This window comes from Tiliqua scincoides, chromosome 1 (genome assembly GCF_035046505.1).
Source record: "Tiliqua scincoides isolate rTilSci1 chromosome 1, rTilSci1.hap2, whole genome shotgun sequence".
In the NCBI taxonomy this organism is placed as follows: domain Eukaryota; kingdom Metazoa; phylum Chordata; class Lepidosauria; order Squamata; family Scincidae; genus Tiliqua; species Tiliqua scincoides.
The window spans coordinates 31,867,844-32,012,022 of NC_089821.1; the positions used below are offsets into that span (position 1 = coordinate 31,867,844).

The 144,179-nt window shown below is 43.8% G+C and overlaps 1 protein-coding gene across 1 annotated transcript; it reads right to left on the reverse strand.

The window, feature by feature from the left end:
- Positions 1-1,464: 1,464 nt before the first annotated feature.
- On the reverse strand, positions 1,465-103,161 carry TRIM44 (tripartite motif containing 44). Its single transcript, XM_066631523.1, has 6 exons — positions 102,560-103,161; positions 87,592-87,669; positions 66,952-67,191; positions 58,401-58,420; positions 10,682-10,814; positions 1,465-2,750 (listed from the first exon to the last, which is right to left on the reverse strand). The coding sequence occupies exons 1-5, from the start codon at positions 102,956-102,958 to the stop codon at positions 10,721-10,723; spliced, it is 831 nt and encodes a 276-aa protein (XP_066487620.1). The 5' UTR covers positions 102,959-103,161; the 3' UTR covers positions 1,465-2,750; positions 10,682-10,720.
- Between the last annotated feature and the right edge of the window lie 41,018 nt (positions 103,162-144,179).

Below are 144,179 nucleotides of genomic sequence, written 5' to 3' on the forward strand. Positions count from 1 at the left end.
GCAACCTCTCCTTCCATTCCTGGCACACCTTTGGGGAAAATGGGTGCTGACCCAATCAGCTTCTAGGGCTGAACCAATATAAAATGCTAATTTCAGCCCCAGCCAATATTCACAGGATCCCATGGTCAGGTAACACAAAGGACACCCTTAAAGCCAATTTTCACTTCAGGAAAAGTAGCCATTTTCATTGCATTTGCAGTAACGAACTGAGGTTGCAATCCTATTGCACTTACCTGGTGTAAGGCCCTTTGAACTAAGTGGGAGACTTTCTACCAAGTAAGCATGCATAAAAGTTTTGTGGTTCTTTAAAGATTACCAAATATATTGTTAACTTCCTCATGGGTGACTACATTTGTGTTGTCTGTTTAGCCTTCACTTTAAATGCTGGAAAGATCGCCCAACAGTGCAGTCATAAGATTAAGGAGTCTAGACTTCCATAGCTGATCACTTCAAAAGGACAGTAGACCATTACGATAAGGGAATGGCAATTTTGTTACAAAGTACTGCTGTTCCCATTGCAATTTACTGGCATCTCTCCAAGCAATTTCCATATCACAGGACATTTGGGTAATTACTTGGGAATATCAATTTTCTAGGGGTTCTATGCATGTATGCATGCTTCTATAAAACTGCCTTTATGGAGGCAGTTTGGTTCTACAGAGGACTACAGCAGAAAACAGATCTTCAAGGTATCTACCCACCACAATGCTTCCTGGAGCAAGGTACCTAGGAAAGAAGGAAACCTAGAGTCAGTGGTGAAGAAAGTACACAACATGGTGCAGGAGGAGTGACCAGTAGTGTCTACTGTAGGCTGATGACATCAGTCAATACTGGGCACTGTTGGACGTTGCATTCATTGTACAGCTTCAGCCACTCTTTTTTTCTGCTGTCTGCTAGTGACACTTGCTGGTAATCAGACTGGTTCATCTATTTGTCGCTACTCAGTGATAGCAGCCACTGTGCCATTTCATCCCCCCCCCCCCCAACTATCTCACCCAAAATTACTGTGGTTCTGTGTGTGGTCAGCTTCTGCTACCTTGCCTCTGTTTAGGCTTCCTTGATCTAGCTCCTAGCAAACAGCTTGCAGGGAGGAGACAAATGGAACACATTCCATGATCCACTCCTGGAAATGCCTGGAGCACAATCATTTGTGCTACAGCGTACATTATTAACACTATGCACAGAGCCATGCGTGTACTTGCCTGGGGCAACTGAAATTCTTTCCAGATGAGTTCCTTGCCAGAGGAAGTGCTCAAACCACTCATTTGAAACATAGGTAAATGTGTAAGCAGGTAACATAGAAAAATATGTCAGCAGGTAAGATGGAAAAATAAGCTACAGTACTCATTTGGATAGTTCCTCTAAAGCAGGGTGTCCAAACTTTTTTGGCAGGGCCACATCATCTCTCTGACACTGTGTCGGGGACTGGGGGAAAAAAGAATTCTTTTACATTACAAATTTGAATAAATTTACATAAATCCGTTTATTAGAGATAGAACATGTGAATGAATGAAGGTCTTGCAATAGCTCGCCTATAAAAGGCCTTGCACAAAGCATGGCCAGCCTTTCCTTTGCTCCCACTGCTGCATCACAGATGTGAATCAGCAAGCAGTGGAGGGAGCCCTCCTTATCCCACAGCTCATGTGAGAGGTCCAACAGTTGGCCGTCACGCTGAGAGCAGTTTCATCAGGCCAGCATGGGTTCCAGCAAGTCTCCGGAGAGCCAGAGGCTCATTGGAGACTGGGGGCTCCCTGAGGGCCGGATTGGGAGTCCTCGAGGGCTGCAAGTGGCCCCAGGGCCAGGGTTTGGGCACCCCTGCTCTAAAGTAAGAAACAGTAACCAAGAACACCAGCAGAAATGCATGTACACAGTTCAACACCACCAACATCATTAAACTGGAGTTTTCTTTTGCTGTTTTTACAATCTTCAAACTTTATCTCTGTCGGAAAGGAAGAAGGAAGAAACGAATGTGCCCAGCCACTACTAGTATTTGAGACACTACTACTGGAGACACTAATGACAAGAAACACTCCAAAGTACTGGAAGGTTCAAATACATCTGTCCCGCACAAATCTTCAAACTTGGGATTTCACATAAACCCATGCTACGAATTTGGATCTTAAAGTCTGCATGTTGAATATAGGCTCTGATTGCTAATGATTAGTCCCATCCACCCTGCATTAGCTTCCCTTCTCTAAACAAACAGGCTGACACAATTGAGGAGCATACCACATTATTTATATGGAAACTCAGTCATCATCTCTAAATTAAATTTTCACACTCAAATATTTCTTGAGAGGCTCATTTCTACCCTTTCTCTTTCCATCTTTGCTGCACTGAATTATTAAAATCAAGTCCACATGAACTCTGTCACTTAAGGAAAAAAAAAACCCATTAAACCACTGTGACTTTTATAGTCGTATTTCTCCTTTTCTGCTAGGATGGATTCCTTATTTTAATCATCTTCATGTTTTCAAAGGTGAGTATCTGATCTTCTCTTTTTTATTTTTTGTAAGATGTTTGTCAATCTGAAAAAAAACAAGGTGACTGATCATTGAACAAGTCATTAAGCATGATAAGCAGAGTCTCAACAAAAAATGTGTCTTGAAGAAGGAACAGACTGTCCTAGAGATGACGGAAGGGTGAAGAGGTGATTGGTGTCGCTTCTGGTACAGATTCAGGACCTCAGACAATCTTCCTGGGTTTTCAGAAATCTTCACCATTTGGAGGCTGCACACAGAAGAATCCTTCTGCAAAGGAAAGAAGAATTCTTGTGAGGAAAGGTAAAATGGAGGGCATGGCATGAATTCTGGGAAAGTCTTCAGTTCTGGCTCTGAAGCCTCTAGAGCAGTGGTTCCCAAACTGGTGGGTCACAACCCACCAGCCAAGGAAGCACTTATCCCTGCCCCTTTAAGGGGCGGGGAGGAAGGGAAGGCAGCAACCCAATCTCACACAACCCACCAGCCAAGGAAGCACTTATCCCTGCCCCTTTAAGGGGCGGGGAGGAAGGGAAGGCAGCAACCCAATCTCTAGGATCGCACTGCTGCCAGGGATAGGAGGGTTTTTTTCCCCACTTACCTGCAGCTAGTGCTGCAGTTCTGAGGGGTACAGGGCAGGAGCCCTCCACAGGGCTCCCTGTGACTGCAAAAGTCTTAGAGAAGTAAAAAACAGGTACTTCTGTTTTTTGCGATGAAACTAGTTTGTGCCCGTTTTTTACTTTAGAACTTTGCAGGCACTGTTAGACCGCCTGGAAATACTGGGTGCTGTAGGCTTATATCATAGTCTTTCGAGACTGAAGGTTGCCAACCAGGGAGCCTGGCGGAGGGCTCCCCAAACCCTCCAGAACCCTGCAGGACTGCAGCGCTGGTGGCAGGAAAGTGAAAGCCCCCTCCCATCCCTGGCAGCAGCACGATCCTGGAGATCATTCTGTTGCCTTTCCCCCTTCTCCACGACAATTTACAGTGCACCCAACTCCTTTGTAGGGGGCATTTGGGAAGCCCTGTTCTAGAGAGAAACCCAAATCCAAACTTTTCCATCTTGACAACACATTACAATTAAATCAATAAGAAAAACTGTCATTTCATAACTTTGTGGTGTCTGGTCTGTAACCCTGTGGCCTCATAATATAGATGATAACGAATGTTTTGTTGTTGGTGTTTTTGCTGACGTTCTTTTGCTGAGCTGAAAACAATTGCGGGGTAGTTATTTATTGTTTTTTATAAAAGGTAGCAACAGCCAGTTGTTTATATAAGATCGCTGTACCAATACAATATTAATGTCTTAAGCCTTGCGGGTGGTATACATGACAATGGAACTACCTATCTGCGATAAGGAAATACATTTGTTCAAGGAAATGGTCGGCTATGTACCAACAGCAGTTATAAGTGATAATGACTGCAAATATAACCAATTCATTTGTTGGATTAATCAATTACATAGCTTTATAATCTTTTAATTCTTTATCCTTTTAATTGGGCAGCAGCTTTGAAACAAATGTTATATTGAATATAAGGACTTATAAAAATTGCGGATGGCAAGAACCATTTTGAAAAAGGCGTTCTTCTTCCCTCTCATTCACACAAGAGGAATGCCACGTAGCATAGCATGTATCCCCATGACTTTAAAACTTATAAAGGTGACATAATGCTTCTTGTTTCAGAACAATTATTTTTACCAATGTGCAAATTTAATTAATCCATTAAAACATGAGTTTTAATGAGAGGCTAGTACTTGGTTAATTGGGTTCCACCCTACTTGTACTGAGTGTTAAATAGCTACTGTGGTTGTCTATTAGTTTGAAGGGAGCAAAATATCATCTTAGTCCTATGGAGGACCAATAGGGGTAGGGCAAATGAAAGCCCTCAGGCTAGCCACACCTCTCATGCCAACATGGGCTGACCATGCCTCTGGGCTGTTCAATGCTGTTCAACGCTTGCCTGAAATGGGTAGGCAACGAATGTCAGCTCCATGTGACTCAGGGCCCAATCCTAAAGGCCCTTGACATCGGTGCTTAGCGTTTACGACACCGGCACTGGGTGTTGTAAACATGCCGTAAAGCATGTCTATGGCACCCTCAGAGTAGGGAACACCAGCACTGAGCCAGTGGCAGTCGGCACTAGGCCTGGCGCCAGATGGATGCCGCACAAAGGTAAGAGCTCCGTGTGGCAGTGTGGGCTTTTAGGGTGTGGAGTAGCATTCCGTGGCAGGCGGAGGAACCAGCCTGGGAGGGTGGTGGATAGGCAGAGCCCTGCTCCACCAGATCCTACCCTCTGTGTTGGGCTGAAAAGCCTCACACAGAGATTCACCCGTCTGCACCGGAAAAATAGCCAGCACAGATGTGAGAAGCCCCACTGTGGGGCCTGGGGCTTCCCCGAGAAGACCTCTAGCGGCTTCCCAGCTCTCATGGGATACAGCGGTCGCTATTTTGGCGCTGCTGTTCCTATGGGTGCCGGGCAGCTTAAGATTGGGCTGCTCGAACCCTTCATGCAGAGTAGTTATCTGTGGTAAGAACTCTCTTTCCATGTGTATCCTCTTCAGAGAAGAGCTGAATGTGGATGACATTGTCCGGGAGTATGTTAGCATGGGGATGTGCAGTTATTCCATGCACTCTCTGTTCACATGAGTTCTCCATGGAAGACTAGTGCTTGAATATGATTTATATCTATTGGCAAAAACAGGTATCACAAACTGCACCCTCGGTAGTTTGCATGTGAAGAGCATACGGATGGGGTTTTGTGTGTTCTGGATGTGTACTCAGAGAAGAAACTGGGCTGAAGTACGAAATCAGACTTCCTGAGGATCTGTTCAAAACTATACTGAAAATTCTATATAACTTTGTTCTTGACAGTGGGCAAGCATTTAAAATAATCAGCTATTCAATTCCCTCTCGCCTAAGATTTATACACCTCTCTCTACCTACCATCTTACCCTACTTGTATTTTTTCCCCCAATTTGATTACTCGCTGAAACTCTGGGACCAACAATGACTTAAGGCAAACAGAAATAAGTAGCAAATGCAGTTGGAAGACATCAGGGACTAGCGATATCTATATTTTTTTCCATTTTAAGCTAAATAATATATTACATTATGGCTCTTCTCTCTTTCCTAACCCTTTTAACAAGAGAGAAAGAAATCTCAGCCCGGCAGATGTTTTTAAATGGAGGTGAAAACTTTAACCCATAGCTGGCTCCAAGAAATATAGATTTCTAGGACCTCTGTGTTCTGAAAGCTGCTCTGGACATGATTGACACAAAGAACTTGTTAAATTTTTAGCCCAGCCCAGGCAGCAAGGGCAAGACTGACAGCTTTAAATACAGAATTGCTCTATGTAGTTGTAGAGCAGGTAAAACACTGGTAATAGCTATGCAAGGTTTCTGCAACAATTACCTCTATTACTGTCTCCCACCTATGGCTCAAAAAAGCTTCACAGCTTTCCCTTCTGGGACTATACACACTTGCCCTAAGGGATACAGATTTCACGGACACTTTCTCCCTCCCGCCCTCATGAATATAACTTAGATTCAAATGTGTCCCTTCCAGCTTCTAAGTCCCATTACCATCTTTGAAGTTGGGATGCATTTTTACCGTGACTAAGCATGAAGGCTCAGAGTTCCATAAACATTTGAGGGAGTTATTCAGTTACTTCATGATTTGCATTAAACATTCATTTGGCTCTTCATTATGAATGTCAACCAAAAATGTTATCAAAATCTCCATTATCCAGAACTTTGGATGATCTAAATTTTCTGTCTGTTCCAAGAGGAGCTTCAGTGTAATTCTAAATGTAAGCCTACCATGTAAGAAATCTATTTTAGGGACATGTTGTTGGCAACCTTCAGTCTCGAAAGACTATGGTATCGCGCTCTGAATGGCGGTTCCGGAACAGCGTCTAGTGTGGCTGAAAAGGCCGATTCGGGAATGACAATCCCTTCCACACCGGGAGCAAGTGCAGTCTGTCCCTGGTCTGTCTCCCTGGCTATGGGCCTTCCTTCTTTGCCTCTTTGCCTCTGTTTTTGCCTCTTTGCCTCTGTTGAGAGGGGGGCAAAGAGGAAAAATACCAACCGTATTGGCTTCAGGGACATAAACCCTAAGAAAAATTCTACATGTCTACAATACAAAATAGGTTAATTAAAAAGTCACAACAGACTTTTTAAAATGTCAAATGACTTTTTTATATGTCATAGGAAGTTTTAAAATAGTTATCCAATATTGCAACTGTGCTACGGAATTTAAAAGGCTAAAACAGCTGGAAGATTATCTAGAAATAACGTAAGATTCATTTATGGGTTTAGAAATAAATACAGGTAAAATTTTTAGTGTCCAACTCTCATCACCAACGTATTAGTAAAAACAGCCTGAAAGCTGAGTTTCCACTTGATAGTTCTCTACAGTATAAAATTTGAGTGTACTACCAAGATGAGATACATTTGCAAGTTTTACATTTTAAAGGATTCTGCGATTAGCAATAACCTTATTTTGTACATGACCGCCCAAGTAGTGATAAATTCCTATGTAGTTCAATATGTGAGTATCAAACATTTTCATACACTGCCAAGTCACTGAGTTACATGAAATAGTGTTCTCCCTAAATCTAACCCATTGCATCCCTCCTTTGAGATTTCAGGCCTCAAGGGTTATTGGACATATTTAGAACTTGCAGCTAGTTATCCTCTAGCCTTTTAGAGACGTCAGGGTCATTTATATATAGTTTAAATAATACATATTCTCCAATACATCGTGACCTGCTATGTCCTGATTTAACCCACTGATCCAGTGGCTCTCAAACTTTGAGGGAGCTTTACTCCTTCAGTAATTTCTTGCGGTGGAGGGCCTAGGGTGGCAACGTGATCCCCAGGATCATGTCACTAAGTGGGGGTGAGGGGGGGTGCTTGTGCCTTACATTATATAGGCAGGTCTGCAGCAGGCTACAGGAGGTGTGAAGAGCCCTGCGCAGCCCTCCGCAGCACTCCCTGAGGCTTGGAACGTTCGGAAACAGCAGGAGCAAAGCACCTCCTGCAAAACAGAAGTGCTTTGCACCCACTTTTTCCAGACGTTCCAAGCCTTGGGGAGCACTGTGAAGGGCTGCAGAGGGCTCCCTGCACCTCCTGCAGCCCTGCCTACATAATGTAAGTCACAAGCCCCCCCCTCGCCCCCCCCATACGGACATGATCCTGGGGATCACTTCCCTGTCTCTCCCCTTCCCTTGCCCCTTAAAGGGACGGGGGAATCTTTACATGAACTGGTAGGTTGCGACCCACCAGTTTGAGAATCACTGCACTGATCAAAGATTTTCCAGGAGATAGTGAGTTGAATTCTGGTCATGTCAGAGCATTCAACAAAATTTATTCGCAATGACGAAAGACTTCTATAAAGTCACTCATAGTGACATCATACTTAAAAAGCTTGCATGGAATTTAATTGTGGTGTGACTAAGGGGAATGAATACTGGACATCATTCTTGGCTCTAATGCAGTATCTAAACTTTCTCTGGGATTTAAAGGAAGGAGCTTTTTCTCATGGCTTGGATGCAGATACTTGATCTTTTCACTTGACTTCCACTTTTCATTTGGATCAGTCCAACACATGTTGCCACAAGGCACACCTACTGCTTTGCATATATTTTCTTCTTTGTTCAGTAAAGGATGAAGAGAATATTATTTACATATCTGTAATAATCGCATTTAGAATGAAAGTTTGAAAGGCTACTTATCCAGATTGCCTATTGAAGTAGGGAAATGCTATTCTCCTTGAAATGCTATTGAAGAAAAGAATCTAGTTTTATTGTAGCAGTGATTGAATTCTATTGCTAGCAGTGCTTTATAAAGATGTAATTAATAATAGTTAATTTAAGGATGGAAGTGGAGAGGTACACCATCAGATTCAAACTTTGGAACTTCTATGTGATGTGGATTCTCTTTCCCCTTGTGGTGACCATCTTTATGCCCAACTTCAAAGTCCAGTTAGCCCCAAGATACCTGGTTCTGATACCTAAGTGGATCAGAGTGTTCTTTGGAATGTAGAAGGTCCACATGCTATAGCACCACAGACCCTAGTCTAATAAGCATGGATTTTTTTTAACATTTATTTGGAGCTCATTTTAAAGAGCTGGTTTTAAAGGCCCTTAGCAGAAATTTTAGTAGAAAAGAAGGCTATAGCTGGGAGGGAAGGGAGAGAAAAAGCTAATAAAGCCAGCCCCATAAATTAAGGCCAAGTAAGGGTATCCTAGAAACAAGGCCAAGCTCACAGAGACGATGCATACAATGCGACCACTGGTCTCCATCCTTTGTGCCATTCCAAACATATCTATGTGAAAGTGCTTGTGAGTAGGCTGAAAATGATGCAACCCTGGAAAAATAATTAAGAAATGAACTCTACTATTTGGTGGCATCTTTCCCAACTGGGAACAAAGTGCCTTTTGTGAAACTTTCTCCCCAGAAAGCCTTTCTAGAGTTTGAACTGTATCCATGGCCTCCCTTGGAATTAAACCCAAAGTAAGACTTTATTGTTCCCATTCACTCTGCGTCTACCGCATGTGGGGGGCAAAAGTCCCAAGCGGTTTTAAAATACTGCTGATCAGCTAGGCTTGGCTGCATTTTTCCCAGGACATGAATCAACTTTATTGCGACTAACAAAAACCCATTAGCATTATTGAAGCATAGACAGTATCAGTGAATATGAGCAGGGTGAAAGGGTAAACACACACTTTAAGTAGCATGATGATATGCTTTCCCTGTTGAAAAGTGGGCTGGAAAGAATTTTTTTTAAACAATTTGCCGGGAAAATTGCAGAGTAAGAACTTCAGGCATTTCATAGACTCCCTCTGGAATTTTGGAGGGAAAAAAGCATAAATATGATGCTTATCTGGTCATTTAAACTCAATGGTGTCACTACGGGGGATCAGGGGTGCGGGTTGCATCGGGTGACGTGCATGGGGGGGTGACACCACTTCTGGCCAAAATTCCAAAAACCTAAAAGAGGCAGGGTAATGAAGTTGCCACACCCACTTCATGGGAGGAGGTCCCTCATGGGGTGATGCGCTAGCCTCCCGCACGGGGTGATGCAAACCCTAGTGATGCCACTGCTTTACTTTTCTGTATGTCAGATTTCTAGGATGGGAGGCTGTTTGGTCCCAGTTCTTGCACTGATGCAGGATCCTTTGTGTACAACATTTTTGTTCAGTGGGCAACCATGCACCATAAGCACGGAGTACCATGCAAGACAGGACTACAGTTCCCGATGCTTACTGAAAAAGGCATAATTTATGTGGTGCAAAAACAATGGCAGACTGCCAAGAAGGTAAGCGAGCAACAAACGACAGCAGAAGGCATCTCTAGCGTATGATAGAATGAGCAGCAAAATGAAGTAGAAAGCCACAAAATAGTGTAAGACGCTTTTATTTTGTTTGCTATCATCGGTAAATCCTCTCAAGAGATTTCAACCAGAAGAGGATAGAATCTGGCACTCTCTTCTAAAAGAACACAATCCAAGAGACTCGCTCACATCTCAAAAGGTCGCTTGTAGACTATCACTGGCATGGCTCCACCTGGCTCCATGTTTCGAGACAGGAGAGTGATAATTCAGTCCAGAAGCCACAGTTTAGTCTTACAAGTGGCTTCTGAGATGTGCATGTGTCCTGCTAATATACAGTACCAGATGTCTTTCTGGCTTTTTGATTTATAAACAATCAATAGGATATATAGCATTTCAGATTCTATCTCCGATGATTCTTGACTGTAAAACACATTAGGGCTGCTCATCTGCAATAGCTTACAGAAGAGTTTTGTATCTTCAGTGTTGCTAATCTTCCATTGGTTACATGTGTACTGGTTAGGTCTTCGTTTTTTCAACTTATATGATAGAATGAGCATTTAGGCACATTAGCTTCTTTGCTGTATACACTCGAGCCTCCTACATCAAAGAATTGAATCCTACCAGATTTTCCATCGCTGATGCAGCCATGCCAACAGAACATGCATTGTGTCCTGGGGTGGGGGCAGCAGTCATGAAGGCCTCCTCAAGGCAAGGGAGCATTTGTTCCCTTACCGTGGAGTTGCAATGTGGTTGCAGTAGCGCTGGAAAGTTGGACAGGACTGGGCCCTAAACGTTACAATCCAACAAATACTGGTTCCACATCATAGGTTGTGTGCGCATATTATAAATGAAGTTTTGAAAGAAAAATACCTGCATAGTCTCCTTGGTGATTAAACTTCCTTTGCTCAGTCAGCAAGGTCCATTGGCAGGTGATGGATCATCATCACTGGATCTCCTGCCCCTCCGAGAAGGATTCAGAAGTGGTAGAGGAAAATGGTCAACCCTAGATGCAAAGGAAATGTTGAATTATACAGAAGAGCTAAATTGCCAGTTTTAAAGAGCAGGTGGATTCATGTTTGTGGATTATGGAAGGAAATGGCATTACTGCATGTGATATTAAATCATGAAACGACCACTTACCAATACAACAGCCAATATAAAGCTAACATAGTTGTTCTGATATACGGCATATTCTGAATCCCATTTAGGACTTACCATCTTAACCAGGTGGTAGCACTAAATTGCCATATGTTCATTATACAGCAACATGCTCCCACGACTCCAACAGAACAAACATGGTACATCAGTTGCTGCAAGTCAATGAGTAAATGTGTACTTGTTCCTTTCTACAATGCCATAGCCTCAGTGAACTAACTACTAAAATAATACTACTTCATGGTTCAAATATTAGCAGGTGTGCAGTTACAGTCTGAGAACTGGTAGCTGTTTTAGAGCAACTGCGGCCAGCGCAAAATCACCCTGCCCGGGGCCCGTGTAGACGTGGGGAGGCCAGTGCATGCCTATGCGCCAGCCTATCTTCCCTTCTGTTGGTACAAAAGTGCTTTATGGCACTCCCAAAGTTGTTGGGAGCCCAGAAAAGGAGCACTTCAGTTAAGAGATGGAAATAAACACAATATTTTGTTTTAGAACATGAGAACAGCCCCACTGGATCAGGCCTAAGACCCATCTAGTTGAGCTTCCTATATCTCACAGTGGCCCACCAAATGCCCCAGGGAGCATACAACACAGCAAGAGACCTGCATCCTGGTGCCCTCCCTTGCCTCTGGCATTCTGACCTAACCCATTTCTAAAATCAGGAGGCTGCACATACACACATCATGGCTTGTAACCTGTTATGGATTTTCTTCTCCAGAAACTTGTCCAATCCCCTTTTAAAGGTGTCCAGCCTTGACGCCATCACTGTATCCTGCAGCAAGGAGTTCCACAGACCAACTACACTCTGAGTAAAGAAATATTTTCTTTGTGGATCTCCACTTGTCTCACTTTAATCCATGATCTGTCTTTATTGCCATTTTCTGGTCAACTAGTCCATCTAGCATTTTTCGTTGCTGTTAGCACAGCTGCTGGATTCCTCGATGCACTTGCTTGTAACTATAAACATCCAACAAAATCAACAGGCAAAAGAGAGGTGGCAAGGCAGTGCAAATGGCCCTTCCAACCTGTCACAATTGGTTCCGCAGAGCAGAAGAAGGCTGGCAAATGCAGTGCAGATCTGGGGGAAGTTATCAGTGTTCTCTGACACATGGCAAGAGTCTCCCCTGGGTATTCATCTTCCAACACAGTCTATTTTATGGCCTATCTGTCATCCAGAGCAAAGAGAGAGAAAAACGAAAGTGCACAGAGAATGTGTTTATGGAAGATATCACTCTGGCACATGTAGCTGCACAGCCAATACAAGGGGAAACTACTATTAAAAAAACCAAAACAGCTGGAATGGTAGAAAGTGACTGCCTCTGCTTTGCATTAACAGCCTCTTTGCTGTGTAAACAAATACTCTGCTGCAGGCTATGGGAAACCTGGCTGCTTCATTGAGAGCCTCTTTGTTGTGCTTTGACCACCATTGTATATGCAGTCCATCAGTTAAGTGGAATGACGCACACCTGTGATGCACACCTGTGAATACTTTCTCCATTCTGTTTCTCTGTATTAAGCTAGAGTCTTAATAGGAAAAAACTGTAACCTTAAAACAGTTGCCTGTTCTGACTAACTGGAAGAGGAACCTGATGCGCAATTGTCACATTTGACTACCCCACCAACCCTGTGAGCGGGTTACACTTTATTCTTCTTCCATCATTATTCTTCCATCATTTCACCACCCTTTACTCATCACTATCTGAAGAGCAGCCCTCCCTTTTACCCCCCTTTCCAGGAAGTACACACCAATACACAACACAAACAACCCACTATGAGAGGGAACACTCAAACTACCCCCAAAGATAGCACCTAACCAGCACCGCCAGACATAACTGGGCAAGGGATCTCCCTGCTAGGGAAATGATACAGGGAAACCAAAAGGGCAAATGCTTCCTCCCTTTCACCCAACCACACACACTACTGTGGTCTCACCACAGGTAAGCACTACTGGGAAAGGTCACAAACCCCTACGACCGATCCTTCCTACAAGATAAAGCCCCCTTTCACCAGAGTGCATTCCAACCAAATGGAGAGGAAACTAGCGCCCTCTCTTGTAACTAACTCTAAGAGGCAACTTGTGAAATTGCCCCCTTACCCCAACTCCATGGGAAGTCAGTGATGATTAATCCATTGGAGGGATGGGGCTTCTGGCCAGGAAGATGGATACTCTATAAGTATTGCTTATTGATGTTGTCTCTCTTCCGAAGTTATGAGGGATGAAGAGAAGGGCAGATGCCAAAGCTGTAAATGGTTTTGCTGCCACTGAGGCTAGCAGCTACCCTGCTATAACTTATCAAGTGACAACAGTTACAAATTCATTGTGTGAACTTGGTCTGGCCTTGTTAGGGGTGACTCCAAATGGGGTGATACACACACACACACTGCATCCACTTCTGACTGCATTCAACCCTGCGTTACATGCAACCTTGCCTCTTTACTGCAAAGTCATAAAGAAGGCAGAATCTGTGCACAGCAACACAATGGCCAGACTGTTGGAGCAATGCAGTATCAGCAGAAACACACACACACACACTCGTTTTGGCATCTTGTTCAACACTCACTTTGCCAGCTTTTTGTTACTGCACAACTGTCAAGACAACCTAGAAAACTGTTGTCTGGATTCACCTGACATAACATTCAACCCATTCCCAAAACATTCATTGATCTGGACGCGACAGCCTAGCAGTAGAGACACCTGGCATTTAGCCTTATTTATGCAACCAATTCTGTTTTTGGGAAATGATTTTAACAGTGTTGGGAAAAAAAGGCCGAACAGACCACCCCCACCCTGCTTCTCCCATCTCAGTGCCATCAAACTGCTCATATTCTAAATGAAACAATTATATCAAATACTGGTAAAGTGGCCATAAATGGTCATCAAAAATACTGAAAATGGGAAGATACACTTGGTTATCTAAATCTGTCCATTATTTATGCAGCAAGGGGTGGGAGTGGGACCATGAAAAAAAATTGCTCAGCTGTTTTTCTACTGTTTTCATGGAAACCCCTAATGCTTAGGCTAAAAAGAGCTTAGAAAATTGGAGATGGATGGGTAAGAGGAAACAATCTTCTGTTTCTCAAGAAGGGAACTAGCAAGTTAAAAAGCTGCTTCATTTATCATGGATTTTCTGTATTCATCACCTCAGTAGGAAATTGGACCACACATCATGTGCATCTAGACTGGCATGCATGGTGACCTTTAGGGTCTATTTTGGTGCACAAGAATCTGCTGTCAGCTGGAGCTTCCCACCACACCTGTATGTAGCAAAAAGTGTATGTGTGCACCTTTGTATTGTGGGAGTAAACATTTGCTATGAACAACATGTTTCAAGGTTGAAGGGAGGTGAGAAGGGAAGAGACATACGGTCCTCTGTTTCACTAAGAAAGAAGTGCAGTGGGAAGAATGTGTGTGTGTGGGGGGGGGGGTAGAAACATTTTAAAATACTCTAATCTCAGCAGAGTCATGTTCCTTCCTGGATAAAGAGCCACCCCCAGCTCCATCCCTCAGGCAACTGAAGTGCCTACCAAGCCTGTGCTGCCCTTCCCCAGAAGTCTGTCTTATTTTGGGAAGAACTCAGCTGCTGTGGCTGGAAAGGAGAGAGGTGGGAGGAAAATGTAAAGTGGATTTTCTTTTGCAAAGCAAAAAAAGGCATTCTCTGGGTTCCATCCCGGCAAAGAGAACAAATTCCTGGATTAAGCAGTGGCAAATATAGGCTTCAGCGAGGGTAAACAACAGGGAGCATGCTATTTGTATGGAAGGGAGAAGCACGTTTGTGAAGAGGAATGAATCCTGATGAAAGGGTCTCTCTGATTGCTGGTAAAGGAGGTGGCAGCAGGGCTTGATTTTGAAATGGAGCAGTCTGCGCAGTTGGACTTGTGTGACTGACATACCGTAAGCTCACATCCCGAATTCTAAATATGTGGCAGCATTGATAAGATGCAGTCCTGGGGGGTGGGGGAATGTGCTCCTTGGTGTCTTTATTTACATACTCAACAGCATCAGCCCAGTAGTGGTCCTACAGATGCACCAACTGCCCTTTGAGCAGGAAGAAGAGAAGGACAAATAACCAAAGTGAAGAATCATTATTGCCACCTCCATCTACTAGTGTTTCTTAAAGCTTAAACTGTCACCTTCTCCCCTTCATAGTGGCCACACAAACACCAACTGCCCTGTAAGGAGAAAAGAAGCCAGCAAGATGTCTGTCTGTCTGTCTGTCTGTCTGTCTCTCTCTCTCTACAACTGCTTGTTTGGGACCCTGGTTAACTGAAGGGTGGGGTACAAATTCTTTCAGCACACACACATTCAGAGAGAGAGAGAGAGAGAGAGAGAGAGAGAGAGAGAGAGAGAGAGAGAGAGAGAGAGAGAGTTAATCTGGTGTCAGCTGTAGGACAAAGTACTATTTTCGCAGTGCCCTTTTTGCTCGTCTTTACAGAAGACATTTATCCGTGGACTTTGCAAGACCCTTGTTTCCTGTGAAGAAGGGGTAATGCGGAAGCCTGTGATCTGAAGGAAAGAGGGACATTAGCAATGAGCCATTAGCCAGTAAGTGATGAAGTAGGGCTAATGCAAAATATCCCACACAGCCTAGGGACAACTGGAGTGTTGATATCCATTGAGTGAGGGGGACTCACAAGGGAAAAGCTCTTGGCTGTGGACCAGGGAACCCAAGAGGGTGGGTAGGTACAATCCTTGAGGGGGTGATACTGATTTCTACATTTTAATTGGAAGAAACTCATCAGTTAAACTTTTGGCAGCTGCACAAGCAATTTCCTACACAGAGCCACACAAGAAATTTGGTACACACAAAGCAGCTCTAAGGTCCTTTGTTTAAATTTTAAAGGAGCCTGCAATATAGATCTGGGGACACTTTCACTGCAGCCCTGTTGGAGGCAGCAAAAACACACCTGTTTCGAAAGCGGCTGACAGAGAAGCTTCTGTGTGTGCATGGCACATTCACACCTCAAAAGCTCTCAAAATCATTTTTATACATTCGCTGCCACAGAGAGAGCACTTGGCACACTAGCGCACGTGCCAGTCGTCAGCATGTCACCAAGAGCAACATCTGCAGCAAAGAGTCAGAATGATTATTAGTCCTTCTCGTTCTCGCTCATCTCCCACCCCTTTGCCTCTTCAACTTCTTTACCAGGAAAACTGTCAACACTTGCTTATGAGATCAGATTCTGGGAACAGGGAATATGACAGTATTAGCAGCGAAGCCTCCAAAACTCTCTGTCTTTATTGATTTCGTGCCCTATTATTGTCAAAGAAAAAATGGAAAGCAGCGTTAAGATGCAAAAGGTGAAAATGAGGCAGGCGTCAGTCATTATGCATTTTCCTGGCACTATATTTTTATAACATTTGCATGTGCAAAGAAACGTATTCTGAGGAAAGAGTTGAACCTGTACAGCTGGGTTTCCAGAAGGTCAAACTCACAAGCTAACATTAGTATTTAGATAGCCCTGCAAAATAAGGGAATAACCCATTCCCTTGCTACTTCCTTCTGTTCCCCCTTGAACAGATTACGGGGTGCAGAATTCCCCTACAGCCACCCCTCCTCCTTGCACATAGAGAAGCATTCCTGTGAAGGTTATAAAAGCAAGTTACCACATGTAGAGCATTAATTCCAATGCCACAATAGTTACTAACCCAACAACACTTTTACTAGCACACACTGGTCGAGTTTTCTTGCTTTCCTCTCACTTGATGGCAATTCTCGCACACTGCAGGTGACATATTGACCCTGATAGCTGTCTTTTTTTTTTAGTCAATAGCATCCAGGTTAGGACTGGTGGGGGAGAGAGCAGGGCGGGAGGAGGGAGGGACCAGCAGACATTGGCTCCGCTGGACGTAGAGTCCCATGCTGGGCCTTGCAGTCTGACACAAGGCTTCTTGATTCTGTGCGGACACAGAATTGAGTAGCCCCATTGTGGGGCTACTTCCCTTACTCAGGGGGATGAAAGTCCCCTTCTCCCAAGAAGCCGGCGGCAGTTGCCTGCAGCAGCCACTTTTGGTGCCGCAGCAGTCCCGCACACCAGGCAACACAGGATTGGACAGTATACCAGATCAAACCAAGAGCAGGAGCCATGGGAGGAGCCATCTGGCAGGAGCCATGGGAAGCTCTGAACTACTGCTGGCCATCCCTGATGACTTGTCCCGGCATCAGGTAATCAAGCATGTGAAGATGCAGTTTGCTCTCCCCCATGAGCCAGAAGACCCAGGGGGTTTACCACAGGATCTTCACCACAGCAGCCAGAGCCCTTTCTAGCAAGCCAAATATTAAATTCATCTACCAATTGGTTACGTGCCATTTCCAATGTCAATCAGGTACTGTGTGTGTCAAATCCAGTACTGGATTTAGTCTTTTGAATGGCTGCCCAGATTCTGCTTCATCCAGGCCAATCCTCATCACAGCATTTATAAGTTTTAACACAATAAATCACACTACAGAATTTCCATCCTAGAAAGCAAATCTTTCCACCTTCATGGAAACACTCCTGAGTAGCTGGTGTGGAATGTGCCGTTTGAATAAAATTAATCTGCCCCAACAGCCAAAAGTATGAGCAGTAGAGATGACAAATTGCTGGTCTAATTCACCTTCATTTGACCAAACATGCATCTTATTCCATTCTCTCCCCTCCTTTGCATCATTTTAATCTAAGACGGTACCAACTCACAAGAACAATAATGCCACAGAGCAATATGATCAAAATGGGGGGGGGGGGGGAATGCACCTATATAGAAAAATCCTTTTGCTAGAACATTAGCGCTTATTACTGAGAAGCTAAGAAAAAAAAAGATACACAACTGTTCTTCCCACCAGAATGTCTGCTCATATAAGACCTTGCAAGTGAATACACTGTGTGCTTGGTTTATAAATATAGCTCTTTTCCCCTCCTTCCTGTATTCCTACAGTGCTCGGAAAGAAGGGCCAGGCAGAATTTCCTTTTGCTGTCATGCTTCATTCCTCAGTGTGCAGATTAAAGGCCAGAAGCAAGGAAGACACTGAGATTCGCCTGAGGTTTTCCCTTGAAAATCAGAAGAAGAGACACAAACAACCCTTGGAGACATATGACCAAGCTGCTGATGTCTATCACTGTAGACTGCCAAAATGTGAACATTCATGCTGCAACAGGGTTTACTTGTCACTGGATCCACAGAAAGTCAGTGCGTAAGCAGCAGGTTGGCAAGCCAAGATACATCCAGAGATCATGAATTTGCTGGTAACCTCAGTGATTCTGTTTTGCCACCATCCACTTGACACACAGTCATAGAGATGGGAAGGACCAATGCAGACATTTAGTTTAAGGCTCCACTCTACCACATACATTCTTCTTCCTACATTCCCTCAAGAATAAGGAAGCAGATGCACAAATACATCCAAAAGCTGCCATGATTTAGGGTGCTCCTGTACCTTAAGTTAAAGAAGTTACCTGGATTTGGGAAGCCTCTTACAACTAGGAAAAGGACTACTTGCCCTCTCATATCAGGCTTATGTCCTTTGAAAGGTATCTTGCTGGATCCAACCTGTTGAGTTGGCATCCTTCAGTCTCGGAAGACTATGGTGTCACGCTCTGAATGGTGGTTCTGGAACAGAGTGTCCTCTCCAGTGCGCGAAGCCTGGATAAAGTAGGTATGGAGGATAGGCTGTTACCCATGCAGCAAATCCCCCCTCTCCACGTCGCTGAAATGGTCCAATGGAAAGGCAGAGGCCAATACGGTTGGTTCCAGCGGCGTCACAGGAGTTACCAGAACGTGACTGTGTTCAGCCATGAACTGCCTCAGGGACTCCGGCTCCGGATTTTGCCTCGAGGTTGACTCCTGAAGCCTTTTCCATAACTGGATGTAGCCACAAGGCAGTGGAGGTTTGGGATCAGAGTTTTCCTTCTCTCAGATGAGCTGCCTTCCCAGGCTGACGAGCCCCATCTACCCGGTGGCTGTTTAGTCGCCTCTTACAACAAGTACAGCCAAACTGAGGGCCTATTCTTATCCCCAGCCCCCAGGGGAAACCTATATGTTTCCAACCTATATGTTCCTATATCCCCACATGGTTTAATAAGAGTGCTTTGCAAATAAACTGAAGGGAGCCAGTACATCAGACTGTCGGTGCAATCCAAACCTCGATGAACACCAGCTCAGTAACAGTTGTGCCAGCCTAGAGCGTGTGTTGCAAATGTGTGGTAAAAGAGAATAAGCAGCTCCAGCAGGAAGGTCTGCACCATCCTGCTGGTGCTGCATCCTAGAGCAGTGCCCATCCAAGCGGGTAAGCTCCTGCTGGGCGGTGCAAGGGCAGGGAAGGGTGGAACAAAGGTGGTGAGGGGCTGTAATGGGGCAGGGGGAGGGCAGAGAAGAAGAGGAGGTCAGGCCTGGGAGAGGGTGGGATCTGCAGCGCTGGTCTACGCTGAATTCTGTTCCCCTTCTCAGGACTGAAAGCCCAACATGGGACTTCTCTGACGTGTGCCAGCAATTTGCTGGTGCAGATCCGAGTAGCTCCATTGTGCATAGGCTACATGGAACATGGGGTAAAGGAAGAAATATTCCCTTATCCCCAAGACCTCCAATTTGCTCAGTTCCAGCACTGGATACAACGTGGGCCATGTGGCCTCGTTGGGTAGTGTGTCATCTCTTACTACGAGAAGTAGAGTTTTTCCTTGTAATAACTGCACAGTACATTGTATTCAATGAGTTCAGCATACCTAAATTCTCTGTAGGGTTTACAAATGGCAGCTTGTGGTCTTTTAACTCTTGTTTCAATCTTGTTGCTACCTGTTGATTCACACTAAAAGAAAATTATCTGTCAAGAAAGGCAGAACAGAAAATGGCTTTGCATAATATACTTAAGGGAGCAAATTACTGATCATACAGAACCTATGGAAACAATCAATGAATTACTGCCTTAATTTGCAACTAGATGCCAAGCTAACCATTACCAGATGTGTAAGGGAGATGTATTCATAACTGTGGAATTTGTTACCTCTTCTTCTTAAGAGAGGCCCAAGTATGTTCCCTCCTATTTCCTAGACACTTTGGAAGGGGCAAGGGGGCAACTGCAAGAGTTTCTGCAATGCAGGCTTATATACATTTGTGAAACAGTACTGTATTATATTTTACTATTGCAGGAAATTTTGGGAAAGCCATTCCATTTGAAGTTACTCCAGTGAGCCCTTGGTATTGTTCCAGTGAGCCCTTGCTGAAGATATTTTGTAGCTCCAAATCAACTAAATTTTTTTTAAAAAAAATTAATTATACACAAGCTCAAGTTAACCTCTGGGGATGGAATGGATGCGATTTTGATAGCACTTTATATGTACAAGCCTTTAATGGAATCTGCCATTCTTTTTTGCACTGATGGTAAGATCATACTCTATCCTGGTCACATTTATCACACTGAGAAGCAAAATACTGGAGCTCACCATAGAGGTAAATTATCAGAGATCAATCAGATACTAATGGACAGACCACATGATTTTGCTTTGATTTGGAATGGCCTGCTGGTTTGGTAAAAGATCAGTTCTTCTTGATTCTCCTTCTGAAAAGATACCCATTCAGGTAAACCTAATTTTAGCCAGCTCCTGCTATTTTAAACGCAACAATGACAATTCCAAGCATGCTGAATATGCACCTTAAGAGACAGAAACTGTGAACTGATTGATTTCATGTTCAGGAGAAACTTACCTAAGTTAGTTAAATTTACTAGGTACTGAACTAATATCCTGTGGGAACAGTCACCACAATTCAGCACAACAAAGAAAACATTTTTTTTTTTTACAGGGATCACCAGGTCTGACCCAAGCTGATGTGGTGAATGAAGCAATACCAAAGTTCCTGCACTGGTGTACCTGGGGGGAGTCGGGGGAGGGGAAAATGCCACATGCAGCCTCTCCAGCCCACAGAAAATCTAAAAATGTCACTTTCGGTTTCCCCCCAAAACCAGAAGGGACGTTTTTCATTTCAGGGTGGCAGTATCCTGCTCTCATTGCCCCCCACCCTTTCCTTCACTTCTGCACATGCAATAGTACACACACTCTGCAACCTTCCTGCCACCGCAATCACTTCTTGATTCACTACCTTATTGTCTGGGCCATGCTGATCTTCCTCCCAACTTTGTTTTTTCTAACGGGTTGGGTAGGAAGAGGCTGGGAAGAAAACAGAAGAGGAAAGCTTCCTCTTCCATTCTCTCCTCTGGCTCCACCCTCCCAGTCTGCTAAAGCAATGAGTCAGAAAAAGGAGTGGTGGTAGAGAGGACGAGGTATGCGTTGCTGTTGCAATCCTCCTCCCACTTGCTTTGCTCTCTTTCCTTGCTGACAGTTCTCCACCTCTCCAGCCCACCACCTGAAATGACCACTTCACATGACCACGAACACCATTAATAAGGGCACATACACAGCCCATATACTGACAACTTGTCAAGAGCTGGAACCATCTCCGACAAAGGACCCCAATTCAAGATCCAAGCAAGGAAGGGCAACTGGGTGGCCAGGTTGTCATTCTCTTCCCACCAGGTGGTGACCAATCGGCATATAGCTGCTACAGTACCCTTCTGCCCTTTCATTCCTTCCTCTTGGCTAAGAAAGACCTGGTCATACTTTGAAAATAATGAGCCTAACGTAATATAAGAGCACATGAAGTAGCCTTAGATTTCAGAAAAAATTCTTTCCCAGTCCTGCTAACCAAGATCCTTTTAATAGGAAATGGCAAGAAATTGAACCTGGAACCTTCTGCTTGCAAAGCAGTTGCTCTTCAGTTGAGCCACAACCAATCTCCATCATTAGCATCATATTTATTATAGTATATTTTAGCATACAAAGAGATTTACAGTTTTCATCATGTTACACTCCCTCAAACTCAAACCAAACCTGTAAAGCAGGTTAACCTACAACAGGGTCTTCCAAACCCCAGCCCAGGGGCCAGATCCAGGGTTTGGTGTTACTCTTCCTTCCCATGACTGGTGGTTACCATTCCGCCAGGTTGCTGGATTACTTCTATTGAGATTGAGGGACAGGGATGCTCTGGGCAGTCGCGTCTGCTCGGACATCCTGTTGCACAGCCTGCTGGGATGCTGGGCAGCAGATGCGACTACCCAGAGCATCCCTGTCCCCTGATCTTAGTAGAAGTCATGCAGTGACCCAACAGAAGGGTAAGCTCCGGTCTGAACGGGGATTGCTTTTCTGTAACACAGCGGTCACAAGTTTGGCAACTGCTGGCCTACAGGGTGGTAATTTGCCTAAAGCTATCAAGCTACAAGTAGCAAACTAGAGAACACTTTGCAGATCCACAGCTGCTTTCTTTTACCACATGTTTCTTCAGTACCAATGGATGCCTTCTCGCACAGTGTCACAATTTATTGTGCCATGAATGTCAAGCTAGTTCGAATTCAGCTCTGCTTCCTGACAAAATTGACAGGCAAAAGGCAACTTTTCATTGTCTTCATTAAAGACAGCTCCATGCTGTGTTGCTCACATCAGATTTTTCACAAGCTCATAAGTACCCTATTCTAAATTATAAGTTCAATGGCCTTGGAATACTTCATCTGAGAAGACAGGAGCTAAAGAAAAACAACAGAATATTAAGAGCGCTTGCCTTTTTGTACAAGACTGTCACAAAAAGAGTTCAGGGCAGTGACTCATCCAGGCACTTGATTGGCACAGCAGTTCCTCCCAGAGCTTTGGAAATGCAATAAAAATTCCCAATAAGGAGGCAGGTTCATGCAGCTTTAAAAGCAGTCGAGACTACAATATGGAATGGATTCCAGGCCATGTTAAGCAGAAGCAATTCACTGATAAATCCAGAAAGTTCCTCTTCATTTCATGATATGACATTAACCCATTTCTGCCCATCCCACAGGTGTATAGTTCCACTGGATCCTGAGCTCCATGTCAGGCTGTACAACTTGACTCAGAACTCTTTGATACTGTGGCAGCTCCAAAGCTGCTGCAGAATCAAGTAGCCCCATTGCAGGGCTACTTCCTTTACTTGGGGGAATGCCATGAAAATCCACTTCTCTTGAGGAGACAACAGTGGCTGTCTGGGGCATGCTGGATGCTGCAGTAGCCATTTTTGGTGCCCCTGCAGCCCCGTGCTCCAGGCAGTTAAGGATTGGGTTGCCCTTCTCCAATGCATAAACCGTACTTGAAACTGAGTGCTTGGAATTTCTTTATTGACTGGTATTTTTCTGATGGTTTAAAAAAAGAAATCAGCATAAAACTTATATACTTCCAGCCAATGTAGTAATATCGACTAACACAAAATAAGATGAACACTGGGATGGCAAATTTCAATCAAGATATTTACAAAATGAATGTTGTCTCCAAAACACCATTCTTGGTGTTGCATCTTTGATTATATGTTGGCTGATGACAGACTATAAGTATCACAAATACCCCCAAGTTGGGCTATTATGGAATCAACTTCAGCCACAACGGTGTCTGAACTGTGAATGATTCCAGAACATCAATTTTCAACCAGTGTGTCATGGCACATTGGTGAGCTGTGGATTGTCCATAGGTGTGCTGTGGTGTGCCCCAGGAGTTTGGGGAGAGGATCACTGATTAGTAGGGTCACTGGGTGATGTGAGCCCTCTGCTGGTAGTGTGATGTGCCTTGCCAATTGTAAGGGGGGGGGAAACTGATGGTGTGCCTTGACAATTTTAGTGCCTTGTCAGTATGCCATGAGATGAAAAAGGTTGAAATCACCATTCTAGAGCATGTCCACTCATAAGAGTCAGTTCAAGGCAGCTGCCCTATTACTAAATGGAAGGTGTTCACAAGGCAAAGGATACAATTGCTGTCTTTCTCCAAATTTAGTTTTCTTTGGGGACAGGTTAAGTTTAGAGGAGACTGGACGAAAAGCATGTGGAATCTCTTCTTAGCTCACACACAAAATACTTGGGCATTCACTGAACAAAGTCTCTTGGAATGAAACAAACTCCAAAATGTCAACAAGATCTACAACAGCTAGAACCTTAATGTACTTTTTTCTGTTATTTTTCATTTTTTAAAAATAATATTAAAAATGAACCATTGTTAAAAAATGTGTACAGGGAAACTGGTAATCTCTGGGAGAAAGCAAGGATCTCTACAATCAAAAAACCCTCAAGGTTTTAAACCCTCAAGGACAGCTATTCATACAAAATGTGAGGCACTCTTTCCTTTCCTTCAGAAAACAGTCTACCACTCCATCACTTACTCAGTTCAGCAGAAAAAGGGCAATCACTATTTATCATGTATTTAGTTCCCTTATATGGTGTCTTGAAAGTAGACTATTAAAAGTCTTGGGGACCAGTCTTGCGGCTTGCTACTCTTCTGCTATTTTAAACGCATGAGTTGAAAGTGTACTAACCAATGTGTCAACAAAATATCACAAATCATGATTGTATCCTGGTGTAACCAAGACTTTACTCTAGAGCAGTTGCTGCTAGATGCAGGGATACAACTATTTAGGACTGACAGCCTGGAAGGAAAACTAATAGTCCAATCCTACCTTTGAGATTACCTAGTATATCTCCACGTACACTGGTGCGATGACAGCCCTGCTAGTGTGAAAGTCTGCCCACCAATGAAAAAACTTGAGTGTCTGTGTGTGGAGCCCTCCTGGACAGATTACAGGCAGTAAGAATTCTGAGATAAGAGTTTAACAAAATATCTTGCCATACTTGTGAGGGACAAGAGGTTGTGCAAAGTACTCCCTTTGGTAATGAGAACCAAGGTCACAAATTAACCCTTTGAGGGACCAGAGCAGAACTCCTGTTCTGCAAATGTTCTCTTCTGAATTGTAGTCTCATTTGCAGGGGCTTACCTACAAGGGCTGTAGTGATGTGATTGGCTGCTAAATGTCATCTGTATCCTATGCTCTGTTGTGGGGAGGTGCTGGAGATGAGATTTTCTGGCCCCTTCCCCTTATTGTTTTGATGGGCTTAGCCCTACCTACTGGTCTTTCTGTCATCGGGACTATGTCCATCAGCCAAAGGGGGGTGGGTGGGATATGATGTGCACTGGTTCCCCCTTGCCCCTTCCACGTTTTGCTTTTATCTCCATTCTGTTTGGGGATCTTCGCCGGCGGAGTTGCACCAATGTCCAACCTATGTAAGACCAGCATTTCTGGCATTGTACCAGCATCCTTGTCATGTTCAACGGTGGGCAGACTTCTACATTGGTGGGGCAGTCATTGCCCCAGTGTACATGTAGATACACTGGCTACTTTCTCAAAGCAGAGAAGGAGAAGTAGTGGAGAGTAGGCAGCAGCAGCAATAGCAAGTGAAGAAGTTGACAGGGATCCAAACTAGGAGGCTAATCACTAGTAACCCTGTCTAACAGTTCAGTATGTGGGCAGCTTCTTTTTATAATATGTTTGTCTTCTGCCAAAGTTGCTACAGCAGGCATTCATACATACAGGCACCTCCCATGAGGAAGAGTCTGGTAAATGTCCTCAGGTGTTGTTTCTGTGTAGGAAATGTTTTCTTGTCTAAAGGTCACCTCTAGAAAGCAAATACCAATGATTACAAACAGAGTTCAGAATGAGAATTCTCTTGTTGGTATCAAAAAGCCATTAAAGAGCACTTAAGGGAGTCACAGGGTTGGGACAGGACAAAAGATTTAGATCTTAATGCAGGCCATAGACTAAACAAAAGACCTTCCCTAGGTCCTTGGAAATGACAATAAATAGGGGTCTCTCTCAGGAGGCAAAGGGACATCTACTGAACCACTTGATGGGATTTTATATTTCAAGTACTTTACCGTCTGGGTTCATAAATTTTGTTTTATAAGTGCATACCACAAGGTTTTTCCATTTCTGCTTCTTCAGCTTGGCAACACAAGGCGTAACTATAACCAGCTTTCACACTCAATAGCCAACTATTCTCCTTCAATCTTACTAACAGTCAAGAGTGAGCTATGTGGACACACACAAGGCACTATATATTGACAGGAAATGGGCTGGAAAAAAATTACTGCTTTTAATTACCAAGATTATCAAAAGTAGATACAGATATTTCAGGTCTACTACTTGTTTCTTTTGGGCCCTATATACTAAACCCCTTCTACCGCTCTGCCTCTACAACAAGTTACTCCAGGAAGATACTCCATTTGGAGCATGCTCACAGCATCCCTGCCTAGTCTGCATTCTGAGTTCCTCCACTAAGTAAATCACTGATTCCAAAATCCTGCCTTAGAACTCACCTAAGGGCACAGGGCCTGAGTCTTTGTTGTCAGACCTTCAAGAGTAAATGGATTTGGTGGCAAGGCAGCACAAAGGCAGAGATGGCTATTCTAGAGTTCCTATATCTGCTCAGAAGGTGGTCAAGGAGCTAAATCGCTCTGCATGATGGAATATGCACTATGTTCTGTCATTTAAGTGGACAATACGGCATCTGGCAGTCTCACGGGAAGTCATAGTCTGGAACTACATTCCATAGGGAGATGAACTGAGGAGTTTTACTCAAAAGTAGGGTAATGGTTGGTATCAATTTCTTAAATTGGTCTGGAAGAACAATCTCCTCCTGCTTTACTGTGAGATCCAAGAGTACTGACAATGTAGCGTTATCAATGGGATATGAACAAGTGATAATTGTTAACCAACGGGACATTGAACTGCACCACTTGCTAGTAAATCCAGCTATACCATTCAGGAATGGATGTGCTTGCATTCTTAACACAGCAAGAGGGCAAGCCAAACCTTGCCCTTTAGCCTAAGAAAGTCTGTAACACACAGTCCTGACACATAAATACTAATGGGTTTAATCAGGCAAAAGAACAAAAAAAAAACATGTCTTCCTCTTGGGACCTCTGCCTGAATAGGCACTGAATAAGGACCTTAGGATTTGTGCTCCAGTTACTCTGCATTTAAAGAGCTACAATTTAATTCTTTCAAGCCTTGTGTAATTAATACCGGGGTTGTTCCCTGCAGTTCACAGCACACATTTTCAAAATCACATTGAGGGTTTGAACACCAGACGCCAGTGGTTCTTATAAATAGGAAATGAGTGCCCGCAACTCATAAACAGCTTATAAAATATCCTCTCAGCTGCATTTTTAGTATCCTTAAAACACACATTAAAAAATAATCTATCACTGTAATCTCCTTAACCACCAGACAAGTCCTAGAAATCACAGATTTGTTCATAAGGATGGGATGGAGATGGAGGAATAAGTATTTGGAGTCTGTTTTTCCTTTTTCGTTCAGCTCCAAAAGCAACAAAACCATCAGGAATCAGACCATAACACCTGAACAGAAGATGTCACCTGATGTTCAGGTGTTCAGAAACCTGAACAGGAGAAATGAAATTGTTTCCAAGAGACGAGTTGAATAAGAAACAAGCTAATATGCTGCAATCCTAACCACACTTTCCTAAAAGTAAGCCCCAAAGCCCCATTGAACAAAATAGGACTTACTTCTGAGTAGTTCTGGTTAGGATTGTGCCCTTAGTGTTGTACCTATAAAGAATCTAGGTGGAATGACAACAGAACTCAGCCAGGCCAGAAAAGTCTCAAGTTGCTGCCTAGAAATTCGAGGCTTGTTCCTTAGAATTAGAAATGTATATTTCTGCAATCCTACACACATCTCACAAACTGGAAATATTGATCCCCAGCCCAAATATATAATGTTCAGGAAGACTGGCTAGCTTACATTCCTAAAAGAGAGGGCCTAAGGCAGGGGGTTGGACTAGATGACCTATCAGGTCCCTTCCAACTCTACGATTCTATGAAATCTAAATGTGCGTTTCATTAGGTTATGTATCTCTTCATTATTTTCCCCTTGTCTCTAAAACACTGTGTGCAGTGATCCCAAATCCTCAAGCAAGCCACTTGTGGATCAATTAGTCTATGCCCTCTAGAGCAGGGGTCTCCAAACCCTGGCCTGGGGGCCAGATGCGGCCCGCAGCAAGCCTCTTTCCGGCCCGCGGCCAACCTCTTGTCCCTAGAAAGCCTCTGGCCCACTCAACTGAACATGACCAGAACTGTGCTCTGATTGTGTCTGGAGGGTGTTCTGAGGGCCAGAGACATTGAATGAATGACCCCATTCATTCATTTATTCACTCATCTAAGTTCCAGCTCTAATTTACTTATTTAAGTAAATTTACTTATTTAAATTTTATATTTTTTTTCCGGCCCTACACACAACGCCAGATATTTGATGCGGCCCTCTGGCTAAAAAGTTTGGAGACCCCTGCTCTAGAGAATAAAGCACTGTGCCCCCCCTTTATATTCCTTTATTCCTTTATATTCCTTTATAACACTTCAGCCACTTTCAGCAGTGCAGGAGTGGCAAGGAGAGCAGAGAAAACTGCAAACATTGAGAAAATCATGCTGTGCTTGCAGCTAAAACAAAAAAGGATATTCTTTCATATCACTCCCTGGGGGCTGGGGATAAGAATAGGCCCTCAGTTTGGCTGTACTTGTCGTAAGAGGCGACTAAACAGCCGCCGGGTAGATGGGACTCGTCAGCCTGGGAAGGCAGCTCATCTAAGAGAAGGAAAACTCTGATCCCAAACCTCCACTGCCTTGTGGCTACATCCAGTTATGGAAAAGGCTTCAGGAGTTAAACTTGAGGCAAAATCCGGAGCCAGAGTCCCTGAGGCAGTTCATGGCTGAACACAGTCACGTTCTGGCAACTCCTGCGATGCCGCTGGAACCAACCGTATTGGCCTCTGCCTTTCCATTGTACCATTTCAGCGACATGGAGAGGGGGGATTTGCTGCATGGGTAACAGCCTATCCTCCATACCTACTTTACCCAGGCTTCACGCACTGGAGAGGACACTGTTCCAGAACACTATTCAGAGCGCGATACCATAGTCTTCCAAGACTGAAGGATGCCAACAGTCACTCCCATTAAACAACAATAAAAGTTATCAATTGGTTAAGCCCAGTGAGAAGAGAGTCTTTACTGAATGCAGCAGCTCCAACCACTTTGGGACTGACCCCAAGAGCCACTGCACCTGATTCTATACATCTGCTTGCGGTAGCAACAGATAAAGTCAAGAACAGTACTAAGAAGCCTGTATTAAGCAAGGTGAGGCTCTCCTTAGCGCCCATCTATATCACTTTGGCTTTCTGGGACTCTCCAAGGAGCCTCTGGAGCACTTATATCTGGTAGTGTTCCTAACACAGTTTCCACTCCTGAAACTTTTGGTCTTTGGGGTAAGTATTTACCTGCATCTCTGGGATGTATACAAGGGGCTCAATCTACAGGAGGCTCCAGTCTAGCATGTCAAGTTGCAAGTGGAAACCTTTCTTGGTAAGTCTATTAGCATCCTGCTGCCTCACAAAGGGGACAAAGCTCAGAAGTAGAACATTTGACGCTTGGAGTAGGCAACCATGAATTATGGGCTAGTGCTCCAACAGCTTCACACAGCAGGCTGTTCTCTGCAAAACAGATGTGTGTGCATGGGGGGAGGATTGGATTTCTTGCTGGGGAAAGGCTTCACTCTGCTGCTGTATCTCTGCCAGAGGATGCATTCATCTGGAATGCATACATGCAGAGTAGGATAGGATTTGACAAGGAATACATTAAAGAGAGTTTGCCCCTCCTTTTTCTGATGGGAAAATAAACTGTGGCCTGCTTTTCTTTTGGGATTAGTATCACTTCCATGTGTTTGCTTGCTATATGCTCCATCTGTCTATTTATAAACAGATTATTGCTTTACTTTTATTTTACTGTAAGTCTCTGGTTCTCCCTTAGGAGTAAAAAAAAGCTGACTCTATAAGAGGCTGCCCTGGATGTTCCCACTGCTCAGGCAAAAGAGATATGGAAACCCCCTGCTACACGTGCAGTTTTTTCACACACAGTGCACAAATTCGCTACCCATTTGCTTATAGAACCACTTCTAAATCTACACACAATTTAAAATCCATATTACATTTCCTTTCACAATCATCCTTACTCTCTTATTCCTATTTTACAGAAGGGAAACTCCAACATTCTCTTTTACTTGGAATAGGAGACAATATGAGTTACTTCCTAAATGATCTGGGCCAATGGACAGATCCCTTTCCTCCTGAAGCTGGACAGGTATGGATGGTACATTTCCAAAATATTACCAACAGTGGTGGATGGCTTTGATTCCAGACTTTGGGGACAACTACAGAGGTGAGCAGAAAGGTGAGCATCCTTATGAAGTGTCAATGTTGCAATATATTTTTGTCCTTGTCTGTCCTTAAGAGTTCCCACTTGTGAGAAACAGCAAAGAAGATGGTGGAACTGTAGAAGGAAGCAGATAACCATACTGAAAACAGCTATCCACTATAGTCCTTGCTAAGTCGATGCGTGCTATCTGAAACAAGTGCTATAGGAGATGGCATGGCTACTCTAAACAACTTTCTCCTTGCAACAGTCTCCTTTTTCTCAATGAGGATATCCAGCGCACAGGAGGAAGACAAGGTTTTCCACTTACTGTGTTTGTTTTGGGAAGGTAAAATGATTATGAAGAAGGACAAAAGGTTGGGGGGTGGCTGAGAGGACAACACAATCCACTGTTTATTATGCAGTTCCTATCAATCCTTATCCTAGTTCCACTCACCCTTCTTGTTTACATCACGCATGTCACAATTCGCAGCAAGTCCTTGGAGGTTCTCTGTTATTTGAACTCCAAACATCTACCATCATATTATTTTTCTGTTTCAGTTCATTGAGCAGAGATTCTGCATCACTGAGCCAGAGAGAGTTTATCTACAGACAACAGGCTTGTCATTGGAATGCCAGTCTCTCCTGGCAACATGCTATGGGAGGCGGAAGACATGCGACCAGCTGCAAAACTTAAGGGTTGCTCCACAGTTGTCAAGCTAAGAAGCCCTTCCTCTCCATGCTGGACCTGAATAGTCTCAAACAGGTATTTGATACAGCAGAAGATCCATTTAACCACACCAATTTCTTAAGCCACAGAGGAACATTTACAGCACAATCCTAACTTGCGCTGGAACAGACAGGCCAGTTGGTCTGTGATGTATCCAGTGGAAGTTTATGGGCTGGTTGAGGTTCAGCCCAGGGCAAGGGGAAAAGATTCCCCTTATCCCAGGGAGAGCCGCAGCAGCCCCAATGGCACAAATCCGAGCAGTCTGGGGCTGGCCCAGGATGCCCAGGAATGGGGCTGGGATCCGACACAAGGGCTGGATCCTGGCACCACATCCTGCTTCCCACCCGCCTGCCCACAGGCCTGCCCACTGCCTGTCCTTCTCTGCCTCGAAACGCCTCCTCCCTACCCTCCCCATGCCCCCCAGACCCTCACACCGGCCTGGAAAGCCGGTGAAACTGAAATTAAGATATATAACTCAAAGCCATACCATGGATCTACAGCAGAAGTGATACATGAACCCATGTCTTGCAGAACCAAGTGCAAGTCTCTAACCATTGGACCACAATGGGTCAACAGGTCTGGATCTGCAAACATTATACTGTACATCCTCCAACATTCTCTCTTACTTAGAATAGATGACAATATGAGTTACTTCCTAAATGATTTGGGCCAATGGACAGATCCCTTTCTTCCTGAAGCAAACCCACCCAGCCCAGGGCCTGCATCAGTGTGGGGAGGCTGTTGCACATCCTTGTGCTGGCCTCCCCACCTCAAAAGAAGACACAAAACATGCTTTATGACACATCTGCAACCCTCCTGGGCTGGCGCAAGAGACTTGCGCCAGCCCAGCACCGGATCGGAATTGCACCCTTAAGGGTATGAATACAGAATAAAGAAGTCTGATTGGCTGTGATTTAATGTCTGGAGGAACCAGTCCATCAAGCTAGAACCAACAGATGTCAATTTGTCCTAACACAAAGCAATATTTTCTAAGTGAGCAAAGAGGTGCCACACCCTGATATCCTACATTGCCCCTTGCTCTTCTACTGGTTCAAAAGGCTCATGGGCAACACTTCTAAGTGTCCATTTACTTATGTAAATGACAGTGAAACAATCTGAAGTGCCAACGACATCTGCGTGAACGCACGATGAATTCATTATGATGGGAACCATTACAACAGACAGCAAATGCATCCATAACAGCTAAACATTTAAAAGTAATGGGCTTCCAGACTCCTTGTCCATAAAAGTGATAATGAGGAAACCAGTGTACCACATAAATTAGAGAAAGGCTCACAAACAAATTGCTACTTCAAGGAGTGGGGAGATGAGTGGACATGGACAGTAGTGCTAAATACAGGGAGGGAGAGGAAGGGGCAGAGAGGGAGAAGTACTTTTAGTACACTAATACAGCAAAATTTACTTCTAGATTTTTTTAAAATTTAGATTATGCCACAAACCTTCCTCTTCTTACTAGTCTATTTGATTAGCATTAATCATCATAGAGGTTGGCTCAGTCTCAATGAACAAAAAAAAAGTCCTGCTAGATCAAGTCAAGATTCATCTGCTTAGCATCCTCTTTCCAGTGGTCCATCAGCTACCTCCAGTGAGCCCACAAGTAGGTGAGAAAGGCATTATTCTCCTCTGCCATTCTTCTCCTGCAACTGGTTTCACAGGCATATTGCTGCTGAACCTGGAAGTAGTGCAAACCCTTCGTGACTCAGAGCCATCGATAGACCTGTCTGCCATGAATCTGTCCGAGCAGTGGCCATCATCACCTCTTGGGAGAACAAACTGCACAGATTAATTATGTGCTGTGTGAAGTATCTCATTTTGTCTGTTCTAAATCCCCTGCCAATCATTGCCAGGTCTCATTGGATAGCCCCTGATTCTAATTTGTGAGAAAGCGAGAAAAACCTTCTTTCTCACCTTCATACCACACATAATGTTAGAAGTCTCAATTATGTCATCATTTAATCACTTTCTTCTCCAAGTTAAAAAGCCCCAAATGTAGTCTTTCCTCATAATTCTTTCCTGTTCTATTTTCCAGCTTGACAATACCTTTTTTAAGGTAAAATTATCAGAACTGTACACAGTATTCCAAAAATGGCCGCACCATAGATTTAAAGAGGAATCATGATACTATCAGTCTTAGAGCCAGATCCTCCCCCCCCCCCCACCAATACAGCCACACCAAAAGGGCATGCACTGTATTGGGGGGGGGGCGAAATTGGGAGGCTTTGGAAGGAAAAGGAAATTTACCCCTCCATAAGCCTCCTACTTGCCAATAAGTCTCCTTGGATCTGCACCAGCTCTTTAGCTGGCAGAAATCTGAGAAGAAGGGGGTTGGGAGGTTTTAAAAAGAGGGGATAGAATTCAGTGCACGCCATTGTCACACTGCCTCCCCGCCCCATTCCTCTCCCTCTCTGCCCAATTTTGTCCCCTCCCCACCCCTATTGCTGCCTTATCTGATGCAGTAGGCACTGAGGGAACCAGCAATGGTATTGTGGCACTACTGCACTTTGTAGCAGCACATCCCTCACCAAAGGTCCCTCACCAAAGGCTACTGAAAAAACTCCACAGTCAGGGAATTAGAGGACAGGTCCTCTCGTGGATTGAGAACTGGTTGGAGGCCAGGAAGCAGAGAGTGGGTGTCAATGGGCAATTTTCACAATGGAGAGAGGTGAAAAGCGGTGTGCCCCAAGGATCTGTCCTGGGACCGGTGCTTTTCAACCTCTTCATAAATGACCTGGAGACAGGGGTGAGCAGTGAAGTAGCTAAGTTTGCAGACGACATCAAACTTTTCCGTATGGTAAAGACCAGAAGTGATTGTGAGGAGCTCCAGAAGGATCTCTCCAGACTGGCAGAATGGGCAGCAAAATGGCAGATGCGCTTCAATGTCAGTAAGTGTAAAGTCATGCACATTGGGGCACAAAATCAAAACTTTAGATATAGGCTGATGGGTTCTGAGCTGTCTGTGACAGATCAGGAGAGAGATCTTGGGGTGGTGGTGGACAGGTCGATGAAAGTGTCGACCCAATGTGCGGCGGCAGTGAAGAAGGCCAATTCTATGCTTGGGATCATTAGGAAGGGTATTGAGAACAAAACAGCTAGTATTATAATGCCGTTGTACAAATCTATGGTAAGGCCACACCTGGAGTACTGTGTCCAGTTCTGGTCGCCGCATCTCAAAAAAGACATAGTGGAAATGGAAAAGGTGCAAAAGAGAGCGACTAAGATGATTACGGGGCTGGGGCACCTTCCTTATGAGGAAAGGCTACAGCGTTTGGGCCTCTTCAGCCTAGAAAAGCCTAGATGCTTGAGGGGGGACATGATTGAGACATACAAAATTATGCAGGGAATGGACAGAGTGGATAGGGAGATGCTCTTTACACTCTCACATAATACCAGAACCAGGGGACATCCACTAAAATTGAGTGTTGGGCGGGTTAGGACAGACAAAAGAAAATATTTCTTTACTCAGCATGTGATTGGTCTGTGGAACTCCTTGCCACAGGATGTGGTACTGGCGTCTAGCCTAGACGCCTTTAAAAGGGGATTGGACAAGTTTCTGGAGGAAAAATCCATTATGGGGTACAAGCCATGATGTGTGTGTGCAACCTCCTGATTTTAGAAATGGGTTAAGTCAGAATGCCAGATGTAGGGGAGGGCACCAGGATGAGGTCTCTTGTTATCTGGTGTGCTCCCTGGGGCATTTGGTGGGCTGCTGTGAGATACAGGAAGCTGGACTAGATGGGCCTATGGTCTGATCCAGTGGGGCTGTTCTTATGTTCTTACATACAAAATGGCCAGTGACAGAGCACTGTGCGCACTGTCAACAACCATTTTGCAACAGCAGAAGTGCATTCCATTGTGTATGGAATGTATGCTCTTCACAGCTGCCCTTTACTTTGAGTCAATGTTTTCACTGAGCTGTGCACCAAGATTTCCTTCCCTATTTGTCACTGCGAACAGCGAACAGCGAAGCTGGAATTTTTTGCTCCAGTGCACATCACTTTACACTTATTGATACTGAACCTCATTTGCCATTTGGATACCCATTCAGCAAATTGGGAAAGATTCTTTGGTAGCTTTTCACAATCCAGTTTGATATTCACCACCCTGAATAGTTTGGTATCATTTGCAAACTTTACCACTTTGCCATTTACTCCCAACTCCAGATCATTGATGAAAAAGCACCAGTTCCAAGAATGAGAAGTGGGCCCCAGTTGTCACTTTGTCCACTGTAAAAAAAAAAATTATTTACTTATGTCTACTATCTATTCCTAGTTCTTTAACTAATTACTTATCCATAAAAGGACCTGTTGTCTTATTCCATGATTGCTAAGTTGACTCAAGAGCCTTTGGGTAAGGGACTTCGTAAAAAAAAAATTGAAAATCTCTGTGTCCATACATTTGTTGACACTCTCAAAAAATTGTAGGAGGTTAGTATGGTAGAATTCACTTTTGTAGAAACCATGCTGATTCTCTTTCAGCTAGGGGTACTACTCTTCTATATGCTTAATAATTTTACCTTTAATTATTCTCTCCACCAGTTTACCCACTACAATTAAGCTGCTGGGCCTATAATTTTCTGGAATTCCATCCCCCCCCCCTCCGCATAAATAGCAGTGTCACACTGGCTACCTTCCAGTTCTCAGGCACAGAGGCTAATTTAAAGGACAAACCACACATTTTTTGCTAGAAGATTAGCATTTTCATATTCAAGATCCTTAAGAACTCATGAGTGGATGCTGTCTGGATTCAGTTAATTTCTAACTTGTCACTATGCTTGGAAACCAACAAACAACAACAACAACAGTATTTATATACCGCTTTTCAACAAAAAGTTCACAAAGCAGTTTACAGGGAACAAGGGAACCACATCCCTTGTTACTTCTATTTGATTCAGTGTTCCAGGTTTCCTCCTTGAGTAGGTAGGTTCAGGCATGGGATTTGCCCTAGTTCTTCCTTAGTGAAGACAGACACAAATAGTTCATTCAGCTTCTTTGCATTTCCATCTCCTCTTTAATCTTCCCTTTTATTCCCTCTTTAGCTAACAGTCCAACTGCCTCCTTGGCAGGTTTCCTGCTTTTGATGTATTTAAAGAAGTTTCTATTATTTGCCATGATGTAATAGCCATGAGCTCTTCATATAGCCTCTCAATTGAAAACTTACATTTCTTTTGTCAGGGTCTGTGTTCTTGTTTCCTGTCTTCATCTGGACAAGACATCCACTTTCTGAAGAAAGTCTTCTTACTTAACTCTTGCCTAACGTTCTTGACTCTACCCATAAACTGGGGCTGCCTTACTTAGGGCATAATCCTAACCTTGAGGTAGGCCGGCCCACGCCGAAAAGCACGATTGCGCCTCCTCGAGAAGTGAGAAGTGCCAACCTACAGAGGCAGACAGACGCCTCCATGCTGGCTTCCCCTCAGCTGCTTGTATCAGCCCGCCTGCGCCGACACAAGCGGAAAAGGTAGGCGTGGCGGAGGCGGGGAGGAGGAGGGAGGGAGGAGTTCCTGGGTAGGGGGAGGGAGGGTGATGGGCGGCTCCGGGGGTGGGCAGGTGAGGAGAGGGAGGCGGGGCTGGGATCCAGCAGTTATCCCAACCCCCGTTCCCGGGGAGAACGGAGCGGCTTCAAGCCACTCCGCTCTCCTCCGACTTGTGCTACCTCAGGAGGTGGCACGAGTCCGAAGAGACCCATTGGGACAGCAGCTCTTACCCATGGGTAAGGGGAAGAGTTTCCCCTTGCCTCTGGCTAAGCTGCTACTGGCCACAATCCTGCACTGGATACAGCGCAAGTTAGGATTGTGCCCTTTGTGCCCTACATTTAGTTGAGCTTTTGTTATTGTGGTTTTAACAGCCCAATTCTGTAGGGTTTTATTGCTGGAAGAGCTAGTGTTCCACCAGTGGCGACTGCCTTATGGCAGTTGCAAAAAGTACTCCGATAGCATGTGGAGATGAACACTGCCTGAGCACCAATGGGAAGGCTGCAGGTATCCCATGCACAGCAGTGGCTCCATTGGGACTTGCCAATCAAGGTAAGTTGCAGGGAAAGCAGAACCGGGTGGGGAGAAGTAGGAATGGGGGCAGTAATGGGTGTGGGCAAAATGGGGTGGATTGGCTACAGGAATTGGACAGGTTCAGCAACAGCAGCAGCTGCCAAATCCTAGCCCCCTTCCTGGACAGGATCCCGTGGACTGTGTTCTCATGAATCTGCACCAGTGATTTTGCTAGCACAGGTGTAAGTAGATTCCTCAACATTGGGGAGGCATTCCCCCAGGTAAGGGAAATGAATGTTCCCTTATCTAGAGATCTCCCAGAGTTTTTCCCTCACAAGATGCAACACAAACCTTTTGGTGCACCTGAATCGGGGGGGGGGGGGGAGGGAAGCATAGGATTGGGTTATAAATAACCTGAAGCTCTCTGAAGAGATTTCACCCTTTTGATTTTTTCCTCTTAGTTTTTTTTTTTTTACACTAGTCCCCTCATTTTTTAAAAGTTCCCTCTTTTGAAGTCAAATGTGTGTGTTGAACCTCCTTGGAAACTTTCCAATTACATATACATTGAACTGGATAGCACTAAGGTCATTATTTCCTATCATTTCAACCATAATGATCTAAAATCATCTGCAATCACAGATGCGTGCAGAAGTCACTTGAAATATGTATCGGTTAACTTATGCAACTTATCTTGAAGATGCAAAATTGTTCTTTGTCTTTGACGGATTGGAATTTTTCCCCTTAAGAGAGCCTTGGATCCAAGGAAAAATACCAAGAGACAAGCACTTCTCATTTGCACTGTCTCCAGTAATATCTCTCTCTACGGTGACCTAAGAGATGTTGGAAGATGTTTGGAACATTTTATATAGGATTTCACATTAAGTCTTTATCAAATTATAGGCAGTAAAAGGATACCTGGGCATATCAGCCTGCCCTGCCATCTGTCCTTGCGACTGACTATTCAAATTTCACGGAAAGTTAAGGCAGTCTATGCACACATAAACCTGTATAGATTTTGCTGACAAGCCTGGCCACATGACCAATTCTGGTCATAGAAATATTGATTAAAAACCTTTTAATTGGCAAGGCTGCTTAGCACTCAGAAGACTAATGGACACAGTTTGACAAGCCTGGATTTCATATAATTTCCAATGCATTGATTTATGGTTATAGCCTAAAGCTAAGGGTAGCCAGAGAGTTCTTTTCCTTGTTCAACCTCACAAAACCACCATGAGATATGTTGTTCTCATTTTGTAAATGGAAGAAAGTGACTTTCACAAGGCTATTCACCAATTCCAGTTCTAAGCTCCATTTTCAAGCAAGGTTTCCAAGATCCCCTTTATTCTCTAGGCTGGGCATGACAAAGTAACCCATATTAGTACCTTAATAGCATGAAGCTATGGTTTAGCCATATCTAGGGCGATGTGCATACATAGAAGTTAGCCGTAGCATTTTCCCAATAGGCATCAATCAGTTAAGCAAATACCTTCAAAGGGACCCCTTGATTACGTACCTGACACAGAACCAAGGCCTGCATATCCGATGTGTAGCTCAGAGAATAAAATCCCCTGGGGAACCATTAGCTCAGGAATATAGAGGGGGGCTAGAGCACTGCATTTTACTGCATCTACCACCATGTGGGATTATAACTTTTACTGTAGGGAAGGTGTGCCAATAGCCTTCAGCTACCTCTATATGCATATTATTGATAAGCCTCAAGGCTGGTCAGCAGAAGCACTGCTGTTATTTACAATGCCCAGAGCTAGTGCTTGTTGCGGGTCTTAAAGAAGACATAAGGAAGAAAAGTTAGCACACTCAGCAGAGAGAACAAGCAAGAGGAGGGAAAGCCACCTCTCTTCCGTGGACATGAAATTCAACCGAGGACACTCAAAATTACAACAACCTGGGTATCAAACCTCACAGACTTTTTTTCCAAAAAAGCTAGACCACTCTTCTTGCCATTATTTCAACATGATGCAAAACAAAAATTACTCTCATCTGGGTCTCCACACAAAACTCACCTCTGCCGCAATTAAAAAAAAATTGGTTTGCTAGTGGCCCAGTTTAATTAAAAGAGTGCAGACAAGCTAAACAATACTGCTCATCTGTCTTACAGAGATGAGAATTTTCAGAAGCTAATGTGTCTAAAAGGGTCTTTTGAAGGACAGATAATTTGTTTTTTATCCAGGCATCAGCCCCATTACTCAGGGCCGATGAAGTACACTAACAGCAAACCAGGAGGGACTTCTTCACAAGGGAGAAACAGCACAGATGGTCCACACTGCGCCATGGATTAACTAGAGGGCTGGATGTAGTAGCAAGACATTAATTTGCTTTGAGGTCAAACACCTTTTGTGAATGTAATAGTGAATAGTGAATGTAAACTTAGAGATTAACCAAACTGGCAGGAAAAAACAGCATTGAAGGAAAAGGCACATTTTCAGAAGCTGCTTAGCCATGTCCTAACTTTGCTTTCCTAGAACATGACCACTACACAATAAAGGAAAACTGTAGTATACTTGATTTTCTTGCCATTTTGCTCTCTAGACAACAATGTGGAGAGCAAAAGCGTACTATATAATCTGACCCTCTTGCGGGTGGTCAGGTCCCATGGTAAATCACCAAGTAGCTATAAGCTGGTGGACTTTCCACAAACTCTTAAGGGAGATGCAGCAGTGAAGCATAGAGTATTTATGACTTTCACAAGTTCTAAAAACAATTTTTTTTCTTTATGCAACTGTGGGCTCAGATCTTCATAAGAACATAAGAAGAGCCCTGCTGGATCAGGCCAAAGGCCCATCCTGTACAAGTCATGGTAGGTATGTGCAAAGTAGAGGTAGGCTACCTCTGATTGCCAGATGCAGGGGAGGGCACCAGGATGCAGGTTGTGTCTGTCTAGTGTGTTCCCTGAAGCATTTGGTGGGCCACTGTGAGATACAGAAAGCTGGACTAGATCGACCCTTGGTCTGACCCATGGGGCTCGTCTTACGTTCTGTATTGCACAGTGGCCCAGCAGATGCCCCAGGGAGCACACAAGATAAAAAGATACCTGCATCCCCTTGCCACTTCCTTGCACCTGGCATTCTGAGGTAGCCTACTTCTAAAACCAGGAGCTTGCATGTACCCATCATTGCTTGTAGCCTGTAATGAATTTTTCTTCCAGAAATCTTTCCAAGCTCCTTTTAAAGGCATCTAGGCCAGATGCCCTCCTATAAGTTGATTACAATTTGGTGTGGCAGGGCCACCAAGGGTAGATAAAATTTCTTCACAGGCCAGACTGAGGCCCTAGTAGAGTGGTTCCCAAACTGTGAGCCATGGTTCCCAAGAAAGCTGTAGAAACCAGCCAGATGAGCCTTGGAATCCTCATGATTCCATCTTATACAAAATATAGCATTGTAGCCCTAATGGGGAGCTGTGGCCAATGGTCCAGTAGGTCAAGGGAGCCACCAGCAGAAAAAGTTTGGGAACTACTGCCTTAGTCTTTCACTTTGCCATCATTGAGCCAGCAGACCATCATGGTATTTCAGTGACCTTTAAAACAGAGCCAGGAAGTTGCACCCCAAATATCACAATTATTAAACCAAATGCTACTTGTGTTTTATGCCTCTTAAAAAATTATAAACTTTGAAAAGCAAATCAGAACCAAGGTGCTTCAGTTGTGATAACAGTGGCATCCAGAAATTCTGACTAAAAACTAGTTTTGATGCTTGAGGACATATCCGGCATAAACACAGCCCGTCCCAAAGAGCTCACAATTGCTTTATTTCAATGTTTAATGTGTCCTGTCGAAAGGGCTGCATTTAATTTACATAAATATTTATATTGCAGCATAAAAGGAGGAAAAAAATTAGATCCTTAGCTCAATAGACGTGTAATGTAATTTTCCTACTACAAAGCTTAACATTAAAGTCAATGAATTCATGATTGAATAAGGATTTAAATTAGACCTCTCTGATTCCAGTCTAATGTTGTAATCACTGGAAACACATTTTGTTCAAGCTTTCCCCCTGCTTAAAGTTGCAGGAATTTTAAGGGAAAGTTGTCCTGTTTTATAAGATAAACGGGCTGGAAGTGTGAGCAAAACAAAACCTGTAATTAGCGCCTTGAGGAGTCACTGGCTCAGAAGCTGCCAGCGATTCATTTGTCTAAGTTCTCAAGGACCTTGAAAGTTAACACATGGGATGGGTGAGGAAGCCAGTAGGGTGATGCCGGGGGAAAAGAAAAGAAAGACAGTCAAACCAGGAGGATCTTGACTGGAGCATTTCAAATTTACTTGAAGGCTGCAGAATGAAGGAGGATGTTTTAGAAATTCTTCAATGTAAATGTTCATTATAGCCCAGTTCTACCTAAATTCCCACACAGTGATGCAGTGGTGACTGCATGGGCCATGCTGCATCCTGCAAGGGATTTGTGACTGCTGTCCCCTTGCCCTGCGGCAAGCCCCAGCAACTACAACAGGTCAGCTCAGACCTGGGCCAGCCATATCACTGGTGCAAGTCTGAGTTGTTCCATGAAGGCCGATCAGGACCAGGAAAGGGGTCGGGATTTGGTGTGTGCCGCTGCCACTGAACTCATCCCCCCACTCAGACACTGAACCTGCTCCATCTCCTCCCTGTTCTAGCCTCCTCCTGGCCAGTTCAACCCCCTCCCCCTTCTCGATCTGCCCCCCTGCACCATCCATACTTGCTCCAGCAGGACTCCATCGCTTTGCCCTTCACATGGAAAGGCTTTGGCCTTTCTGTTGACATGCTGGCTCCCTGCACTGCTGCAAAGTGCTTTACAGCACAGGCAGAACACAAGCCTTTCAAAAGGATTAGCTCATAAGTATTTTCTGAAGGAATGAATGATCACAGATATGCCCCTCCCTCTCCCAAATCTAAGTGGCAATTGGTCCCAGCAAACAAACTGAAAGAGCTGACACCCTCTCTCCTTCTCCATGTGGCAGGGTGTTTGTGGACTCTCATCTTTAAATTTAATTAATTAATTTAATTAGCAGTTTGTCTAAGATTAATGGATGCAATTGCACAAACATGAAAAAAAGTAAAAGACAAATGCTCCAATAATGTAGGAGCAGGAGTGGGCCAATAATCATAAGGTCAGATATGTGCAACTGATATTACAGAGGGTTTGCACAAAATGACAAGGTCAAACAGTGTGATCTACACCAAGCCCTTGAGCAATTTTCTGCTGTAGAATACAAAAAAGAAAAGAAAAGAAAAAAACTAGTGCTAAGATATCCTATAAGCAACCTGTAAGTAAAAAAAATATTTAAAAAGCAATATTTACAAGATGTATAGAATAGTGTCAATTACACCATACAATACATCTTGTAATCTACCAAACAGATTGTATACCAGTAATTATGTAGTCTGGCCTACAAGGTGCCTGACTCTTCCCTTCCACACACCCTGTTCCTCTCCCCAAATGCCCCATTACTTTCCCTTTCTGCCACCAACATACATTCTCCAGCAGTGGCTGGGTGTTCCAGTGATGCACACACAGTTACCAGCCATTCACACTGGCTGCTGCTTTGCACGCATTGATGCTGCATGTGCAGTGCTGAGGGAGGGGTCTTCTGTTTGCATTCTGTCAGTGGAAGGCGCCCATAAGATTGGGACCTTTGCCTTTCTTTCACCCTGGTGGCCAGGTAACCAAGCCTTAGGAAATGTAAAAGGGGAAACAGATATTGTCTTTTTGCTCCCCTTTTACTTTTTTCAGACAGCAGGCCCCAGATGGGATGGTGAGTAAAGGATTATCCTCCATCAGCAGTGCTGCAAGGGAAAATCTGCTGCTGCTGAGTGGGACGGGGGGGGGGGGGAGATGATGACAGAGGGAGGAGGGTGAATCAGGCCTGAGTGGGGGTGGGTGAGATTGGTGACTGCATTGCACACCAAGTCCCAAGCCCTTTTCTGGCCTAATCTGCCTTCATGGAGCAACACGGACTTGTACCATCAATTGAGTTGCACCAAGCTGACACATAGGGGAAGTTCCCTTACCCCAAGGAGACCTTCAGCAGCAAAAAAAAGCCCTGCAAGATAAAGTGGTAATCGAACAGGTGCCGCTGCATCACTATGCAGGGATTAGGATTGGGCTGCCTGTCTTGAAAATGAGATAAGTACCTTATTTTTGCTAACACAGCTAGTCCTATACACATTAGAAAAAAGGATCTTGGATACCACAGAAAAATGCAGATAATGCATTTTTCCCTCAAAATATTATACCTATCATTGTTATTCATAAAGTCCAAGATGTATAACTGAGAAAAAAACAACAATTTGATGCAATAAAAGAATTAAGCTGATATGCTACCCAAACTTTCAAGACTTTTGTTATGAATTTGACAGCACGTTAATTTTCAGTGAGAAGATGATGGTCAGGATTATCTACCAACTATCATACACTAGCAATGATACAACATGCAAAAATTTTCAAGGTTAGGAGTGCTAGCTCAGGTATACCTACAAATGCATGTTTTCCAACAGATGATCCAGATGCTAGAGGCTATATTAACAGAGAAGGTGATCTAAATGCACTTGGCTATCGTGTTGAATATCTTATCGAGTCTTCCCCACTATTCTGCTTGAAAACATCATTATGATGTTTTGTGTTCACTTACTGTGCCCTTCTGGTACTTAGAACTCAGCAGGGTGAGTTGAGAGATGATAATCTATGCAAAACCTATTGAAAAGAGCTTTGTGGAGATGAGATTTTCTAATGAAAACGATAAGTCTCAATGGTATAATGATATTTACACATTTTGTGCACTAACAGAAGGGCTATTAAAAATAATGTCCAGTTCCATTCTGCAGCCACAGACAGGCTTAGAAAAATCCAAAAAGACCAACTTTCAATCAACAAGTATAGCCATTGCTTTATACTCCCGGCTACCTACACTACCTACTTACCTAATGTGTTTTTAATATGTTTTTATCTGTTTGTGAAATTATGTTTTAATCTCTTTTATATGTTGTTAGCCGCCCTGGGTCCCTTTGGGGAGAAGGGCGGGATATAAATAAAGTATTATTATTATTATTATTATTATTATTATTATTATTACTACACATATGGTTTCATATGGGGGACAGTGGCTATTTGACTTGTGAGGTGGACTATAAGAAGATAAGGTATTTCTTTGGAATAAGAGGACAAATATATCCACCTTACAGCCTCCTGCATTTTGAACCCTGAGCTAATCTTATTAAAAGACAGGTTACTTGGGTTCTTTGTTGGCAAACGGCACGTTAATGAGATCTCCTTGAAATAATCCCACCTCTAATACGCAGGGAAAATTACATTTTCCAGTGTAATTATTATGTCAGTCAAACACCTCAACTCCAGAATTAATTGCTTCTTTCCAGATTCCAACAGCAGTTTCTCAGGCAGCAAAGAAAGCTCCAGAAAAGGTAAGGCCTTAAGTGGGGGTGGGGGGGAGAGGGAAGGAAGATGAGGAAACAATGGAGAGACTGCAGTTAAGTTAATTACCTTTATTTTTAAAACTCCCATAGTGAGGTTTTGTCAGTCTTGTCTCAGACAGATCCTTTTGTCTGAAGCAGGAGACTTGCAAACAGACCAACAGATTGGGCAGAAGTAGGTCACTGCCTTTATAAAAAGGACATTCACCCTCAGAAAGACCTTTCTCCTTAGGGTCGCTTTGGTGTCCTTAGGGCTTCAAGCACACATGCTTTGCTAGAGGGAGTATACCAGAAAACCCCCCTCAGGAAATGGTCCATATGGCATGGTACCTTTCTCTGTGACTCCATCAAGATAACACTAGTCATTTCTTTAAAAAGGAAAACCTATGGCAACAATCAGAACTTCTTATGAAGCAGCAAATATCCCCTTCTGGTGACAGGAGATGCTCTGCTATTGCAGATTATGGATATGAAAAAAAAACTGATATACAGATTAATGAGATTATGTCACACTTTCCCTCCCTTCAAGAAGCGTTAGACAATTATCCCCATTGTTATCCCCAATTATCACAACACCACTATATGATAGGTTAGGCCAAAGGAGGGCGACCAGTCCAAGGTCAGTTGGTGGAAGGTGCTGGAGGTCTTGAATCTGCAACTCTGAAAGCAGGATTTAGGGACTTACGCCCTGGACCACTGTGCCAATCTGACAGTAGAGGATCTCTACTGTGCTGCCATGCAACCATAGCAGGCGGCCAGAGGATGATATGCCCCACAGGGATCACACAACATGGAAAGCCAAGAAGGTCCCCTGGGCCCCATAAAACTGCTGATTCCTAGCCTGGCTTCTCACCAGAAGATGCTCCTAATGGGATTCCTTGCTGAAAGATATGTCTGCCTATTTGTTAGCCTGCCTGCCGCTCCGCCCCATTCACTCCATGGTTGAGCATGGATTTGAACCAAGACCATAACCATCAGCCTGAGTATGGAGTCTAGTCAATTCCAGCATCGTCCCCTCCTTGCACTGTGCTTCTAGTGACAGCTGCAATTTATTACATGAAAAATATTAACAAGTGAGCTCATCCATTGTACAAGAAAACATAAATTCTGTTTAAAACCGTTTGAGCACTGCATAAAACATTGCCCTCTCCCATTCTTATATATCATGATTCATTCGCCCCTCTTTTGGCAGTCCGGGTAGGCCACACTTTTACTTCCAGAACGTTGAAAGAAAATGGGTTATAAGCACTTGGGTTATAAAGCAACTCACTAGGAAGACAGATAAATGTCAAGTCTTCATCAGGATGCACAGGACAGCAGACTATCAACCAACTCCAAGTCCTACTCCCTTGGCCTTTATGTACAATTTCCAAGGTAGATCTGCACCACGGAATAATAAACACAGAAATTTCACCCATGCGCCATCCGCACTGTGGCTGACATGTATGCATGCAAGGAAGAAAAATTCAGGCTGAGGTGCGTCTTCTTGAGTGGGAGCCCTTCACATCTGTCAGGTAAATGGGCCATTTTGACTATAGCTCTCTGATCTCCAGCCTTTTTCTAAATGACTCTCTGTGTTTGCCCTTCCAAAAGGTGAAATGCCCTCAGGAGCTTGTCTGCCCGGCTTGAAACAGCAGAGCACCTCATTCCGCACTGCTTTGCAGGCTGCAGGGACTTAAATGGCTACAGCAGGGTATGACACATCAATAGCATCTGTGCCCTGCCTTTTCATCTGTGCTGCTCTGGTATAATTACTGACTTCCCCCCAGCCTACTGCAATTATCTCTCTCCCCCCCCAAACGATCAGCTGTGGAATTAAGCCGATTTTCTCACTCTTTCCTTGTTGCCATAACAACAACTGGCCTGCACCTGCCACTGGATGAACAGTGGCACTTTTGGAGAAGACGAACAAAAAACAACCACAATGGGTGCAGTGAGGGTTTCTTTTACAACTGTACAACTGTGGAAAGGGGAAGGGAAGGGAAGAGAAATACAGGCGCACTGAATACATAAGTAAAGTTGATGTGGACCTTGGAAGAATGTGAATTTCCAGTCCGAGACAGCCATATACCTCAATGCTTAGGGCCATTTATGCAACTTGCATGATTATGTGAGAACCACCATATCTGAAAAAGAGCAGTCCTGAAAGAAAAACATGCACGCAGTGGAGCCAACGTGGTGTGAGGAAGAAGCATGAAAGATCCAGGCTCTGGAGAGAGTGTGAGGAATAAACATGAGAGATCCCCACTTAGCAGGCTCAAGCAAATTGCCACCATTGAGGCTTCAAAGACCAACTTCTCCCTTGCAATGATTATGGCACTGTTCATGATCCGGCAACAATCACTTGATAACTGCACAAACATTTTTTTTTTTTTAAAAGGGAGCAGAGGTGACTTGCTTCAGAGGAAAAGTTCCCCCACTCTAAGAATGCCACTTTTCCTTTTGTCTCATACAAGGCACTGAAGCAGGCTGAGACATGCCTTGGCTTCAGAATCGCCTTTCTCAGAAGGCAGAAGGCAGAAGCCCAACACAACTTAAAGTCCCTGCACACTTTGACTTCAATCGTGTAGACCAGTGGTTCTCAAGCTTTTAGCACCGGGACCCACTTTTTAGAATGAGAATCTGTCAGAACCCACCGGAAGTGATGTCACGACCGCAAGTGACATCATCAACAGGAAGAGTTTTAACAATCCTAGTCTGCAATCCTACCCTCACTTACCCAGGAGTAAGTCCCAGGTACTATCATTGTTAAAAGAATATACATAGTAGCTTGTAAAAAGTACAGGTTTGTCACATTTCCCCAAATGCAGGCACATGCCATGGTAGCATCAAGTCTAATAGATTAAAAATAAAATATTGAAATGAATGGGATCTACCTGAAATTTGCTCATGACCTACCTAGTGAGTCCCGACCCACAGTTTGAGAAACACTATACTATAGACACTTACAAGGGAGTAAGTCCCACTGAATTTAATGGAACTTACTTCTGAGTAGACATGGGTAGGATTTCACTGCTAGAAACAGCAGCGTAATGGTTATGCTTTCTTCATCACAGGTGAGCTTCTCCTGAGTGGAGTATAATAAATATCACCTGCACATATAGAAAGGAGGCAAGAGCTTCTAGAAATGGTTATCCCTTCTGCAGCACTTAGACTGAGGAAAAAGCAACTTCTCTTTCCAGCCTCTTGCAAGCTGATTCAGGCACATTTGCATCTTTGGGCAATGCTTTCCCGTTCCTTCCTTCTAGAACACTGCCTCACACCTCTTCTGGGTCGATTGTGGAGCCTGCCATGAGTCAATGCTGGCATCTTCCACTTCTGACCCAGCTATGCTTACATAGCTAATAACAATATATCTGAGAGGCCAGAGCTGACCTTTCTTTGCTCCCTGACCTTTCACGCTCCACAAGATCAATCCAGTCACTTCTGTTTTCTCAACAAAAAAAAAAAAAGCCATTGTAGAGGTTAGAGAAAAAATACTGCTTTATTACAGAAGCAGTCCTGCAAGTCACTCCCAATTGCAGACTAAAACTGAACAGTGGAAAAACATAGGATTGCCACAGTTACATTAGACTGAATACAAATCTTCCTACCTACATGATGAAGTATGTTTAGTTGGAGAATTCTCATGAATGAGGAAACTGTAACAGTGGAGCAACTTATTACTCACGTAAGAAATGCATAAGCTTCATTTCTCCGTGCTGGTGAAGATATACCTTTCATTGGATCACAGAAATGTAAAGGTAAATTTTGAACTGCAGAAGTTCAACACGACACCTCCCAATGGCCATACCTCATAGTTATACGCCACAAAGACTATACAACGATGAAATAAACTTTAAATTTCTTAATTGGCGTTTTCTTTTCCTGCCATTTGTTCCTACTACATTGAAACTTATTATGCTTCATTTAAAGATCTAGCTCAAACACAAAAGGTATATAGAGTGTTATCATCTGCATTTTTTCTCAGAATTAAGTCCCCCTGTGATCAGCCCGGATGAATTTGCACCGAATTGTAGCTCATGAATGTAAAAGAAGCTACATACTGTCTCTTAGACAGCTCTTCAGAAAGATGGTGGCCTAGTCAGGCAGGTGCCCTGCCCACCCCGTTGTCCCTATGGAGTAGGTTCATGTCCTTGGTTTTGGAAAAACATTGCCACCCTTTAAACACAGGCAGCAGACTCACAAGTGCAGTCTGTCTCTTTTAACACAGAACAAAGTCCCAGCCAGGAAATAGAAACAGAAATGGTTGGATGCTTCAACTCAAGTGGTCCCTTCCCCACTATGTGGGCATCCCTCAGTAAGGTAGTTGTGGCTCACATGAAGGTCCTGTGTCCCCAAGAGGGTCCGGAAAGCTTGCAAGGGAACTTTAGGTTCCAATTGGTTAGATGGACTATCCTGACCTCTGGGCTTTCCTCCCCCTTGAGAGGGAGCTATTGGGACACCTTCTTCACAAAGGTCCCTGAAGCCTTTACCTAGGATCCCCTTTGAGAGAAGGGCTCTTCCATTCAGCTCAGTTCCATCACAGGCTTCCAAAAGGGTGTGTGGTGTTCTCTTCTCCCTCCAGGTTCTCTCCCCATCTCTCCTCTCATTTCTCCTCCTAGTCTTTCTAAATCACCTGTCCTTCCTGCCCTCCATACCAGCACTTCTTCTCCCCTACTTCCCATCTCCAGTTTCCATCTCCTTCTAGCCTTTATCCTTTTTACTGGTTTCCCCTTCCCCCTATAGATCCCACTTTTCCTCCACATCTTTTTCATCTTCTTTGCAGGCTCTTTCAGTCTCTCTGGTTTTCTCCTTACCTCTCCTCCCCCTTCTCCCTGCCTAACTGCCCTGATACCAACTCTCAGCTGTCACCGCTGGGAGTTGATGACCAACTTGCTTACTATCAGCCAGCCCCGCTACAGACAAGTGGCAATGATGTCACTGCTGGGCACCTCCACAAAAGCTTAGAATGGGCCCCGAGATTGTGAGACTTGCTTGGAGCTGTGGGGATCCACAGGCTGCCACTCCTAGAGGTTAACACATGCCCCCCGGAGAAGTTTGTCAATTTCCCAGGCAATTTCTCAGCTTCTGCAGAACCTGACGCTTCTTTGTGGTTAAGGTCCTTTGAAAAAAGTTTCAAATCCAGCACTTCAGTGCTCCTGCTGTAGGAGAACTCTCAGATCTCTGATCTCCTTCAACAACACTCCTGCTGGACCAATTAAAGCACAAAGTAGACCTATAAAAATAAAGTGATGTGAACATATCTTTTACGTACTGTTAGCTTTGAACACCTAAGCCCTGAAAGCGAGTTTTGGATAGCTCAAGAATTGACACTCTGAGCATCTGGAATGTTCAGCATTTGTCAAAGAAGTTGTGATTTCACTTGTTTTGGGTTTTTTGTTCTGTGAGGCCAATATGGCACATGTCAGAATACCAAAAGAAGCCTTTCATATCAACAATGCCCTCAAATTTAAGCAGATGATCAATAAGCCGAGTCCTTTTATGCTCCGTGAGGAGGGTATATTGTCTCTTCATTGGATTCCAAGCACACCCAGCCCTTGTGCCTCCTGAGAGGATAGATAACTTTGACAAGGAACAACCTTTCTTTTCCGATGCTGTTCTAAGGTTTGCTGCTGGTGTCAGTCTCTGGAGACAATGCAATACTCTGTGGGACACAATACAAATCACAGCCTAGACTTAGTCATCTCAGAAACTGAGAGAAAAGTAAAGGTAGAAGAGAAAGAGCTCATTTTTGCCTTGGTTCTGAGACAAAATAGGATTTTTTTTTTACATTAGCCTTTATTTGTATTCATCAGTATGTTGATGAAAATCATCATCTTACATTTAGTTGCGACAAAACTATATTTTCTCACTTTTAGAGACCTCTGCCTCAGAGAATTGTTGTAAGGATTATAGAGACAATACAAATGAAGCGATCTGAGGTTCTGGGATGTGCTACAGCAGGGGTTCCCAAAGTGTGTGTCACAATGCCTTGGGGTGTCATGGCACACTCACAGGGGTGCTGTGGGATGTTCTACTCTACAAGGGTGCAGTGGCCCCTTCTACATATTCTCCTGGGTGCTGCCATCTTGGATCTCACAAAATCTCATGAGATTTCAGTGGTGCCATCTTTGATCTCATAAGGCTTCCCAAGATTCAAGAGGGTGGCGCCCGGCTGAGCTGGAAGAAGAGACTAGAGGGGTGTCATGACCCAGATAAGTTTGGGAAACATTGTGCTACATGAATATGATCAAACCAACCCCAAATCTGTCTGGATATTTGGCCAACTAAACAAAGAAATGTATTGTGCCCTATTAGAGAAAGGTGTAGTGGTGTTTTGCATTATAAGACCCTAGAACCTCCTAGACCAACCTCCTAAAATGGCCATAGTACAAAAATGAACTTTTTCACCAAGTCCATCTCACCAAGGTGATGGCAGTAGGTGTTGGAGCGGATGGCCCCACTACCAAAATATTTGGGAACTACTGCCCCCACTGGGCTTTGACAGAAGAGTGCCTTGCAATGTCTCTCCAAGCATTAGGACAATTCTGCATTGTTTCCACAGTAAAACCTGAAGACAATAATGAACTGTATGTGAATGAAAGTGGAGAATTTGGCAATATCTGCTGTTTTCAAGGCTGATTGGAAGAACACAAACTATTGATATTTTGGGCCACAAATTTAAATGCTGCTAAGTGGTGAGAAATGAAATGCAGACCAGTATTTAAATGGTGGGCCAAGTCCAGTACAAGCCAAAAATAAATCAACCTGTTTGAGAGAGAACAAAATGATGGCTAGACTTACAGTCTCTTAGATAATGACAGAACCAACCTCTACATTTTTCATTGATTTAGCTTCTGTTCTTAGATCTTTCTGGTTCTTGCTGTTAACATACAATACTCAACCAATGGAAGTTTCCATTTGGTGGTCTCATTTTGGTCAGATAAAGGAATTATTCTCCATTCCCTTAAATGATTATACACTATCAATTATTTCATGTTAATAATCAAAAGCAGATCAACTCAAAAGATTACTGCTTTTTTTTTATGACAGTGCAGCACATTTGAGGAGCATTTATTATTAGCCACAATGGGACTAAAAGTGCTTTCACTTCTACCATATAGACAGTAACCCCAATTTCTCCAAGCTAAATAGTTCAGATTACTGCAGTTATAGAGATAAGACAGTTTCTTAGGCCTAACTATACTAAAGCAGTACAGATATAACATGTAAGTTTAAATTTTTCTTCTCCGTAACTGATCTGGTAATAATTATAGATAAAATAAAACATGAATTTTCAGTATGTGTGTATGTATGGTTGTGGGTGTCTGTCTGACCGTTTATCAGGGTAAGCGGACCCAGCAGCTTTGATAGGTCAGCTTGCACCTGTGCCAGCAATATAACTAGTGCAAGTCCAAGTTGATCCCCTCCCCACGCCTTATGCCAAAATTCCCCCATGGGATACAGTGGACACCACGTTGGTGCCTCTGTATGGTTGTGTGGCAAGTTAGACAGGATTGGGCTGGGAGTCCTTTGTAGCAATGCAAGACTGTAGTTGCAAAGCTGCATGCACACATTGGAGGCAAATGTCATCAAGCCAGTGCAAATGTCCTTGCAGAGCAACTCTATACACGTTACTTCCAAATTAAGTCCCATGATTTACTCCAGAGTGGTAGGCTCAGTCCAAAGTACCACTCACAAGACAGTAGCTGCAGACTCAATCCTATCCATATATTTCTTGAAAGAGGATAGGATCAGGTTGAGGGAATCAAAGAAGAATATAAATAAAACAAATATAGTTTTAAAAAATATGAGATTGTGTCAAAGTAAATTGGGGGGAAGGGGGGCTCCTCAGTGCCTTCTCATAACACAATACATCAGGTTTTGTTTAAAATACGCCCCCTTCATTATTATTCCCTGGTCAAATTATTCCCTGTTCAAATTAAGAGCAAACCTGATGGATGGTTTGCCGTTTCTTGGCAAGTTTCCTCAGAAAGTAATACCATCACAGCCATCACAGAAATTTCTGTGTGCAATACCGTTCCTGCCAATTCTGAATTGTCTATCTGTGGAAGCTTTTGATCAGTCCACAACCTCACGTGATCAATATGATGAACTCAGGATACCTTTTACCCAGTCAACCTCAATTTTGCCAGTATTGCCTTTCCCTTGCTTCTACATATTCAAGATGTAGCTCCCAGCTCAGATCGCTTCCAAATCCCTTCCTCGCTAGTGTCTCGTTGAACCCCACTAGCAGAAGTCTGGATGGCTTCCGTCCTTGATTTTTCCAGATGCAAGGTCAACTCAAATCATAACTGAGCTGATTTACTTGCACAAGGAGACTATCCATCAGGATAAAAATCATTGTTTCAAATTGGTTCTCAGACTCTTGGCTATGATTCTGCATTTGATTCACTAGTCTAATCAGAAATGACTGGACCTGTTCCTGTCAGAAGATGCATCTGGTCCTGCTTCTATGAAGAGAACTGCGTCCCAGTCCTAGATAGGCACTTGTCCCGACACAAGGGCCATAATGAGGGAATCTTAAATTCTATATCCCAACTACAGTTGGGAAGAAACTAATTTATTAAGAGGGAAGGGATTTGATAAAGAATATTTTCAAAAGTTAGACTGTGTAATAATCCTGAGTTCAGAATTTAGTACAAGACGTGTCAAATGAAGTAGTTGTTTAAGACCAGGGCTGCCATTCTTCCAGAGGCTTCTGACATTTATTCTTTGGTTATTTCTATTATAGTTTATATTTTATAGACAGTTCTGTTGTGCATGCAAGAACTTTTTCTCTAGGGGATTATGAATCTCTCCAGGTTCTGTTAAGAATTAATTTGCTATGAAGTTGTATAACTAGATACACACAACATTTTTTAGCTTCATAAGAAAGGGGTATTATATGCAAATTGGTATACTTTCCATCTCAGACTTGACTATAGAAGGACCCTGAAGCAAGTGAGACTGAGAAGAGATCTAGGAATAGGAAGGGAAAGACAGAAGAGTTCTGCCTAGAGGAATTAACTTCCTAGTGCAGTAGTTCTCAGTGGTGGGTTGCAACTGACTAACCAGGGAAGCACTTGCCCCTACCCCTTTAAGGGGCGGGGAAGGGGTAAGGCAGCAGCGTGATCCCCAGGATCATGCTGCTGCTGGGGACTGGAAGGGGCATGTTTGTTTTTTTACTTACCTGCAGCCAGCATCGCAGTCCTGCAGGGTCCCAAGGGGTCCAGGGAGAAACTCTGCAGGGCTGCAAAAGTCTAACAAAAAAAGTGGCACGTTCGGTTCTCACAATGAAACCGGAAGTGCTTTTTTTTCTTAAGACTTTTGCAGGCATGGGTAGTCCTGTGGAGGGCTCCCCCGACCCCCCTCCCGACCCTGCAGTACTGCACCACTGGCTGCCTTCCCCCTCCTTCACATATACATACAGAGCTCCCAACTCCCTTTTAGGAGATTGGGAAGCACTGTCCTAGTGTAAAGTTTTCCTGTGCAAAACATAATTTAAAAAATCATTGGGTTTAGTGCTGGAATTTTTTGTCCACCATATCTAACCCCCCCCCCATAATGAAGAACAGTAGTGCTGAAAGTACTTCCCTAGGTGAGGCTTTAGGCACCAATTAACACTGCACCAATTCTCTCTCTCTGCAACAATAATGCATTGTTAATAGGACCCCAGCAGAATCTAGAATTACAAAAGGAACCAATCTACTCACCTTACACAGATTGACTGGGAGTTAATAGCTTGGTTCTCCCACTAGGGAATAATTGTCCATTGCTTCACCATCTGTCTTTCTTCTGTGTCTATTTGATTAGAACTGGCTAGGGTGGTAGCCAGTTGATGGACATGGAAAATGGAGGTTAGCCAGTTCTCAGTCTCCATTTAAAAGTCTCTTTTAATTCTTTATTGTAAACCTGCAATGGGTAACCTCTTCAGCCTGGGGAAATGGACTGTTTGGATGCCAAAGCCTTCCCCAGGCAATGACATCTTCATGACCTTGAACAGCTGGCCAAGGAAGTAATCAGCGAAAGCTGTTGTCCTGGCCATTACCAAGTCATCTCTGTATTTCAAGCTGGAAGGGCGCTGCCCAGCAGTCTTCTCCTTGTACAACTAATTTCCTGCTTTTCCTCTTTGATTTATCCCTGTGGTTAACTATCTGCCATCTCAGCTTCACCTATATTCTTAGGCAAACTAAACACATATTCTGCAGAGAAGCCCGTGGAGCAAAGTGTGCATTAGTTTTTTTCTTTCTTTCTAAATTAAATGAGTGGTTTTATCAAATTAAATGAACAAGATGAAAACGCAGTCAATCTAGTTCCCTCCTCTGTAATTTTGATAGGGAAGCACAATTATTTTTCCATGTTTTAATTAAACCTAATATTTTCATCGTCTTTCTGTGATCAAGGTTTTTAACCTCGATCAAGGTTTTTAACATGTGTTGAAGAACATAATAACACAGCATGGTTTAGGTATCTGAAATCCATGATGAGCAACTCTTAGAATTTACTCATATTATGTTTTACCTTTCTGCTTGTCATATCTGTCGGAAGCTGCAAGGCTTCCTGTAAATGGTGATAAAAAGGTAATCTAGTAGGCATAAGTACAGATGCACAAGAAGCTATCTACACTCCAACACAATATGGGACACATTGCAACAGACCTCTATGATACAAAACAGAAGTTGTATGTGCCTAAATCCCACTGACTCCAATAAGATTTGTGCATTAATGAGATTAACAACAGTGACTGTTACCTAAGAAATGAGTGTGAAAGGATAGTTTAGCTCAGGGGTCTCCAAACTTTTTGGCCAGAGGGCTGCATCAAATATCTGGCACGGTGTTGAGGGCCAGAAAAAAGATTTAAATATAAAATTTATATAAATAAATTAGAGATGGAACTTAGATGAGTGAATAAATGAATGAATGGGTTGATACATTCAAACTCTCTGGCCCTCAGAATACCCTCCAGACATGATCAGAGCACAGTTCTGGTTATGTTCAGTTGAGTGGGCCAGAGGCTTTCAAGGGACAAGGGACAAGAGGTTGGCTGCGGGCCAGAAAGAGGCTTGCTGCCCCCGGTTTAGAGACCCCTGTTTTAGCTCATAGTTTCACTTCCTTTAAAAGTCCTCCTGTCTAGCTATTGGAATTTACTCAAAACTGCTATATAAATTATCAAATCTGACTCTTCCGCTTCTCAGTGTGCATACTGAGCATGAAATTCTGAATCATTTGTGTGTATAATTCCCATGTATGATTCTTTATAATAGGGTTCTGCTTCTATTCATACATGGTAGTGCATTTGGAATAGGCATTCTATAAAGCATGAAATATTTTCAAAACCTTCTCTCCACTCCCCATCAAAGAGAAGGCAGGTTCTCTGTTTCAGTAATAGGGAGTTTCTGTAAGTCAAGAAAAAGCCATCTTAGTGCTCTGAAGATGTCTAACAAAGTACAGACAGGGGACTTCACTGGAAGCGCCCATGAACACAGATTAGAAGGGGAAGACAGATCTAAGGTAGAAGACCTTTGGTGAATATGGGGAAAGCCCAAGGAAGTCAGGGCCACTATGGTCCCCAGACCCTATCAAACAATGTTAGAATCGGAATGACACCATTATTTGCAAGAGTACTACTTGGAAGGTGGTGAATGTGAACACTATACCTTCTGGACCGATCAAGACACTCATGAAAAGTGTCTGCTATTAGTACTTACCTGCACCTTCATACGGAGGTCAACCTTATAATTTTATAACAAAAATTATAAAACCACTGATGAGGTGGAAGAACAACATAAAGAAACTACTATGTACCAAGAAATGCGGCTGAACTGAGAAAGTTCTGAACCAATGACCTTCAACATTCTTTACTGCAGTGTCCAAACCAAATCAAAGTATCTACAACCAGAACTAAAGCAACACAGCTCATGTTCTATATTTACATGTCAATATCATGCTATCTTAATCTGGTTCTTTTTTCTCCTCTTGCTGTATATACCTCCCAATCCAGCTTACCCATTAAGTCAAAACTGTGCCCCAACAAAGATGCAAAAACGCCAAAGCTTATTGGAGATGATGGGCAAGGGTAGTACCCGCCACAGCACTGGCAAACTGAAATTATAAGAATTCAAAATGCCACGTTAACATTATTAGAACACATCTTTTTCCTACAGAGTATATGGCTATGAAAAAGAAGGCCCACAGGGAGGAAAGGAAGAAGTAGAACAATCCATTCAGCCTGTCAGCCTGCACCAAACTCAATGTCAAAATAGTGGAAGTCACATTGATAGACTTCATAAGGATTGTATCAGGCAGTGTCCAAATGAATTCCCATTTCCCTGCAGTAGTACTGTAGGCAGATGTGTAAAAAGAATTCTACCAGAAAATAAAAATGATGGAGCCAAATGTGGCTTGGAATGACCTTCCCATGAAAAGGGGTGGAAAGGATCCACAGTGGAGAGAAAAAAGGTGCAGATTTTTGTATATTTAAAACAGTAAATAATACAAAACAGTTGTATTATTTACTGTTCTTGCATAACAGTAAACAGTACTGTTCCTGCGGTAAACAGTAAATAATACAAAACAAGAATTTATAGGGAGAAAAGTAAAACAAGGACACTTTCTTATAAAATAAAAATAAAACAAGGACACTAACCAGTTTCTATAATAGGCACAATTGAAATAAGATGATATTTAGACCATCTAAATGAATGACTGGATCCAAAATGGCAACTCGTACACTTGAAAACAGCAATTCATCAAAAGTGGCCAGTGAAGCCATGGCAAGTGACTGCGTAACAATTTATGTAGTATTTTGTCAACTAAAACTGCAGTAAAGAATTCAAATCAGTATTCAATCCATATCACATTAGTGATAGATCCCAGTGTGATTCACTTGAACAAACAGTGGGTTGTTTGTTTTACTTCGAACACACACAGCTCAATCCTTTTGGCCCCTGTGCTAGCAGAACTAAAGCAGCCGTAAAGCATGCTCCAGCGGTATGCGCTCCTGGAGTGCCAGCAGGAAGGCTGGGTCCTTCCGCTGCACACCAGCAGATCTACGGAGACCTGTAGGAGTAGATAAGCTTGCGCAGCGGGTTGAAGGGAGGCAGGGGGAGGATGGAACGGAGTGGTGATGGAGAGGAGGGTCGATTAGGCCCAGGAGAGGGGCAAGATTGGCGATGCACACCAAATCCAGAGCCCTTTGTCAGGCCTGATCTGCCTTCATGGAGCAACATGGACTTGCACTAGTGACTGAGCTGGCACACATCCAAGTTGTCACATAGCAGCTGAAGGAGCTTACCATAAACAAGGGGACAAATGTCCCCTTACCCCAAGGAGACTTCCAGCAGTCAAAACTCCCCTGCGGGATGTAGCGGAAGCTCCACCATCGCATTGCCACGTGGGTAGTTGGATAGGATTGGGCCAACACATTTTTTTTACTGATTGGACAAATGCTTTTTAATCTCTGTATGAGCATCTGCTTGGGGAAGGATGTTAAATATGTGCATCACTCCCCATAGAGGTTGACTCAGAACTTTCCAACCACTTGCATGGCACCTTGTGAATAAAAAGCTGGAGTTTATGCAAATGAATATAATTCTAAAGAATAAGTGGGATTTCTAGAAAGTCCAAAGGGGAGGGGGAAGGAAATTGCTACATCTCACCCCTGACAACAGTTTGAAGAATGAATCCAAAAACCAAACAGACCTTCTATCCTTGCTCTCTGTATGTCATGTCCTATCTTTCAAGAGCTATACACCTGGTGCCATAAGCTCAATGGTAGAATGTACTCTTTGCATGCAGAAGACCCTGGATTCAGTCTCTGGCATCTCCAAGAAGGACTAGGAAATGCCCCGTCAGAAAGCCTGGAAGTCAGCAAGCCTGCAAGTAAGCTGTAGACAATACTATGGTAGATAGACCAATGGTATAAGGCACCTTCATATGTTCTTCCAGATAATGAGTGAGCCTGTTTAATATTTTGAATTGGTCAATATACTGAGACTTGCCATCAGATTGGCAAGATTGTTTCTTATACTGATCCTTGTTAACTGATATAAGCAACCAAATCATTGATGGCAAGTCTTTAGTTTTTACATAAGATTTCTGAGCTTCCAAAAATCTCAGCATCTTTTTAAAAGTGTGTTAAAAAAAAAACAACAACACCCCTCCCATTTCCTTAATGGAATTTTATAAACTTAAAACAGGTTACGAAGAAATAAGGGCAATGGATGATGAGTGGACAGGAAGGTGTCTTACCTGGTTTCTTCATCTGTGGTCTGTGGGGAAAAACAAGAAGAAACAATGTTGGGAACTGCACAGGAATGTTGATTTTCATGTTTAGACTAGTGTGAAAATGTAATATATGACAGACACATTCTGGGCCTGCTGTCTAATGATGAAAGAGAGGTTCTACTCTGCTGGCAGAGGTCATTATCATTACATTTGAAGCTGCAGGCTGCACTTGACCAAGAGGGCACAAAGAAAAGATCATTTATTATTGCTATTACCACAGCAAGTTCAGTGTATCTCCACAAGTGTTCATTTTTCAGCACACATCCATTAAGCATGCTCCAGTCCTTCACACCAGAATCGCAGGTCATTCTGGCTAGATGATGCCATTTGTTGAAGATAACACCTTCACATTCACTCCTCCAACCACCCCCCCCCCTTCCCACACACACACACACACACACCATGTGGACAGATTGATAATATTTATCTCATCTTTGGGGCAGCAGATGGTGTGTAATTGCACAAGGCCCTAATGGCACCTAGCATTTCGTATTATGTGTTTGTCTATACACTGTGCTGCTTCCGTGATAAATGTCTACAATCCCCAACACACTGGCCCAGGTCTACGTTTCCTATGAACAGACACACAAGCAGAAGATAACACATAGGCACCGAAATGCAGCAGCAAAGCATTATGCTAACCAAGCAATCACTAAAACTCATCACTCTGCATGGAGCATTAAAGACATTTTATATCACATTTCAAGAGAGGAAAGGGCACTGCAATAATCAATTCTATGTAAATACCACTGTGGAGTTATAACAAGTAGCATTTTCTCTTCCATGGAGAAAAGGGCAACGTTAAACAAGCTTTGATATCTGCTTGCTCTGAAGCTCCGATAAGGGAAAATGCACAATGTAACCAATACTCAATTTCAATAAGATTTATAAAAAGCAGATAAGTAAGCACATCTGACATTACTAAACAAATACATGTTTTTGCTTAAGTAATCTTGGCTCCCTGACATTATTTACCTTAGCTAAAAACTATTGGTACTTTAAGACAAGCTTGAATAAACATTACGGGGGCAATCCAATAACACGAGGATAACATACTTGTTCAATGTTCAATGGTTCAATGTAAACTTTGCATGCGGAAGGTAAATCTCTGAACTTTTTGATAGGGTTTAGTTATGTTTTTAAAAAAAATATTGCTGCATATTAGTTATATTTATCATTGTTCTGATATTATGAGCAATATTAGCCACGCCAAGCTTTCATCAGACAAGAAGAGCAGATTGCTTATATTGAATCTAACCTAAATTGCCACTGAAAAATATCTCAGGTAGCACAACCAGAACAAAGCCATCTCTCTCCCTGAGGCCTTGTAGAGCTGCTGTCAGTCGTAATACAGTAGGCAGTACAGGTCCAGCCTATTTATACACGGATTTTTTTATACATGGATTGACTCAACATGAATGGCCACTGCAAATAAGAAGGAATGTGCTGATCCCTGGAAAAGGGGAAAAATGCATCCCTTTAAAATCAGTTTAAAAAACTGACCAGTCCTTTAACAATAGCCTCCTTAATGAGAGAGAGAGAGAGAGAGAGGGCAGCTGGCTGACAATCCATCAGTCCTTTTCTCTCCAGGTGATCCCTCTCTTCCCCCTGAAAGAAAGGTGATCGCTTTGCATTGGTGAAGGGAGGGGCTGAGTGAAGCGCTTGGAGGATGACTGATTGATGGATTGTCTTCTTAATGACTCTTATCTTAGAGTCAAAAGGTCAGCAAGCCTGTTTTTCAATCACCGGAGCAATTTTTTAAAAAAAAATTGATTTGCTATAGTGCATTTTTTGCCATCCACGTGAGTGCTTGGAATGGAACCCACGCGAATAATGAGGCTCAACCTGTACAGGCATCCCCCCATACCCACAGATCCCACATCCACGGTTTCACATCCCTGATTCTCCACTCCCACACACTCATTACTTACCTGCCTTCATTCTGTTCCCTTCCTTCCTGTTACAGAATACTAGAGGAAGAATGCGAGAAACAGTCGGTCAAAGTACTAGAGGAGGGAGACTAAGAGAATGCTAATCGGAAGCAGGACTGCTTCTCATGTTCTTCCTTTAGCAATCTGTAACAGATAGGGCTGCAAAGAAAGACAGATGAGAAACAATGCTTGGCATCACACCAAGTACGGAGTTCACTTTTATCTGTGGATTTGGTATCTGCAATGGGGGAGAGCGGGAACTTATCCTCAGGGAGATGCCTGTACTGGGTTATGCATAAGATCCTGCATGAAGCCACCATACACTTTGCTTTTTGAAGGCAGAAGTCTCATTACATTTGTATACAAGTGGACCCTTTTTATCCCTCAAGTTTAAAACCTAAAGATTTGACTCACTGCGGGTTCCAAACTTGCGGTAGAGGGCCCCACCTGACCTCCCAGATGCAACCAGAAGTGTCTGGGAGGCTTTCTGAAGCTCAGAGAGGTATCAAGCTCATCCAGTTTTCCAAAAACCAAGTGACTTCCAAAAAAAGTGACATTCTGACTCCTCCAGGGGAGAGTGTTCTGAGGCTTTCAGAGACAGCACATATGCTCAGAAAGCCTCCTGGAGGTGTTGGAAAGGCATTCCTATTATTTTCCAAAAATTGGAAGTGCCCTTCTGATACTTTCATTGGGAGTTCTGAGGCCTAGCCACAGAACACCTCCGGATGCAGCTGGAAGGTGCTTCCATAGGTCAGATGCAGCCCAACCCACAGATTTGATTATCTGCAAGTTTCAGCATCTGCAGGGGTTCCAGGAACAGAACCCCCATGGCTGCCGAGGGTCGACTGTACTGAACTTTGGAAGCACCAGTAGACATCAGTTGCTTTCAGTTGTAGCCAGAGATAACATGGTTACTCTCTTGAAGACTGACATGGAATAATCAGTGTACATAACTAATCGGTCCAGTGGATACTCAGTGGATTGGCAGTGGATTTCTGAAACTTTTGGGTCAGGATTCAGTATCCATTTTCTCCCAGGCCTAGAAGATGTGGAAAATTCTTTCACCCAAATGACCACTATGGAGAATTTTCCTTCTCATCACTGAAAGTAAAAATAAAAAGTGAAACAAAGGATACCAAGGTACAGGCAGTGAATAGGTTTCTGTGATCTAAAGAAGAGATCAACAACCTTTCCGTCCATCTATCTATCAAAGCTTCTACAGTTTCTTTTTCCAAGACAAGTCAAATCAAAAGACATTGAATGAACTCAATCTGTGCTCAGAGCATTGTAAAAGGCATTTTAAAAATGTTACAATTTCAATAAAAGTTCTCAGTCTAGCTTCTTGAAGTTGTCGTTGGTACAACTTCTAGGAAGTGACAGAAGTTTAACCAAGGTTAAATTTAGATCATAGCCAAGAAGTTGGAAGGAAATCTTAAGTGATGTAAAGGCAAAAATAAACTTTTAACTTGGAAGCCTGGATTGTGAATGTACATGCCACAGATAAAAAAGAAACAATTATACAAGTTTCTCTGGGCAATAGCTTGTTTCTCATCAGGTGTATCTAGCAAAATAGTACCTATTATGTATACAGGATGCCCATGGTTTTATCACCTTAAAATATAATAGCAAGATGTTCAAATAGCAAACATCTAGTAATAATGGTGATGGACAGGCAAGTCTTTGTCTGGTCTTCCCTGTCCAGACAAATGGGCAGAGTTTGGTTGTTAGATTTTCTCCAGGGTTATCTGACTATCCACTTTTGGAAACAGAATGCTAAAAAAGATGAACCCTTAGTTTGATCCAGAAAGACCCATATTTATGCTTCTATTTTTGTGCTGATTATGCATGACAATAAATATTTCCTTGAAAAAAATTCTTTCCAAGACTAGATATTTCTGTCCCTATTTCCTTCTTCCTGATTCCTCAAAGCATTGACTAACTATCACAATTTATCTCCTTCCACTGGAACTGTGTCTGGATATAGCAGGTTTTGTCCTCATTACAACAGCTGTAGCCCTGTAAATGTCTGCTATAGAAACGTATGGAAGTCATTCGCTTTTATGGGGGAAAATATAAGAACGGCAACCAGCAAGCTATAACTAAAGAACAAGCAAACTACACACGCTGGTACACAATGGTAATGTCAATGGCAAGGACAAGGAATAGGTTGCATCCTACCTCATATTGTCATCAATGGTAGCCTCCTTACTTTCTCCCACAGCTGTGACTAACACTCATTGTCATTGTGGAGCACTTTGCCATTTATAAAAAAAACTGATAGGAAGGAGAGAGAATCTGGCTCATCAAGAATCGTAGGTAATAAAATTTCAGTTTTTGAACTGGGAGAGAGCCAACGAGAGCAGAGGAGTATTCACTACTTGTTCCTGAAGAATAACTGTATAAATGCATCAGGGTCACAAGGAAGAACATATAGATTGTCCGTTGCTTGGAGCATGGATCTATCTTTTGTTGTTCCTCCGCAAAATGCGAGGCACATTGATGAGATGGTATAAATAATAAATCAATCTAGCAATAAGCAGAGGGACACATGACAGTCGTTGTAAAAGGGGCCAAGAAATTAAAGGAAAAATTGCACACACATAAAAGCACATCTGGAAAGGTATGGAATGCATAAGTCTTTATATGCTAAAGCCAGAGGCGTCTAAGCCATGACGAGGGATTGGAGTGCTTGGCATCAGAATGAATATAGCTATAGCAGGCATATTAGAAATTCAGTATAAAACTGAAAATAAGTAGAATGTGGTTATTACTGGTTATTGTAATTAACCTTGTCAGTTAATAAGCCTGCGTTGGCTTGGTCACGTCGTGAGAATGGATGATGGCCGGATCCCAAAGAATCTCCTCTATGGAGAACTCGTGCAAGGAAAGCGCCCTACAGGTAGACCACAGCTGCGATACAAGGACATCTGCAAGAGGGATCTGAAGGCCTTAGGGATGGACCTCAACAAGTGGGAAACCCTGGCCTCTGAGCGGCCCGCTTGGAGGCAGGCTGTGCAGCATGGCCTTTCCCAGTTTGAAGAGACACTTTGCCAACAGTCTGAGGCTAAGAGGCAAAGAAGGAAGGCCCATAGCCAGGGAGACAGACCAGGGACAGACTGCACTTGCTCCCGGTGTGGAAGGGATTGTCACTCCCGGATTGGCCTTTTCAGCCACACTAGACGCTGTGCCAGAACCACCTTTCAGAGCGCGATACCATAGTCTTTCGAGACTGAAGGTTGCCAATACAATACAAGGTTATTACTGGGTATAAAATCTATAAGAAAACAACAGAGGGCAAAGTGGGAGCAGTGTTCTATATCAAAGAGGGCAGGAAGCCCAATAAATCAGAAAAGCTAACAAATACAACAACACAGAATCAATGTAGGTATAAACATCAGGCCCTCAGAGTAATATGCATTATCACCACCCCAACCAAAAGGGTATGGATGATTTTAAAACAGGATAGAAAACAGGGAGAGCACTCAGTAAGGATTATGCTGTAATGGTGTGCAACTTGAACTACCCGACAGTCTTTCCTCAAAAAAGTGGAAACCATTCCCAAGTTAGACAAGTAAGAAGGAATACAAACTCTGGCAAAACAAATGCAAACTGACAAAAAGACAAGTGGAAAAAAGTCTGCAGAGCACACTGCTAAAAGCATTAAAACAATAAAATTTAAATGCATCAGACACAGGAAACCAGCCTGGGATATGGCTGGACTGTAAGGATGATACAGGTGCAAGAGGATTATTGAAAGAGGACAGAGAGGTTACAGGGAAGCTAAATGCATTCTCTGTACCAGTCTTTAATACAGAAGGTAGCAGACAGACATGCCTTTATTAAAAAAAACAAACTGAAAAATTATGTCAAATAGAACTGACAAGGAATTGAAGTTTAAAGTTAATTGAGAAGCTGCAAACTAATAAGCCACCAGATCCAGGTGGCATTTGCCAAACAATTTGTAACAAATTCAGATGCTAGAACTGTTGACCTAACAGTTCTAGCATACAGCAGACCCTCATTTTACAATGGGTTCAATTTACAATGAACTCACTGTAGTAACACATGGTTCGCTATGCAAAAGTTATTCACTTTACAATGAGGTCACGATTCCTAGGAAGTCACTAACTCAGTCATATGCTTTCTATAAGCATTGTGGAAGCCACAAGGCATGCTGGAGTGCTGCCCGGGAGCTGCAAGGCATGCTGGGTCATAACGTGGCTACCGTGGCCGATGAAGTAGGTTGTAGCTGTAAAAAGATTAAAAAGTGCCAATCCAGAATCGGGGTAAACCCTCGACACAAAATTATTCAAGGTGGTGGCAACCAAAGCAAACTATGAAGAGCTCCAAAAGGATCTCTCTGAACTGAGTCAATCAGCACAAAATGGCAAATGGCAAATGAGATGCAATGCAAGTCAAAAATTGGGTGTGTGTGTGGGGGGGGGGGGGAAATCACATATTCTGATGGACCTGAACCGATTGCAACCACCAAGGATAGTGGGGTTGTGCTGGATAGTTCAATGAAAATGTCAGTTGCATGTAGAGTGGGATTGGAAAAGGGCAGATATGTCATTAGGGAATCAGTTCAGTTCAGTAGACCTTTATTGGCATAAAATACAGAGAAAGAACAAAACAAAACAAAAATATACAAAGACACCACAACATAGACAGTCATTAGGGAATATTAGGAAAGGATTTGAAACATCAGATGGCTTCATAAAGTCTTCATATAGCTATAAGGTGTGACCATATTTGCAATACTCGGTACAGTTCTGATCAGCGCATCTCAAAAAGGATATTATTCACAGAAACGGAAAAGGTGCCGAAAGAGCTGTTGTAATGGTCAAGGGGGGTGGAAAAAGGTCCCCTCTGAGAAAAGTCTACAGCGCTCTGATGCTTTAGTTTAGGAAAAAGTTGACTAAGCAAAACAAGATGTCATTTTATAAAGTTACGAAAGGTACGGAGAAAGCAGATGAAGAAGCTTTTTTCCTCACTTTCTAATGCTACTAGAACTTGGGGTCACCCAATTAAATTGATTGGCAGGAGATTCAGGACAGACTAAAGAAAGTAGCTCTTCATGCAATGCATAATTAATGTATGGAATTTGCTGTCAAAAAGATGAGGTGACTTTGAGGGTTGAATGACTTTTTTTTTAAAAAAAAGAATAAAAAACAGGTTTAGAATGTTAGAACAATGGCTATTAACCATAATGGCTAGGTGGAGTTGTAATGTTCAGAGCCTGTATGCCTCATAATACAAGTTACTTGGGGTAAAACACTGGGTGGGAGCTATTGCCTTCATATCTTCTTGTGAGTGCCTAGACGTGGCCACTGTGCAATACAGGAGACTGGACTAGGCAGACTTCAGTTTAATCCAACATGCCTTATGTTCTAATGCTCTCAAAATACCTGAATGCACATTTCTTGTCAACGCTAGGTCAAACTAGGATGAGAAGCCAAATGCCAGGGATTCACAGAAGCTTTTAACAAAAGACTCGAGCAGACTGGCTTTAGATTAGGCTTGTACAACCTGGGACCTTCCAAGTCTAATGCAGCCGAACACCATATAACTCAGCACACTAAGAGCTCAATGAACATTATGCAGTCCTTGGGGCTGCAAAAGCAGGGTGAGAAAAAAAACTGACCCAACCTGACCAGGTCGATAACACAGGCCTACAAAATTGAGGGTCAGAAAAGTTTTTCCCAAACTTTATGGTGATTCGATGTGAATTTGGGGTGCCAATTCCAAAAATGGCATCCGTTTTGCCCTATCACATCTAGTTTTGGAGATATAGTATAGTCTCATTAGTGAAAGGTTCAAGCAGCTTCCTCATGAGCTTCCAAATATATCCAGGAATTGGTGTAACTTTTAAGGAAGCAAAATGTGTGTTGTAATTCTAAGGTAATACAGTCCACTGGAAGTAAGCCTTTCTGCAGTCATGAACTATATTCAATTTCCTGTGAAGGAAGCCTATCTCACACATGGGACCAGATGATGAATTCTTTGCCAGCTATGTATGCAGATGCCACTTTTCTCTATGTTGACATGAACTTCAAAACTATATTTGCCTATTTATCTATACACTGTTCTCTTGTTATCCGTACCCAATTCATTCCTGAAAACAGCCTTTATAGTAAAAATTTGGATAGGGGGTACAGTTATTGCATTTATTGAATGGGAAAAATTCTAACTCATTCCAAAGCCTCGTTCCCTCTATCCCGAAAGAACAAGACAGATTCCGAACCGGGAGAGGTGAAAGGATGTCAAAACAATCTGCATGCATCCCGAGATACAACATATGATATAAGACATGCTTCTGGAAAGCACTACAATCCAACTTTAAAATGAATGGATGCAGTTGGCTTTGTGCCCTTTTAAACCACCTAAGTCAAGTGGGTATCAACATAACCACACACAACTCATAATGGGTTATTACTTACAACTCTGCATATTCCCTTGGAAGTTGAGTGGATTTGTGGCCATCTTTAAACGCTGACAAGCAGTAAAAGAGACTAAACTTTGGCATCCATCATAAAGCTTTACAACCCCTCAGCTGTTAACTGCTTCCTATGTTCTTTATTTACCTCAGGCTTGAGCAAGGCAAGCTCATTAAACGTATTCAGCTGCCTGGTGAGCTCTGCCATCTCGGTCATCAATTTTGCCATGCGGACATCAATTTCAGCCAGAACCTCGGTGGTGTGAGCAGTAGCCAATGCTTCCTGGAGGTCCACCAGATGGAGAGCTTTCTGCTCCTCTTCACAAACCAGACGCCGTACTTTGTCAAACTCTTGTTGAATGCACAGCTTCATGTCACTCTGACTCACCTGAAGTATAAAAGAATAATGGGGTTTTTATGGAATTGCTGATAAGTTTACCAGAGAGCCACTAACAAAAATGGCAAAACTCTGAAGTCTACTGAAAACCTTGGACCAACAGTAAATTCTGAAAAAAAATTATTATTAATATTAATATAGTGGATATTATATTTCAAAGTGCTTCACAGACTATCTCAGCAATAGTTGCAATAACCTTGTAAAAAGTAGGTCAGCATGATTATTCTCTATATTGTAGATGTGGGAGGGGGAAAAGAGAGAGAGAGAAGAACCAGGCTGAAAGTAAGCAGATTACCTAAGGTCATCCAATGAATTCAGGGTGAAGGCAAAATCTGAAGTGGAGAATTCCTGGTTTACAGATCAACTTCAGGGGCTAATGCACAACAAGTATAGTAAGAAAAATAATAAAGGCATGAAAACAAGTTTACAAAGTAGACTGCTCACAATTGACATTTCACCAGTTGCCAGACACTGTTTGAAATACAACTTATGGTAGGCAGCAACTAGAGAGGACTCCTGTTTCTTCCCAAACTTGGCAAAACAGCCAGAGAAAAGGATGGAGGTGGATCAGGAACTATTGGCCATGCACTGCTTGTAACTGGCCACAGCTTGATGCTCAGGACGAATGCCCATCACCCAGTAAGTACATCAACCTGCAGAATTAGCCAAGCTGAGAGAACTTTGAACAAAATAGAAGGATGAAAATGCCCTGATATGAAAACCTGGGAAACGTATACATTTTAAAAGTATCATATTGGTCAAACAACGAATCAAACAAAATTTAATCTCAAATGAAGTGTTGCATTAAACCAGAATCTGGCTCAGTTACTGCTCTGCAAATAATCCTGGAACCATGTAAATAAATAAATAAAGCTGGAAGAAGATGTCTCAAAATAAAAGAATGACTCTCAAACCAGAGAACATTAGCAACGCGTTCACTATGCTGACAGCCAAATGTTAACACCTCTCTTGCAGAAGGTTCTGCTAAACTTAAAGAACGCCCAATTTTTCTTCAAGCAAGAGCTGCAAACCTGATGCATAAATTCACGCGTCATAAATAGGACGGCTTATTTAAAGCTTCCTGAATAAAATGCAGCTTCTTTAAGTTTTGCTAAAGAACTGGGTTTTTTTCTTCTCGGCTACAAGCATTTTTGCCCTCTACTGCATGTGTAGGCCATATTCTCAGACAGTATACCCAAATGGGGCACCGTACCAGTACACAAGACCAAAATAATCACGGTGGAAGTAGGAAGAGGAGCAGTGTGCAACAAAGAAACCAAGCTGACCATTCCCTCAACAGTCATTTTCATGGCTAATTGTGGTTGTAATCGCCTGCTGCTGTTTCCCTTGGGACAAGGGTGGAGAATAGTCAACACAGGTTCCTCCTATACCCTACCTATCCTGATTTTTTTGAGGGCTGATGAGCTTCATGGCTCCTCCTGCTCCTCCATGCTGTTGGATGGAAGTAAAAACAGCTGCACATACACTGTATAAACACATCCTTACAGCAGTACAAATGTGACAAAATTCCTAGGTGGAAAGCATTTTAGTGTAAGAAACAGTGTGATATCCGTCTGCCGGATGACAAATGCTAGGTGGGCAAAGAAGCACTTTAAGAAGTGATGCTCCTCTTACGTTAGCAGAGAGAGAGAGAGTGCGCAACTGTTTCTATTCACCCCAGCAAAGTCATTTTTTCCGTAACTGTGTCCTAGTGTTTCTTATGTGTTTTATATATATATATATATATATAGATATATATATATATATATATATATATATATATATATATATATATATATATATATATATATATATCTATCTATCTCTCTCTCTCTAAGACAGTGAGCCGTTTGGGGACAAGGGGATCATTTCTTTTGCTGTGTAAACCACTTTGTGAACTTTATTTTGTTGAAAAGCTGTACATAAATACTCATGAGAACAACTGCTGCTGCTGCTGGGATCACATCTCCAGGGCATTGTTAGTGAGAGTATGAACAGTGTTGCATGGAATTTGTTTCTTCTTCTTAAGGGGTTACATGAGTGCTCAGATAGGATAGGAAAAAGTGCTAAGCTCTAGAAAAACAACAGTGTCAACAAAATCAAATAGTTCGAAAGTGTCACTCATCGCTGCTAGTGTCACAAGCATTGTCCTATAGATTCTCATAGCAAGTATCGAGTTGCTCTATTTAAAACACTTATACCCTACCTTCCAGGACCAAGTCCTCATGAGGCGTGTTACAGAATAATAATCATACTCATAATTTAACTTTCAGAAAGACTGCATTCACCAAGTGTCAAACAATTGTGGTTTGAATGCTGAGCACACTCAACCTGCCTGCATTGGTGTCACTAGAATTTGTATCACCTGGTGTAGGGCGCCAGCCAGATTACCCCCGTGATGGACCTCCTCTTCTGCAGTGAGCAAGGCAATGCCCTGGGCAGTGGGCATGGTAATGAACCACTGCCCTGCCTTGCTGGTTTTTTGGCTATAGCGTCTTATAGAATAGAGATATTCCAATGCAGTTGGTTTCATGGCGTTCTGCATGATATTACACATCAAATGATATATAGCATGATAGTATTATTTGAAAATCCCAATATTTTAAAAATTTTGGCCAGTAGTGGTGTCAACCCTCCTGTGCATGTTACCTGATGTGGCCTGCACCCCCTGCAGATATGCCACTGCCAGGAATGTCTAGCAAAGAACCATCAAGCCTTCTTTAAGGACATGATAGAAACAAATTTCTTCTTTGACATCAGCTAAAACAGCCTTTCCCTATAGCTGTACAATTTCTGCAGCACAGCATGCTAATATAAACTGGCAGGAAGCAACCTATACAAACTAAAGTTGCAAATCACAGATGAGCATTAAGTGCACATGCTGGACACCACTTGCAAGGCAGCACTGCCCAGCAGTTTCTAATACCACATTGTAACTGTCAGTGAGACGGGGGGGAGGGGGAGTTAAATCACTGCAATACCAGCCAAAGAAGTGTTTTTTGGAAAAAATGGCAATAGTTAACACCATTTTTTTCTGCCATGGCTGCTGTCAGCAAGGAGCATTTTCTCTTCAATTAGCACTGCTGGGTGACAAAGAAAAAATATATAAAATAATGTGTGTTGAAGTTCTCCTGAAAATTGCACATACGGCATTCTCTCGCCAAAAAACAACAATAAAAAGCCTTGCACAGGTCAAGGGTAGGAAGCAGCAAAAACAGAATGCTGAAACAGCTCGCTTGCCTCCGCAGCATTCATCCTATTAGCCAGACATCCTTGCCAGGTAGTAGGAAGTCAGCCAGGCAGCATTTCACCTTGCGAGAGAAGTATTAAAATGATGGTGCAATTTCAAGGACAGACCTAACAATACAAATCAAGGCAAAAGCATATTTTAGATACGCATGCGAACTGACATTGATTTAAGATAGTTATATCCTGCTTTTCCAAAAGTAGCTTTGCAGAAACACACACAACACAGATTAAACCATAAAAGAAAACACACATAAAGAGAAAAGACTGAGATCAACCCAATGCCAATTGAAAAAGGAAAGTCTTCCAGTCCTCCCAAAATCCTTGTAGGGAAGTAGATTTCCTAAGTCTTCCAAAAAGAAGGATCAGTTCTCTCGATCCAAAAGCAAGGTTTTGAATGACCTCCAAAGTCGCTTCCAGCTCTATGACTCTTTAGGCCCCAAGTCTAGTTGTCATAAGTATGACCTGTTGAAGGATGAAATGATGAGCAGTGCCAGATTATTATGGATTGCAACTAGCAAATGGTCTCATATTCCTTCAGGGGGGCAGGAAGGAGGCTCCTAATAGTGGGCGAGTCAATCGTTAGGAATATAGGGGGATGGGTTTATGACAAAGTGTAGAAAGAATAATGCCTTCCCTGCCATTTGCAGATTTCATGTGTCATCTAGATAGGCTGGTAGATGGTGCTGGAGAGGAGATAGTGGTCGTGGCACCTATGGCACCAGGAGATGTAGCTGGGTGGTCCTAGAAGGCAAATTTAAAATGCCAAAAGGTAGCATTTTCAGTAATGCTACCTACTATTCCATGCACAGAATCAGGAGCTTAGGGGGCAGAGAGAGATGAGGCAAAAGAGGTGAAGGAAAAAAGGAGGGGAGTGGGAAAACCAAGGAAGGAGAAGGAAAAACAGGAGAAGAAGCAGAAAGCTGAAGAAAAAGAGCAACAAAGAAGAAAATAAAGAATCTGAGTGAAATAAATTATAGGAAAGGCACCAGAGGAGAAAGAGGCTTGGCAAATGGAGATGAGGAAGCCCAGGAAAAGGGAGGTGTGACAGCGCCACCAGGGATCCAGTTGGAGACAGGTATGGTCATTCTTGCAGGGAGCCTGGAGTATAGGGGGCTAGCAACTGCCTTGTCCCCTAAGATATGAAACATCCCCTATGTGGGATGAGAGGAGATGCCACCACAGGACCCTTAACTATTGTAAGGGAAACGGAAAGACAGAGAGACAGCACAAAAGCACAACAGGGCCTTGCAGCATTTCTAGTGCTGGGGAGAGATTCTTGTTGCCAGTCACACAGACAGTTGGGAGATGGTCCTTGAATAACACAGCAGGCAGTTGGTGGGAGAGCTGGAGCAAGAGCAGGAGCAAGGGCAAAGGGAAGGGGGGGGAAGGTGATGACTCCTGAATAATCTGCAAGGCTGCTTTGCATTATTTGTTTTGAGTGTGAGTCTGGATTTCCGTAGTGCAGTTATATGAACAAGAATATACTTATGCCACTGTCACTCTCACAAAACACAGACATTAGCATTCCTGTACAAAACACAGAAGTAAACAACGGGAGGGGGGGGAAATCACCCAAACAATCCCTGAAAACACAGTCAGGACCCTGTTCCAATTAAAACTAGATTCTCTGCCCATGAATCAAGCCAATTCAAAGAATTTCAGATTAGTCATTCACCAACCTCCTGGCCCGTCTGTTTATAAAGCAATTTTGTTCCATTAAGAGTGATGCTTCTGACAACTGCTCAGCAGCTCATTAGTGCACTGTGCATTTGCCTTTTGATGGGGCTCATCAGCAACATGGGGCCAACTTGCAGAGATATAAACGTGGCTAATGTACAACAGCAGATTCATCAAAAGCATCGAAGGAAAAAAAAAAAGGAGGTGCCCTCTCCGTGTAAGCAGTCAACATCGCCAGAATGTGACCATTCATTCTGAAGGCTTGAACAGGTGCTACAGTTTCCCGGTTGTGTGTCAAATAACTCTCCCTCCACACCACGCATAATGTCTCAAAACAATCACTTCCTTCAATGAGTACCTTTCCGCTGTGCATGCAAAGGGTCTCCAAATAACACACTCAGAATAAATGGTGCATTGTTCTGAAGATGTCTTCAGAAACTATGCCACACCCCCAAAGGGCAGCTTTCCACACATCCTCTACCCATGCTTTCCACCAGCCATATGGACAAAGGCAAGTTTGCGCTTCGGAAGAATCACAGAGAGGTTGTGGGTGTTTGAACGTGACGTGAAGAGTTGAAAGGGTGTTTTGTGGTACTGTACACAATTTTTTCTACACTGGCATAGGGCAGATCATTAGGCTGACAGATAAAATTCTCTTTTTTCCTACTCTTCCAAAAGTACACCCATGCACTTCAACTGAAAAGTCAGATATCCTGGCCTCCCCACCTAGGTTCCTTTAAAAAGTTATAAAATTTGGACACAAAATGAAACTGCATGCAACAGGGAGTCCTTGGCTGCAACCCACACTTAGAAAAATTCTAGAGTATAAAACTATTCTATCTAGCTCTATGCTGCTGATGCATACTGACAGTGGCTTTCTGGGGTTTCAGTCAGGGATCTTTCCCAGTCCTACCTGGAGATTCCTGGGATTGAACCCAGTTCTTCAGAGCTTTGCAACCCTCTTCCAAGCTGTTTGCCCACTTTTAAATAGTGGGTCCATGCGAATAAAGGAAGGCATAGAGGTAACAGCTCAACACATTTATTTCATCTTCAGAACAAAACCTGGCAATGCAAACACAAGGCAAAAGCCCCTGGCTTTATACCCCTTAGCTCTGCCCAGATTCCCCATGATAGCTGTTGAAACACTAAACTAGAGTGCCAATCGGACGATAGGATTTCGATCCACCACCCGATTGGCCAGCCATAAGACTGGATCAATCGGTTATGCAGGATTTCAATCCTGCATAACTTGCATATATAAACACCCACACTTTGAGAACCCCTGGCATACAAGAAAGACTCTGCAGTATCCACATTGGTTTTTTTCTTTAAAAACATATTCCAGTTGTACATGTTCATGTACAAAGTAATAGCACAGATGCAATTCTAAATATGTCAACTCAATTAGACCATTATATTTGTATATTATCACCCTTGAATGACAAAAGTGTTACAGCCCAATCCTTTTCAATGGAGCTGCATGGCTCACTCTGTATCCAGTGCTGGAACTGAGTAGACTGGAGGTCTCCTTGGGATAAGGGAATATTTGTTTCCTTAACCCATGTCAGGCCCCAGCCTGTTCAATGAGGCGACTCGGACTGTGCCAGCAAAATTACTAACACAAGTTCAAGAAGTGCCATGTAGGGCTTTCAGACCTGAGAAGAGGTTCATATATGGCAGAGGCCTCCTCCATTGATCACCTCCTGGGCCTGACTGTTCCACACACCCAATTTTACCCCTCCCCACCTCTGTTCTACCCTCCCCTTACCCCTGTGCTACTTGGTACTGTATTTACCAGTGTCAACAGCTTCAAGTCCAGATTCAGCACCGGCAGGATGGTGCAGGTCTTCTCACCAGTGCTATCTACTCCTGAGTTGTTGCAAATGTGCTTTACGACACATTTGCAACAGCTAGCATCAGAGAAGCAGCTGCGGCACTGGTGCTAGCAAACCCTTAGGATTGGGCCATTAGTACGATTACTTCCTTTACTGTTCATAGGCATTTACCATAAGCAAGTTCTTCTGCATACACTCAACTGAACTGGAATGGCACAGGAGGAATATTTTGCTCTTTTATGACTCCCATTCATTCCAGTGGGAGGTATTACTGTAGTCTAGAAGGGAGTTGGCAGGAAAGAGAGCTCTAGCCACATTTGTTTTCACACCTCAAGTTTTCCTTGCAACTCTTCTACACGCAGCCTGAGCCACAATGACCTACTTTAGTTTTCAGCATCAGACAAGATCATGGCAATGTCAGGATCATCAGTGGCCACAAGACAGGTTTGGGGGAAGAGAATCTGCTTTGTCATTCTTAGGAGCAGAGCCCATACCAATATTATCAGTGGTAGTTTCTTTGTGGCAGGGCTAATACAAATCAAAACTGTATGCATGCACATGGAGAACAAATGTGCTGGGAAGTTTACAGACTTAATGACTTGACTCTTCAAGGCACTCTGTCTGCTGCTGCGATCTCCTGTCTATTTCTTCTTTTGCCTTTTATTGAGCGTCTGCACACATGAATGCACACATCTCCCCTTCCCCCACTGATCAACCAACCCAGTTATGTGGCGGGTGCATCAGTGCATTCTTTCAGAATCAAATGTAATGAGTTTGGCTCTTAAATTATTCTGGGTCTCTTCCTGCCCCCCCTCCTCCCCCACCTCAACAACATTTCAAGATTAAAGATACTTTCTTCAATGCAAATAAGGCACTTCAGCCTGATCTGATGAGTGGGGACAATCAGAAGAAAAAAGGTTCTGTCATAAGCTGCTCTCAGTTGGTTTATCTCTATTATCATGGTAAAGTTCTACGAATAGGTACCAAGGGCTTTTAAATTGAATGTCAAATACAATTCAGTGCCGGAAACACAAAGTGGGGTTGCCCAAGGGGGAAGACAGCCTGACAGCATTGCTCTGCTTGTCGAAAGTGGCATTTGCCTCATAACTACCTATTTGCACAAATGAATCACTAGTTGGCAGAGAACATTACTGAATACTGTGCCTTGAAATAGCACAGAGCTAAGAAAAAGAAATAGTCTGAAAATTCTTGATGGTTATTTTCAAAGATCACTGTTCTTTGCTAAGAAAAATGAAGGGAATGGTTCAATGGTTCCCTTCTTTCAAAATTATAATTAGACAAGGCTGGCTACAAAAAAGACAAAGCCCCCATAAAAAGCTAGGTTGCTTTTAAATTCAAATTTAAATGCACTTTTAAGTTTCTAAAGTTGCTTTATGCACAAAAAGTCTTTTACATGTGCACTCTTGCATTTGTAGATAAATATGTGGCATGCAGGGATGAAATTATTCCAAGCTTACACCTTGCTCTTGAAAAGTCAAACAAGTCACTTCCAGGTCTCAATATTATGGCTGCCACCAAAAGCATCAAACCTACATCTCTTCCTTCCACTATTTCCTGTAAAAGGAATACAAGAAACACAACATAAACCTTGTGCTGATGTTCTAATGAACCCATATTTATGTTTTGATGGTGCGTTGCTTAATTCTAATGTTCACTTATGTGCATGTTCATCATGATGGCACTCATGGTGATATCACACAATTACTCCATCGGCTAACGCATCAAGTTCCCAGATGCTATCCCACTATGCCTTTCATTTGTCCTGAAGGGCAGTGCTTTATCATGTTTCCCGATCCCTCCTACATGAAGATAACAGGCATACAAGAAAATACTAGCCTAATCAACATTTATCTGGTCTTATCAATGTTCCCATGCCAACATTGCCATGTAATGATTAATGGTACCAAAATCAAAGTAAATACACATTTAACCTTCTGATTTTAATGGCAAACTACATGAAAATGAAGCTTTCTTGGCTTTGCTTCATGAAAAGCTGTAAGGCCTGCAGCTCAGACACTCCTTAACCAATTTTTGCCCAGTCCACAGGTGTATGCATTTGGTCCCTGTTGCAAATATACAACATTGGACAAAAATGGCGTAACAGTGCACCAACTTTTACTGAAATCCAATGCAGGGAATTTGCTGGAGAAATATTCCAAACTAGGCAGTGGAAAGTGTGCATTAGAGAGCAACAACAAACGTAGGAAACAGAACTGATTGCTCTATAATGCCATCTCTGCATACAGTGTTAACCAGTGCTTTTTTGTATTAAAAAAAAAAAAAAGGTGCAGGAACTCACAACTTGTTAATCTTTTTATTTATTTATTTATTTATTTATTTATTTATTTATTTTTAAACCACTTTTTATTGGAGAAATAAAATATTTTTTATGTGCTTCCCCCCTGAAGATGAACTTACTTCTGAGTAGACATGCATAGGATTGGGCTGTCAATCTCCACATCCCCTTCCCCCTAGCTACTTTTTCTACACATGGGGAAAAATACTGTACAGGTGCACTTGTAGCGTGTAGTATGTAGTGTGGCACTACTTCGAGGAGAGGAAGCAGTGAATGGTTTCCGAAAAATGGCTTACATGAGTTCCATGTAGTAAAATTACTCTAAGCAACTGTGGAAGTAAGAACAAAAAAGGAATTCTTACATGAGAGGGGTCCTTAGGTGCACAGAGAAACAGCTACATTTGCAAACAAGCGATTAAATATGGTTTAATTCAGGTATCAGAATACTCTGTGTCTTTGGGAAGGCGTTTGGCATGCAATTGTATGTTCTCTGCTGCCCTGAGCAGCTGCTGTGCATTGCTGGAGAGGAGCTGCAAACGCTGGCTGGTGGAGGGCATGCTTGTGGGGGAAGGATGAGGAGGATCTCTGGCAAGGCTGGACAGCACGTTGTACACACGTAGAATCCCTTTTCACCTGCCCTTAGCATGTGAAAACGGTGCATATATATATCTCTGCCAGGATTAAGAGCCCAATCCTAGGTATGTCTACTCTGAAGTAAGTCTCATTCTAGTCAATGGAGCTTACTCCCAGGAAAGTGCCTAGGATTGCAGCCTGCCTAAGAGCCCAATCCTATGCATGTCTACTCAGAAGTTCACTTTAGTGAATGGGGCTTACTGTGGATAGGATGGCAGCCTCAGGGCCCAATCCTGTGCCTGTCTACTCAGAAGTCAGTCCCACTAGGGGCAGTGGGGCTTCCTCCCAGGAAGGCGTGGAGAGGACTGCAGCCTCAGAGCCAAAGCCTATGGCTGTCTCCTCAGAAGTCAGTCCCAGTAGAGGCAGTGGGGCTTCCTCCCAGGAAAGTGTGGAGAGGACTGCAGCCTCAGAGCCCTTCCTCTGCCTGTCTACTCAGGCTGCAAGGCTATGACACTTTCCCAGGAGCAAGCCCCATTGAGCACAATGAGACTTACTTCTGAGTAGACACGCCTAGGCTCGAGCTGCAGATTGGCACGGGGGCTGCACCAGCCAGCTTCCTTCCCCTCCTCTTCCGCCAAGCCAGTACCTGGGCGTTCTGTGGGTGCTGCAGTCCGTCTCCCTGGCTGTCCGTCCTCCTCCTTGGTGTCGGCGCGTGTCCCCCATGCCCTCTACCAGCTTGGAAGCTGCGCAGGGAAGCAGAGCGCAGGGGAGGGAAGGCGGGCTGGGCTCAGGCGAGAGCTTGGAGATGGGGGCAGGAGGGAGTCATTGTGCGGTCAGGCAGGGGCTAGGCACCCGCCAACCCTGCACCCCCCAGCACCCACCCAACTAATGCCTCTGTTTTGTCCCCCCCCCCTCCTGGAATGCCTCCGAAGGGAAGGGCCCCTGCAAAAAGGTGCCGGAACTCCACCCCCCCCCCATGTTCCATTACAAAAAAAGCACTGGTGTTAACCAAACTATCCATATTACACATAAAACAGTATACACAAACACGTGTGCAGGTAGCACAAAGGAGTATTTCCAGGTTAGAGAACTGTTATTTATCCAGGTTATATGCATATTTTATGATGGAACATGCATGCAGATATTCTTATGTTAAACTGTATGAACAAAAAGGTATTTTTTTTGTGGAAGACTTGGACTGATAGGACAATCTCTATTCTAGATCAGCGTTCTTCAAACTCCAGCCCAGGGACCAGATGCAACCTGCAGCGAGCTTCTATCCAGCCAGCTTCTGGTTCCCTGACAGCCTCTGGCCCACTTGACTGAACATGACCAGAGCCGTGTTCCGATCACATGTGGAGGGTGTTCTGAGGGCCAGGGAGATGCACGCATCCTCCCCGGTCCTTGGAATGCCTTCCAGAGGCCTAAAAACATCACTTCATGGTTTTCCTGATAAACCTGAAGTAACTTTTAGTGCCCTCTGAAGACCTTAGAAGGCTTTCTGAATGTCAGGGAGGCTCCCCTGCCCTCAGGACATGCTCTTGGTGTTTCCTGTGATGTGCTGGTTCTGACGCATTTACTCCTGTAAGTTGCTTGTGGGGTGGAGGAATGGGAGTCTATTTAAGTGTGCACTTTATTTCTGGGTTGTGTTGGTGCTTGGAGAAATCCTGGAAATTTAAACCCATTCATTCATGTATTCATTCATCTAAGTTCCATCCCTAATGTATTCATTTAAATTTTATATTTAATTTTTTTTTCCAACCGTTGACACAGTGTCAGATATTTGATGTGGCCCTCTGGCCGAAAAATTCGGAGACCTCTGTTCTAGATCAATTAAATGGCTGAGATAAGGAGGTGTGTGTGTGTGTGTGTGTGTGTGTGTGTGTGTTTCAGGCTGATGAATAAATATGAATTTCCATCATTGGCTGAATGGAAATGTTTACAGTTAAGGCATGCATTAGTGTCTAAATTTGGTCTGGCGGCATTAAAGAACCTAAATGCTGGTGTTATAATTCAAATACATCACTTATGCATATGATACAGTCCTTTTCCATGGTACAATTTTTTGGAGAAGTCATTATTAGGTGCATCATTGTTATATCACAACAATCCTTGGTATTTGCCACGTCCTTTTGAATTATTTACCTGTTTCATGAATGTTAACAGCAGGACAGTGAAATGATCCCACGGTGCCCTTACTATAGCTAAAAGACTTATATGCAAACAATGGAAGGATAAGTGTCCCCCGTCTATTACTCTATAGTATAGACCAAGGAACTTTTATAAACATTTGAATGAATGACTTACAGACAATAAATACAAGTGGACATAATTTTGGATATCTAACAAGCTGAAATTAAATCCGGATAAGACAGAGGCTCTCCTGGTTCGGAAATCCTCGATGCAGGTGCTGGATTATCGACTTGCTCTGAATGGGGTTGCACTCCCTCTGAAGGAGCAGGTTCGCAGCTTGGGGGTCCTCCTGGACTCACAGCTGCTCCTGGATTCCCAGGTGGCGGCTGTGGCTAGGGGGGCCTTTGCTCAGCTTTGGCTGGTGCGCCAGCTGCGACCGTACTTGGATCGTGCAGACCTGGCCACGGTGATCCATGCCACGGTGACATCAAGGTTAGATTACTGTAACGCGCTCTATGTGGGGCTGCCCCTGAAGACGGTTCGAAAACTACAATTAGTACAGAATGCGGCGGCCCGTGTGGTCACCGGAGCTAGGCGGTTTGACTCTGTCAGTCTGCTTCTCCGGGGGCTACATTGGCTGCCCATTCGCTTCTGGGCCCAATTCAAGGTGCTGGTTTTGACCTTTAAAGCCCTATACTGCTCTGGGCCAGGATATCTTAGAGACCGCCTACTCCCGTACAATCCGGCTCGCCCTCTCAGGTCATCAGAGAAGGCCTTTTTGCAAGTGCCGCCACCCAAGGAGGTCCGGGGGGCGGCTGCAAGAAATAGGGCCTTCTCGGTAGTGGCACCAAAATTATGGAACTCCCTTCCCCTTGATTTGAGAATGGCTCCCTCTCTTGAGAGTTTTCGGCGAGGCCTGAAAACACTGTTGTTTAAACAAGCCTTCTGATTTCTGGACTTCTTAACATTTTTATACATCTTTTAGTTTTTTATAGGCTTGATTCCTTCGTGACTTGCTCTTTTATTCTGTCGTTTAATCTGATTACTGTTTTTATGGCCCTGTAATGTGTTTTTAAATGTTTTTATCTGCTAAGTATTAATGTTTTTAAAATCTGTTTGTTTTTTTAATATGTTGTTAGCTGCCCTGGGTCCCGTTAGGGAGAAGGGCGGGATAAAAATAAAGTTTTTTTTTATTAATTATTATTATTATTATTATCTAGAAACTTCACTTAGATTTATATGCATATACTCGTTTTTTAAGGTTTATGGTCCATAGTATAGGTTGCTGAAATGTTTTTTTGTATCTTATTAATGCCATGTATTTTTCCTCCTTTTTCAGGGAATGCATTTGTTTATGGTGTTATTTTAACATTTTTTTCTTTCATTAATGAAGGATTAAAAAACTTCACTGCACTCATATTCATAATAAACATACCTACAACATAAGGCTATAATGTCACTGCATTGCACATTTCCCTGCCTCTGCTCCACATCATTAGCCATCACTTGCAGGAACAGGCATGCCTACAACATAACATTAGATAACATGCTTTGCATTAATAAATGTCACCAGGTGAAAAAGGGAATGAGATATAAAGCTGCTGACTGTGGCAATGGCTATGCAAGAAACAGGGTGTTCTTCTGCCCAAATTTAGTAAATCATTAATGGATTATTCTATGAGATGGCAATCCTATAACCGTGCAGGTAAAAAGGGAATTATTCAAGAGCAGATAGTTCAACTCTGCGGCCTCACCTCCCCCCAAACTCTCCTCCTTACTACATGAACCCAGGAGCAAGCTCACCTACACAGGCCACCTTGTCAGAGGCATACTTGGAGGGGGGCAAGCAGGGCAAATGCCCAAAGCACTGACCCTCCAGGGTCGCCACAGCCAGCCTCGCGCTCCCCCCCCCCACTGCCTGCCTGGCCTTTTTTTTTTTTAAAGGGAAAGAAGCTGGCAGCTCCGCTGGCTTCTCTCCCTTTAAAAAAAAAAACCGACAGAGGAAGGATGCCCAGAATCACTGCTGGAGAAGCAGCAAGGTGCTGCCTCTCTGGCAGCGATTTAGTGTCAGATGAGGCTGCCCCCTCTCCCCTCCTCCCTTATAGGAGGAGATGAAATGGACATCCTAGCCAGGAGTTGAAACTCCCTGCATGCTGACACTCCTGGGTGCCCATTTCCTATCCTCCAGAGGAGGGGAGAGGGTGCCCTAGAGAGGCGGCATGCTGAGAGTAGCAACTCCCAGCATGCTGCCTCTCTAGGGCACTGTCTTATCTCCTCCTATAAAGGAGGGGGGCAGCCCCAATCTGGCGTTGAATCGCTGCTGGAGAGGAAGTATCTCACTGCCTCTCAGTAGTGATTCTGGATGCCCCTTCTCTGCGTCTGAGGGAGTCCGATTTCGGAGGCAACACATGCTGCTTCCAAGGGCTCCATTGGAGAGGTCTGGGGCTGCTGGAAGTGGTACCCAAGAGGGGAGCACTGGCCGCCTCCTGGAAGCAGCACTTGCCTGTCTTGGGCACCACCTCCAGCAGTCCCAAAATGCTCCAATGGAGTCCTCCATACCACTTACAAGCGGCATGGAAGGCTCTGTCAGGGCTTTGGTCACCTCATCCATTCTCCCTTTTTTTCCCAAAGAGGAATGGAGGAGATAGCTATGCGGAAGTAATTGTGGTGACAATGACATCACCGCAATTACTTCTGGGTCAGGAGTGGGGGGTGGAAAACGGGGTGGGGTTGCCCTGGGTGTGAGAACTCCCAGGAATGCCACTGCACCTTGTTCAGTCCCAAGAACTGTATAAGAAACACTATTCCACACTCCAAACACCTTTTCTCTCACTTGATCTCACATCTGTTTTCCAAGATGAGCTGAAAAGAAGGGGACACATACAAGAAGATGACAAGTGAATTGTGGGAAAGTTCTGCATTCCTCACCCACATGTTTTTACTCATGAAAACTGGAAATGTACCCAAGCCTCCTGCAGCCTCCCCGGGGGTGTGGGGAGCCCGGCGCGACCTTCAGCAGGGCTCCCTGCAGCAGTAAAAGTGAAAGCGGAGCGATCACACTCCACTTCCGCTTTAGCTGAGGCAGGGCATGATTGCTCTGCTTTTACTTTCACTGCTGCGGGGAGCCCTGCCGAAGGTCACGCTGGGTTCCCCGCACTCCCGGGAGGCTGCAGGAGGCTTGGGTAAGTGCACCCAAGCCCCTGCAGCCCCCCTTAGCAACGCGATCCTGGGGATCGTGTAGCTGCCTTCCCCCTGCCCCATAAGGGAGCAGAGGCCAAGGCTGTCAGCTGGGGCATCGTGACACCCCAGTTTGAATAGCTCTGGGTTAGGCAAAGGGGGGGAACCCATGGAAAGGGTGAGGTAAAAAGGAGAAGTGCTTTCATGAAGTTACTTTGGAAAATGCTACTGGGGTTGTTATATGATTTGATCTAACTACACACTGCCCAAACCAAATATGCAAACACAGATTCTTAACACATTCAGAATGAGATCATGATAATTCAGAGGTCATTCAAAATGAGGATCCGAGAACTTTGAGTAAAGAACCAACAGGCTATTTAAGAGGTGACAACGATCAAGGAAGAGGTGTTTTGGATACAGCTGCTGCTGCTGGAATGCATCCAAGTCCCATATAGTGAAAGGTGGCTAGATTTTTACTAGACAAAACCATAAATCTTCACCTACCTTTTGCAGAACCATAATGCTAAAAATAACCACAGTGCCTGTGGGACTTCAGCATTTGGAATAATCAAGCCTTGAGATGCTTACAGGAAAATTGCTACAGGAACAAAAAGCACAGGAGGATTTTCAGGACAAGACCATTCAAGCCAAGGATATGGCAGCAGCTGGAGACTGAAACAGTTTGTTTCTGCCCAAGCAGTTGTTCCAGGACAATTAAAACCAGACACAATTCCTCGCCATCTCATAACAGCCAATTATGAAAAGAACCAAAAACAAAATAAAAAGCATACCAGAATGGAACAGAACCTGGCAGATTGGGTCAGATCTGAACACACTCAAGGTCTTGCAGTTAAATCTCACCGATAAAAAAAACCAAGCAAGAGGATGGCCCCACATTTGAAGAATCAAAGTTCCATGTGAACAGCAGAGCTATACAGTATATGTATACTGGACAGAGTTTCTTAAACATTGTAACAGCCCTCTCCAAGTATATAATAGACATCTTTGTCTCAGTCTTCCCAAATGCATAATACATATAGAGTTTAGCTTGCAATGTTCACATTTTCCTCAGCTTAAGTTAAGAAGAATGGGGTGGGGAGAAGAAGCAGAATTACACAGCTTTGCAGCTATTCATCTTATATTTTCCCCCCTGGCTCTGCAAATTAATATACCAGAATTTTTTTGGGATCAATGCATTATTGTTAAGGTTTATAAAGAATGAGGAAAATCTACAGTACCTAACTGCATATTACCTAACTGCATATTACACAGGAGGGTGAGGTATGTGTGTGTGTGAACTGAATAGTTCTCATTTTCAGATATATTACAGCAGTGGTTCTCAAACTGGTGGGTCTCGATCCACCAGCCTGAGAACCACTGTCCCTTTTCCTTTAAGGTGCAGGGGTAGGGTGGAAAGCAGTAACGCCATCCCCAGGATCATGTCGCTGCAGGGGAAGGGGGGCTGTTTTTAACTTAACTTACCAGCTGCTGCAGTCCGGGGAGGTGCAGGGAACACCGCAGAGACCTCTGTAGGGCTCCGTGCGGCTTGTAGAATGTAAAAAGAAAGATTGCGACCTACTTCCGGTTTCACGATAGCAACCCAGAAATGGGTCACAGTCTTTTTTCTAGCCCCTGTTGTTCACAAGAGCAAGTTGGCTTTTTTTTTTTAACTTTATTGACTCATTTCCTTCTTCAATGTGAATTGGGTACCTGTAATAATGTTATTTTTACTTTGTTCTTTTTAAACATAAAGATTTAAAAGACATATTTTAAAAGCCACTAAGGTTAAGAAGGATTTCTGTCTCAATTACAATGATTTTCCTATCTTATAATTCAATATTTCTCACATACCACCTGCTTTAATACAGTGAACCTATTAACCTAAGTATTGCAGTCACAGATTAACTACACTGCTTTTTACTGATGAATCAAAGAACCTTTAATCATAATACCACCATACATAGTAAGTTCCATTATTAAATCTATGCAGATGCCCACCACAGTTCAAGAGTGTGACCCATAAATCTTTCATTACTGTCCATGATATTGTACTACACAATTATCATTCTCTTGGCTCAGGTGACATCATTTGTCAAGTTGCCTTTGGCTGCTGAGAAAGAGCCCACTTCATAGCATTGGAAGAAAGCAAAAGCCATGCACGAGCTCAGCACCCATTCTGGCACACATAAAATGCCCCTTTTGAAGAGCACTGAACACTCAGCAGATGTTCAAAACCTTGAGCTGGAGGATCGTGTGAAGGTAGGTGTTACAGGCTGAGAATATTTTAAAAAGTGCGTTAATAAGTAAATCGTTCCCTTCTCAAGCAAGTTATAAGATCGGAGAACATTGATAGAGAGATGAAGACTGCAATCCAATACACACTTTCTAGGGTGCAAGTCCCATTGAATTCAATGACACTTACTTCTGAGTATATATCAGCTTGCACTGTTAGAACTAGAAACAGCCTAATATGTACAAAGTTGAGCCTCACTGTAATTTATATATATTTATACTACTTTTGAGGGCCAACAGCAATGGCTGGTGGACCAAGACAAATGCTCAGAACCCACCACAGACACAGGGGCCAACCCTTCTGTTTGTAGCAAGATGGATACCAAGCCAACATGAAGTCTAGGAGTGTAAGGAGCTGAAGAAAAGAGCCACTTATGACTTATCTCCTGCTCCACAGATCCCTAAGAAATACTGTGAGGTCATCTCCTCAGAGCTTGCTTCTGATCCATCTGGGTTTGTTTTTTTCCCCTCCTGTCTTAAATCAGTGACTGTACCCACTTTCCCAAATAAGAAAATATGAAGTGGGAAAGAGGGTAGACTGACAGCAGGGAGGGCCTGCTTATCTCTCCCATTTGGAAATGATGCAAGAGAATTGCCTACAGAGCTTAAATCTCTGTCTGGTTTAGGACATCCAGGCAACTGCTTTTAACTTCAGCACAATATCCTGCCTGTGGTTCTCCTGCATCTCATCTAGCTACTTCCTGAAATCTAGACCTCACTTAAAAGACCTTTCAAACAAGTCTAGTCATGGAGACAAAATGCTTCCAAGCTCTTCTACTCTCTAATTCCAGAGTGGAACTGCAAGGTACTAGTGGAATATTAATAGGAAAAGTATTCAAAAAGAAATAAACGCTCCTTTCCTGGAAAGCAGACTAACAAGTATCTTCACTCTCAGCCAGGGCCATATTTTCTACTTGCAATTAGTACTATAAAGGAAAGGACTTTTCCTCTGAAGAGTTGCAATATGTAGAGTAGTGAGAACAAGTGCAATTATTTTTATTCTTGTACCCAGAGCCTATTATCTTCTAACAGCAACAGTGAGAACAAAGTCATTCACTATGTTGTTGTTTTTTCTTACGATGCATCATAAACTGAATGGCAGCACAAGAATCCGTGCCTGGCCCCTTGCTGTTCAACATATTTACAGATAGTCTAGCAGAGCAGGTGAGTTACAAGGTGTCAGAATTTGACAAAAAATGTGAAGGACAGGTGAAAGATGGTACAGAAGAGTGCAACAAGGTTCCCAAACATTTAACATTTAAACAAGATGACTACAACAGGGTGGTTCTACCTTTCAAGATTAGGGCTCCTGGACCTCTGAATTTCATCAGATGAAGCTTGTCATCTGTGAGATGACAGGCTACACCCGCTGAAATGTCCTCTTCTACCCAATTGTTAAAGGTCCAGGAGCCCTGAAGTTGAAAGGCTGGCCACCCCTGGACTAGACCATACAACAATCCAAATAAAATCCACTCTTAAATGGCATACAGATGTACACTGAATACATTTTTCTTTGATAGGTAAGATTATTTTAGAATTCTAAATTACTGTCTCGAATACACAGGAGGATGGATTGATATCACTATGCCGTTCCATAATTTGCCTCTGGAAAATGAGAGTCTGGCATGCAAAAATAAGACTACTAAATTAAACAAATTACATGTGAGGTAATGTAATAAACAGTATAAAAATGAGGCAACTCAGAAAGTCTTATTTACTTGCGAAGACTGTAGAATAAGAATGACGACTGGGGGAAGGGTGGGAATTATCAGATCCTGGTATTTTAACAACAACAACAACCCTTAGATCTTTCAACAAGATCCATCAATTTACACAATAGAATTGTAGTACAGGAGGACCCTTGTTATCCGTGTAGGTTCTGGGACCAGAACCCCTGCGGATACTGAAAATTGCAGGTAATGGAACCCGCGGTTTAAGACTCCTTTAACCCACCAGGGGCGACGGAAGCTACGCTCCCCTTGCCTCCAGAGGGTGTTTTGAGTGCCAGGGAGACCTCATGCGGCTTCCCCGATGCTTCAAAACTCTTCTAAGGCCTCTGGGAGGCCTTAGAAAGTCACTCCTGGTTTTTTGGAAAAACCAGAAATGATGCTTTAAGGCCTTAAAAGGCCTTTGGAGGACCAAGGAAGCCCTCTCTGATCCACTGAAGGTTTATTAAGGCGGGGCTGCTGGGGCTTGGGTGCACTTACCCAAGCCTCCTGCAGCCTCCCAGGGGATGCGGGGAGCCCAGCGCAACCTTCAGCAGGGCTCCCCGCAGCAGTGAAAGTAAAAGCAGAGCAATCACGCCCCACCTCAGCTAAAGAGGAAGTGGAGGGCTCCGCTTTCACTTTTACTGCTGCAGGGAGCCCTGCTGAAGGTCGCGCTCAGAAGGTCCTGGGGATCACGCCACTGCCTCCTCCCTGCCTCCAGGCTGCCCCTGCGCCTTAAGGGGGCAGAGGCCAGGGCCCACAGGCTGGGGCGCCGCGACGCCCCAGTTTGAAAAGCCCTGCCCTATATTGTTGCCTCTTGTATGCTCCAATTTCACCCCTTCTGCCTTGCTTTCTCAGTCTCACTCCCTCCACTCCCTCCCTGTGGTCTGCTCTCTCAATCCCTCCATCTCTCTCTCCCTCCCATCTTGCACTCCACATGCCCCCTTTCTATCTTCCTGCCTTCCTGTTACCACTTCTTCCTCCCCAATCCTCCCCAGCTGTCTGCCCTCTGGTGTTCCTCTGTGGTTCCATGGTTTTGCCTCTGCTCTCGTAAGAGCTGGCTAGACCTGCAGTCCCAAGCATCTCCAAGCCAAGGACAGGGCCAAAGATGCTGCCTTGGGTGTCTCCAAGTCGTGGGCAGAGCCACAGGTGCCACAACATAATACAGAAAATATTAACTACCCTGGTATGCTATTTAAGCAAAGAACATTATGGATTGGTTTTCTTTCCCCATCCCCATTCTTTTACGGCTTGAAATGCACAAACTGCTTATCTCTAGGCACATATAAAGCCAGCATTTTGTTTTTGACTGACAGACTTAATTAGCTCTTAATGTAATGTGCAGATAGTCATTAGCAATACAGTGCACTTTTCTGGAGAAAAAAGCAAAAGGCAAGACAACAGCAGTCATTTTAATTTATTCGCTTACTCTGGGGTCTGCACACTTGAACTTCAACCTTTCCACCATCTCCAGCATGGCCACCTTCAGGTCAACTTGTTCTCTGTTCTGAAAGGCAAAGAGGGCAAAAGTCATTAGACAGCACTCTAGCAAATTTATTCAGGATTTCCACAAGGAAACTGATGGATGGCAGAGGAACACCAGCAATCTTTTAACAGTTTCAGCCAAGCTACCATGAGACCCAAATATGTTCTTATGTTGTTCTTATGAATACATTCCCTCATTCTTCTGGGACTGAGGTTAAGCAAGCACAGGGCTCAAGGAAGAAGAAAAGACATGTCTGCCAAGAGCTCAGGGAAAATCACTAAGATGAGAATTCAGCGCACAATTGCACAGGCCAGTTCATTCATTGCCTTGTCACATGGCTCAGCTTCCAGCAAGCTTGAATCCTGCCAGACATGGGGAACCCACCTCCCACTGAAACCCAGAAACTCAGCTATTTGCATGGCTGCTCAGTACCCTTCAGCATACCATCCTAACTACTGGGCAAAGGTGACCCTGCTCTTCCTTTCATTTGTTTTCTGTAATTGGTATTGGCTGCCTGATAATTTAATCCTGCACTTTTGTGCTTCCATTTGTAAGATGGAGCAGACAGAAAAGATCTAATTAAGGAAGTAATCAAGAGTTCACACTTGAGGAAAGACACCAGGAGTTAGGTGCCTGTGGAATCCCTGGAATATTTGTTTGCTCGGTGTTTGCTCGAGCTCTCCTTTCTCCAACACTAAATTGCAGTTTCTGCTTGATAGGGACAAGGAAGGACTCCATATTGAACAAGTATCTGAAGGTGACAGACTTCAGTAGGCATTTTGTCTTGTTCAGTCTTTGTTTTAACTGATTGCTGTGCCCATAGATTCTGACTGCCATTGTGGACTTGAACTAGTATGTCAACGGAAACAAAATTTTAAGAAAATCCAGTTACACCTTCTGAAAAATATTTTTGGACCACCTCACTATCCGCCACTATTAGGGAAGTGAGCCAAGGGGAGCAGTACCTAGCAGTGGATGCTCAATGGGCCCTTTCCTGCTTTCCTCTTCATTGATTTGGTGGGTCAAATGCTAGTCAAGGGGAAAATTGGTACGTATCTGCTTCCACCATCCTAGACTATGGAAACTAGACAGAGTGGGGCCTGTTTAAGAAAAATCTCCCACCTAGTAGAGCCAATAGTGAAACTGAACTATGAGACACGGGACTCAGTTACCAGTGAGCATGAACTAGGCAGGCCAGATAATTAAAATATAACCAGATAAACAAAAACACAAAAGAAAAAAGCAATTAAACATATGGAGAAGGGATAGAGAGAAGTACAACAAGCAGATTAGTGGGAAATGCTGGGACTTGACTGGATGGTCACAAAGAGATAACTTGATGAAATTGGGTACTGCAGTTTAAAAAAAATGGACGCAGCTAACAAACAATGCCTAGGTAGTAGGTAGAACTGAGGTAGGTACTTGAGAGGTATACCACACATTGCTACACAGGTAAAGTTTTAGCCAGTTATAATGAAACATTTCGCATCTTGAGCCACTTGAACACAGTGGCTCTGACCACTCTATATCTTTGCAAGTTTTATATTTAACGCCTTAAAAGCATTAAAAAGTCACTTCCAGTTTCACAGAGAAACCAGAAGTTGTGTATATTTTTTTTTTAACTGTTGGGCTCAGTCTGGCAGAGGCTGCGGACAGACTTCATGGCTTCTGTTGGGCTCAGAGGTCCCTCTGGAGGTGAGAGGAGTAGAGCTTCCCTCACCTCGGAGGGGGCGCCCCACAGACCTGATCTGTGGATAAGTGAATCTGCAGATATGGGATCTGCAGATATGGTGCCCTGCCCTCCTCTGCTTCCATTTTCCTCCTCTTCCTGTACTGTGGTGAATACAGTTTGTAGGAATTCCTCTGCTGAAAGGAGCATTCAAAAATATGACTCTGTTGCTGTTTGAGTCGGCAGAATCCGCTCTACCACTTGATTCTACTGTGTGTGTAAACAGCTGCCATGCAACATTCATATTGGATGCCTTCAAAATTGGTTCAGAGCTTCTTGTCTGACTCCTGCATGCAACTAGTTGAAATCCTCAAACTGCAGTGATCTGGAAATAGAACACCAGTTCCACATATCTGGCTGGGAGCCAGTTGTGCACATTATTCAGATGAGACCTTCACATATTTGCAGGCAGAAGGCAAAATTGCTGACACACAACTCTGCCCAGCGTAGATATGAATGCGCTTATGTAGCCAGTTTGAAGTGACATCAGCAAAAAAAAAACCTCTCTCCTGCTTTCATCTCAGTTAGTTTTAGATTTACTCCTTGACTGAGCAAACAAATGCAAAATCTATTCTTTATCTTAATATATTGTGCTTTTCAGCTGTGTAAACATAAAATTAATCCAAACTATACTTAACATTATTCTTCAACTGCTTTGCAATACTCAAGAGTTGGATAATTAGTGGCAGCATTCTTACATTTTTCTAAATGTTGGATACTTGGAACCAATATCAACTTTTTACTGGCAATGTCACATAGTTTGTTGGATTTAAATGTTTCCTTGTGGCCTAAAGGGCAATGAGGCCGGCTTGTTTTGTAAAGCCTGCTGACACCATTCTGAAAACATGGATATAGAAGGCATTGAAGAAATATAGCAGAACTTGGCAAAGATATAGGAAAGAGTGTGGTCAGAGCCACTGTGTTCAAGTGGCTCAGGATGAGAAATGTTTCATTATAAGTGGCCAAATGCTCTGTGCTTGATCACTGGTATTGGCGACCACTGAACCGTTGCTGCAAAGTTCTGGGATTAGGATGTGACCAGAGATCCAGGTGATGGCTGGGGCAACAACAATGCAAGAAATTAACCCATACGGTTGTAGTGAGTGCCTTTTAGCCCTTCAGAAGACTTTGGAATGCTGAATCCTCCCAAAGAGGCTGCCTGGCATCCTAGTTGCTCCTGTGAGATTGGTTTGAAATGCCTTTTCCAAAAAGCCACATGTGCAGAATGTGGTTTGATCTGCTAGGACAACTCCTAGCCAACCCTCTCGTTGAGACTGATATGTGATCAGTTGGGCAGCCAAGCCCCCCGTCTTGGTAAAAGGGAAAGGTAAAAGTGTCCAGAAACCCCATGACCTTAGGCTTCTTAAGTTCCGCTACAAGGATGTGTCTTGTCAGAGCTATTGCTGGAACTAGTTTCTAGGTTAAGGAAGGTGCATCTCCTTATCCTCCAGGATGCACAAAAGGCCAGGATTCCTGGGATAATGTAAATATTTAGCAACATGGACTGTTTTTCTAGCTATATGCTTTCAGGGAACTTTGTGTTTTGTTTTTGCTCTTTAAGCCAAAACTTTTCCAGCATAACAATGTGTTGTATACCTCTCAAGTACCTACCTTGGTCCTACCTACCTGCCTCAAGTACCTACCTGAGCATTGCAGCCTCTGCTTGGCTGTCTGTTGCCTCTGCTGGGCTCAGAGGACTCTCCAGAGGCGAGGAGAGCAGAGTTCCCCTCAGCTCCAGAGGATGGGGGAAAAGCATTTGCCCTTATCCACGGTTTCATGTAACCGTGGAGGTTTCAGAACAGAACCGCCTTGGATATGGGGACATGCCTGTATATAGATGGATCTATAATAATTGCATATTTCTATAACAGATCCGATCTTCACGAGTACTAAGCCATGCTTAAGAGTGGTTCAAATGTTACTATTCCTATCCATGTCTTTAGCACATTCATGGGGAAAAGACAGAAAGCAGCCAGAGTTCCAAGACTTTGAAATAGTACAAGTGGGGCCTCTTTATTTGTGGATTCAGCATCCGTAGTTTTGCCTTACCGCTGATGCTGAACCCCCCCCCCCCCCAGACATGACTGGAACCTTGTTCCAGTCACGTCTGGGAGGTTTTCTGAGCTTCCGGGGGGGCACCCCCCTTGTATACAAAGGCACCACCAGTTTCGGAGTGCCTACTTTGAACAAGTTGCAAAGGAAATTTATGTATTGTCATGCTCAAAAAAAGGCACTTGCATAACTGGAAAAGCCTATGTTTATCTTGATCTGAAATTATCTTGATCTGAAACTTGCATCCAGCGCAAGTTTGGGGCCGAAAGCAGCACAGCCAAGGGCAAGGTGAAACATTACCCCTTGTCACACTGCAGTGGCCCCAATGGGTCTACTTAGATGTGCACCACCTGATGAGTTGGCACAGATCTGAGCAGCCCAGAGCTGTGCCATGCTGCCCAGGAACAGGGTCAGGATCCGGCATAATTGCAGGATCCTGGTCCCACCTGCTGCTCCCCACCGGTCCGCCCCCAGGAATGCCTGCTGTCCACCCTGCCCCCACCATGAAACGCCTCCCTCCCGTTTCTTCTCCACCTTCCCCACACCTCCCCCCCGTGTTGGCCAAGCTTGGCTGACGCAACTCACCCTTTCCCTGGGGCCTGGGTCAGCACGGGGAGGCCAGTGCATGTCTCTGCGCTGGCCTATCTCTCCTCTGAGTGACGCAAAAGTGCTTTACGGCATTTTTGCAACACTCCCGGGCCAGCACAAGAAACTTCTGTTGGCCCAAGTGTGGGTCTGGATTGGGCCCTAAGTTTGATAAAACTGAGAGAAAGAATTGCTTACGGATTATACATATATGGAGCAAGTACTGTATACAGTACATCCCTAACAGTGTTCCCCACTTACTCAGAAAAATGGTGTTTGCAAGGAAAATGCCCTAGCTGCAGTTCAGAAAAAAGTGAGGGCCACTTGACCTTGTAAGTGATAAATGAACATGAAACAGGTTTTCAATAAGGCAATACTCAAAAAATGTACTTATTGTTCTGGACATCACTGAACACCACTCAAGCTATGAACTATCTTTCAAGACAGAAAAGCAAACTTGGTCATCCTCAGAAAGCAGAAATCTGCTTTAACATACAGGTACATAGTTCCCAATGTATGTTCTGGTTCCATTCCAGAGATCTTTGAGGAAGTTGGAACCGATGTAAATTGGAGCAGCACAATCACACAGCCTGAAAGCAGAAGGCCAGACAGAAGGCTGTGATTTTGCAGAAGTGCAAACAAGGCCATCTGTAAATCAATACATCTCTACACTGTGGACTACCTGTATAGACTGGATAGCCAGTTTAGGGCCCAATCCTATCCAAATTTCCAGAACCAGTGCAGCTGCAATGCAGCCCCAAGGTAAGGGAACAAATGTTCCCATACCTTGAGGAGGCCAATGTGATTGCCTCCCCACCCCAGGATGCAGTGCACACCCCACTGGCATGGCTGCACTGGAAAATTGGATAGGATTGGGCCCTTACACATCTTCATGAAGACTGAGCAAGTGAAACTAGAAACTTCATTCTGGTACAGTCTCGTGAATGCTATCTTTTGCTTCATACCTGTGGCCATAGTCACTGTACTAAATTGCACAGATGTCTTCAACACATTTACAAACTTGCAGAAATACATTCATAGGAAACACATTTTACAGTACTCTGAAGGCCTGTCATATGATAAACCAATTGCATGAAACTCCAGTTAGATTATCTATGACATCAAAGAACAAGAATGAGACATTTTAAAACAATAAGAGGTGATGGCATGACAGAAATACAGCATTTATTAAGAGCCCAGCTATTTCTGAAATATTTCAATGAGGAACTATAACAAAGATGTGCTCCAGAACCAGAGGACAACACAAAGAAGCTACCAATGAAGGGAGCAGTGGGACTTCATGAATGCAAAACTGTTGTTGAATTACTACAAAGGGATTTCCTTCTAATGAATCTCTCAATGAAGGAACACTGTCAGTATATGATAGGAGTCAACAGGTGGTATGCATCCATCAACAGAAATGCACTCTGTGAATGGAAACTCCCTCTGAGGAACAGTGTTCTGCTTGTGTGAAGGGCCGTTGTTGGATCAGAAAGCTTGTCCAGATATCAGAGGGAGCTTCCTTTCAGGGTGCATGCTTCTGCTTGTGGAAACATTACTCTGACTGCCAGCCAACATGTATGTAACAAAGAAACTGGAAATAAAAGCCAAGAGGGTGAAGTTCATAAAAAACATTGCATATATAAAAACAGTGAACCGCAGGATTGATAGTTTTGACATTATTGGATACACAGTTGGAGAAGAGTTTCAGGCACGTAAGAGTAACACAGCATGATTTCTGAAACCTTCATGAAAGAGTAGTCCCTGTCATAAGAACATAAGAGCAGCCCCACTGGATCAGGCCATAGGCCCATCTAGTCCAGCTTCCTGTATCTCACAGTGGCCCCACCAAATGTCCCAGGGAGCACACCTGATAACAAGAGACCTCATCCTGGTGTCCTCCCTTGCATCTGACATAGCCCATTTCTAAAATCAGGAGGTTTCACATACACATTATGGCTTTCTAACCCATAATGGATTTTTCCTCCAGAAATTTGTCCAATCCCCTTTTAAAGGCATCCAGGCCAGATGCCGTCACCACATCCTGCAGCAAGGAGCTCCACAGACTGACCACACGCTGAATAAAGAAATATTTTCTTTTGTCTGTCCTAACCCTCCCAACACTCAATTTTAGTGGATGTCCCCTGGTTCTGGTGTTATGTGAGAGTGTAAAGAGCATCTCTCTATCCACGTTATCCTTCCCATGCATAATTTTATATGTCTCAATCATGTCCCCCCTCAGGCGTCTCTTTTCTAGGCTGAAGAGGCCCAAACGCCATAGCCTTTCCTCATAAGGAAGGTGCCCCAGCCCAGTAATCATCTTAGTCCCTCTCTTTTGCACCTTTGCCATTTCCACTATGTCCTTTTTGACATGTGGCGACCAGAGCTGGACACAATACTCCAGGTGTGGCCTTACCATCGATTTGTACAATGGCATTATAATATTAGCCGTTTTGTTCTCAATACCTTTTCTAATGATCCCAAGCATAGGCCTTCTCTACTGCCGCCGCACATTGGGTTGACACTTTCACCAACCTGTCCACCACCAGCCCAGATCTCTCTCCTGATCTGTCACATACAGCTCAGAACCCATTAGCCTATATGTGAAATTTTGATTTTTTTTGCCCCAATGTGCATGACTTTACACTTGCTTACATTGAAGCGCATCTGCCATTTTGCTGCCCATTCTGCCAGTTTGGAGAGATCCTTCTGGAGCTCCTCACAATCACGTCTGCTCTTCACCACTCGGGAAAGTTTGGTGTTGTCTGCAAACTTACCCACCTCACTGCTTACCCCTGTCTCCAGGTCATTTATGAAGACATTGAAAAGCACCAGTCCCAGGATAGATCCTTGGGGCACAGCGCTTTTCACCTCTCTCCATTGTGAAAATTGCCCATTGACACCCACTCTGTTTCCTGGTCTTCAACCAGGTCTCAGTCCAGGAGAGGACCTGCCCTCTAATTCCCTGACTGTGGAGTTTTTTCAGTAGCCTTTGGTGAGGAACCGTGTCAAACGCCTTCTGAAAGTCCAGATATATAATGTCCACGGGTTCTCCCACATCCACATGCCTGTTGACCCTTTCAAAGAATTCTATAAGGTTCGTGAGGCAAGACTTACCCTTACAGAAGCCATGCTGATTCTCTCTCAGCAAGACCTGTTCATCTATGTGTTTTGAGATCCTATCTTTGATGAGGCATTCCACCATCTTACCCGGTATAGATGTTAGGCTGACCGGCCTATAGTTTCCCGGGTCCCCCCTCTTTCCCTTTTTAAAGATTGGTGTGACATTTGCTATCCTCCAATCTTCTGGCACCATGGCCCTTTTGAGGGACAAGTTGCATATTTTAGTCAAGAGATCAGCAGCTTCATTCTTCAATTCCTTAATAACTCTTGGGTGGATGCCATCAGGGCCCGGTGACTTACTGATCTTTAATTTATCAATGAGGTCTGAAACATCTTCTCTTTCAACCTCTATCTGACTTAATTCCTAGGTCAGGAAGGGCCATTCAGGCAGCAGTATTTGCCTGAGATCTTCTGCCGTGAAGACAGATGCAAAGAACTCATTTAATTTCTCTGCCATCTCTAAGTCTCCTTTTATCTCCCCTTTCCCTCCCTCACCATCCAGAGGGCCAACTGCTTCTCTGGTGGGTTTCCTGCTTCTAACATATTTGAAGAAGCTTTTATTATTCCCCTTAATGTTGCTGGCCATGCGTTCCTCATAGTCTCTCTTGGCCTCCCGTATCACCTTCTTACATTTCTTTTGCCACAGTTAATGTTCCTTTTTATTCTCTTCATTAGGGCAAGACTTCCATTTATGGAAGGAAGCTTCCTTGCCCTTTACGGCCTCTCTAACTTGGCTTGTCCTTTAAATTCCAAGCGATGCTGACTTGCAAATAGTTCAGACTGTTGTGGAATGCTGAATTCTCCAATACTTGCCTAAACATTCTGAGACCAAATCTACCCCCTCCCTTTTTAGTCCATTTATATTATATCACCATTTTAACTTGTGCTGATTTAAATCCCATTGAAAATTCAGGGAAACTGCAGGGCTGTTTTCCTGCCTGATTTAAATAAAATCTGTTGTGCATTAATACTGTTGTGAGATGGTAAAAGCAACCATTTAAATCAATGATAACTAAGGGCATTGATGTGACGTGCATCAGTACCACAAGGGCACCCATTTCACTTTGAATTACATTCTCCAACTTTTCATACATTAGTGTTGCAGTAAGAACTGTTCAGGCTTAATGGTCATTGTCTATGAAGAATTTTTTTCATACATTATAAAGAAAAATTTTCTGAATAAAATAGAATCATTTATTTTGCAAGCTGTTCAGGATTGCACTTACTAGTCTGTCTGTACTATAAGCTTATAATCTTTTGACCCAGACATCAGTATCTGCTGTGCTCCTCGATTTGGACTAGAAGGTGGTTCTGGAGATGCAATACCCTTCACCCTATAATGGAGGCAGCCAGAACAGGTTGCCCAAAGGAGAAGGGCAACTTCATCCCTATGAAAATTCTAATTGCCATCAAGTCAGCTGGGTGAGGGAATACATGTGGCAGGAGCACCAATATCCTCCTCATCTGGGCATTGTTATTTGTTCTGCTCCCAGGTGGGGGTTGGGGCAGGTGCTACAAGGTAGCACCTCTTTGCCATGCCACTAATGTCAAGACAGCTGGATCTCAAGTAGACATCTGGTGCAGAGTGAGGTAAAGGAATCTGTTCCTATGTCCTAGGTAGACTTACATCCAAGAGCCAAGTCCTGATGACACTGCAAACAGCTTTATTGAAACACGTTTGTAAATGTCACAATTAGCAGATGAGGCTTTGATGCACTCAAACTGGTGCTGCTTCTTAAAGCTTGTTTTAGTTTTGTGTGGTTCACAAATAACTGAAAACCAAGATCTCTCTGTGTCTACTTTTTCTGTGCACAAACCTTGAAGACACATGAGGTAAAAAAATATAACTGAACAAGCTATGAGAGGTGAGAAAAAGAGGCCATGGTGAAAATAAAGATGCTTTTACACCTTTCGGTAGGAAGAATGTCCACAAACACCACAAGAAGGAGAGGAAAATGAAAGCAGGGAAAGAATATAGCAATTAATATAGAGTCAGGCCTGGTTAGTACTTGGATGGGAGACCGCCTGGGAATACCGGGTGCTGTAGGCTTATACCATAGTCTTTTGAGACTGAAGGTTGCCAACTATATCTATTTCTACAGTGGTCTAAGATGATTTGCTAGAAGTTAATAGAGGGAAGCCCTAAGAACATAAGAACGGCCCTGCTGGATCAGGCCATAGGCCCATCTAGTCCAGCTTCCTGTATCTCACAGCGGCCCACGAAATCTCCAGGCCCTGCTCACCTACATAAAACACACATGGAATTATGTAAAAAGCACAAAAACAAGAAAAGTCATTTCCTTACTGGAAGTTGCAGGTTTGTGGAATTCTCCTTCCCACATTCTATTTTGGTGAATTAAAAAAAATTAACACACTGAAACACCTCCCACACACAGCTATGTTTTTCTAGGGATCACCCAGAAATAATCTTTAAGCACTGGAGAGAATACCTAGATTTAAACTTTCCAACCATGCCACAGTTTACTTGGGATGTTCTAAAAGCAGACTCTTGTAATACTGGCCCCTTCCTTCCTGCAGTTTTCCTGCCAGAGTAAAAGATGGACAAATTCAAAGACTGGGCAGCAGCTCAAGAAAGCTAGTCATCACAACATACTGTATTGTATGGCTTCCAAATAGATTATATTCAATAGGATCAATATTATTATTAATAATAATATTAATATACCACTTTTCAAACAAAAAACAATTTACAGAGTGGTATACATAGCAAAATGAATGAACTGGGGGAGGGGGAAGAAAATATATATATACAAATGAGACACCAGCAGACACTCTGGAAAAGTCGCTATACTGGGATGGATAGTGAGTTTCTCTCCCCCTTGCAACATCTAAAAAAACTACCATTTAAAAGGTATCCCTTTCCCCTCTTAGCAAGGGCAATCCATATTGTGCTGTGGATTTAGGAAAGATTCAGAAATCTGCAAGTCAGGACAAGCGGTAGCCCACAAGCCAGTCAGTCCCCACAAGATAAAGTTATCACCAACAATAAACATATTTATTGTACTTTGTAACCAAGTTTTTATATTGCACCATGATTGGAAAACTGCACAGAATTTCACTTGAACGAAAAAGTAGTCATGAAACCGGACATGTTTCATATAAGCATTACAGTCTTTCCAGTAAAATCTGGGAAGATGACTTCTGACCTTCCTCCTGAGAGAATCTTCAACAAAATATATTTGTGCTTCAGTACATGCATTTCAACTGTCCCACCATCACAATGCATGTGTGTCTTACTTACAAACCTGTTGTAATTCATAACACCAACTTTATCATATTTCTTAACTATAGGTGCACGCGGCTTAACAGTAGACCACATTACGACAGACCGCATATATAGTGGTGGTCAAAGCACAACAAAGAGGCTCTTAATGAGGCAATCAAGTCTCCCATAGCCTGCAGCAGAGTGTCTGTTTACACAACAAAGAGACTCCTAATGCAGAGAAGAGCAGTCTATCTTCAGCAGCCTGTGCAGCCAGCAAGTGTCTGGTAGGGAGTGTCTGTTTACACATCAAAGGCACTAGATTGGGTGGGATGTTCACTTAACAACCTAATCGCATAACAACATGGATAGGAGAACGTATCCCCATTGTTAAGTGGCGCATACCTGTATTTGTAAAGGGGTCAGATTGCTCTGGCCTCCTGAACAGCCTATGGAGAAAGGAACAATTCCCCACACTACAGATACTGAACACTTTATGAAAAAGGTTGCCATGCTCATCCCATCCAGTTGGAAGGGCACAGCAGACTTGCAAATAAACCCGTAAGAGCTCCTAGACCTCAAATATTTTTACTAGCCTGCCTCTCCACAGGCCACACACTGTGTTAGTCAACTGTGTAATATACGTAGATTGGTAGAATCTATATTTGCAATAGCTTCTACAACTGTATTCAGATGCCAATAGCTAGTATTGGTGTACTGTTTTTACCTGCTCTTCAGTCCCCAAGTTTTCTCCCTCGTTAGCTTGCTTTACTTTTGCCACTATAGTTTCTCTCTATTCTCAAATCTCTATTACTTTCATCCCATTTGTAAAAGGCTGTGTAAGCCATATACAGCATAATTAAATATGGCAGAATTTTCTCCCCTTCCAGTACTGGGAGATGAATGATTTGGTGCACACATACTCTACAGTGATACAAGCAAGCCTCGGGAAACCCAACACTGCATCAATAGATTAATATGAGTTTTGTCCAAGTATAACTACAGAACAGATTTTCCATCTTAGGAGAAGAGAAGGGGAACTAACCCAAACAAACACAGCTTTCCTTTAACCTAAGCCAATCCAGTTTTTCCATCAGGGACTTTCCACACACCCTCATATGTCCCACATTGGCTGGCAGTGGCCAGCACAAACCAAAACATCTACTTTCTTGTAATCAGTCAGACAGAAATGCATCAGACAGAGCCACTGTGGGCTGAAAAATAATAGGGGTACTCCAAGTTCAACTTTGTACTTGCCTGCAAGTGCAACCAAACTTATCAAGGAACTTTAACACCTTGCCTACACGGAACACCTTGGGGTTTTTTTTCAAGATTCAGAACAAACAAACAAGCAAATAAGGGTGCAATCCTATGCACATGTACTTGGGAGTAAGCACTACTAAACACAGTGGGATTTGCTTCTGAGGAAATTCACATAAAATTGTTATGTATCTACGCCTTATACTGCTTTTCAAACAAAAAGAATATACAGAGTTCTATGGTGCGCACAGATAAGTTTTTAATATCCTCCCATAATATTCAAACTCAGGGTCATTCAGTGGAATGGACCAGTGGCAGATTCAGGACAAATGAGAGAAGGCAATTTTTCACACAATGCATACAGTAATTGCAATTTGCTGCCACAATATGCGGTGATGGCCACAAGCTTTAATAAATTGATGGAGGATACGTCTATAATTCTTGATGGTCAGGCAGAACCTCCAGATTCAGAGGTTTGCTGGGGACCAACAAGAGAGAGGGTAGCACCTTCATGCTCCATTTGTGGGCTTCCCAGAAGCATCTGGGAATGCTCAGACAGATTGATCCTTGGTCTGATCCTGAATGGTTCTTATCAGTTCATGCCATCATATATGGCAGAAAGGAGAGATGAATGACCCAGTCAAATATTTAGCTGTCCAACACCAAAGAACTTTCAAACTCAGGAAGCAAAACAGGGAGGGAGGGATTTCAATCAGATATCTACCGCTAAGAGCCTGAAACTAATATGGGAGCCAGCTTTTTTTTCTGATCAATGCACCATACTTTTGGCAAAAATTCAACATGTTTGGCTGTTCTCACAGAGATCCAGTGACATTAAGAACTGTTGTAGAGGAATTTTTTGCTAGTCAAAGAGCTATGAAATGCTGAGAACTTTTGTCATGAAGAAGGGCATTAGCCTTAACAGATAACCTGAAGAATAAATAATAAGGTAGCTACTACTATGCAACCGGGACTCATTAGGAGAGAAATGCTTGAGCATAGGACTAGATGAAACTAACCCAAGTTCAAATCCATACTCTTTTACTGATACACTGAGGGCCCAAACCTATCCATTTTTCCAGTGCTGGGGCAGACGTGCCAATGAGGTGTGCACTACATCCTGTGGTAGGGAGACAGTCACAGAGGCCTCCTTAAGGTATGAGAACATTTGTTCCCTTACCTCGGGTCTGCATAGTGGCTGCACTGGTGCTGGAAAGTTGGATAGGATTGGGCCCCCGTGTTTACAGCTTTAATAATTCTGAAGTCCATGTAACTACACCACAATCAGTAACTACATTATCTCCACCATTCCACCCACCCCTTTATGATGATTTTGTTGAAAACCACCTCTGGACTCATAACGCCTGCTTCACAGACCTGACTGAGAAAAAAATATGCCCTCAGTCATGTTTATTACCCTGGTTAACTAGCCTTCTAGGAAATACTGTACATGGCACTCCTAGGCACGTGCTCCATGATCACCCACAGGCTGTTGGTGCTCTGGAAAACAGAGGCCTATTTGTCTTTGGGCCATCAGAGCCTTTCCAGGCCAACTCCACTTTGGGCCATCAGAGTCTTTCCAGATAGCTCCACAAGCCTCTACTTCTTCCTCATGTCCATTCTCGTCTGAAGTGTTGGGAACAGAGCAGTGGCAGATCTGGGCATGAGCTAAACAAGCTACATCTTACAATCCACAGGAGCCTCAGAAACGTTTCATAATTTTAAGAGGGTGTCTTAAAATTTTATGTGTGCTGAATATGTGTGTGTTTAAATGGCTTGTGCACCAAATTTTGGTGTAATTTTTTTTAAGAAGGGCCTCCAAGCTTAGGACATTGTTTTTCAACCAGTGGTACAGGTACCACCAGTGGTACTTGAGGTGGTATCTGGTGGTACTCTGGTGGACACCTGCTGCCCAGCAGTGAGATCAGGAACATTACACAACAAACAGTGGTAGGAGGCTTGGCTTGGTGGGCAGAGCTCCAAAGCATGCTTTCCTGTGTTCCGAAAGCTCTTCCATCCATCCTGAGCCTCTTACTGGCGTTTGTTGCATCACATCTGGCCTCCCAAGCCTGAAGCAACTAGTGATGTCGTCACCACCAGTTACTTCGGGTGGTACTTCTAATAGGTGGACCATGTGAAGTGGTATGACAGAGGACAAGCCTTGAGAAACACTGACTTAGGATCTCACCAAACCTAAATCTGGCCACTGGGACAGGGCCTTCTCTGGTTTCTGACAACAGCAGGTGCCGGCACAACAGATGCCTAGGCCAGCTGAGATACCTAGAGCAGTATTTCTCAACATTGGTCCTCTGCCGTACCGCCTCACATGGTCTACTTTTTGAAAGTACCACTGGAAGTAGTTGGTGGTGATGTCCTAGCAGAAGATGATGTTACTTCTGGGTTCGGAAGCCAGATGCGATGCAACAAACACCAGTCAAAGGCTTAGGGTGGATGGGAGGGCTTTTCCAAGCATGCTTTGGAGCCTCCTTCCGCTGTTTGTTGTGTTGCGTTCCTGGTCTCACCGCCAGGCAGTAGGTGTCTGGGGGGTCCCGTGAGTACCACCAGACACCACCTCAAGTACCACCGATAGTATCTGTACCGCTGATTGAGAAACACGGACCTAGAGCAACAAGACGGAACTGGGGCTCACATTCAGAAAGAGCCGGTGGCACCATTTCCTGGGCATCTAAACTTTTCAATGACACGGGGGGGGGGGGAACATCCAGACAACCAATGTGCCCACGCGCACCCAGCAGCCCATGGAGTGTTTGTCCAACTGGCTGTTTCCGTGTCACCAGCCGGAACACCAAGTGTTGAGTTGTCCGTAGTAGCCCAGGTGGTGGCCACAGAGCTGGCCAAGGGGGGGCCACTCCTGAGCCAGCCTGAAGTTCCCAGGGTGTCGAGTGTAGGCTTTGCCCAGGGCGCTGCTGGCTACTCACCCTGGCGGCCTCGTAGGCTTCGTTGAGGGTGATGATGTCGTGCTGGCGGTGAGAGCCGGCCAGGGCGCACAGCACGCAGACGATCTCCCGGTGCTCCCTGCAGTACAGGCTCAGGTCCTGCCCGTGCTCCTGGCACTTCTTGCGCTCGGGCTTGCGCGCGCCCTCCGCCTGCTCCCCCGCGGCCTCCTGGCTGGTCTCTGCTGCTGCAGCCGCCTCGGGAGCGGCCACGTCGATCATGCGGTGGCCCCTGTACTTGTGGCGGTGCTCCTGGGCGTGCGGCTGGCAGAAGGAGAAGCCACAGTGCTGGCAGAGCTGCGCGGCGCCCTGCGCTTCGTCGGGCTCGCAGGCGTCGCAGGTGCCATCTTGGGGACACTCGTCCTCCCTCCCTGCAGAGGCCATGGCCAGCCGGGTGGCTCTGCTCTCCTCCCCCGTCCTCCTGGGCTACTCACTCCCGGGGATCCCAACTCCAGGTGACACACTGGCTGGGAAGCTGCTGGTCCCACTCCTGGCGACTTGGTTCTACGCAGCTGCTAGTTGCCTCTCCCCAGATCTGGCCTCCTGATCTCCTTTCCTTTGCTTCTTATTTTTGCCCCCCCCCTCCACTTATTTATTCCCTTGCAAGCTGCCACCTCTCCCCACTGCGATCCAGTACCCAATTAACCCTTGCACTTTAACTAACCCCTCCCCACCCCCACTCTCTGCTGCAACAGCATCACTTTCACTTTGGAAAGCACAGGCTGATGATGGATACTTTACTTCCTGAGTCATTTAAAGTGGCAATGCCTTTCCTCTCCTGACCCCCACCCCCGTCCTCCCTTCTCCTGCTCAGAGCAAGAGATCTACCAAACCACGGTGGTTTCTCCAGAGGGGTTTCGTCATCTGGGATTCATTAAGGACGATTTTTTCCAAAACAGAAAATTTTTTCTCCTCTTGCGGCCAGGAGAAAATGTGAGGGCGTTTCAGTTTGAAAAAGCCCCTTTTAAAAGCCAAACCGATGCAATGGTTCTTTGTGAATGGAGCTCAGAAGCTTAATAACTGGTCTGGTAATCATCAGGGCTGCTGCAACTTCTTTGAAGTTGCCAGAATGTTTTTCTGCTCTCCCCCTTTCTGTGCAAAGGAGAGATAAAGGAAAGAAGCTGTTGGGCTGGGTTTCTTTCCTGGCTACAGGCTGTGTTGGCAATTTGTAATTCCAAGAAGGAAGTGCTTTTCAGAGAGATTGATTTTAGGTTCAGTCTGTAAGAGTTCTAAGGGCCCCCATCCTCTCCAACTTTCCAGCACTGCTGCAGCCGCAATGTAGCCCTGAGACACCCTCTGACCTTGAGAGGGCCTCTGTGACTGCCCCCCCCCCCCCGCCACAGGATGCAGCACATGCCCCATTGGCATGGTTGCATCAGTGCTGGAAAGTGGACTGGGACCTAAGACTGTTTGCTTCAAAGTAACAGGTGAACATATAAACACATGAAACCAGCTCAGTTGCCTTAGTTTCACAGTGAAAAGTTCGGGGGGGGGGCAATGTTTAGGTTGAGGGGAAGCAGTGGAGATGGACGATAAATCCTTTACTCAACTATTATTACTTTGCTGCAGTTCTAATTGTCTCACGCACACTCTCTGAGCATGGGACTCCGTACCAAGAATGTATTTGTGAAGATATTCATGGGGGAGACTCAATTTGATAGGAGGGGCTGCTCTTGAGATAACTTCTTGCACTAGGAAGTGCAACAGGAAAAACTGCACTGTTGTGAAGTATTGCAGTGGTAGAGGTAGACATCACATCACTTCTTTGTCTAGTGCAGCTGTTCCCAAACTGTGGGTCTGGGACCACTAGTGGATCATGACCCATTTTTTGGGTGGGTCACAAAACTGCCAGGAGATTAGGCTAGGTGCATCCAGGTTAAACCAGTTGGGGGGAGCACTGCTGCCCAATCACAATTATAGCCACACGTTTTGGCATAAATCAGGCAGCAGAAGCTAGGGCCTCTAAAATGTTTGGGGACCACTGGCCTAGTGAGTTTCTTACAAAGCCATGCAATCTACATTATGTAAGTCCTCTTCACACAATAAATGTGTGTCTTAATTGTATAGTTAAGACATATGAATTGTACAATGTACCTAAACGTGTATAGTGTAAATATAATATATATAGTTCTGGTACAGGTTTACCCATCAAAGACCCAGGATTGACTGATCCAATACAGAGAAACTTGCTATATGTAATATTTGAAATGGCTCTCAAATGGAATGCCATCCCTCCTTTCAGCAACACAGGGCTGTAAGTACTTGCTTATGGCCAGTGTTTGGGTTATTAGCATTATTGGGAAAAGTTCCTCTAATACAGTGGTTCTCACACATTTAACTCTGGGACCCACTTCTTAGAATGAGAATCTGTGGGGACCCACCGGAAGTGATGTTATGATCGGAAGTGACATCATCAAGCTGGACCATTTTTCACAATCCTAGGCTGCAATCCTACCCACACTTACCCAGGAGTAAGTCCCATTGACTATCATTGTTCAAAGAATATACATAGTAGCTTGTTAAAAGTACAAGTCTGTAACATTTCCCCAAATGCAGTCACATACCATGGTAGCAACAAGCCTAATCTATTAAGAATATTGAAATGAATGGGGACCCACCTGAAATTGGCTCGCGACCCACCTAGTGGGTCCTGACCCACAGTTTGAGAAACACTGCTGTAATATATACGAGGCTTTACAGGTTAATATAAGCGTGCACAATGTGTGCTTGTGTGTGCACGTACACAGTTCTTGCCCCAAGGGGCTTACAATTTAGATAGTGGTGAGGAAGCAATAGAGGGAGAGGCAAAGGCGAAACTAAAGGGAGATTGGAGAGGAGGAGCAAGAGCTGTAAGGGATGAATGTACACAAATGCAGACATGTTTAGGCCTCATTTAGAAATAATTAGACTGTTTTGGTTGGGAATGAAAACTAAATATTTAGTGAACGATCTGGATAGTCATTAACGTCTTGTGAGTATTTATTTTGATCTTTTATACAATGCTAATGATAGTTTCACTGTGATAAATGTCTGACAGATCCATCCATCACCTATTGCAGGCTGAGCCTTCTTATCACATGGACACATTCTCCAACAATATATTAGGAAGGTCATAAACGATGACTCTCTGACATCCCAATGTTTCATCTTTAGCACTAGGCTCGCTGCTATTGCCCTCTAAAGGCTTTATTCTGGCACCAAAGCCTAGCTGCAGCAAGGACCTAGAGGGCCTTTGATTGGAGGACAGCCTCCAGCCTTTGCCTACAAAACAGGCTACTATTGCGCACACTATGCTCTTGGGCTCAGTTGCTGACTTTCCTGTCTCTTCTTGACTTTAACCTGTATGATATCCTAGCCCTGTTTTCTAATACCTGGTGAGGCAGCTGGATCTGGTGGTTCCTGCTCCTTAATAGCAAACAGTAGCTTGGGATTCTTTCTTTTTGCTTCCACATCCAGTTTTTGCTTGTTGCCCTTCAACTTCATGGCCATACCTAATTCTTGGGTAATTTTGCATGTTTTCATTCTTGATCTGTTGAGCCAGCTGCACTGGTCTCCTTTGCTGGTACCGGGTTGCTGGGGAAACTGGACAACCTTCACTGCCACCAGTACATAGGGTTCAGGGATCAGCCCAGCCAGGTGGGCTGTTGGATGGGTAAGGGCCCTCGGTTAGTGCCTAAACTAGCCAACTTACAACACCATCCTTGCTAGTCTCATGGCTAGGATTCAACTTGTCCTCTGTTCTGTTCCTATTTGCACTTTTGGAAGTATATATCTCACTTTTCAGATAATATCTATCCAATCAGTGTAACTGTGAATTCAACCACAGTCTTCCTTTCTCAAAGGAAAGGGATAGATAGTAATATATAGCTGGACAATAGGAATTTCTTCTTGAAGGGCCAATGTTCTAAGTTTTGGGTGAACCAAGAGGAAGGTAGAGTGAAATACAGATACTGTGGGTGCAAGCCTAACCAACTTTCCAGCACTGATCTAGCAGCAATGCAGCTCCATGGTAAGGTAACAAACATGCCTTTACCTTGAGGAGGGCCCCTTGGCTGCCTCCCCACTGCAAGATGGCACAGTTAGGTCAGTGCTGCAAAGTTGGTTAGGATTGCGCCCTGTATCTATATAAACCAGTGTATCTTTCCTTGGAGCACAATTCCAACTGTACGTTCGGCTGGTATAGCCCCCCTCCACCAGTCCAGGAGTGTCACAAATGTGCTATAAAGCACATTCGCACCTCCTCTGGAGCCAGCTAGGCTGGGACAGAGACTTGCGCCAGCCCATCAATGCCAGATCTGTGCCTGGACAGGGTATGTTTGTGCCAGCCCAGGCAGGCCAGCAAGAGGGGTGGGAGAGGGTTGTGCAAGAGCATTCTGGGGTGAGAGGGTTGTTTCTGGGTGGGGAGGGTGGCTTTGGAGGCAGATCAATCTCAGAAGGGGGATGGGATCGGCCATAGCAGTGCAGGTCATGTCCTAACTCCATCCTGGCCCACTTAGCCTTACATGGGCTGTTCAGATTTGCACCAGCTATTTTGCTGGTGCAGGTCCACTTAACCCATAGGAATAAAAATATCCCCTTAACCGGACTTTCCTTCCAACCACCTCCTAACCTGCACTGGATACAGCGCAGGCCACACTGCCTGCCTGTTCTAGCGCAGATCAGGACTGGGCTGCCTGTCATTCTGGGCATTAATGTAGTAAAGCAGACAGAAATGCATTGCATCCTCTTAGCTGTAGGGCTCTGACACCTGGGCACTAAAGCTGTTCTGGGCCCCGTGAGGACGGTTTGTCCACTGTCAGGCTAAAGTTTCCACAGAATTGCATCTATTATGGCAGCAACTCAGTAGTTCAAGGGCCCCCCTCCCTGCTTGCTTGACCTATTGCAAAAGCTTGCTATACAGTCTTGCAATCCTGATGGGGCCTTTTAGTAAAATGTACAAACGCAAGAACTCCAGGCCATCCTTCTCATGGCCTTATCCCCACTGCTCTCTTTATCTAGCACTCAGCTGGAAGTTCTTCCCCACTGTACTTTGCACTGTAGGTGCTGTGGGATTGATCCTTCCTAAAAGGTCTGTAAGATGCTTCCCCTCTTGGGTTGTTAGTGCAGGCCTGGGCCATTCCCGAGGAGTCCTCTGTTTGAACTCTTTGGCTGACAGATGTTTTTGCGGTACCTAAATGTAAAAAAATGTGTTGTCTGTGTTGCTGGAAGTAACATGTTTTGAAGTGAACAAAGGAGGATAACAGATTTCTTGGGATATGGTTGCCAGATGAAAAGGTTGGGGAGAAAAAAGAGAAGGAAAAAGAATTAGGCAGAAACAACTGTTATATTGTCCTCTAACATCTGCATTTAGAACTATCTTAATTTTCCCTTAGCCACTGATTAGGCCTTCCTGTTACTGTCTGATTGCCCCTAGTTCAAATATCTATCTTTGCTTAGTAGAAAAATCTTCCTTTAGAGCTGTATTCAGCTGAAAGGCCTAGTCTTGTATTCACTTTTCACCTCATCCAATATCCTATGTCCTCATTTATCCTAACCCAACCTGATCTAAATTCATCTCATCTAATACTGTTTAGCCTTGAATTTACCATCCTGTACAGCTTAGTGCTTAAATCTTTGCATTTGTAAGTCTTTGGGCACAATCCTAACCAGGTCTACTTAGAAGTAAGTCCTGTTTTGTTCAATGGGGCTTACTCTCAGGAAAGTGTGGTTAGGATTGCAGCCTTCGTTTGTTTTGCTTTTAACTTTTCAGCTGTGATTTCAATGAAGTTGAAAGTTGGTTAAGCCATTTCTGCCCAACGGTGCGTATACGCAACAGGGATCAAATGTGTACACCTATGGACTGGGCAGAACTGGGGTAAAGGAACTTGTGGGATTGGACATGAGTTTAGGCTCACTTCAGTGTGAGTTGAGGCCAGAACAACTGCTGCACTGTCTGCTGAATAAAGATACAATGCTCTGACAGCATTAGAGGCCCATAGAGAGGCCCATCTATGTCCTAGTTGGCCAGGAAGTTCTAAAAGCAGAATCTTTTCACATACATTTGCAGGTGTTTATGAGCAAAGAACAGTTTAGGATATTTGTGCTACAGCTGCTTCTGTGTTTGGGATTAGTTTTCTATTTTGAGACTTGTCAACACAGCTCAGAATAATCCATCTGACTATTTTGCAACTTTACCTCTAGAAGGTTGTTCTCCCTTCAATATTATGCTTTGAGTGGAAGCAGGATCCCCATCTGGCCTGCTCCCAGCTGCACATGTTCAGCCAAAAGTGAGAACAAGACTACATGCACAGAATTGTACATGCCATCCAGAATCCTCTCATGCACTTGCCATTTTCTTTATTGCTTTTGGGACATTGTGGAACATTTTCTCTATTGCAGTGGTTCTCACACATTTAACACTGGGACCCACTTTTTAGAATGAGAATCTGTCAGGGCCCACCAGAAGTGATGTCATGACTGGAAGTGACATCATCAAGCAGGAAAATTTTTTAACAATCCTAGGCTGTAGTCTTACTCACACTTACCCAGGAATAAGTTCCCATTGACTTTCATGGTTAAAAGTATTTGTATTGGCAACCTTCAGTCTCGAAAGACTATGGTATCGCGCTCTGAAAGGTGGTTCTGGCACAGCGTCTAGTGTGGCTGAAAAGGCCAATCCCTTCCACACCGGGAGCAAGTGCAGTCTGTCCCTGGTCTGTCTCCCTGGCTATGGGCCTTCCTTCTTTGCCTCTTAGCCTCAGACTGTTGGCAAAGTGTCTCTTCAAACTGGGAAAGGCCATGCTGCACAGCCTGCCTCCAAGCGGGCCGCTCAGAGGCCAGGGTTTCCCACTTGTTGAGGTCCATCCCTAAGGCCTTCAGATCCCTCTTGCAGATGTCCTTGTATCACAGCTGTGGTCTACCTGTAGGGCGCTTTCCTTGCACGAGTTCTCCATAGAGGAGATCCTTTGGGATCCGGCCATCATCCATTCTCACGACATGACCGAGCCAACGCAGGCGTCTCTGTTTCAGCAGTGAATACATGCTAGGGATTCCAGCACGTTCCAGGACTGTGTTGTTTGGAACTTTGTCCTGCCAGGTGATACCGAGGATGCGAGGATGGTTAAAAGTATATATATAGTAACTTGTTAAAAGTTTCAATTTAAAAATTTCCCCAAATGCAGTTGCATCCCATGGTAGCATTAAGTCTAATATATTAAAAATAAAATATTGAAATGAATGGGGACACACCTTGAATTGGCTCAGGACCCACATAGTGAGTCCCGACTAACAGTTTGAGAAACATTTCTCTATTGGTTAATTTTATCCTCTACTAATTTCAAGGAATACAGGGTGGCAAACATTGCCCCCACCCATTCTCCAGCAATATCCTAGTATCTCCAAATTCCCTTAACTGGGAATATTATGAAAAGGTAGCAGATGTGAGGGTTTTTTTTAACCACAGTCATTAGGACTGGGCCTTTTGCATATACTCACTACACTAAAGAGCGTTGTGCTTTTTTTTTTTTTTTCCCTGCAGGAACATTAAGTTAAACAAATTTCACCCATGGCATTCCTAAGCCACAGACTTACTTCTGCTAAATGAATTTCACTTTCCTACTCTGCAGAGAATTTTTTACTAAGTTGAGTTATTCCTTTTATTTCAAAACTACTACAGTTTCCAGTTTGTGGGATTAATCACAAAGCCATTTTCTTTCTCTGCCACAATAATGAAAAGAGTAAATTCAAGAAGGGGAGTAAGGATCTTGTTTTTAATATACAGGCTATAATGTGGACAACTTTTCATGCAATACATGTCGTGAAACTTTATGACCAGTTTCATTTTAGTGGGAAGGCCCCTGAGATCACCTAATCCGATTTCCTGCTGTTCCCATATTAACTGATATCTTATCTTATTAGAGTGCACTGCAGCAAAATGTAATGTCCTCTTGTTGAATAAATCCATTTCTGAAATGTTATGAATGAGAGAGTCACAGCTGTTGCTAACATCCATGGAAGAAGGTAACCTGCCAAAGCTGTCAAAAATTGGTTTGATTTAACTCCTAAACATTCTATCCTGCTACCTGACAACCATCTGAATGGGTTATTTTGCAAGCTGTGTTGAATTATTCACATATCCTTATTACTCCTTTGATGCACAGGCACAAACACAGCAAATAATGGAAGTGTACCTCCAATCTAGTTGCTGTGTTATTATTTGGGATGAAATTATTTCTTAATCATCATTTTGATTAATTACTACTGCAAATTGCTTTGCTGTAAACAGTAATGTCTAACAAGCACATTAAGAAATCCAACCATCCGTGTTTATAAGTTTTTATTATTTATCCGAACTGGTTTAATAAAATGAAAAATTGTCCTTATATATTCTTAGAGAGCACCCTCTCATCAATTTGCCCCTTGTAAGCTGAAATCCAAGAATAAAAATGCAGTCTGTTCAGGAATTTGTGATGAAAAGGTCATGAAGCACAAGGAAAACGGTTATGTGTTCCTTACTGGGGTATTTATCAACTAGGCCAGTGGTTTCCAAACTTTCTGCATTCATGGAACATTTTTTTTCCATTCAAACCTGTTTGCTGAGAATTCCCTGCAAGGCTCTAATGCAAAGATTGCAAAGGCTTCTGGGGCAATTTCTAAGGCGCACACACTCAGAGCTAAACTAGTCATTACCTGAAATGCATGTATGGCTTGGTGGATGTTTGTTTGTTTTAAAGTAGTGGTAGTTGCCTGTGAAATGGAGAGGATCTGCATCACAGTGGAGGTGCTGGGGACTTTAGGGTTTGCCTAATCTGTGGTTCTACTCCTAAGCATGCCACCCTATGCTAATATTTTTAACAGAATAAAATTTCAATTGAAAGCCTATGAAAGCTTTTTTCCTGTTTCAAATAGCATGTGGGTAAGGCATGATCAAGAACAGAAGCACAGTTGGAGCAACATCCTATAGGCTCCCCCAATTCCTCTACTGTGGTTCTGGCCCAATTCACTCCACTAATTTTTTTTTTTTATACTAACCCATCCACAAAGGTTGTGTAACATAATGTGGTGCATTGGTCAAACCTGAGAGTCTTGCCATTACCCTGAGCCTTTGATTTAATGGCAGCTATAGATCTGGAGGCGCACATCACAGAACAGACTGAAATTGGCAGCCAAGTTATCTTTTAGGAAGCTTGTCCAACCTCTCATAGAGGAACCCCTGATAAATTTCAGGGTTTACAGAAGTTAGAAGCATTGGAAGACAACTGAACTAAGATGATCCAGATGTAAAGCAGGAGATTCTCCCAGACTTTTTTATTTAAGTAAAGGAGGGCATTTCAGCAAGTGCAGCTTTTCTTATCCCTGCATGACAAGCACGCCCACGAAAATTTGCACTTTGGCACAACTGTTCAGGAGAGTAATTGGTTGTATCTGGTTACTCTTTCATCCGTTTGGAATGAGCACATAAGCAAATGGCTCTTAAGGCAACAACAAGAAAGAAAACTATTTTCTATACTGGGGTCTCTAAACTTTCCAGTGAAAGGGCTGCATCAAATATCTGGCACAGTGTCGAGGGTTAGAAAAAAAAATTAATTAAATATAAAATTTAAATAGATTAGAGATGGAACTTAGGTGAGTGAACGAATGAATGGGCTCAAATGTCCAGGATTTCTCCAAACACCAATACAACCCAAGAAATAAAGCACACACTTAAAATGGATCCCCATTCCTCCCCCAAGCACAACTCTGGTTGTTTGGTCAACTGGGCCAGAGGCTCTCAGGGGATCAGAGGCTGACCACAGGCCAAACAGAGGCTCTTTCTGGGCCACATCTGGCCCCCGGCCCGGGGTTTGTAGACTCCTGTTCTATGCCATAATCTACAGTGACAAGACACACCACAGCTTAACAATACATTACATCACAACCACAGGATTGGTTAAGATGTTTCTCCTGGACACTTTGGTCTAATTTTTTCATTGATAAGAGTGGTCCCTTAGTGAACATTGCACTATATAAGGTAGTAACTCTGAAACATGGCAAAATTTTGCCATTTTGAGGGAAGTACAATTTGAAATTCTGACAATTTCTGAGTTTTCGCAGTTGATATCAGTGAGCTACATTCCACCATACATACAAATAACAGACCCTTCTTGCGAGTGAAAGTCTTGCAAAGTACCATTTGAACGGGACTTTTTAGGTTAAATCAATTTGGTCATACAAACTGTCCTGTATTTTAACTTATTACTTCTTAAAGGTAAAAATGAATTACAAGCCAACATTTTTTAAAAGTGCTAATACAGCACATTGCCAGAGGCCTTCCTTCAGCCCTGATCCTGAAGTTCCCTTCACTTTGAGATGGAGTGAATAAGCAGCTAATTTGTTCAGTCTTGTTCTTGATCCCTTTGGAGTTGATGCAGTATAACAATTCCATCTACCCAACTCTGCAGAATTATTGATTGAATTCCTTTGATTTTTTTTTTAAGGGGCTCAAAGCTGAGATTTTCACCTTCCTGTAATAAGTCATTTAACTGGTGATTTGCATGGGACTAAAGCTTGTGTACCCAGCAGTAAAATTCAAGAGCAAGCAGTAATCATGAAACCAATGGGAAACTAATTTGAAATGGAACAAAGGAAAACCATTTTGGTACAAGCCTGCAGATTCTGCGCTTGTAAATCATTTCAGAAACTTGCAGCCCAGTCGGATTTTTCGAACAAAATAATTTTCCCATGCAAGTGTACTGTTGCTAAACTACACAAGCACATGTAAGAAATAATGTGAAATGGGTAACAGGAAAATTATATTTTAAAAAACAAAACTGGTGCATGTTTGTTGGGGATGTACTTGTTTCTGTCAATGTAGTTGCATCCTTGTAGCAGTTTCCTCTGGAATTTTCCATCACATCTTTATTGCTAGGGTTGTAATATGGAAGTGAAGAATGGAAGACTGAAAGTGACTTGTTTTCCTCTTTGTAGTGATTTTGACAAGGTGGGACAAGTCTTTCTTTTTTTTAATTCTGCTCTCTTCTATTCCAAGCTGGGCAGCTGTTATGTGCACAAGGAGGGTGGCAGAGGAAGAAATGGCACTTTTGTCCCTTCTGTAGCTTATTGGTTTTATATGGATTTTATATGGATTTTAATTGTGCTTAATTGCCCAATTTATTATTCTGTAAACCGACTTGAAATCCTAAAGGGGTGAAATGTGGTTACAGGGCCAGCCAATCCATCTGACCAACTGAAGTGGTCACCTCAGGCAGCAGACGGATGGGGGGGGCGCCCATTTGTCTACTTACTTGACTCCACTGCTCCCCCCCTCCTTCTGCACCCTGGATGGAAAAGAAAGAGGGAACAGAGAAGAAGAAGAAATGTGTATGGGAGGCGAGTGCTGAGCAAGAACATTGGAGAGTGGGAAGAGCAGAGGCTGGCACACTTAAGGGGAAGTCTTGGGAAGGACTGGCAGTGAGCAGATCAGAATTCAGCAAGTCAATTAATCAAGCAGCAGCCCCACAAGGAACTGCCAGTCAAAATAATGTCACAAGCCTTGAGGTGACCTGAAGGTTGCCAGTAGTCCATGCCCTGCTTAAGCAGTTACTATTGAAAAGTTTGTGGTGTGGCAAGCAACGTGAGCTAAATATGTGATAGGAAACAGCCTGGGTCAGCCTGGAAGCTGCCCAAAGAAGCTTTTTGTGTGTGCGTGTGTTGACCATGTTTTTGTTCTAGGTAAGAAAATACTATGTTGTGGGGGAGAAGCATTAAGAACATAAGAACATAACAACAGCCCCACTGGATCAGGCCATAGGCCCATCTAGTCCAGCTTCCTGTATCTCACAGCGGCCCACCAAATGCCCCATTATTTCTAAACAGACATTATATAAAATTCAGCTGAGGCTAATTGTATATGAAGGTAGACAAACGTTGCAGGCATGAGATCTATTAAAGAATGCCAACACACACTGGAGTAAGGTGGGGTTAGTGTACACACATAACCAGCAGGGAGACAGGTCTAAGTGTGTGCATTCCTGTGAAGCCCCTTACAAATTCCCTTTCCATCAAACAGTGAATGCCTGAGCAGGGCTGGACTGCCTCATAAAACCCTCTAGTCAGAGAAGCAAGATGAAGAGGAGTCGTTTTCACCAAAAGCAGTTGCTCACCTTGTGGTTCCTGATCTCATTGCAGTTTCCATGGTTAGTATAGTGCATTTGCTGGCTGCCACACACAATTCACATTAGAGATAAATATCTCTCAGCATTTATTGTTGCAGAAGCCCCTCTCTTCCTGAAGCTTTAGCCTTCACCAGCAGGTGTCCTGTGCCTTTCCAGAGGGACCTACCTTTGAGAACTTCCATGTTAACCTCATGATCCAGTTGTCATATGATACTGCCCTGGACAGGGCCAAATACACAAACTTCCAAGTTAAAACTTCCAAGTTTTATGATAATAAAGGCAACGTGAACAAAAATATTATGTTGTATTATCCCATGCTTAAAATTTCCACAGCATTTTAAACCCCTGGCATACCATTATGATATACTTTATTATTAACTTGGTTTACAGATGGAGAAACTGGCACAGATGTTGTGAATGACTAGTGCAAGGTTGATTTAGCAGGCATGCATTTAACATTTGTTACATTCTGACTTGTAGATACTATTATCTCTGCAGCACATTGCTCATTTTTCATTCTTCTCATTGACTCCAATAAGACTACTCTGGAGTATGTGACATATAGACTGCAATTCTTCTATACTCTAGCAACTGTTACCCTGCACATGCCCGATCTCGTCTGATCTTGGAAGCTAAGCAGGGTCAGGCCTGGTTAGTACTTGGATGGGAGACCGTCTGGGAATACGTGCTGTAGGCTTATACCATAGTCTTTCGAGACTGAAGGTTGCCAACCATTTTCTATACTCTCCCCCACTCTCCCATGGAGCAATGTCTATGTAGGAATTCAGGAGACATGATAAAAAAAACATATGGGAAGATACAGAAGCAAAAACAAATCTAGTCTCCTGCTCATGAGTTCTGGCTTCCACATGGATTCTGCATTTTGTGATAACACATTTTACAAATATTTCCCATAAGGAAAAAAATTACATCAGAATTTACCTTACATGACAATACATTGTTAGACATTCTCATGAAAGGGGGGCTCTTAACCACACACAGGAGGAGCTTATGGTTCCCCAACCAGGGGCCACATTTATGTGGCAAGGAACCAGAGTGTTGAATCCTTCCTTATAGCCCATTGCTTCTGTAGCCATGCAACATGAGAATGAGTCAAACTCATTCAGCTGTCCACTCCACCCTAGGATCACTCTCCTGATCTTTCACAGGCGGCTCAGAACACATTTACATATATGCAAAATTTTGATTTCTTGCCCCAATGTGCATCTCTTTACACTTATACTGAAGTACATCTGCCATTTTGCTGCCCAGTCCCCCAATTTAGATACATCCTTCTGGAGCTTTTCACCATCCATTCTGGACTTCATCACCTGCTGAAGCCGCATTGAATGCAACAGGACTTACTTTTGAATAGATATTCATAGGCTTGTGCTGTAAGTTTATTTCTTAATAATCTGATCCTCTGAAACTGACTTAGCATAGATATCAATCATATTTCCATAGAAATATTAATGTTGCCCATGGGGGGGACTGGCCCTACCATTCAGTGGGGTGAAATGGTCCACCTCAGGCAACAGATTTTGAAATGCAACACATTGTCAGCAAATTGTCAATTGTGTTTTAACAGATGTTTGTCAAAAACAACACATTTTGAACCATTTATATTTCAGCACATTAGTGTATTTTGCCACTATTTTATCTACTGGGTAAAAGGGGTACATTTGGATTTTCTGCTTGAAGCATCAATACCTGAAGATGCCCCCATCCTTTTGCAATACTTCCATAGCTGTGTTGTTTAAATTATCAGTGCACCCTTCTTGCCTTCATTGCTTCTGGGCATTCACTTCTGATACTTTTAAGGAACTGAGGAGAATTGTTCAATCATAAAACAAACTTTAGTGGGCCAAGCCAAGGATCAAATGTCTGCAAAGGTGACAGTAATCCTTCATATGGATAGCGGGTGTGCTATCACAGAGATTGAGCATGCCATGCATAATGTGGCAAATGGCCTGCAGAGAATCTCTCAAAGGGAGACAGAACTATCAGATTTGCAGAGCTGCTCTTTGAAGGAGTGGAATGTAGCAACAACAAAGCTGCAGAAGCAGAGGCAAGAACTGACATGTCTCTGCTTTCATGATTCTTCTCCATGCTCTGCCAACTTCCTGTGCATTAAGTATACCTCAGTCCTGCTCTCCCCTATCAATTAAAAGGTATAATCTTTTCATCATCACTAAGACCTTCAGCAAAGCCTTCTTTGACCTTGATCACAAAAGGGAATTTGGGAGAGTGGAGGTGTGTATGGCTAGTATAATGATGCCCCCCCTACAGATCTAAAGATTGAAATAGCAGGATTAAATAGCAGCAGGATTAACTTTTAGGCTGGACTCCATGCACTTACCTGAGAGTAAGTCCCATTGAATTAAATGGTGCTTATTTCTGAGTAGAAATGCCTAGGCTTGTGCTGTTAAATCAAGGCTTGAATGTCATTCTCTTTCATGCCAGATGTCTACAAATAATGATTTTTTTTTCCCATCCTTTGCCCATATCATTTTATAAAATGAGAGCAGAGGTGATTGTTGATGACGGAATTTTTTTTTTCCTAAATCTGAACATGGATTCCTCTACATATGTATCATTGAAAATGTGTGGGGTTTAATTCATAGGTCTAGTTAATTGGTTAAAGCTTTTTAGGTCTTGGTTGCTCTATCTTCTCCACCATTATCAGCAAGGCACTAATGAAGAAAAGGCTAGCAGGTAATGATGCTAAATGTATCCAGAGCTACGGTTCCTTTATGCAAGTATCCTCGCTACTGCATTTTCTGAGTTTGCTGCATTCTGTGCCGCTTGAGGAATGTGTCACTTTCAGAAAGCCATTTCCTGTGACCAATTTGTCCTTTAGTGCCACATAATACCCATGATGGCTTGGTTGAAATTTACCTGTGCAAGGCTTGGGAGGAAGAGGGCGTTCTGGATAGCACAGGCTTTACATGCTGTTTTTACTCAGAGCAAAGAAAAATGAAATATCTGATATGAAATGGCTTCTGATTCCAGGAGTGTTAGACAGCAGGGAAGTCGGGGGGGGGGGAGGAGTAGATGCCTTGTGGTGAAAAGATGTCATACAGAATTCTTAATACAAAGTAGTCAATGAGGATTCATAAAGCAAACTCTGTGTTCTGTGAGGAACATGCTATGACTGCTGAAGCCCCAATTGTGGAAAGCTTAATTCTAGCTATAGTGTTATATCCACACAGATAAGCAAGTAAGTAAACAGAATCCTTTTATTAATAAAAGGGACGGGGGAATTATCTGCTACTACAGGATCAACTTTGGACATTTAATGTTATAGACTGGAGACTTCCCACCACACTGCATACTCTCTGATTGGAAGCATGCACTGCATAACTGATGCACACTAGAAGGGGAAAGCAAGAAGAAATGAATCCAAACTGCAGGAATTGGAAGCCAGCTCTGCGGCACAGCTTGAGCCTATGCAATTACTCCAAAGTCAATCCCATTGGGCTGAATGGAGTTTACAGCCAAGTAAATGTGCTTAGGATCACAGCTTTAGTCTGCACAACATCATAAGAACAGTTGGATGCTAGGGGAAAAAAATATGCAGTGTAAAAATATGCTGTGAAAAATTCCCTGAAGGATTTTTTTTTTAAAGGCTGGATTAAAATCTACCATGGATGTTTCACATCTAGAGAGTTCTGCTTCTGCAATCAAAGTACCTACCTAGCCAACCTATATGAGACTAGTAGAGCTTTGTGGATAAGGGAACAAGCAGTGGCAAGTAGAGACAGCCCTGATGCAAAATTCACTTTTTTCATACGCCTTCTCTCAATTTGTAATATGAGAATGATAACTTTGGCCTGCCTTATTGAAACAGTGTAAAGATCACAGTAAAAAATGTGTGAAAAGTGCTTTGAATAGTTTGGAATAGCAGCACGGGGTAGCATATGATACGCTTACATAGCTCCCTTCACACTTTTTTTATTTTTAAGAGTCAAACCAGACATCACAGCAAGTTGTCACTTAAAGTTGACAGTAGATTCTTGGAAACGGCAATCTTAAGTGAAATGACTTATAATGAAACCAGTTTTACCATGTGCTAATCGATAGACGTAAACAAGAGTTATGTTCCTATATCATATTTCTGGTCATAAAAACATCACCAAACTTCTAAAGAAAGACCCAAAACAATTGCAAGAGCAGAGAACTGCAGCTCTCCCTGCTTCTCAATGTTCCTCCTGATCCAGGGGGTCTGATCAGCTACTATTTAAAAAAAACCCCAATCAAAGCTATACCTAGTTTGCTGCCAAGTGACCAGAACCATGACCTACTGTATTTTCTGCTTTTTTCCAGTCCAAAGGCTCTGATGTCCATTTATTACTGGTTTTGGCTCTGATGTACCCTGCAATATTCAGAGTGCCCTACAGGAATCACTTTTCCTTTGCACTCCAGTAGGACAAGGATACAAGCCCCAAGGAAATTAATGCTGCAATCATATCCATGCTTACCTGGGAGTAAGCTCCATTGAGAATAATGGGTAGACATGCATAGCACTGGGCTCTATCATCAGTTTTGCAAGAGAGTGCAGGAACCTTTTGTACTCTTCAGTTATGAAAATACAGGGTGCAATCCTATTCTGTGCTGAAACAGGCAAGCCAAGAGATTTGCACTGTATCCAGCACAGGATAGGTGCCCAAAGTGGCTCAGGTTTTCCCCTTGCCTCCGGGTAAACCTCCCTTGCACCTATGGGCCTCCTCTGACATGCACCACCTCCTGAGGTGGCACAAGTCTGAGAAGAGCAGAGCAGCTTGAAGCAGCTCCGAACTCCCCAGGAATGGGGGTTGAGATCTGGCATAACTGCTGGGTCCCACCCCGTCTCCCGCTCCCCACCCACCCACCCCGGGGACGCCCACTACCCATGCTTCCCCCACCTTGGAATGCCTCCTCCCTGTCTCCTCTTCGCCCACCCTAGAGTCTTGTGTTGGCCGAGCTTGGCTGACACAAGGCTCAGAGCCTCCAGCAGCGCGGAGGCTTATTCCAGCCACCTAGCCAACTCACGTGAAGGCGCAAACGTGCCTTATGGCATGTTTGCAACCCTCCTGGGCCAGCACTAGGGACTTGCCCCAGCCCAAGTGCAGCTCAGGAATGTGCTGACAGAAGGTTAAAACTGAGCAGATCAACTGAGAAGCCCTTATTGCTTCCAGAGCTATGGAATTGCTACTAGTCAAATAAGGAAGCCTGCAATTAATTTGCCTTTGCTGTGTGATGATCCATTCAGGCCTTACCTTCTTGTAATGACTTAATTTCCTTAAATTTATGCCCCAATAAAAGAAAAAAATTAGCATTTTGGAGTTCTATATATTGCTGCAATTAAATTAGAGAACATCATAAATGCATGTTATATGAATGATATACCTAATGTCTTACGGTTTTGTCCTTTTAATTGCAGCTTGCACCTTTGCAAAATAGGTAAGCATCCTAATTGGCCAGAATGTTATAATCTCACTACATTAGTGTAAACAATTACTGAAGAGTATGCCGGAATAAAATGTGCTGTGGAATGAGTGTAATGGTGGGGGGGAAAAGATTAGCTCCAAAATGATAAGTATTTGGTAAATAAAAGTTGTTAATGTTTTATTACACACAAGTATAAGTCTCTTTTTTCTGGGGGAAAATGTCTTGCCATAGAAAACACTGCAAAACACTGGCTTTCTGTTGTGAGAATGAGTGAGGGTTAACCATGGGCTTAGGTTCTCACCCTCCCTCTTGTCCTCCAATCAATGTGAAACTGAAAGCTTTACTTGTAGTAAACCATAGCTCCCTGTGATGTACAAACTTGGGAAACTGTGCTTTGTTCAAACCACAGTTAGAAAAATCAATCAGGATTAATTCTCAGTTTCATATCCTGGTTTGTTATCTAACTGTGGCTTAACAGAAACCACATTTGTACTAATGAACAGTGATTTACTACAAACTAAAATGAGAATTCTGTACAAAGGAGGAAAAGGGGTGAGCAGGCAAGCCAGAGTCTCACAACTGCTTGTTCTTATAGCAGAAAATCATAGTTTCCTGTTACTACAGGACCAGGCCTCTGTGACCTCAATCTAGGTAAAGTTAGACAAAGCCCTACTGAAAGTAATGTGACAAGTTAGTTGTATGATTGAGCTCCATTGTGCTCTATGGGACATGTTGCCTTTCTATTTAGAAGTCTGAATACAGTGGAATGGACTCCTTAGTAAGTTGCACATAGGATTGCTGCCTTGGTCTTTACTGATGTTAGCAGGATGGAAGTTCTGTTGCTGAATTCAGATGACTTTCTTCATTTTTAATGATGGGAACTTTTGTTTCTAGGTTCCAATGGGCTCCTACTCAGCTACTACCTCACACTAGGCACTTTTAAGTGCTGTTTCCCCTTACCCAATCATGTGCCAGCCTCTGCTCCTCCCACTGTCCAATGCTCTAGCTCAGCATTCTCCTCCCTTCCACATTTCCTCTTCTGTCTCCTTAAGAACATAAGAAGAGCCCTGCTGGATCAGGCCAAAGGCCCATCTAGTCCAGCTTCCTATATGTCACAGTGGCCCACCAAATGCTTCAGGGAGCACACAAGACAGCAAGACATCCTGGTGCCCTCCCCTGCATCTGGCATTCTGAGGTAGCCAGTGATACCATCCTTCTTCCTTTTCCAATCCAGAAAGTGGAAGAAGGAGCAGCGGTGGAAGCAAGTAGGCAGACAGAGATGGGTATCCCTCACTGATCTACTACCTGAGGCGACAGCTTCAGTTGACCTCTTGGATAGGCCAGTGCTGATGTGCTCTCTCTCTCACACACACATTTATTTTCTGCTGTTTATCAGTAGCAAAACATACACACACCAAGTGCTAAAAAGACTAAAGTGATACCATCAGATGCAGTACAACAGCCCCCTACACCACCTCCACCCCAATATTATTATCAGGCATGCTACCACAGAACTGACATGCTATAAACCAGACCAAATTCTGATCTCTGTACGTAGCCAAGGGGCAATATATACAACTGCCCACCAGATTTACCCCCTTTTTTCTTCTGCTCTTGTTCTATGTAACCAGTTATGTTATATGACCAGTTTAGCCTGTAGCTATCAACTCCTGTGAACAAAGAGCTTTGGGCATGCCTCTCAAAAAACTACGTTTGGGGTATTTGCAGCCACATGGCATGTGCATGCCAGCAGATGCACCCACCTGCCCCACTGCGGCTTGGAGTGACTCAGAATCAGAACAGGCCAAACCTTTCCTGTGGCTACCACATGCCAATAGTATTGTGTACTCTACAGAATCGCTAATTAGTTGTCCCTGAGCAACATGTAATTTTGGGCACAACCATGAAACCTCCTCAGCGTGGAGCTGGAAACACCAACTGCCTGTTCTGCTCATAAGAAATGAATTGGACATTCTCTTTAGTATGAGCAAAGCTGAATGGGCAAAAGGGAGAAAAACACACACTTTCTCAAGCGGATTTAGTGATGGATCAGTTAAGTTCCCCATTTTTCATTAGCGCGTTGGTGCCTGTCTTTGTATGACTTTGGTCAAACTTTTATTCAGCTTTCTCAAAGCCATTTTAGATCCATGGATAATAGATGCACCACTGTCCAAGTGGAAATTTTTTTTATTTATTATTGCTTCGCTATTGAAATCCAAGCATAATGTGTTAGTATTAATAATCACAATTGTTATCTGCAGTCTGTTTCCCCATCGCTTTACAGGAATGCCATCCTGCTGTTAATAAATCCAATAAAATTTGTGAGTACTGAAAATGTGAAAAGATTAGTAGATACTGTCGCAGCTAAAGGAATAGGAGACTCCATCTGGGAAATGTGTGTTTGTTCTGGTATTATCTTAATGGAAACAATGAAATGCTGATGAAATTTCCGATCTACCCACTTGCTTTCTTCTCTGAGCAGATTCCCTTCCCTGCTGCAGATAAATTCTCCAGAAACATACTGATATTTGCCGTTAACTGAAAGAGACTTATGATCACCATTAAAACACCAACATACTGGGGGGGAAACACTAATTTGCATTTGTGTCATAAAATAGTTGGTCGCTCTCAGTATATCATCATAATTGGTGTGTAAGGATTTCTGAGGCTTCAGCCATATTAGTGGCACTGTCTCAACTACAGAAGTAGTACTGGAGCAAGGAAAATGCCTGTGTGTGATTGTGAAGGAGATTGGTTGTGAAACAGAGCTTATTAAGCTGTCTTGCCTTGAGATCCTAACTAAAGCTGCCTTGCCTTGAGGTTCCAGGCTGAGGAAGATGCCTTATGTTGAATAAGGCCAGTGGTCCATCTAGGTCAGCATTGTTTACACTGGTTTGCCATGGCTTTCCAGTGCTACTGAAGGATGATTTTCCAAGCTCGACCTATAGATGTCAGGAACTGAACCTGAAGCTGTATGCAAAGCATTCACTCTCCTCCTGAGCGATTGGCCACAACATTATGTGATGAAACTCCAGCATTTTCCAAATGAGCAGAACCATTTCAGGGCTGGTCAGCTGAGAATTAAGAAGCAGGCATGATGGACGCCTCGCCCTTAAATACCACCACTTTCTCAATGCAGCTCCACTCCAATTTTTCGACGGAGATCCAGATGCATGTTTGTGAAGGTGAAAAAGATTTGGGAACCCTGTTATGGGGGAGTTGTTACTGGGTGTGCTTTTCAGAACACATGTAACATGAGCATGGAGGGTGGCCAATGGCACAACTCCATGGATAGGCATGTAAGGTAGAAGAAAACAGGGGTTCAACAACAAGAACTTCATTGTGGGGTTAACAGTACAAGTGCAGGCAGGGGCAGCCCATCCATGATGCCAACTGAAGAGGTCACCTCAGGCAGGAGATTGATGTGTGTGTGTGGAGGGGTGCTTACTTGCCTCTGTTACCCCTCCATCTCCTTCCATTCATTTGATTGGAAAAGAAACAGGCAGACAGAGAGGAAGACTAAAAGTGGAGGGGACAAGAGCGATGAGCTAGAACAGGGGTGCCCAAACACTGGCCCGATGGCCACTTGCGTCCCTCGAGGACTCCCAATGCAGCCCTCAGGGAGACCTTAGTCCCCAATGAGCCTCTGGCCCTCCAGAAACGTGCTGGAGCCTGCACTGGCCCGACACAACTGCTCTCATCATGAGGGCGACTGTTTGACCTCTTGCGTGAGCTGTGGGATGAGAGCGCCCTCCACTGCTTGCTGGTTCACATCTGTGATGCAGTAGCAGCAGCAAAGAAAAGGCCAGCCTTGCTTTGTTCAAGGCCTTTTATAGGCCTTGAGCTATTGCAAGACCTTCATTCATTTATATAAGTTCCACCTCTAGTATATTAATTTATGTAAATTTATTCAAATTTTAAATGTAAATTAATTCTTTTTCCCCTGGCTCCTGACACAGTGTCAGAGAGATGATGTGGCCCTTCTGCCAAAAACTTTGGACACCCCTGAGCTAGAACACTGGAGAGTGAAAGGAGTAGAGAGGCTGGAGTATCAATAGGTCCCTGAATTCAGAGAAGAGGTATCAATGATAGAAGCACTAAGCATATCAATGTAAGTGCACATGAGATCGGAAAATAGGGGAAGGCATTGTGGTCAATAGTTGTGCTTTTCCAAGGACTTTTAACCATGGGAAGTGCTTGAATTTCCAAAGGCTGAAGTGCTTCTTGGCAGTAATTAATAGCAGAAAACTCATGCTTTCCTAGAAGTCAAGTCCTCTGACATCAAAACCCAACCCCACCTCCTTGTTTCAGATATATGGATCAGGATAGAATTTCTCACTAGTTACAGAAATTAATTTTGTGCATGCTCAGGGGCACTTGACCCCAAGTTTATAGCCTTGGAAAAAAGCTTCTGGATAGGGGAATCTTCCTAATTAATATGTCCTCCAACTGACGGCTGTTGGAACCTAGTTCAGCTGCATCCATTTTTTAGCTATGCACATTTTCTGTGGGAATTCAGAAATATATTGACAAATCCAATTATGCCAAGCGCTGTGGCAGTTTGTACAGCTACAGAGTCCACTTGTCCCTGGATTTTATTATAAATGACAGGGGGCTGGAAAAAGATGATAGTGTTTTAAGAGCTCAGACTAGTATGGTGAAGCCATCAGCGCTTATTGTGTGGGCCCACACAGTCCATGACTTTGCCTACCCTGCACCCTCCTGACCACCTCCCATCCACAGACTGGGCAATGTGCTCAGAGATGTGGGCCTTCCTGGCACATGCCTGTGACCAAACGCAGCCTGACATGACTCAGTGGAATGGCATCCAGCACTAGATGTCAGCAGTAGAGGGGTGCCTGGCTGGCCCAGGATTGCACAGTAACAGCCATGTGGCAACTTCGGGGGACCTCTAGAAGGCAACCAGGGTCTGCGCCCATACCTGGGCCAAGTGGATCCTGGAAGTGGCTCTCTAGGGCTAGGTGGTACTGCAGGCCACCCTTGCAGCCATACTGGTGACTCATGGGCGACTATATAAGTCACCCTGCATGCCACAGAGGCATGCGTCCTTATCAGCCATGAGGAATGAATGCCCAGGTGTGGCCCAATTCTTCCCTGCCATCTCCCCAATTCTTCCCTGCCCCAATCCTCCCCAGGAACCCCACCCCATCCTCCATGGCCCCTTGCTGCAACCCCTGCCCCAATAAAGGTGCCAACACCAGCCACTATATTCCAGGGTCAGACAGGGACCATAGGATGAGTAATGGGGGCAGAGCATATAAGAGCTCCATGGGGGCAATCCCCAGTATGACCATGATGGCCAGGAGGCTAGCATGGGCCATCACTACCACGCCCAGCATAGGCCATGAAAATATGAGGAAGTCCAGTATGCCCTGGGACCCACAGAGTTCCCAGAAGCTGGCCATCAGGCGGGGGAGGGGGCTGTCAGTGCAGAACTCTGAACAGAGTGAGGAGGGCAGAGCTGCATCCCCAGTTCCGCCACCCTAGCATCCCACCCACCCATGGCAACATCCATGTGGCTTGGTCAGTCAGATGGAACCTGGTGACAAAGTACTTATCTTGCCGTGCCTGTTGTGGGGGCAGTGGGGTCCATGATGGCACCTCCCTCCCTGAGCAGAAATTCAGCCCCCCCCCTACTCACCTGAGGCTCATGGAGCCTCACACGACCCAACAATGCATCAGGGAAACCTCTGTGAGAACACATTCTGAGCCGGCTTTGTTCACTGCCTGATACCTAGTAAACAGGATGAGATGCACACTTTGGAGATGCGCTCATATCTTAGGAATGTGTTGTGGTCAGTTAGGAGAAACTGTTATCAGTAACCTTCAGTAAACCTCAGTATCTCATTGTATTGCTTCATGAGAAAGAATGAATAAAAGCCGGGGGCTAGTTCAGAAAAGCAGCTTTGCTCCCTGTGCCCAACCTTTGAAACCTGTCTTCCGTCTCTTCATTCTGCCTCTCTGACTCCTCACTGCTTCTGCTCCTGCACTACATCAAGCAACTTGACTCTGAGTCTTATTTGCTTCCCAATCATTGCTACAGCCTCTTAACTCCATGGTGGCAAAATAGCTGGTGCAGACTTGAGTAGTCCCATTGCGGGACTTGGGCCTTTCCCTAGGGAAAAGGGACAAATGTCCCCTTCTCTCAAGGAAACACCAGCGACTGCCTGAAGCCCATAGGACAGTGATGGTGAACCTTTTAGAGACCGAGTGCCCAAACTACAACCTAAAACCCACTTATTTATCGCAAAGTGCCAACATGGCAATTTAACCTGAATACTGCGGTTTTAGTTTAGAAAAAACAACTCATCTATTAACATCTTTTACCCACTATTACTTGTACCGCTTGATGAACTTTTCCTCTAGAAATTTGTCCAATCCCTTCTTAAAGGCATCTAGGCAAGTTGTCATCACTGCTTCCTGTGGCAAAGAGTTCCACAGACTAATTACATGCTGGGTAAAGAAATATTGTCAGGGAGGGGGTGGCTGCAAGTCCTTTCCACTGCTCATTTTCTCAAACAAGAAAAAATTTTTTTAAAAAAAGCCCCACCCACAGAAGTGGGCTCTAAGGCTGCAATCCCAGCCACTCTTTCCTAGGAGTAAGCCTCATTGACTCTAATGGGGCTTACTTCTGAGTAGACACACACAGCAGCAGGCTCCAAGGCTGCAATCCCAGCTACTCTTTCCTAGGAGTAAGCCTCATTGACTCTAATGGGGCTTATTCCTGAGTAGACACGCACAGGACCAGACTCCAATCCCAGGCACCCTTTCCTGCGAGTAAGCCTCATCCACTGTAATGAGGCTTACTACTGAGTAGACACAAACAGGAGCTGAGTGGGGAGCTGCTCAGGGAAAGGTGGGCTGCAAGGGCTGGCAATGGCTGAGGAGGAAGGCAGCTCAGGATTGGCTGGTGGTCAGCCAGTGAAGGGCCCTGAGCCATTGCAATAGAAAAAGCCAAGAGCCTGCCGGATGCTGATTGGCTGAGCCTGCTGGAGAGTTGGGGAAGGGAAAAACAGGGAGCTTAAGCCTGCAGAGCAGGCAAAATTGAAAAGGGAAACAAATTCAGGGCAGGTGGGGCTGAAGGGAGAGGAGGGAAACAGCCCACCCTCCCAACACATGGGGACTCTGAAAAAGCCTCCGTTTTCTTTAAAGTGACACACAGCTGCAGCGCCCCTCTCCAGGCTGCCTGGCTCAGCGCTGCGTGCCCACAGAGACGGCGCTGCTTGCCCCATCTGGCACGCGTGCCATACGTTCGCCACCACTGCCATAGAATGTAGCAGTAGCCATTTTGATGTCACTGCTCTTCTGGACACCAGGCATCTCAGGATTGGGTTGTTAGTAGCCATCAAGCATAAGGACACATCCTTTTATGAACTGGTAATTGATTAATGAGCAGGAAGCAGAGAATGGGAATAAATGAGCAACTTCCACAGTGGAGGGAAGTAAGAATCTGTCTTGGGGCTGATGTTTCTTATTTGTTCATAAATGATCGGGGAGTATAGAGAGACTTATAAAATTATGTGGAGAGATGGAGTCAAAGAAGTTTTTCTCCTTCTGTTACCATCCTAGAACAGGGTAATCCAATGGAATGGATTGCTGGAAGATTTAGGAAGATTAACTTCTTCACAAAGCCCACAGTCTGTGGAATGTGCTGCCACAAGGTGTGGTGATAGACACAAACTTGAACATCATTAAAGAGGAACTGAACAAATTCATGGAGGCCAGGTCTACCAATGGCCCCTAATGATGATGGCTGTTCATAACCTCTGGGTACAGTGGCTATATATTTCAGAATACCATTTGCAGAGAGGTCATTATGGGGGGAAAGTGTGTCTTTCACACTTGCTTGAAGGCTTACTAGAGATGGCTGATAGACCACTGATGGAAAACCAGATGCTGGAATAGATGAACTTTTTGTCTGATCTGGCAAGGTTTTTCTACGTTCTTATGTCACAGATGGATGAGGAAGACTTTCAATGGCAGACAGAGATTTTTTCAAGAACATCTCCAATTTGGTTCTTAAAGCAGCCTGAGAAAATATTCTCAGTGTCCTTGATTTGGAATATCAGCAATATATCATCCTTCCAGCAATAAAACAAAATCATATCAACATCACAGACCTATTTCATACAATCAAGAGCAATGGCATGAATGCTATGCAGGACACAGAGACAACAGCATAATTTGTAGACATGTTTGATGTGATCCTATGTGTTTCCCAGACAGAAGTGTATTTCAATGAAAGAGGTGCCATTACCTTCCCCTTGCCTTTCTGTTGCTGAAGCTTTTAAAACAAAGACTAATGGTGCAATTCTAGATATGACTACTCAGAAGTAAGCCCCATTGAGTGTAGTGGGACATGCTTTGAATACGTGTGCATAGGATTGCAGCCATCCAAAATGCATCTGATTAAAGCGGAGTTTCTCAAACTGTGGGCCAGGACCCACTAGGTGGGTCACGAGCCAATTTCAGGTGGGTCCCCATTCATTGCATTATTTTATTTTTAATATATTAGATTTGATGCATGATATGTGACTGCATTTGGGGAAATGTTACAGATCTGTACTTTTAACAGGCTACTATGTATATTCTTTTAATGATAATAAATGGGACTTACTCCTGGGTAAGTATGGGTAGGATTGGGGCCTAGGATTGTTAAAAATTTTCCTGCTTGATGATAAGAACATAAGAACAGCCCCACTGGATCAGGCCATAGGCCCATCTAGTTCAGCTTCCGGTATCTCACAGCGGCTCACCAAAGTCCTGACAGATTCTCATTCTAAAAAGTGGATCCTGGTACTCAATGTGTGAGAACCACTGGATTAAAGGGAAGTTTCATGAAAATGAAAGAGCCTTACCTCCAAGAGACTGTATTTAGAACTGAAGTGTTCAGATGATTCTCGACATTAACTGAAATATATGATCATCATTAAATGCCAGCACATTGGAAAACAAAAATATCGTAAACATTTACTCTGTGTTGCATATACTGAGGTTAAATTAGGAATTGTGTATCCTGCCATGCTGGTTACATATCAATCCCAAAACTATTATAGCAACTCATTTTCACATGTTGGTCACAAACCATATCGTCTCTTTCAGGATGTATAATGGCTTCTGTTTATACTCCAGCTCCCTCTCCCCTTTTCAAAGGAATCTTCTAGGATACTGACCACTTTTGAAGTTCCCTGACCCCCTCCCCCTCCAGATATGCCACTGGATCAGCATTAACTCCTGGGTTGGCCTGTTGGCCATTATTTGCAACCAATGAGGATCTGAACTATACTGAGACAAGGCCATGAAAACTAGTCATTTATGTAAATGTTTACAAGTTTAATGAAAGCAAATGTTTATGCTATGTTATGGGTGTTAATAGCTAAATTAGTTATTCGTTTCTATGTTTAAGAAATAGGGGAAAATGTTATGTTTAGCATGCTTATATGTTTGGAACAAAGAAAGCATTTTTGGCCTGCAAACAGCAGACAGGCTGTAAATTAGTCTCAAGGAATGTTTCTTAGCAAACTGTCAAGGACATCAGATAAGGTGAACTGCTTCATGTAAAAAAGGAGTAAGAAGCTGGAATTTCCACCTGTCAAGCTTAATTGGTAGAATGATAAATGAAAACAAAACTGAACAGATGAATACCCTTGGAAAAGAAGCATTTTAGATTTTAAAATATAATTCAAACAGGCTTTCCCTTTTAGACCAAAATATGAAAACTAAGAGAGTTATTTACACCAGAGCATCATAGAAGTGCCAAATAAATTACTAAGTTAGCATGCTTGCATGCTAATAGTTCTTTAATGCCACAATAATTATAGAGATTGTTTTTAAAATGTAATCAATATATAATAATAATAATAATAATAATAATAATAATAATAATAATAATAATAATAATAATAACTTTATTTCTACCCCGCCTTTCTCCCCGAAGGGACTCAAGGCGGCTTACAACATATTAAAAACAATTTAAAAACAAATAAAAACATATTAACACATACTAAAAAACAGCAGTCAGAGTAAAAATAGGTAAAAAGAGCATAGAGCAGCAGCAAGTCATAAAAGAATCAGGCCTGTAAAAAAAATATTAAAAGATGTTAAAAAATGTTAAAAGGCCAAGAACTCAGAAGGCCTGTTTAAACAGAAGGGTCTTCAGGCCTTGCCGAAAGGTCTCAAGAGAGGGAGCCATTCTTAAGTCAAGGGGAAGGGAGTTCCATAGCATTGGTGCCACTATTGAGAAGGCCCTATTTCTTGCAGCTGCCCCACGTACCTCCCTAGGCTGCGGCACTTGTAAAAAGGCCTTCTCTGATGACCTGAGAGGGCGAGCCGGATTGTACGGGAGCAGGCGATCTCTAAGATACCCTGGTCCAGAGCAGTATAGGGCTTTAAAGGTCAATACCAGCATCTTGAATTGGGCCCGGAAACGAATGGGCAGCCAGTGCAGCCGCTGGAGAAGCGGACTGACAGGGTCGAACCGCCTACCTCCAGTAACCACACGGGCCGCCGCATTCTGCACTAGTTGCAGTTTCCGAACCATCTTCAAGGGCAGCCCCACATAGAGTGCGTTACAGTAATCTAATCTCGATGTCACTGAGGCATGGATCACCGTGGCCAGGTCTGCACGATCCAAGTACGGCCGCAGCTGGCGCACCAGCCGAAGCTGAGCGAAGGCCCCCCTAGCCACAGCCGCCACCTGGGAATCCAGGAGCAGCTGCGAGTCCAGGTGGACCCCCAAGCTGCGGACCTGCTCCTTCAGAGGGAGTGCAACCCCATTCAGGGCAAGCCGATAGTCCAGCACCTGCATCGAGGATTTCCTAACCAGGAGAGCCTCTGTCTTATCCGGATTTAATTTCAGCTTGTTAGCCCCCATCCAGATCCTCACTGCCTCCAGACAGCGCTCCAGGTCCTCAACCGCCACCCTGGAGTCTGGAGGAAAGGAGAGATAGAGCTGGGTGTCATCAGCATATTGATGGCACCCCACTCCAAACCCCCGGATGACCTCTCCCAGCGGTTTCATGTAGATGTTAAATAGCATGGGGGACAGAATTGAGCCCTGTGGCACCCCGCATCTCAAGGGCCAGGGTGTCGAACAGGCATCCCCCAGCACCACCATCTGGGACCGACCCTCCAAGTAGGAGCGGAACCACCGCAAAACAGTGCCTCCAGCTCCCAACTCGGCCAATCGGCCCAGAAGGATACCATGGTCGATGGTATCGAAAGCCGCTGAGAGGTCCAGCAGGACCAACAGGGACGCACTCCCCCTGTCCAGTCCCCGGCGTAGGTCATCCACCAAGGCGTCCAAGGCGGTTTCCGTCCCAAAGCCCGGCCTGAAGCCAGATTGAAAAGGATCCAGATAATCTGCTTCATCCAAGACCCTCTGGAGTTGGGATGCCACCACCCGCTCAATTACCTTGCCCAGAAACGGGATGTTGGAGACTGGCCGGTAGTTATCCAACACAGTGGAATCCAGGGAGGGCTTCTTCAGGAGGGGGCGAACCACCGCCCGTTTCAAAGCGAGTGGTAACGTCCCCTCCATCAAGGAAGAGTTGACCACCCTCCCTGTCCACTCAGCCAGCCCACCCCGGGCAGCTCTTATCAACCAAGCTGGGCAAGGGTCGAGCAGGCAGGCAGATGGCCTCACACTCCAAAGGAGTCTGTCCACATCCTCAGGCTGTACAAGCTGAAAAGAATCCCACAACACAGGACAAGCAGTTGCCAAGGGGACATCGTCAGACACTGTCAATGTGGCATCCAAGTTGTGACGAATATGATCGATTTTATCTGCAAAATGTTGCGCAAACACGTCACAGCGGCTGACCGTGTATTCCTCCTGGTCTACTGGGGGGGCCTGATGGAGGAGGCCCCGCACCACACGGAACAGCTCTGCCGGACGGTTGTCAGCAGATGCAATGGTAGCAGAGAAGAACGATCTCTTCGCTGCTACCACCGCCACGGAATAGGCTCTGTAATGGGCTCTACTCCGTGTCCGGTCGGATTCATATAAAGGCATAGTAGTGAATTTTAGCTGTCAGAATAGTTAGATCAAAGCATGAAATACACAGAAAGGGGAAAACTATTAAAGAGGCTTAAAGCCACAAGTCTGAAAATGTAATTCAAATGTAACCTTGAGGAGGCAGATGTCTGGCAAAGTTAATTAAGAGAGTCTAACAAGGAGACTGTAAGAAAAGTTACTCCTCACAGGATAAGAACTCTGTATATCTCTGTAGACTCAAAGTGACAGATTTAGATACTTTTAATTGGAACTAGAGAGTTACAACTTAAAGTGAGATTAGATACAACATACAGAGGAACTAGGGAGTAGCCAGGAAGCAGATATCTCTTGGCACCAAGAAAGGTTAGACACAGGTTAGAAGCAGTTTTAATGAGGAGATCTAAGCAGGCAGTTTATCTTGTTTGACAGACAGAGATAGAGTTTACTAAGATACAGACACCAGCTAGACAGGAACAGATAAGCAGAAATAACATTCCAGATAAGGTCCCCTGATCTGCAAAACATAATGAGAGCCTCTAAGTTGACAAAAGAAGCTGGATTTAATTAAAATGAATAAAAGAGTTCTTAAATTCCTTATTTATAATAAGAGGTTGGTTTGTCTTGTATTAAATATAAGTTTATACCACTATACAAATCACATATAGAGAATCACACATAGAATAGAGGAAAAACCAAAGGCTTAGTTTAAACAGAGGTTGATAGAAAGCCCACAGTGATTGATGAGGCCAGACAGAAAGGAATTTGGAAAGATAACACTAGTAACTCTATCAAGGTCAGAAATAAACAAAGACATACCAAAGGCCAGTAATAAATGAGTAAAGAGTGCCATCTAGTGGTTGTTGGAAACAATGTCTCAAATGTATGTATTTGCCTTTTTTGGAGTTTGTAACTTGAAGCCAACCAATCAAATGCTTGTAAAGTTATCTGTGGCCAAACCTAAGAAAGCTCCCATTTCTGATGTCACACACCAGCCAATGAGAACTGTAAGACTCCTCAGACAAAGGAGCCAGAATCAAATAAGTGAGAGGCTCACACTGGAAAATTGCTTTTCTCTGAGGGCTCTGAGAGTTCCCACATGGCTCTCATTGCTCTCTTTGCTTTGGACAGGAGTCCCTGAGAGGCTCATTGCTGGCAATGAAATAAAGCTTGCAGACAATCACCACTCTTGCTTACTGAGTTTGCTTTTAACTTTGCAACAATACTATTCCTTTTATCTTCTTCCTTTTTAGTTTTAACCTCTGCCAAAATAAAGAAAAATATGTAAATGGAATCTGGAGAATACTGTCTGTAAAATACAGGTAGAGCCTATTTATCCATGTTAGTTCATTCTGTGACTCCGCATGATTAACAAAAAACTCGTGCTGAGTCCATAGAGTCAGAGTCCATAGAGCAAATAGGCTGCAGCCTGACACTTCCAGTTGGAAGGAAACTAAGGCAGCTGTTCTCAATTCCCTCCCCTCCCCTCCATACTCAGCCCTCCTGTTGCCAGCTGTCCTGCTTCTTTCACAGTTGGAATGGTGAGCTTGCTTGGGAAGCCTCTGTGTCCCAGGTGGCCTCCCAACAGCACTGCAGATTCTTCTCCTCCTCCTCATTGCTGCTGCTTCTGCAACCCTCCCAACCACCATCATGGAAACTCCTCTGCCCCGGAGCATTCTGGGACGTAGTCTATCTTTCTGCTCACCATCACCTGTCTCTCCAAGGCTTCCCAAGAGCCTGCATCATGGGGGGGGGGATTTGGCAAACACTCCCTGGGTTTTTTTAAAGCAATCCCCTCTCTTTCCCCCTCCTGCCTCCCTCTCCTGAGCCCTCCCCATTGCCAGCTTCCTGGCTTCTTTCACAGGTGGGATGCTGATCTTTTAAGAGTCCAGCCCTTTGCGTTTCTCCTTGGAAGTAAGCCCCATTCCAGTCAATGGGGCTTACTCCCAGGAAAGTGTGGAGAGGATTCGGCTGTAAATCACATGCCTTGCTTGGTGGGAAGGCTTTGTGATAGCCTGCACCGTCTGGGAGGGGGAAATTTGGCAAACACTCCCTGGGTTCTTTAAAGCAATCCCCTCTGTTGCTATGGCACCTGCCCCTCTGTGTGTGTGTGTGCGCGCGCGCGCGTGCGAGGGAGGGAGAGACACCTCCACCTCCCTGCATGTGTTCTGGCTACAGAGGTTCTTGCCCCCCTTCAGCCTAGGCTGGCTCAGGGGCTCCAGGAGTGTTACTGTTCCTTTGTAAGGGGAACCTCTTCCAGGGCTATTTCCCTGCCTAGGCGAGGCGGAGCCTTTTTGCAGTGTTTTGGGCTGCCTGGAAACGGGATCGAGATGCCAGCGCGTGGTAAAGGTGTGTGTGACATTCAGTACCCCACCCCATTAGCATTGAGACAAATCTGTGGATAAATAGGCTGTACCTGTAGTAGACACTCTTGGGGCTATTCTCACATTATGTTTTATATTCTTCCAACAAATGTCTTCTTGCAATTTGCTGTCTGATCACTATGAATCATTTCATAGGATAGGACATTTGACAAATGTTAATGAAAAATGTGCTGCTTTCATTGCTGCGTATGTTCTCCTATATGGGAAATTCACCTATAGGGGAGGGGAAACCTTTGTGGGTAAGAAACAACTGTTTTGGAGGCTGAATAGCAGAGGCAGAGAGAAGACAGAGGGCTGTGAATTTAGCAGGTGTACAGCTGTGATGTTGGCTGCCAACACTGCTCTTTAGGAGTTCGATGAGAAAATAGTGGCTGTTCTGCCTGCTTGTAGGAATGTACTTGCATCCACTTCCAGAGGGCTAGCAGTGTTAGGGCCCAATCCTTTCCAGTTTTCCGATGCAGCCATGCTAATTTTGTGGCGGGGAGGCAGTCACAGAGACCCCCTCAAGATATGGGGACATATGTTCCCTTTCCTTGGGGCTGCATTGCAGCTGCACCAGTGCTGGAAAGTTGGATAGGATTGGGCCCCCAGTCTATTGGAGCAAAAACAATAAAGAGCCTTGTTAAAGACTAACACATTTATTGGAGCATAAACTGTTGTGGACTATCATCCACTTCAGACACATGGACTATTATCTTCAGTTTGCAGGTGTGTGCACACAAAAGGATAGGCCCAGAGTATAATAAAAAAAAGTAGTAAAGGGGGTCAAATGTCTACAAAATAAAAGACATACAGTTTGTAATGCTTAACTGTTAAAGGTCAGCACAATGCTAATTCAAAACAGCAGTAATCAGTGATGTCAAAGCCTCCTAGCTTTGCTAAATTAATTCACTCTGAAATGTTAAGAATCCGTTGTCTGGATTCAAGCCTGGTCAAATACAATCAAACCTCTTGATGGATTCTAATTCAGCATCTAGTATGCTCAGCTTGTACTGCATGTCTGTTTTAAAAAGCAAATTTAAGTCTGAAGCTCTCTGTTGAGCAAAGGAACTAACAGCCTGATCCTAATGGAGTCGGCGCTGCCGGGTGCAGCAGTACCAAAATGGTAACTGCTGTATTCAGTGGCCCTGCAGGGGCTGTTGGAGAGCTCCTCAGGGAAGGGACATTCATCCCCTTCCCACAAGTAAGAGCGCAGGGGCTGCAATGGGGCTTCTTCAGTCTGCACCAGCTATTTTGCTGACACAGACTGGAGAAGTTCTGTGTCAAGCTTTTCAGTCCGATGCTGAAAATAGGATCCAGATGAGCAGAGCTCCCACCAGTTCCACTTCATCCTGCCCTTGCTTCTCCCCCAGCCCCACCATCCCCCCACCTTAGAACACCTCCCCTCCTGCCCAGAAACCCCACACTGCACTGGTGCTCCCCTGGCTTACGCCTCCTCCTGACGCTGGACCCAGAGCTAGCACTCCTTGCTGTTCCATAAATGTGCTTTACTTCACATTTACGGCACCCTGCGCTTGAGCTCAGAGCTGGCATTGGAAGAGGATAGGATTGGGCCCTGAGATAGCAAAGTCATGCCCACCTACATGGTAATAGGAGCTGTTGAAAATATCTATAGGATTATTCTCCATACCCCTGCATTGCAATAGGAACTTTTCACTTTTGGGAAAAACATGAGTAAAATTGCAGAATACATCTTATGTACCTTAACCATGGTGTATGCAGTATAGTAAGAAAAGCAACAGCATATGTTGCACGATGCTATGAGAATAAATAATTTATTATTATTATTATTATTATTAAGAAGGTGATGCTAACAATAGAAAGAAGATCTGCTTTTAAAATATCTTGAATCTGACAGTATTAGTTTAACCCTTTGTATCCTTCAAGACTTGTCAGTAAAAAAACTGACATTTCTGCAGTTCAGCTGTATATTATAATAGCTGTATGCTACAAGCTAGCCTGAAAGCTGTCAGTCATGAGACAAGATTTTTTGTTCACTTTTTGACAGACCCTTGAAAATTCACATTAACATCCTTAATGGAAGTCTCTCATCTATAACACAACTGTCAGATCTCACTGATAAGCTCTTCCTCAGGAAATAAAACAGCATACCAAATAATCTTCACTATCGCTAACTCTATGCTTTTGAGAGTTGGGATGCAATGCAAAATTATGAGATTGTTTTCTAGGAGCACCGAACTCTCTTGATGTCTAGATTTCTGGGTACGTTCTGTATGATTAAAAGATAACGTGCTCCTGTTTGTGCTTCAGAGTTTTCCCCAGATTCAAAAGAAAAATTGTATCTCAGCTATACATAAGTCTTCATCTGCTACTTGAGTACAGCAAGCTTCAGTCCAGCACAAATTGTGCAATATCCCATTTCTATATAATAAATGGGAGGATATATAAATATCTTCCCATATTCTCATATAATAAATGGGTAATTTTGTAGCTTTTTAAAAAAGGTAAGCTGTTAATGCTGGCTTTGGTGAAGCTCACAATCGGAGGGAGATAAAGTAAACAGATTTAATAAATATCCTCCCCCCACTTTATGGTCTATTCAGAGCCTCCTGCACAGGTTCCACAGCCTAAAAAGCAGCCACTGTCTATTACAAACAACACCTTCCCTCACCCACAAGCAGCTGTAACTTTGGAAGGGCTGTTGTTGTGTCCCCCCCCCCCCCCCGGTCCCCTTAGCCTGGGATGGTGGCAGCAGATAAAACATTTCAGATAAAACTACCAAGGGTTTCCTGTCTTCAGCTGTTGGTCTGGTAAAGAGAAAGTGAGGACAAGAAGAAGTGTGCAAGTTCTAACCACTAAGTACTAATCCCTTTGGTCAGCTTGTCTTATCTTCCTTGATATGCATTAAAACCAAAATGATGCAAAACAGTTGGATTGGTAGCCTAAGCACTTTCTTGGGGTGGGAGGCAAGTGAATTGGAAAGGCAGTGAGGAATGAGGACCAGTTGGTTGCAGGTAAGAAGAGTAGGGGGAAGGGGCTAGCTGATCCCATTTGGAGGAGAAGGAAAGCAAGCTAGAGAAATAGCACAAGGAAGGGATGGAGGAGGATGGTAGAACTGTCTGCAAGGCCTTCACAATTTTTTCTCTTTCAAGGATCCTTGAACATGACTTTTTCTAAAAGCACTGTAATTTGCAAGCAGTGGGGCTCCCCAGACTCTGGCCCCAACTAAACCCTCTGAAAGGGACCAGAGCACAACTCTGGTCCCCTCTGCAGGCTTCAGAATGTCTCACAGAGCTGAAAGAACACAACTTCTGATTTCCCAAGGGAAACTGGATGTTTTTATACCTCTTAAGGCATTCTGAGGCCTGGGGAAGCCTTCTGGCCTCCTGATGAAACCAGAAGTCACTTTTTTTGGCCCTAACGGCCATTCTAAAGCCTGCAGAGACCATGGACACTCGCAGCCTCTGTGGGCCTCAGAAAAGCCTCTGGACTTGACCAGAGTACAGGTTGGGTTCAGAGGGCTTGGGGATATGCATCCCTGAATATCTGGAGGGGGTACGTGAGGGAGGGGGCCACTGACCCAATCCGTGGTTCACTGAAACCGTGGATACGGGGGATATGGACTAAGAAGGATGTCCTGAGGAGGAATGAGGTATGAATCATAGTAGAGTTGGTAGAGAACATACCTACAACTTCCATAGGGCACTACACACCAGCTTCTAATGAAGAAACCAGAACTGTTTGTTTTTGGTATAACATAACTGTGGTGACCGACAAGCAAGCAACAGCAGTAAATGCAGCAGTAGGGACTATTTTTTTTTCCAAACCTTAAGAAATAGATAATCTGGCTGTCCAGGTAAATAATGATAATGTAATAGAAAGTCAGTCGACACTACAACAGAAAAACAGAAGCAGACTTCTGACATTGGATTTTCACTGGCGTCGCTAAGGGAGTGTGGACCACACTGGGTGATGCGCCAGGGGGTGATGCGCTGGGGGGGTGACATGCTAACTTTGCAGCTTTAGGAGCTACCACATCATGCCATACACCGTTGGATGCGGAATGGCCAGCGGAGTGCAAGCAAAAAACAGAATCGAAATAGCTTCTTTCATTCAAAAGTTATGGCCAAAAAACCGGAAGGAAAAAGTGCATGGAGCCCTATGGAAAGTGAAAATGAGCCGTATCATGCATTTACTTGTGAGTAGGCAAACTTGCCACAGTCTGTCAGAAAGGGCAGGCTGAGAGGAATCCAACGACACCAGAATGGTCCCGATCCACTGAATGCAGCCTCCAAAAAACACCCGAGAAGGTCCCATCCCTCCCAGCTGCGAGTCTGAGCCCAAATGAAGCCTCATGGCCACGTTATAATTATTTATTTTAATTTGCTTTAATTTGCTTGATGATGTCACTTCTGGCCATGACATCACTTCCAATGGGGTCCTAGGCAGATTGTCATTCTAAAAAGTGGGCCCCAGTGCTAAAAGTCTGAGAACTGCTGCAAGAAGTTGTTAGTAAGTTGACATTTGTGTCAACTCTACAAGTTTGTGTGGGAGACTCCACAAGTTTTCAAATTCACTAAAATCAGAGTTTGGAGGAATAATCCCATCATGTTATATATCAATCAATGTGTAATTTCATGCAGAATGCAATGAAACAAACCACATTGTAATATCTGTGTTCTAACAAAAGATACAGCCAAAAAACCAGTGGGGGTGGGGTGATGGTACATCACCACGCCCTCCACCTGGGGCATTGCCCCGCCCACTTCATGGGGTGAGGCGTAGGCCTCCAGCACCGGGTGAAGCGAATCCTAGTGATGCCACTGCCTGATATGAACTCCCACTGAGAAGCTTCCAGAGTGGCTTCCCAGCATCCCATGGGTCTCAAAAATTGCTGGTGATGGATTGCACTCAAGAAAAAAAAAGTAACTCAGAAGTCTTGTTAAAAGCAAAAATCTATATCCCTTTGCATGAACCAGTCTGGCTTCAATCTATTCCATTCATTTCAAACATGTGAAAATTAGCTCATCAGGTATCCCAGTTCCCATAGAAGAATTTAGAAGTTCACTTTTCTCTGTAAATATATTTTTTCCAGATAGCTTTGGGGTAGCTGTTGAGTTTTTAATGTCTCTTAGCAAGCCCTGAATGAGATTTTTCATCTCCATCTGCACATAGCTAGTCCAGCCAGAGATAGTACCAGCTATGCACTGATTGCAAAATCATATGATTCAGCCCTCATATAGACTATGGAGAAAAGGAATGTAATAATGCGTGCCAGCTGTTGAATAAGATTCCATTATAGAGTTTTCTTCTCCTAAAGGGCATTTGAAAGGGGATAAAGTGGAATTCCATAACATGACCTTTTTTTACTAAAGGTAACTTTTATTTATTTGGCTCAGTTGCTTGACACAACAGGTGAGAGGGTTGATCTTATGGTCCTGCTGCACTGGGAAGCCACTATGCTAGGACTGTACCATCATAGCATAGTTGTGACCTTACATACTACCAGCAGTGAAGCAGAATATATAGTTATTGCAGTAGAAATAATTGCCAGCATAGCAATGACAGCTATTCAAACTCTGATGCCACTTCCAATCATAATGATGCTTGGTAACAATGTCCCATTTTACCCATGCATGGAAGGCATCAGTCAACCCATAGCAATGGCAAAGATGCCAGAATGGTGCCACAGGACCCATTCTCCCCCCCCCCCCCCACACACACACACACTCACAGTTTACAAGTGGGTTGCCAGGAACAGCCTACAGCACCTCCTCAATTAGAACCTCCCATGGCCAAGTGGCTAAGAGGCCCTAGGTCTGCAATATAGAACGCCACAGGATTAAAGCTCAAACGCCCCAGACATGACTAACGCCCCTTCACAGAGAGAGTGTTCATAAGACTGCATACAACACATTTTTATGGGTATACCTGTAGGGAGGGAAAATGCTTCTTGTAAGAAAGATGAGGAGGGGGCACGTGGACAAGGAACGTAATGCCAGAGGAACAGTATTTTACAACAGTGTAACTGTTTGCTCTGCCAGCCCAGGGAGATTCAATTGGAAACCTGCTCTCTACTAGCCAGTGTTTACTGGAGGTCTGTCTTATTGACAGGAGCCAATTTAATCTGTGAGACTAAGAATTGAGGGCAGACCTGTGGCCCAATCTTATCCCCCACTTGCGCCGCTGGGGTGCATACGCTGCTGGTGCTAGCCATTGCAAAAGTACTGCAAAGCACTTTGTGATGGCTTTAGAATAAGGCACACTGGTGGGAAGGCAAGACCCTTTTTGTGAGTGCTGGCACAGTAGTGGATGTCTGCCAGAGCGGGGAGAGCGGGAGGGGGCTGAACAGAGCATGAGGAGAGTGGCAACAATGGCAGGAGATGTACGAATTGGGCTTGGGAGGGGGGTGGGATCAGTGGCACCAGTGCACACCAAATCCTATCTCCTTTCCTTGGCCTGATCACTCAACATGGATCAATGTGCCCGTTATAAATATATAGATATATATTACCCCAAGGAGACTTTCTAAATTCCTCCATGGGGTGCTGTGTAGCCTGTGCTGTGCTGGGGAAGTTTGAGGAAGGATTACTTAGAGGCTGTTTTGGTACATTACTATAATTGGAAATAGAAAGGAACTATAAATTATGCCCCTCAAGTTCTAACCATGAGTAGTAACTTTTAGTATTATTATCTTATACCGTTTCCAATATCTCAAGAAGGCACCTATATTGAAGCCTTGGCGATAACTGATTATTTAAATGTCTTGTTAGCCAAAGACAGGTGATTAAGCAACAGAAAGTTCTCTGGTTGACAGCTTTATTTTAATAACTTACTGCTTTCTGGAATAGCTTCCCAAAAGGAATGGTGAATAGTACCCAAAAGAGAACTGATTTATCACTACCAGACTCCTCAAAAAGCCCCCAGGGTGGCCATGTTGTGTCAGAAATGAGCAACATGCCTACTTTGGTTTGGGAACTCAGTGATTGCTGGATTTCATATATATTAGAGTGCTTGTGACATCTGAAACCGAGGGGGCATTGCATAGTCCCTGAGACTCATTTGTTGTACACGTCTGTACTGCACTCACTTCCTGTCTCCCTCCTGCACTCAGAAGGGTATAAAACTCCTAGGAATCTATTCTATAAGCCTAGAAGAAACAAAGTGGATTTTCCTATTTCAAACGTTCTTTTCCTTGCTAGTAGTTTTGATTGATTTTGACAATGGTAATTGTTTTTTATGAACCTGCAGATGATTTCGGCTTTAGTCCCCCGCACTCTAAAAATAAAAGCCTATGATATTGCCGTTCATAAAAAAGACATACATACACAGACTCGAGCCCTGGGGCTCTGAATTCTGCAAACATATTTGTCATGCTCCTGGACATCTGGCAGCTGCCAGTAGACATAGATTGCTGCTTGTCATCTCTGCTAGAAAATGACGGAATAAAATCATAGGACATATACAATATTTACAGTCAGTGAATAGCAGAAAGTATAGTTTCCAAGTCATTCAGTTGAAAAGCATTGCTTTGGTGCTTTTCTCTCTTGTTTTTATGACATCACAGATTTAGGGCCCAGATTTCCATTCTTTGCCAGGATCAGATCACCAGATTACAGCTCACAGATTTGGTCTCTAGGGTGTTATTGAGCTCATCCATTAGAACTAATACCTCCATTATGGCTCCCTCTGCATATGCATTTTGGTCATCCCAAATACAGACTACAGGGGCTTAACAACATCCGTTGTTGCCTGTTCCCATGAATGTTTGCAGGGCTGTAACTGAGAATTGAAGTCATCCCATTGAGGTTACTTCAGAAAGTCACATGCACAGCCATACGCATAGCTTTCCGTACAGTTGTGTTATCACAAGAAGGGTGTATGTGTGCATATGCATATATGTATGTATATATATATATATATATATATTGGCAACCTTCAGTCTCGAAAGACTATGGTATCGCGCTCTGAAAGGTGGTTCTGGCACAGCGTCTAGTGTGGCTGAAAAGGCCAATCCGGGAGTGACAATCCCTTCCACACCAGGAGCAAGTGCAGTCTGTCCCTGGTTTGTCTCCCTGGCTATGGGCCTTCCTTCTTTGCCTCTTTGCCTCAGACTGTTGGCCATATACATGTATGTATGTATGTATGTATGTATGTATGTATGTATGTATGTATGTATGTATGTATGTAATTAACAATGATCATGATTGTATAAATATTGCACCACACTTACAGCCCTGTCATATTGAGGATCTACTGTCATATGTCCTGGGACATGCTTCTTTCTTCTACTTTTAATCTTCTCATGTACTGGACCAGCAACAGCCCACCCCTATCTCTAGTGCCACTACTGAAAGCAATGACAGCAACTGTGCGGGAGGAAAAAGCAGCAAGGCGTGGTGGCGATCCTGATCCCTTCTGTGAAGGATCAAATGGCTGTGTCCAGGCAGGCAGAAGGAGGCAGAGTGCCTTGTTTTCTCCTCACCCTTACCTTTGCTGCCTTGCCTTGTTCCCTTGTTCCCACCTGGTCTCCTTCAAACAGACAGGGGGTGGAAGAGGACTCTACTCCCAGCCTGTTGCTGCCAGCCTATTTGTTTGAACCCGGTTGGGCAGTAGTGAGTGAAAAGTGCAAGGGTGAGGAGGAGGAGGAGATGACTGGCACTCTGGAATGCTGCACTTCCTCTAAAGCCCATGAGAGGGAGGTTGCAGGGGGCACATCGTACCTGTGCCAGGAGTCAAAAAGGGGGCCCATGAACCAAAGGAGGGGAGCCAAGAATTTCCTGGGATCTCAGAAAATGTTGCATATATTGTATGAAGCCTGGCATTCACATTTTGTGTAAGACTACATCATTTTATATATTGTAATTCATAGAAATTGTGATCCAATTATCTTATGAAATTCTGATTCAATGGAGAAGGGAAGGGGTCTAAAAGATACTTTGCATTCCAAAAGGGGCCCAAAAGAAACTTCGTACTCCTTGATAAAATTCCTCTCAGAGGCCTGACTCCTTCTCCTTGCTCATCCAGCTCCTTATTTAAACAGCCAGTGAGGAGGAGGCTGCGGCAGGAGCAGAGTGTGCATGTTAATGCCTTCACAGAAAGAACAAAAAGGAGAGATTTAGGGCACTGCCTTGCTTGCCAGTTAAACTGGCACCTTTAACTGGCACCACGTAAGCTGCTGGGTTGGAAGATCCACACTGTTATATGCAGTGGAGCCCCTTTGGCCTCCCACTCCAGGACAATCCTGGAGAAGTGGCAACCCTACATATAAACATGTTTACCATGTACAATAGTAGCAGCACCTATTGCAGCCATAACTGCTGGCTGACCTGTTGGCTCTATATTTCCACCTAGAGTAGAAAGAAAACTTGAAAGCCCATTGTTTGTTCAGAATCATGAAGAATGCATTATGGAAACATTCTCCATCCCCCCCCTCCCACATCACTGTGTTCCATGGCACAAGCTGCAGCTTTTTGCACCCCAAATTCTTTAGCAAGTACACAGAAATATCTGCAAATGGGTTTGCAAAAAATTGTTCTGAATATTAAAATGTGCACACTGCTTTCTGACTGCAAGGTGTTGTGTGTATAGAGAAATCTAGATCGGCTGCTTACTGCTAAATTGTTGTGAAATGAAAAACTAGGTTTGTAGGATGAATATGTCAGTATAACCTCCCTGTGAGATAC

What these genes read in the sequence shown, in the direction of transcription:
- TRIM44 (XM_066631523.1), bottom strand. Translation starts at nt 102,958, where the DNA reads ATGGCCTCTGCAGGGAGGGAGGACGAGTGTCCCCAAGATGGCACCTGC. An exon ending in AAGCCTACGAGGCCGCCAGG is followed by an intron (nt 87,670 to 102,559) that starts GTGAGTAGCCAG and finishes TTTGCCTTTCAG; the next exon opens with AACAGAGAACAAGTTGACCT. An exon ending in TCAAGTGTGCAGACCCCAGA is followed by an intron (nt 67,192 to 87,591) that starts GTAAGCGAATAA and finishes TTTATACTTCAG; the next exon opens with GTGAGTCAGAGTGACATGAA.